Genomic DNA, 140,669 nt, shown 5'->3' with positions numbered 1-140,669 from the left:
TCCTGTTGAGTTGAGGCCATGGTCTTCCCAACAAGTTTCAGGAAATAAGGTGGAACTCGATCTATGCTGAAGTTATAGGACACTTCCTGTATCGTGGCGAATGGGTTGCCATGGTCACGCAGTTTTGAATCCGCAAAAACTTTGCTAACATTGCTAACAAGGTGGTCGTGGGCCACGTTTTCATTATAACATAATATTAAACGGGGGCCGCATGTAATCGATTGGGGGGCCTCATATGGCCCACGGAGTGGCAGTTTGACACCTGTGCCTTAGTGTGTCAGTCAAGGTCCCTAGAAGACTTCTGAAGTTGTACTAGGCAGCTTCAAAATGTGCTTTTTTGAAGTGCTCTACCTTGTCAAAGTTCCTTTGCTTCTTGTCCAGAGCAGCAGCAGCAGCATTAGACCTCTCCACATCCACCATGAGATCTTCAATCTCATTCTGCAGCCTGTGTTTGGTCTTCTCCAGAGAGGAACATTTAGCGTTCACTGCTTCGACAGCTTCCTCAGCATCCTGCAGACGCTGAGCCAGCTTCTTCCTTAAGAAATCCATCATTCACACGGTTTAATGTTCCTGCAGCTGTGGCTGAGCTGTTAGTCATTGCAATAACCAACTATGACTGGCTGCTGAGTCGTCTAACAGACAAACTTTTTGTTCGTCTTATATTTTATAAGACGGAACATAACACAAACAAAAAGCTGACCTGCTAGACGAAGTAAAATATCTTTGTTAAATCATGGATCTGGATCTCAAACTGTCTTACTTGGCCTCCTCCAGCTCCTCGGTCCTCTGGATGGCATCAGTTTCGTATTTAGTTCTCCACTGAGCCACCTCAGAGTTGGCCTTGGACATGCCGCGCTGCAGTTCACCCTTGGCCTCCTGCTCCTCCTCATACTGCTCTCTGAGAAGGTCACAGTCGTGGCGAGAAGACTGCACTGCATGGGCCAGAGCGCTCTTTGCCTGATGAAACACATTCATACGAGTGATGCCGTAACGTGCATCAGATAAAGATTACTGTCGGTGTGGTACTCATTTGTTTTTTTTTACCTTGGTCTCTTCTTCCAGTTGTCTTTTCAGGTCTTCAACTTGTTGAGTGTAGGACATCTTTCCTCGTGTGAGTTGAGACACAAGGGAATCTTTCTCCTCCAGTTGCCTTAAGAACTCACCTAATATTTGGGAAAAACAGAATGTTATTGCCCAGAAAACCAAGTTATAAATATTAATAGAAATTGTATCTAGAGACACATTTTTCCTCCTTTTTAAGATTTTGAAGCAGCTTTTAATCATAGAAAATTCCAACTATCAAGAGGATAAAAACCTACCGTTCTCTGTTTGAAGTTTTGCTTTTTGCATATTGAAATCATTGATGTAGCGCTGAGCTTCTTCAAACTTGGTCTTGTACTCATTCATCTGATCCTCCATGGTCCTGCACGTCTTCTCTAGAGTTGTCTAAAACGAAATGAATCACATCAACGCATATACTCTTTTGTACACTTTCACATCTCTGCGATGTCTGCAAATGGTCTGCAAATTCGGCTCACCTTTGTCTTCACGATATGTTCCATATTGGAGACGACATCGTCCAGCTCCAGTCTGAGCTCACTCTTTTCCTTCTCCAGTTTCTGTTTGACTCTCTGCAGGTTGTCTATCTGCTCTCCCAGGTCAGAGACGCTGTCAGCTTGTTTCTTCCTGAGTGTGGCAGCAGTGGATTCATGCTGCAGAGTGGCCTCTTCAAGGTCTCTGCGGAGCTTCTGGAACTCGGCCTCCCTCTTCTTGTTCATCTCAATCTGGGCAGATGTTGCTCCACCAGCCTCCTCCAGCCTCTCACTGATCTCCTCCAGCTCTCTGGCCAAATCTGCTCTTTGCTTCTCCACCTTGGCTCTTGCAGCTCGCTCTGCCTCAAGCTCTTCCTCGAGCTCCTCAATGCGAGCCTGTTGAGCCAAAATGATAGAGTCACTCTTACTATTGACTTTATCAACCTTGAAGCCTTAAATGTGAGTTCTTCATTACCTGAAGTTCTTTCAGTTTCTTTTGAAGCTGAATGGAAATGGCCTGCTCGTCCTCTATTCGGTTATTCAACTGATTGAGTTCAAAGTCTTTCCTGTGTTAAAAATGGGGAAATTGACAACTGTATATCAGTATGAGTGTCATTGCATATCTGCACCAGGGGAAATACAGGTGTAAATATGGACTGATCACTTTTTCAGATGCTCTTCAAGTTGTTGTTTGTCATTCTCCACATCCATGAGGCTCTCCTGGGTCAATTTCAGATCTCCCTCCAGCTTCCTCTTTGCTCTCTCAAGATCCATTCGCACCTTCTTCTCTTGTTCCAGAGAACCCTCAAGCTGGAGAATATCAACCGAGACGGTCATAATTAAAAAAAAAAAAAAAAAAATTAAATATGGAGACAGCATGCGTGTAAGTACGTACATCATCCACTTGCTGTTCCAGCTTGACTTTGGCCTTGGTCAGAGAGTTGACTTTGTCTTCTTCACTCTGCAGATCATCCAGTGTTTGCTGATGAGCCTCCTGTAAGGCTTTCTTTTCCTTGGTTAACTTGGCAATGATTTCATCCAGAGCCGCCATCTCCTCGACCAGGTTCTTCACCTGCAAATCAAGGAAAACAAAGCTCAGTCATGAACGTAATATTAAGACAAACAGAAATGGCCGATTACTAGTCGTACCTTGTTCTCAGTGGCATGCTTCTCCTTCTCCACTTTGGCCAAAGTAAGCTCCAAGTCATCAATGTCCTTCTTTAACTCAGAACACTCATCCTCCAACTTCCTCTTCTTTGCTGTGAGTTCTGAGTTCATCTCCTCCTCATCCTCCAGCCTCTCTGTGAGCTCCTTGGCTTTTGCCTCCATCTGAATTTTGTTTTTGATCAGCCCTTCACATCTTTCCTCTGCATCTGCCAGATTGTCTTGCTCCTGAATTGAAAAAATAAATACTGTTTATGATGTGATCAACTAAAGTGCATTACACACAACAAATATGTGCATTAAACTGTCAAATTACATTTTTCCTGTCTAAAGACTCACAGCCTGGACTTGAAGCTGTAGATCGTTCTTCTCTTGGAGAAGAGAAACCATTTTCTCCTCCAGTTCCTTCCTACGGGCTTCAGACTTTGCGTAAGCCTCTTTCAGCTTCAGGAATTCTTCCTTCATGTTGGCCATCTCCTTCTCTGCCTCTGCAGATCTCAGCAGAGGTTTAATCTTGAAGTACAGCTTCATCCAGGGCCAATTCTTGACCCCCATGAAGGCACGGATGTTCCACTGGATCACCAGCAAGGCATCTCTGTTCAAGAGCAACAGGTTATCATCATTACCACTTCACATGCAGAACTAAATCACCATGCCATATACACTTAATGTCTGATTTCTCGGACCTTCTTTCAACAATCTTCTGGAATTCTACTCTTGCCAGCAGACCTCTGGATCTAGCTTGGATTCCAGTGATAATGAGCGACAAACGGTCATCCCTCATCTCCTCCAGTTGCCCAAGAAGACCAGCCTTGAAGAACACCTTTAGAGGACGCACACCAGTTGGTGAATAATGGTTTTCAAAGCAAGACACATGCTTATTTGTCTGCTGCGTAACACTGAGCATAGTTTAGACAACACATGCTTCTTCTTTCTTTCATTACCTTGGTGTGTCCAAACTTGTATTGACTGTGATCTATATCCAGAGACCCGAGGAGTTTCTCTGCTCCTTTCTTGCTGTCGATGAACTGACCATCGGGGATGGCGGCAGGATTCAGGATGCGATATCTTGATCGATATGAAAGAAAAATTATCTTGCAGCAAAATCTTTTAGTTTGTTTGGAGTCACGTCGTGCAGTATGCGACCTCGTTGGGGTAATACCTCTGCTTGAAATCTCCGTAGAGGATCCTGTTGGGGAAACCTTTCCTGCAGATCCTGATGCCCTCCAGCACACCGTTACAGCGCAGCTGGTGCATCACCAGGGGATTCTCCATGGCCCCAGGAGTCTTGGTCTCGTTGGGGATGATGCAGCGCACAAAGTGAGGGTGAGTAGACCTCAAGTTGGTCATCAACTTGTTCAGATTCTCCTGTGAAGTCAGTTAAAAGTTTTGCAAATTGGTGCACAGTACATCGTCGACTTCTTCTAGCTATCCGTTCTGTTTAGTTACGTTTACTCACCCTGTGCAAAGCAGACACTGTTTGGAAGGACGAGCCCTTCTTCTTGCTACCCTTGCCTTTTCCTCCTTCTGCTGAAAGACCAGTGTGATTAGCAATCTCATTCGATTGTAGGCACAAGTTATGCAATCATGCCCTTTCTTGTAAAACACTGACCTGAGTCAGCGCCAGCGTAATTTACAAAGAGGAACGACAGCAGCTTAAGATTCGACTTCTGGTACAGGGTAACTACAGTCTCATTCAGAGGGTCCTTGTTCTTCACCAGCCAGTTATTGATGTTGTAATCAACAGTTCCAGCATAGTGCATCAGGGCAAAGTGGGCCTCTGGTCTCCCTTTGACAATTCTGGGCTTCTGGAAGTTGGCAGATTTGCCCAGATGGTTGTCATAGAGCTTAGCTTTAAAAGTAGCATCAGAGGCTTTGGGGAACATGCACTCCTCTTCAAGGATGGACATGATACCCATGGGCTGAAGAGACAAAGTATGAATTAGTTTGGAAAAGAAAGTATTTTATTCTTGTGGTTTTTCATGTTGTCGTCTCTCACCTTCTCAATGAGGTCAATACAGGCCTGCAAATCCATACCAAAATCAATGAAAGTCCATTCAATGCCCTCTTTCTTGTACTCTTCCTGCTCCAGCACAAACATGTGGTGGTTGAAAAACTGTTGCAGTTTTTCATTGGTGAAGTTGATGCACAGCTGCTCAAATGTGTTGAACTGTAATGAAATAGTCCCCAGTTTGAGGTTTGACCATTTAAACCAAACTAAACTTCACACAGATTATTATTGTGTTATTATTATTTTTTTGAGCTCACGTCAAAGATTTCAAACCCAGCGATGTCCAGTACACCGATGAAGTACTGGCGCGGCTGCCTGGTGTCCAGGGATTGGTTGATCCTCACCACCATCCACAAAAACATCTTCTCATACACTGACTTGGACAGTGCGCCGATAGCGTAGGACACCTTCAAACCAAGACACAAAATTAAACAAAATAAATGGTGTTTAAACTGTTTTTTTTGGTCATAGTTTAGCTCTGCGCTCTTACTTGCTGGACATTCTGCCCCTTGGTGACCCACTCGTTTCCTACTTTAACTCTTGGGTGACAGAGACCTTTGATGAGGTCGGCAGAGTTCAGGCCCATCAGATACGCTGCTTTGTCGACAGCTGAGGAAACAAAAACGTTGAGTCATTAAATCCACGACACGCCGTGCACACTGCTTCATCGTCTCACAGAGCTCCGCTGACCTTCTGTGCCGTCAGCCTCGGCTTGCTCCTCGCGCTGCTTGTTCTTGAACTTCATGTTTCCGTGATGCATGATGGCACCGATCAGCTTGTAAATGCCGTTCTTCTCTTCTTGAGTGAAGCCCAGCACGTCAAAGGCGTCCTAAATTGACACGGAGACGTATATGATCCATTATTTTACATGATAAATGGGTTGTATTTATATCAAGCTTTTTTTGACCATCCCTCAAAGTGCTTTACACTCTTTTTTATTTTGCCGTTCACACACATTCACACTGGTGTGGTCTTCTGCTTCAAGGTTCTACATCCAGAGATGGTCTTTTGTGGATATTTAAGTCACTCTTGACTTTCTATGACCATTTTTAATGGACAGTTGAGTTGTTGTCCCTAATAATGTGGGTGTTAAATGTACACACCGTGATTTTTCTCTCATACGTCACTCAAACACATTCACACACGTTCATTCATGGCCGCCAGGAGAATTTGGAGTGGTGTCTTTCCCAGGGGCTCAAACCCCCTACTGCTGATGTGAAGACGACTCCACTATGAGGTCACGTTAAGGTACTTGTCTTGAGAGTAGATGTTCTACACTCTTAGAAATAAAAGTGCTTAGTAGAACCATATATGGTTCTTCGGCTTGGGAAGAGGGAAAACCCTTTTTGGCTCCAGGTAAAACCTTTTTATAAAGGTTCCTCCTGGAACCCTTTATTTAGGAAAGGGGTTTTAAAGGGTTCTCTGGATCAAAATGGTTCTTACTGAAACCATTAGTGTGACCAGAAACCCTTGAAAAATGGTTCCAGGTAGAACCTCAGCTTTTGTAGAAGGACGCTTTTGGAACCCTTATTTCTAAGAGTGTATGTATCCCCTGTTCCCTACTCCTCACATCAGTGGCCATCAGCTCGTCCGCATCGTTAATGGAGGCCACAGTCGTTTCTCCTTGGGAGATGAAGCCGTAGTCGTAGGGATTGTTGGTGATGAGCAACATCTCTGAAAGGCAAAAATAGGACGTCAAGTTAACTGTTGCGTCCTAATTTGTAAAAAAATCAAAAATTGCGCTCCAGTTATTTTCACTTACCAAGCAGCTCAGGTTTCTTCTGAGACAGAATCTGATAGAAGATGTGGTAATCTCTCTCAGCCTTAAGCTGGAAGGTGACACGGGACTTTTCCAGCAGATCTGTTAAAAAAGACATACGCGTTACGTAGCTGAAAGGCCAGGTGATCAAATAAACAGCGACACAACTCACATGTCTCAATATCAGCCGAGGCCAACTTCCCACTGGCAGCAAAATGAATTCGGATGAATTTGCCCTAAAATTGAGGACAAAATAAAAGTGAAACGACATGTTGTATGTCGCAAAGACGTAAAGAGGAAGTAGAGACAGGAACTTACAAATCGAGAAGAGTTGTCATTCCTGATGGTCTTGGCATTACCAAAGGCCTCTAAAGCTGGATTAGCCTGGATGATTTGATCTTCCAGAGTTCCCTAATAAAATACAGGAGATTAACAGTTATTCATATTCACGATTCACAATGTGAAATAATGAGGGGTTATGGTTATGTGTATATGACGTATGAACTTTAGACATGAGCCTTGCTTTGCTTCTCCACGTTTCTACAACAGCTGAGAGAGGGTGGAGGACGCTGAGAATGAGGATTTACATCCTTTCTGGCATGAGTGGAGGAGTCCTTTTTTGTTGTAATCTGCAGTCTCGCCATTAGATGTCACTATTTCCTACACTCTGGGCCTTTAATCGAGATGTTACTCTTAATTTCCTGTCCAGACACGACATTATGTAAACTAGTATATAGCTTGTTTTGTCCAAAATAAAATAGGTAAATGCAGAACTTGCGAGGTTTCTACAGTTTTTTAAATAATGGTAGCAATTTAAAGAGATCTATGTAAAAATTACCTTTTTGTCGGAGCCTGTGTCTTTCTTCCCGCCTCCAGCTGCAATGCTAGCAAAGTACTGGATGACTCTTTTGGTGTTGACGGTTTTCCCGGCACCAGATTCTCCACTGAGGACACACAGTTAATTCAGTCAGTATGCATGTACTTAGCTTAACTATAATCCATTACAAGTGCTTCATATCAGCAAAAAACGTTTCAGAGCAAACAAATATTGACAATCTACGACACTGCGATCGTGAAAACACAACTTACGTGATGAGAATTGACTGATTTTCTCTGTCTGAAAAAGAGAAGACGGAATAACTTCAGAAATATAGTGATTCCTCAGCGTTTGATTCCACTTTATTTGGTTTATGCTGCAGCTGCAGGTGCATTACCAGTGAGCATGTACTGGTAGGCGTTGTCAGAGATGGAGAAGATGTGAGGAGGAGCTTCACTCCTCTTCTTTCCTCTGTAGGCAACGACCACCTCTTGGTTGTAGACTGGCAGCTGCTTGTATGGGTTGACGGTCACACAGAAGAGGCCAGAGTAGGTCTATGAGAGGAAGAGCGAGGGTCAGGGAAGGGTGAGTGACGGTTGTTAAAGGGTGAATTCCAATTCCTCGCTTAACCCCCAATCTCAAAAATGTGCGCTCCCTCTAGTCCAAGTGCTGTCCCGATTCTCAGAAAAATTAAGTTGAGGGCCGAGTTTAAGGGCGTTTTCACGTAACAAAGATGGCGCCGAAGGCAGCGATACGAGTACGCTACAAATGAATTATTTTCTTTGTTAATAGAGATAAAAAAAATGATGAAAACCATTGTATTATCTTAGTTTAGGCCCATATTATGGATTACTGACGTCATTGTTGCGTAACATTTATGGTATCTATGGTATGTGTGGTAACTGTCAGCTGAATATTTGTATGAGTATCATCTTATAACTAACTGACAACCTAATAACTTGACTGACAAACGGATCGTTATAAATAATCCTGACGTAAATGTGTTCTTCTTCTTCTTCTTTTTTGGAGTTGACAGACTGGACGCAGCTTTCGCGTTATTCTGCCCCCTACAGTCTGAAGACGCATCTGCATTTAAGGGGTGTCCCATTTCTAAGTGACAAAATAACCCTCAACACTTGGTTTTGAGGGCCAGTTAAGATTAAGGGTTAAGATTGAGGGTTAAGATAATAATTGGAATTGGCCCAAACAGTCCATTAATCTTTGAAACGTTCCCAACTCACGTAGATCATCCACGCTGCGTAACGCTCCTTGAGGTTAAACAGCACAGCGGGCTCGTGGAGGAACGTGAACATGGCCATGTCTTCAATTTTATCAAACTTTGGCGGGTTCTGAGGGTGGACGTCGCAGTCCTTCACTGTGACGGTCTGAAAATAGAGACAGACGGTGTTAATACTCCAAGGAATTTCAGGCTGGAGCGCCGCATCATTACATGTCTCCGCCATCTCGTCCATCCACGGCATCCGTGGCCCGGGCGACATCACTGACCTTCCCTTTCGCATTCTGAGCCGTGACTTTGTCGCCCTCTCGGCTGGTGATGGAAGCCTTCACGTACTCCTCGTCCGCGTCGGGAACAAAGCACTCCTTCTTCATGTCGAAGGGACGAGTCTGGGCCTCCAGACGCTCCCTGTCTGACTTGCGAAGGTATGAGGCTGCTGGCCCGAACTCTGCCATGGCGGCGTCACCCATTTTTCACAGAGTCTGCGTGAGAATAATCACAGTCGAGGATGGACACGCCGCCAAAGCATCATTTTCTATTTCTTCTCATATTTTACTCAAATAACTGAACTCAAATCAAACACACGTCAAGTCTTCCTGAGGCTCTTACCTTATAAACCCCGCGACTGACTGGTGCTCAAAGGTCCTGAGGAAAGAGAAAACAATGGATTCTGTTGAGAGCAATGGTTCAGCATCACAGTGCAGAGGTTGAATTGTAAGCCAGTGTCCTCCGGCCTTACCTTAAGATAGAATGGTGACCTATCAGGGGTTTCACCGTGAGTTGTCTTTTTAAACAAAGCCCACTCCCAAATATGGACGGAGTACAAGAATGTTTTTGTGTCTGACTTAGGTTAGGGAGAAGGGAGGAGGATGGGGGGGGGGGGGGGGGGGGGGGCTTAATGAGGTGGTGGACAGCAATATAGAAATCAGCGGGTAAGAGTCTTATCAGTGACGGGGTTGGTTCTTCTGGCGAGGCCATATTTGGAGTTCCACGCAGTGTGCGGTGATTAATCATAGGTATCCTCAAGCACACCCAGAGGACCGCGACGACAACTTTAAATAGAACAAGGGAGGACATCCTTCACCATCATCCCTTAAGTTTGCCTCTGATGCTGGGACAGAAGCAACAGAGGCATCGGGGACGGGCAGGACGGATACGGATCGAACGCTGACTAAATGTGTATCACTCGGGGAAATGATGGACCCTTAGTGACACAAAATTTTATAATTCACGGGCAAAAATGTGTGTAACACATATATGAATGTAATAATTCCAGTACCTTCAATATCATTCACACATTTTTGCAAAGATGCGAACAAACGAAAGGACAATTCAAATTCTCTGCGTGCTCCGCAATAATTCTTAGTATCACATGAATGTAAAAGGCCCTGCTGTTTAAACACAAAGGAAGGCAAGACAATGCCTGGAGAGATATTTTAGCGAGGTATGCAAGTCTATGAATCACCAGAGGGCTTAAGTGGCACTGCGGTGAGGTATGGCCAACAAACAGTTTTGTTATCATAGAACGGACTTAGCAGTAACACAATCTGCCATCAGATACCAAGTGGTTGCCCGGTCTAAATAAAGAACATTAGCCTGCGAGATTAACCAGGCGACAAGTGCGTCCAGGCAGCACAGACAGCGGTCTGCCACAGGTGACATGCCTGAGATTCGCTGGAGGGGAGTAATGGTGACACGCGCGGGGGAGCGCCGTGCCATCGCGCTACGCTCCAACGCGGTGCCCAAGGTCAACGCTGAAGCCGTTCTCCCGTTAGCGGACAGCGGCGAGCACACAATGGGGCCCCATTGTCGTGTTGACATAGCATTGTGTCTTTGAGGACAAAGATAACTGTGTGAAATTCCTGCTGAGATTGAGGAGGACAGACTCAGGAGGCAGGGCCTCCAGGGTGTGGGTACAGTCTGGTATTGTTTTACACAGAATGACAGGGTATATTTGACAGCCCATCGTGTTTAAATGTTCTGGTTAAGATTCCACACTTAGGTCTTTCAGAGAGTGCTGTGCAGGGGCGCCAAAAGGGGCGGGGGGGGGGGTTGTGGGAGTTTGCAGGGATTTAAGATGATTCCAAGATTATCAAAGGGGGGATTCATTGGGCAAAAGATGGAGTATACCCCTGGACCGGTCGCCCGTCCATCGCAGGGCCAACGTACAGAGATTGTCACTCTCATAACACACCACACATCTGGTCATTAAATTATTAGCCCTCAGGTATCAAAACTTTGAGAACCCCAGTTCTACACTCTTAGAAATAAGGGTTCCAAAAGGGTCCTTCTACAAAGGCTGAGGTTCTACCTGGAACCATTGCTTCTGAAAAAACGTTTCTCAAAGAAAGGGTTTTTTCAAGGGTTCTTGGTAACACTAATGGTTCCACTAAGAACCATTTTGATCCAGAGAACCCTTTAAAACCCATTTTACTGAATAAAGGGTTTTATTTAGGTGGAACCCTCCTAAAGGGTTCCAGGTAGAAGCCTTTATAAAAAGGTTCTACCCGGAGCCAAAAAGGGTTCTCCTGAGTGTATGAGTAGCTTAACTCAAAAAAATGAAGGGCTGATTTGATGAATTGTTTGGGTGGATGTACATTAGGTTATGTCCCGAGGATTAACATGTATTCATTTGACTATTATAACTAAAGTTACACTAAACAAACGACTGTTCACGTGATATAACATGACAGTGTATATAACACACGCTCTCGCCAGCCGCAGTAAACACAGCCTGCTTCAAAGGTTAAGAGATAAAAGGAGGGTCAACAGCTGCTGACAAGTGCTGAGATTATTTCCATTCCGATAACTGTTACTGACAGGTCCCCCCCCCCCCCCCCCCCCCCCCCCCACCCGTGTCGCCGTGCCAAATGGAAGTGACAGATTCCGAGCCCCTGCTAAAGAGTGACGATAACGTTGACCTTAAAGGTCAAACACCTACTCGTAAAAAGGTGGTGAAGGCGATTTAAAAGGCTTGTTGTTGTGTGTCACAACAAATGAACATCGTTTCCGTATATAAGAAAACTACAACTGCGGTTCTTTCGTGCAAATTTAACATATATGTATATTTGTTTCATTAACGGGGGGTGATTTCCACTTGAGAGATTTCAGATTTCAGAACCTACAGTCGCTCGACTACAATCGACCCAAATCACCTTTGTGCCTTACCGGTCAAACACAATTGCCCTTAACTCCAGAAACAAGACCACAGAAGTTTAAGGCGATCTAATGGTCAGTCGTTGTAATTGATGCAAGATCAGATGTAGTGTCTAATGAAGCCCATAATCCTCCCGATGCTACTTTAAGCACAGGTGTGAATGTCCCGTTATCATCATTAGCTCACAGATACCTGCTTGTCCACTTAGAGGGTTAACGACATGACATGTAATAAGAGAGGAGACGAGACGCCCTGAACTTTATGAACACAACAGGAGCGTCGAGGTTTGGGGGGGGGGGGGGCCTCCCTCTGCCCTCCTTAAATACTTATCCATACACAGTCCTTCAGCAGTGACAGAGTCAGTGACACTTTGGTAAGCTCAGTTAGCTTCATGCTTCTCAAACACTGCCTTCACTGAAAGGCATGAAACATGAACATAATCTTCATTTTTATATTAACCCTAAAATGTGCTTGATTTATACATAATATTCGATTCCTTAAAAGTTCACGAGGCCTTCGGAGGAGCAGGCAGTCTTGGACGGGGATTGACTGACCAGCTGGAAGCGATTATACGTGGGATTATGACGGGGTCTGAGTACGAGCAGCGGTTTTTGTTGTTGACCTTGAGGCCCAGGCTCTTGGGCTGTCTGTGACTCTATTTTAAGCACCAGAGATTTGTTTTATCTTGCTGCGTTCGAGTCACCGCGTCACCTCGACTTTACAGCTTTTCGAGACCTGTTACACCTCGCGTCATGGATCCTCTGTGCTCGTCTGCCTCGGCCTAACTCTGCTGATCCTGCTTTTAATCGGTACTTTGAATTCACGCAGCATAAGACACTGATTGTTACGGTCGCAGCAATTGTTCCTTTAAGGCTGGATTTATTGTAATACACTACCGTTCATTGCACAAGGGGTTTTCTAATCATCCAATAACCTTCTAACACCATTAGCAAACACAATGTACCATTAGAACACTGGAAATGGGCCTCTATACACCTATGTACATATTCCATTAAAAACCAGACGTTTGCAGCTAGAATAGTCGTTTACCACATTAACAATGTATAGAGTGTATTTGTGATTCATTTAATGTTTTATTCTTTGATAAAACAGGGCTTTTCCTTCAAAAATTAGGACATTTCTAAGTGACCCCAAACTTTTGAACGGTAGTGTACGTATAACTGAATATTCTAAATTCAATATTTTCCACACAAGGTTGAAGGAACTGACTCATTGTCCAAAATAAAAAGAGAAGGGAAGAACACTTGCAGCAGCAGTTTGTTGCAACTTTATTAAGCACTACAGGTGGTGAATATTGGTAGTTGAGGGGATCTACGGTTCACAGCAGGGCAAAGTATCTCTGAAGGCTCCAGAGCTTCACTCTTCATCAAAGCCTTTCTGTTGCAGCCATGACAGTTGAGGAGAGAAAGAAGAGGGACAGCTGTTAGGTCAGTTTATGATTAGTACTGCGTTAGCTTCAAATGCATATAAAAGGACAACACCGGAGCACTGCAATTGAGCCGCAGAGTCAAACGTAGCCAACAGAGGGCAGCGTGTGCCAGGGTCAAGTTGCTGTGCACCTGCTGCAGAACGCATGCATTTCAAACCTTTGATCCCACGTCGCGGCTCTTGGCGCGCATCTTGTTGACCTGAGACTCGGCGATGTCGGCTCGCTCCTCGGCCTCGTCCAGCTCGTGCTGAAGCTTGCGGAACTTGCCGACGTGAACGTTCGCCTGCTCCTCCTGTTGTTTTGGCCGTTAAATAAAATAAACGAGAGCACGTGATGAGTTTGACCGACTGCAACCGAGAGCGACGGGGCACAATGGGAAGAAGACGGAGCAGGAAAACACTCACCGCCTCCTCAGAAGATCTCTTGTATGATTTGACTTTCAGCTGCAGCTTGTCGACCAGATCTTGGAGACGGGCGATGTTCTTGCGGTCTTCCTCGTTCTATGGGAAAAGGAGCATTTTCTTTGTTTTATTTTAGGCACTTATTAAGGTTGATAAAGCCAGATACCTTCGAGGTATAGTGCACTCTTAGAAATAAGGGTTCCAAAGGGTCCTTCTACAAGGGCTGAGGTTCTACCTGGAAACATGTGCTTCTGAAAAAGCCTTTTCCCGAAGAAGGGTTTTTCAAGGGTTCTTGGTAACACTAATGGTTCCAATAAGAACCATTTTGAGCCAGAGAACCCTTTAAAACCCATTTCCCGAATAAAGGGTTTTAAAATGGTTCTTGGTGGAACCCTCCAAAAGGGTTCCAGGTGGGACCTTATTTTTTTTGATGACCACTGACCACCACAGACATGGAAAGATGACGAAATCTACACGACTGTTCAAACGTTAAGGGTCCCGATACAATTTTTCCACCATGGAGGTTGTTTTATGTTCCACACTCTTAGAAATAAGGGTTCCAAAAGGGTCCTTCTACAAGGAATGAGGTTCTACCTGGAACCATTTGCTTCTGAAAAAAAGGTTTTTTCAAGGGTTCCAGTAAGAACTATTTTGATCCAGAGAACCCTTTAAAACCCCTTTCCTGAATAAAGGCTTTTAAAAGGGTTCTTGGTGGAACCTTTATAAAAAGGTTCTATGTGGAGCCAAAAAGGGTTCTCCTATGAGGACAAGCCGAAGAACCTATATGGTTCTACCTAGAGTGTATGTGACACCTGTTGAAGTCGTTCTAACAGAGTTTTCTAGCCCGAAAAAGTGAAACAGACCCTTGTAACTTCTTTTAATAGTTATTAAAAATGTAAACAAGCTTCTACCACGAGCCTGGACTCATGAGAAGAGAGCTGCCGTTAATGTTGTGTTCAGAAACACTGGCGGATCTTACACTTCCCGAGTGAGCAAGACAGTACCTGATAGGTCACTTCCTTGATGCGGCGCTCATATTTACGAACACCCTTCACAGCCTCACTGCTTTTCCTCTGCTCCATTTCCAGCTCATTTTCCAGCTCCTTCACCTGATCGCAAACAAGAATGTTTAGTTGTTTTTTTGAGTTTTTTTTTTAATGCAACACTTGCATAATCACAGCAACTGAAACAGAAACACTCACCCTGGCCTCCAGCTTCTGCACCTGCTTCTTGCCTCCCTTTAGGGCGATCTGCTCCGCTTCGTCCAGACGGTGCTGCAGGTCTTTGATGGTTTGCTCCATGTTCTTCTTCATACGCTCCAGGTGAGCGCTGGTGTCCTGCTCTTTCTTCAGCTCCTCTGCCATCATGGCAGCATCAGTGATGGCCTTCTTGGCCTTCTCTTCAGCGTTTCTGCACTCCTGCACGGCGTCTTCTACTTCTGTCTGAAGCTGGGAAGTGTCAGCCTCCAGCTTCTTCTTCTGGTTTATCAGGCTGGTGTTCTGGTGTCGCATAAGAATGCAAGCATTTCATTCATTTCACATTCAAGCATTTGTAGGAAAGATGTAGTTGGTCACGGCATTTTACCTGTGAGTGCAGTAGCTGCACCCTCTCGCTAACATCCATCAGCTCTTGCTCAGCAAGTTTGCGGCTTCTCTCAGTTTGCTCCAGAGCAGCCCTCAGTTCTTCCAGTTCAGCCTGGAGCAGGGTGTTGCGCCTCTCAATAATGGCCATGTTTTCCTTCATGTCTTCATTGGCCCGCAAAGCGTCATCAAGCTGGAGCTGAGCATCCTGTAAGGTTTTTAACACCCAATTGGTTGTAAGAGAATGCCGTATGAAAGACGAAAGCGGAAATCAAACTTTAAATCTCATCATTTACTTTACCTTCAAATGTGCATGGACAGATTTCAGTTGTTTCTGGGCCTCAGCTGCCTGCCTGTTGGCTTGACTCAGCTGGATCTCCATCTCATTGAGGTCTCCCTCCATCTTCTTCTTGATACGCAGGGCCTCGTTCCTGCTGCGACACTCGGCCTCCAGAGAGCTCTGCAGGGTGTCGATGGTCCTCTGCAGGTTCCTCTTGCTCTGTTCCATCTCCTCGTCTTTCTCGGACAGTTTGCGCTCAATGTCGGCTTTAATTTGACTGAACTCCAGCTGGGCTCTGAGAATCTTGCCCTCCTCGTGCTCCAGAGAACACTAAAATAGAAATCGGGTCTAAATGCACTGAGCTACCATGTGAGTGGCTGATCAGATGGAGCGTGTGTACCTTATAAAGTGGTAAGTGAGTGTAAACATTTTAGGTGAAAGTCTTACCTCTGCTTCCTCAAGGGCACATTGAATCTCACTCTTTTCCTGGTCCAGCTGCTTACGAACCTTCTCCAACTCGTGAATAGTTTTTCCTCCCTCACCAAGTTGCTCAGTGAGGTCAGAAATTTCCTCTGTTGATGAGAATAGTTGCATTTCATTGGCTTTTTTCCCCCCCAACACCTACAAATAATCTGTACGATTGCTTGCAATGACACTTTACCTTGAAGGTTCTTGTTCTCTCTCTTCATGGTCTCCAGTTGTTCCAGAGCTTCTTCATAGGAGTTCTTCAGTTTGAAGAGCTCGGTGCTCAGAGCCCTGGCTTCCTTCTGAGAGCTCTCCAGCTCACACTGAGACTCCTCATACTTCTGCTTCCACTCAGACAGGATCTAGACATTGAAATATAGTACATTAAGATTTGATTTGTACCACTTTGGAAGATACTTTTGTGATGTCAGAACTTGAACTAAAATGGGATTTCAGAGGAGATATGAAAACACCTCAAAATACAGATTTCAACACATACCTTGTCAAAGTTCCTTTGTTTCTTGTCCAGAACAGCAGCAGCAGCATTAGACCTCTCCACATCCACCATGAGATCTTCAATCTCATTCTGCAGCCTGTGTTTGGTCTTCTCCAGAGAGGAACATTTAGCGTTCACTGCTTCAACAGCTTCCTCAGCATCCTGCAGACGCTGAGCCAGCTTTTTTCTGGAGTGCAGCACAATCCAATCAGCGTTATACACTCTTAGGGCCAATTTCAATTCCTATCTTAACCCTCAAGCTCAACCCTTAATCTTAACTAACCCTCAAAACCAAGTGTTGAGGGTTATTTTGTCACTTGTCACAGAAATGGGACACCCCTTAAATGCAGATACGTCTTCAGACTGTAGGGGGCAGAATAACGCGAAAGCTGCGTCCAGTCTGTCAACTCCAAAGAAGAAGAAGAACACATTTACGTCAGGATTATTTATTACGATCCGTTTGTCAGTCAAGTTATTAGGTTGTCAGTTAGTTATAAGATGATACTCATACAAATATTCAGCTGACAGTTACCACACATACCATAGATACCATAAATGTTACGCAACAATGACGTCAGTAATCCATAATATGGGCCTAAACTAAGATAATACAATGGTTTTCATCATTTTTTTTATCTCTATTAACAAAGAAAATAATTCATTTGTAGCGTACTCGTATCGCTGCCTTCGGCGCCATCTTTGTTACGTGAAAACGCCCTTAAACTCGGCCCTCAACTTAATTTTTCTGAGAATCGGGACAGCACTTGGACTAGAGGGAGCGCACATTTTTGAGATTGGGGGTTAAGCGAGGAATTGGAATTCACCCTTTAACAACCGTCACTCACCCTTCCCTGACCCTCGCTCTTCCTCTCATAGACCTACTCTGGCCTCTTCTGTGTGACCGTCAACCCCTACAAGCAGCTGCCAGTCTACAACCAAGAGGTGGTCGTTGCCTACAGAGGAAAGAAGAGGAGTGAAGCTCCTCCTCACATCTTCTCCATCTCTGACAACGCCTACCAGTACATGCTCACTGGTAATGCACCTGCAGCTGCAGCATAAACCAAATAAAGTGGAATCAAACGCTGAGGAATCACTAGATTTCTGAAGTTATTCCGTCTTCTCTTTTTCAGACAGAGAAAATCAGTCAATTCTCATCACGTAAGTTGTGTTTTCACGATCGCAGTGTCGTAGATTGTCAATATTTGTTTGCTCTGAAACGTTTTTTGCTGATATGAAGCACTTGTAATGGATTATAGTTAAGCTAAGTACATGCATACTGACTGAATTAACTGTGTGTCCTCAGTGGAGAATCTGGTGCCGGGAAAACCGTCAACACCAAAAGAGTCATCCAGTACTTTGCTAGCATTGCAGCTGGAGGCGGGAAGAAAGACACAGGCTCCGACAAAAAGGTAATTTTTACATAGATCTCTTTAAATTGCTACCATTATTTAAAAAACTGTAGAAACCTCGCAAGTTCTGCATTTACCTATTTTATTTTGGACAAAACAAGCTATATACTAGTTTACATTCAGCTGACAGTTACCACACACCACGACTTATTGAAAAGTAAACCATACCGGCCGACTATTAACAAAAGACCGTAAAATAAAAATAAATGTTACGCAACAATGACGTCAGTAATCCATAATATGGGCCTAAACTAAGGTAATACAATGGTTTCCATCATTTTTATATCTCTATTAACAAAGAAATACTTCATTTGCAGCGTACTCGTTTCGCTGCTTTCGGCGCCATCTTTGTTATGTCAAAACACGCAATGCATTCTGGGTAGCCCTTGCTCCCAAGGGTGGTCTCGGAAAATCTCAATATTGAGGGCGATACAGCCCTTAAACTTGGCCCTCAACATAATTTATCTGAGAATCGGGACAGCACTTGGACTAGAGGGAGAGCACATTTTTGAGATTGAGGGTTAAGGTTGAGGGTTAAGCGAGGAATTGGAATTCATCCCTTAAACTGAACCAATGTAGTACGATGTGTTTTACTCACTTGGCCTCCTCCAGCTCCTCGGTCCTCTGGATGGCATCAGTTTCGTACTTAGTTCTCCATTGAGCCACCTCAGAGTTGGCCTTGGACATGCCACGCTGCAGTTCACCCTTGGCCTCCTGCTCCTCCTCATACTGCTCTCTGAGAAGGTCACAGTCGTGGCGAGCAGACTGCACTGCATGAGCTAAAGCATTCTTGGCCTGGGTTAATATACAGTAGATATGGATAATGTTGTTTTTTTTCTCCAGGACAAACAACTATTTCAACACATTTTCCCTCACACACTCTGTACCTTAATTTCCTCGTCCAGTTGTCTCTTCAGATCTTCAGCTTGCTGATTGTAGGAATTCTTTCCTCTCGTGAGCTGAGAGACAAGAGATTCCTTCTCCTCCATGCGTCTCGAGAGCTCATCTAGACCAAGCGAACGTTTCACTCTTACATTAACTCTACTCACAAGACGTTTATTTTTGCACGATACTCACCGTTCTCAGCCTGAAGCTTGGCTTTTTGGGTGGTAAAGTCGTTGAGGGACCTCTGATATTCATCACACTTGTTTCTGTATTCGTTCATTTGATCCTCCAGAGTTCTGCAGGTCTTCTCCAGGATAGTCTTCAAACAAACATGGTCATGGTTAAAAAAAACAAATGTCAATGTGTAGATTAACGTGTCTATGGGTTGCACCAGTGTCGAAATTTGCTTTACCTTTGACTTCACGATATGTTCCATACTGGAGACGACATCATCCAGCTCCAGTCTGAGCTCACTCTTTTCCTTCTCCAGTTTCTGCTTGACTCTCTGCAGGTTGTCTATCTGCTCTCCCAGGTCAGAGACGCTGTCAGCTTGTTTCTTCCTGAGTGTGGCAGCAGTGGCTTCATGCTGCAGAGTGGCCTCTTCAAGGTCTCTGCGGAGCTTCTGGAACTCGGCCTCCCTCTTCTTGTTCATCTCAATCTGGGCAGATGTTGCTCCACCAGCCTCCTCCAGCCTCTCGCTGATCTCCTCCAGCTCTCTGGCCAAGTCTGCTCTCTGCTTCTCCACCTTGGCTCTTGCAGCTCGCTCTGCCTCCAGCTCTTCCTCCAGCTCTTCGACGCGAGCCTGATGTCACGACATGTTTAAGCGTCGCAGTGCTTGAAAACGTAGTTTGCACTTCATCGAAATCATTTCACTTTACCTGCAGCTCCTTCAGCTTTTTCTGGAGTTGAGCGATGATGGCCTGCTCATCTTCAAGTCTGCCGTTCAGCTGATTGATTTCAAAGTCTTTCCTGCGAAATGTTGTGTTGAGTGATACTAAATAACCATAAAAGCAACAAAAAAAAGTCCACAATAGAAAGAAGAATTAAATATTACTTTTTCATTCGCTCTTCCAACTGCTGCTTGTCATTTTCTAGATCCATTACAGTCTCCTGCGTCAGCTTCAAGTCTCCCTCCAGCTTTCTTCTGACCCTTTCAAGGTCCATTCGAATCTTCTTCTCTTGCTCCAGAGACCCCTCGAGCTTAAAGTGATATCGAAAAAAGAAATAATGAGTTATTGCCAACCGTGAATACTCAATCTACTTTAAGTGAGATACGTCACAGGTTCGTACATCATCCACTTGCTGTTCCAGCTTGACTTTGGCCTTGGTCAGAGTGTTGACTTTGTCTTCTTCACTCTGCAGATCATCCAGTGTTTGCTGATGAGCCTCCTGTAAGGCTTTCTTTTCCTTGGTTAACTTGGCAATGATTTCATCCAGAGCCGCCATCTCCTCGACCAGGTTCTTCACCTGTGAACCATTAAGAGAAGCATTAACAGATGCTCCGTTTGATTGGTGTTTTAGTTTGTTGTCGTACCTTGTTCTCAGTGGCATGCTTCTCTTTTTCCACTTTAGCCAGAGTTAACTCTAAGTCATCAATGTCTTTCTTTAACTCGGAGCACTCATCCTCCAGCTTCCTCTTCTTGGCCGTTAGTTCAGCGTTCATCTCCTCCTCATCATCCAGCCTTTCAGTCAACTCTTTGGCTTTGGCCTCCATCTGGATTTTGTTTTTGATCAGCCCCTCACACCTTTCCTCTGCATCGCAGAGATTATCTTGCTCCTGTCAAACATTTAGTCTCATTAGCAAGTCCTGGAAGAACACAGGAGAGGTTAGAAAAGGTTATGATCATTATTATTTTCTCACTGCTTGAACTTGTAATTGCAGGTCGTTCTTCTCTTGGAGAAGAGAAACCATTTTCTCCTCGAGCTCCTTCCGTCGAGCTTCAGACTTTGCGTAAGCCTCTTTCAGCTTCAGGAATTCTTCCTTCATGTTGGCCATCTCCTTCTCTGCCTCGGCAGATCTCAGCAGAGGTTTAATCTTGAAGTACAGCTTCATCCAGGGCCAATTCTTGACCCCCATGAAGGAGCGGACATTCCACTGGATCACCAGCAAGGCATCTCTGTTTTCAGTCAAATGGAAGGCTTGAGTAGAAAAAAATCAATGATCTATGAATATTTAATGACCAGAGTCAGTCTGTTACCTGCGTTCCACGATCTTCTGATACTCGATACGAGACAAAAGACCACGAGCCCTGGCTTGAATGCCGGTGATGATTTTAGAGAGACGTTCGTCTCTCATTTCCTCAAGCAGACCCAGCAATCCAGCCTTAAAGAACACCTGAAGACAGTAATGTGTTTTGTTTCATTTGTTCCCAAATTCGTCATAATCTACAGGAATTGTGTGTCACTTTTCTTTTCCACACCAGTACCTTGGTGTGCCCAAACTTGTACTGATTATGATCTATATCCAGAGACCCGAGGAGTTTCTCTGCTCCCTTCCTGCTGTCAATGAACTGACCCTCGGGGATGGCGGCAGGATTCAGGATGCGATATCTGGAGGAATGAAGAAGAAAAGAACATCCTGAAGCATCATCTCACAATCTTCCAGTATCTGTGGAGTCGTGCGGTATGTTGGGAGTAATACCTCTGCTTGAAATCTCCATAGAGGATCCTGTTGGGGAAACCTTTCCTGCAGATCCTGATGCCCTCCAGCACACCGTTACAGCGCAGCTGGTGCATCACCAGGGGATTCTCCATGGCCCCAGGAGTCTTGGTCTCGTTGGGGATGATGCAGCGCACAAAGTGAGGGTGAGTAGACCTCAAGTTGGTCATCAGCTTGTTCAGGTTTTCCTTTAATAACGTAATAACCCATGTATTTAAATGCACTTGTATATACAAAATACCGTATCATTGAGGAGTGAAACCAGCAATGCACAATACCCTGTGAAGAGCAGACACTGTCTGAAAGGATGATCCCTTCTTTTTCTTTTCTTTTTTACCTTCAATACCTTCTCCCAATGCTGTTCAGGGAAAAAATAATAATTTAATTAATAACCTAAACAAAAAAATTTTTTTCTCCAAATAAGTAAATCACACCATACCTGAATCAGCTCCAGCATAATTTGCAAAGAGTGTAGCCAACAGCTTTAAAGTAGACTTCTGGTACAGGGTAACTACAGTCTCATTCAGAGGGTCCTTGTTCTTCACCAGCCAGTTATTGATATTGTAATCAACAGTTCCAGCATAGTGCATCAGGGCAAAATGGGCCTCTGGTTTCCCTTTGACAATTCTGGGCTTTTGGAAGTTGGCAGATTTGCCCAGATGGTTGTCATAGAGCTTAGCTTTAAAAGTAGCATCAGAGGCTTTGGGGAACATGCACTCCTCTTCAAGGATGGACATGATACCCATGGGCTGAAGAGACAAAGTATGAATTAGTTTGGGAAATTTTTGTTTTGTTTTGTGGGGTTTTTCATGTTGTCGTCTCTCACCTTCTCAATGAGGTCAATACAGGCCTGCAAATCCATACCAAAATCAATGAAAGTCCATTCAATGCCCTCTTTCTTGTACTCTTCCTGCTCCAGCACAAACATGTGGTGGTTGAAAAACTGTTGCAGTTTTTCATTGGTGAAGTTGATGCACATCTGCTCAAAGGTGTTGAACTGTAATGAAATAGTCCCCAGTTTGAGGTTTGACCATTTAAACCAAACTAAACTTCACGACAGATTTATTTATTTATTTTTGTTTTTTTTGGAGCTCACTTCAAAGATTTCAAACCCAGCGATGTCCAGTACACCGATGAAGTACTGGCGAGGCTGTCTGGTCTCCAGTGACTGGTTGATTCTGAAGACCATCCACAGGAACATCTTCTCATAAACAGCTTTGGACAGAGCTCCGACAGCATAGTACACCTTTAGCACAGGGAATACAGAAAAACCAAAGTACACTAAACAATGCACTTTTTTATATATGGTATTTTGCAATTGAATTGATGTTGCTATTGGTAAGGTTTTTGGGAATTCATTCCATTGTTTCTCACCTGGGCAACGCTCTGTCCCTTGGTGACCCACTCATTTCCTACTTTGACTCTTGGGTGACAGAGACCTTTGATGAGGTCGGCAGAGTTCAGGCACATCAGATACGCCGATTTGTCAGCATCTTAAGAAAGAAAGAAACAGGGCAGTGAGACTCTAATAGTTGGTTCCCGAGTCGTCATGATGACCCAAGAAAAGCCCCCCCCCCCCTTACCCTCAGTGCCGTCAGCCTCGGCCTGCTCCTCTCTCGGCCTCTGCTTGAACTTCATGTTGCCGTAGTGCATGATGGCACCAGTCAGCTTGTACACAGAGTTCTTCTCCTCTTGAGTGAAGCCCAACACATCGAAGGCACTCTGCAGAGGAACAAAGTAACTCTCGCAACTCTTTCACGACCCTTTCTTGCACTCTCTGATCCATGTCCTCCTCATTTATCCATTAGCACGGGTGAATTCCAATTCCTTGCTTAACCCTGAATCTCAAAAATGTTCTCCCTCTAGTGCAAGTGCTGTCCCAATTCTCAGAAAAATTAAGTTGAGGGTCAAGTTTAAGGGCTGTATCGCCCTCAATATTGAGATTTTCCGAGACCACCCTTGGGAGCAAGGGCTACCCAGAATGCATTGCGTGTTTTCACATAAGAAAGATGGCGTCGAAAGCAGCAAAGCGAGTGTGATACAAATTAAGTATTTTCTTTGTCAATAGAGATATAAAAATGATGAAAACCATTGTATTATCTTAGTTTAGGCCCATATTATGGATTACTGACGTCATTGTTGCATAACATTTATTTTTATTTTACGATCTTTTGTCAATAGTCGGCCGGTGCGGACAAGCGATCGTTTGCTATGGTTTACTTTTCAATAAGTCGTGGTGTGTGGTAACTGTCAGCTGAATATTTGTATGAGTATCATCTTATAACTAACTGACAACCTAATAACTTGACTGACAAACGGATCAGAATAAATAATCGTGAAGTAAATGTGTTCTTCTTCTTGTTCTTCTTTTTTGGAGTTGACAGACTGGACGCAGCTTTCGCGTTATTCTGCCCCCTACAGTCTGAAGACGTATCTGCATTTAAGGGGTGTCCCATTTCTAAGTGACAAAATAACCCTCAACACTTGGTTTTGAGGCCAGTTAAGATTAAGGGTTGAGCTTGAGGGTTAAGATAGGAATTGGAATTGACCCTACGTCTCCTCTCCTCAAAGCAAAACGTACATAGATGTTAAAAAAAAACTATGTATAATTGTAAAACAATATTCCACACTTATACACAAACATACTTTTGTGCAATATGTACAATTTCTCCCACCGAATCTTCCTAAACTGTACATACTTGACCATAAATAGAGCAGACTTCAGCCATTGTGATTAGATCAGGGTTAAATGGACAATTTAACAAAAGAAACTGACGTCTGTTGCCATCAGTTCCTCTGCATCATCAATGGAGGCCACTTGCGTTTCCCCCTGAGAGATGAAGGCGTAGTCGTAGGGATTAAGTGTGATCAACAGCATCTCTGGGAGAGACAAAGAGAGAGTGGTGAGCAAAGGTCAGACAGACAGAGACACACAGCTTCAGTGCAACAGACCCTGAACTCACCCAGAATCTCCGGCTTCTTGTTGGACAGAATCTGGTAGAAAATGTGGTAATCTCGCTCAGCCTTGAGCTGGAAGGTCACGCGGGATTTCTCCAGAAGGTCTGACGGTTGACAAGGACGAGAGAGAAAACGCAAAAATATGAATAATTTTTGTTTAATTAGTCAAATTAATTGCGAGAATGTTGCGTTGTCGTCGTTCTTACAGGTCTCGATGTCAGCAGAGGCCAACTTTCCCCTGGCATCAAAGTGAATTCGGATGAATTTACCCTGAAAGGATAAAGTTTGTGTTCATAATGATCCTGACGGTACCTGCCGATGCTACTTTACTGTGTTTTCAACGACAACCGAATCACCGTATAATAAAAGGCACTCACAAATCTAGAGGAGTTGTCGTTCCTGATGGTCTTGGCATTACCAAAGGCCTCCAGAGCTGGGTTAGCCTGGATGATTTGATCCTCCAGGGTTCCCTGACAAAGAGGAACATTGTGTACAGTCAGTCTGTTATTTCTACACAAAGCTACACAGAGAGACTTTAACGACCTCTAGTGGCACTAAATGCTCAGCATTTACCTTGTCTTTGGCATTGGGATCCTTTTTAAAGCTCCCAGCTGCAATGCTCGCAAAATACTGGATGACTCGCTTTGTGTTGACGGTCTTTCCTGCACCGGATTCTCCACTGCAATTGCAGCAGGTTTTATGATCAGTTTGGTGGTTTAAAAAGTTGACGTTGTTATTTCTGGACACGCAATATTTGTTTTAAAAGTATATTTACATACGTGATCAGAATTGACTGGTTCTCGCGGTCTACGAAAGTGTACCAATTTTGTTAGTGTCAAGGTTGAGCATGATTGTATGTACTGTGATGTGAACGCGTCATATCAGTCTGTACCTGACAGCATGTACTGGTAGGCGTTGTCAGAGATGGAGAAGATGTGAGGAGGAGCTTCACTCCTCTTCTTTCCTCTGTAGGCAACAACCACTTCTTGGTTATAGACTGGTAGCGACTTGTAGGGGTTGACAGTCACACAGAAGAGGCCAGAGTAGGTCTATGAAAAACAATATGAAACAGTCATTTCAGTAATCTATCTGTCTGTCTGTCTGTCTATCTACCTGTCTGTCTGTCTGTCTGTCTGTCTGTCTGTCTGTCTATCTATCTATCTATCTATCTATCTATCTATCTATCTATCTATCTATCTATCTATCTATCTATCTATCTATCTATCTATCTATCTATCTATCTATCTATCTGCTAGCAAGCAATCTTGCAAACTAGCCAAGTATCTATCTATCTATCTATCTATCTATCTATCTATCTATCTATCTATCTATCTATCTGTCTATCTGTCTGTCTGTCTGTCTGTCTGTCTGTCTGTCTGTCTGTCTGTCTGCCTGCCTGCCTGCCTGCCTGCCTGCCTGCCTGCCTGCCTGCCTGCCTGCCTGCCTATCTATCTATCTATCTATCTATCTATCTATCTATCTATCTATCTATCTATCTATCTATCTATCTATCTATCTATCTATCTATCTATCTATCTATCTATCTATCTATCTATCTATCTATCTGCAAACAAGCAATCTTGCAAACTAGCCAAGTATCTATCTATCTATCTATCTATCTATCTATCTATCTATCTATCTATCTATCTATCTATCTATCTATCTATCTATCTATCTATCTATCTATCTATCTATCTATCTATCTATCTATCTATCTATCTATCTATCTGCTAGCAAGCAATCTTGCAAACTAGCCAAGTATCTATCTATCTATCTATCTATCTATCTATCTATCTATCTATCTATCTATCTGTCTATCTGTCTGTCTGTCTGTCTGCCTGCCTGCCTGCCTGCCTGCCTGCCTGCCTGCCTGCCTGCCTGCCTGCCTGCCTGCCTGCCTGCCTATCTATCTATCTATCTATCTATCTATCTATCTATCTATCTATCTATCTATCTATCTATCTATCTATCTATCTATCTATCTATCTATCTATCTATCTATCTATCTATCTATCTATCTGCAAACAAGCAATCTTGCAAACTAGCCAAGTATCTATCTATCTATCTATCTATCTATCTATCTATCTATCTATCTATCTATCTATCTATCTATCTATCTATCTATCTATCTATCTATCTATCTATCTATCTATCTATCTATCTATCTATCTATCTATCTATCTATCTGCTAGCAAGCAATCTTGCAAACTAGCCAAGTATCTATCTATCTATCTATCTATCTATCTATCTATCTATCTATCTATCTATCTATCTATCTATCTATCTATCTATCTATCTATCTATCTATCTATCTATCTATCTATCTATCTATCTGCTAGCAAGCAATCTTGCAAACTAGCCAAGTATCTATCTATCTATCTATCTATCTATCTATCTATCTATCTATCTATCTATCTATCTATCTATCTATCTATCTATCTATCTATCTATCTGTCTATCTGTCTGTCTGTCTGTCTGTCTGTCTGTCTGTCTGTCTGTCTGTCATTGGTTTGACCCACTCACATAGATCATCCACGCTGCATAACGTTCTTTGAGGTTAAACAGCACAGCCGGCTCGTGGAGGAAGGTCAACATGGCCATGTCCTCGATCTTGTCGAACTTTGGCGGATTCTGTTGCATAATCTGAGTGTCTTTGACCGTCACGGTCTGAGGAGCGTTTTAAAAAAAGAAGCACAGTTTAAACGAGCTTTAAACGCAGGCCACGACATTCTCACACACACAGAGAAAACAACAACAACAACAACACTCGCAGGGAGACTCTGTTATTGTCGCCGCTGCCAGTGCAGCTGCGTGTGCCTCATGCCACACATGGCCAATGCGAGATGGTCGCGATGCCTCACTTCATCATCACTCAGCTGCTCGGTGAAGTGTCGGGAGACACTTGCATTACAGCGGCACTCGCGTATTCACACTCACTTAGAGGAAGACAGTTTGGATCGCACACAGATTTACACTAAGATTCACACCTGCTCCCAGACAAGGACTAAGCTAAAGGCAGCGCTAATGAGGTCCTTGTGCTGACTGTTTATCACCAGCTACTGTGTTATTGTCTGGCACTGGTTACTGTTTACTGTACTTAAGTAGACAATTCACACATCTGTACTTTATTATTATATTTCTAGCAACTTTTACTCCACTGCATTTCCTATATCATTGACTAGCAGAGCCAGGAATTTAACCCACAACCTACCAGTTGAAAGACAACTCGCCCCTACCACTGAGCCTTATTTACAGTAAATATCATCTACTTTAAGACTTTTACTTGAGTAATACTTTTTTTTTTTATACAAGGGACTTCTATCAAAGAAGCCATTTTCTTGTGAGATACTACTACTTTAAGACTTTTACTTGAGTAATACTTTTTTTTTTTTTTTACATAAGTGACTTCTATCAAAGAAGCCATTTTCTTGAGAGATACTACTACTTTAAGACTTTTACTTGAGTAATACTTTTTTTTTAAATTATATTTCTAGCAAATTTTACTTCACTACATTTCCTATATCATTGAATAGCAGAGCCAGGAATTGAACCCACAACCTACCAGTTGAAAGACAACAAAGAAGCCATTTTCTTGTGAGATACTACTACTTTAAAACTTTTACTTGAGTAATACTTTTTTTTTTTTTTTACATAAGTGACTTCTATCAAAGAAGCCATTTTCTTGTGAAATACTTGTACTTGTGGCTGGAAGACTTGCGTTAATCACCTCCACAACCACGTTTGTCTGTTTGTGAGCTGCATAACTCTGAAAGTAAACGGCCCGATTGTGATGATATATTCTGGGAGTGAAGATCTTGGCTCGGGGGAATACATTAGATTAGACTTTGGTGGTGACCCAGAGACGGATTTGGATGCAGGATTCTTACCGTGTACTGATACTGTGGGGAAACAGAGTGGGTTTAGCCCAGGTTAATGATCTCAGAGTTGTTTTTCTAGTTAATTATTTCACACAGATGTTAATCTGGTAATCTGACATTATTTGTAGATACGGCTCTGCTGACAATGACGTTATGTTATAGCATGTTATTCAAGTGCTGCCAGTGATAAAAAAAAAACACGAAGCCACACAAGATGTAATCACTGACCTTCCCACGCTGTGTCTCCACAGTGACGTTGTCTCCGTCTCGGCTGGAGACGGTCGCCTTCACAAACTCTTCCACTTGATCCGGGACAAAACACTCCTTCTTGATGTCGAAGGGACGCGTGGAGGCCTCCATGCGCTCCCTGTCCGACTTCCTCAGGTAAGAGGCAGCCGGCCCAAACACAGACATCTCTGCGTCGCCCATGGCTGCAAGTGCATGGAAACACAGTCAGCAGAGACGGTGAGAGGTTCGACCCTGCATCTCATCTCACTCTGCAACTATATAAACTATCTTTTTTTTGGTTTATAAGTTTTTCTACTTCTTTTGGGATTTGAAAAGCTGAGAAAACACTGAAAATGAAGACTATTTACCTGTGGGTTCAACTCAGAGGTGAATAGGTGAACTCGGGCTATAGGGGATAAATCTGTGACCTATAGGAGCAGAGGGACAAAGAGACGTACATGTAAGACCTTCTGAGGGTGGAGAACATCTGTGTAACCTGGTAAAGACAAATGTCAGAATACATCATGGTTAAAGTGTGTTTAGCATCAATTAGCAAAAACATCTTCAGGTTAAATGTCAGCATCTGTGAAGACAAGAAAAAACAATTATGGACGCAGACTTACAGAGACCAGGTGAAGAGGAAGCTGCTACTGCAGTGGAGGCAGGGATCAAATATATAACCCCTGATAACCCTGCCTTACAAGGCCAAGGGCACCACCCTGACCTGATCACTGACACACACACACACACACAACACACACCAACAGGTACACAACTTCCACACATACCACAAACACACACACACACACGGTGGTAATCGCCATCACTTTCATCTCTTATGACAGGGCTCTTGGTGGCTCTCGTGATGCTTGGCCGCCCTCCCTGCTCCTTTCTGTCCCCTCACGTCGAAATAATGTGATTTTTCGGGAGCAGGGCCAGGAAATTTTCGGCCGCATATCTCGCCCGTGATTCACCCAACCATGAGCTCCTCTATCTCTAATTCTACTAATTTTTTTTTTTTGCTGCCAGCTCACGCGCTAAATTCCTTCACCAAGTGATGAGCGCTCATGGACAGAAACCAGATTCTGTTTATTGTGCCTGAGGAGGAACAAAGGGGGGGGGGGGGGTGTGGCACAGCAATAAAGCTAAAAAAAATAATAATTGTCAATAAAATAAAAATGCAAAGCCTGTTTTCTGGCCTTCATTTCTGCATTTCATGTTGTTCCAATAGACCTTATTGTCACAGTTACTGTAGACTATTTCACAAAATGGTTATTTTCTTAAACAATGTCAATTAGAAATTCTGACTCAATTACATTTCTACTCCTCAAATTCATAAATTCTGTGTTAAATTGTTTGTATTCTGACGGCTATCACTGACCTAGAGTAGAGGGCTCCTACCACAGAGGCCTGAGGCCTCCAAACCTCCACAGAAGGGTCGCAAAGACATTTTTATTTTTATATCAAGTGTGTTATAATCAAATAATCAAATTTTCCCAATTGACTCAGCATTTACTCAATTTAAGTGGGAGGTGGGAGTGCAGGTATATGCCATATTATATACCCGCTTGAAAATGCGCGTTGATACGTACACTCTTAGAAATAAGGGTTCCAAAAGTGTTCTTCTACAAGGGCTGGAACCATTTGTTTTTTCAAGGGTTCTTGGTAACACTAATGGTTCCAGTAAGAACTATTTTGATCCAGAGAACCCTTTAAAACCCCTTTCCCTGAATAAAGGGTTTTAAAAGGGTTCTTGGTGGAACACTAAGGGACCCAAAAAGGGTTCTCCTATGAGGACAAGCCAAAGAACCTTATATGGTTCTAATTAGCACTTTTATTTCTAAGAGTGTATTAAGGCTCAAGCTATTTGTTTTTGCAAATCAAATTTGAAGACATTGATTATTATCATTAGAAAACGAGTTAAATGTCATAAAATCCATCACTGTTTTTGTAGGTAATTGCATGAGTCGAGTAGTAATAATGTGCTACAACAACTGTATAATGCAAAGAGTGGGCATGTCAATGCTAACGGCAGCAACAGACAGGAAGTTAGCCAACGGTGCAGCTTTCAATCTCCTCCGATGTAAAAATATGTGTCGTTAGTGACTGAAATGAACGTCTCAAGAGACTTTTCAACCTGTGTGTTTGTTGGTCTTAGGGTTAAGGGCAAAATTTCATTTGTGAGAGTGAGCAGATAGGGAATGCATTGTTAGTCAAAAAGTGTCTTCCCCACTATGCCAAGACAAGAGTTTGTGTTTACATGCAGGATGCACATGTTCTGGACTAAGTGAAGAGCTCGCCAATTAAGGGTGGCCGTCGATTGGAGGGTCAAAGGTCGATCCCTGTCTCTGGTAGTCAACGACATGTGTTTGCTCGTGTTGTGCATATCATCCTCTCATAGTCTGAGCTGGTGGACGCAGAGGCGATTCTAGGGTCTGTAGGGGCCCTAAGCAAAAATTGCCAGGGGGCCCTTCCAACCAGTGTTCATCATTATGTTACAAATAATCTGACACCAACTGAAAATGTATGAGACCCTATAATTAAAAAGTATGTGAAAATATAAATGTAAAGAACAATAAAATACTGTGAATAACTGAAAGAACATATATAAACTGAGTAAAAAAGATATGCATTACACTGCAAACAATCCTCGTCATTTTCCAACTTGCAGAACCTTCAAGTTAAAGTGAGGTGGGGAGGCGGCTGCTCACTGCACATTTCAGTAAAAAACAGCCCTCAGGCTCCGAGTGTCGGGGGGTCCCCTATCGGCTCGGGGCCCCAAGCAGTTGCCTGACATGCCTGTTCACAAGCTGCGCCTCTGGGTGGACGCTCTGAGGACACGTGGATGCAGAAATTATGATCCTCTCTCTCTGCGATGAACAGCCGGTGTTGCATTCCAGTACTGGTTTGCGACCTCCAATTCCCCCCCCCCCCCCCCCCCCCGTCCTGGTCTCAAAGTCAAAGTGTCTGACATTATTTTACCGTGAAGTAATGATCAAATTATATAAAAGAAGTCATTAGTAATGAATAAAGCTTCTCTGCTTCTATGTTAGGTGGTAAAACAGCTGCATCCATCACATGACACTGGGCCGATTCACTGGTCTATTTAAAGGCCTTCACCTGCTATAGTCATGCTCTGTTTGTAAGCAATAGGAAGGTCTATATCTGTATTTTTTTTTATTTAAATTAATTACCGCAGAGGGATATTTGAAATGTCCTCTATTTGTTGATGTTCACCACTCCGACTCTGATGTGATCGCGTTGACAGAAAGGTGTCGCGTACACGTCGTCTCTTAAGTGCAACACTCCTCTCTTAATGACAGCAGGGTTAAGTTGGGGGCGATAAGTCATGTGTCCACCGGGGCTTTAAGTCCGCTGTACACACACACACACTAAAGGCCGGTCAAGCTACACATGTTCGGCATCTTGTCAGCAACCGCCGCTGATGCTCCGGCGACAGCTCTGTCGTGACCTCGTGCACTGAAATTAAATACCGACTGACGAAAACTTCAATTTGCTTCTCCGGCTGTTTTCGGGAGCAGCTGCTTCGAACGTAAACAATGGAGGAGAACGATAGTCCGCAGACATCAGACATTTATCTTAGACCACATTCAGACTGAACATAAAAAGTGGATGAAGAAGGTTTGCTGGCTGAGGACAACACAGAAGAAAAACTGTTGAAAAGCCAACAGTGGGTCGACTCCACTGGAAGCCAAAAGAAAAACAAACGGCCGCAAACCTTTGGAGCAGGTTTAACGATAACACTGGAGAACAATTCCCATCCTACATCCATATTTGACCCCCGTTCAGACCTGCTCCTGAGCATAAATGGATAATAAGAAGGGAATGTAGTGTAAAAAGCAAGTTGCAAAGACTCAGAGCAAATGGATGCAAACCTGTGGTATCTGGAGAGGATTGTAGACCTCAGTATACGAGGCATCTGCTCCACCAGGTTAGCTACCGCAGGAACCTCCAAACACAACATTTACCGCGTGGTAACTGGTCAACAAAATCCAGACAGTTGTCCACTATCTAAACCCGTAATCGGATCCACTAAAACGAATCAAATCCTAACAACCAAACAATCAATTAATCAATCAATCTTTATTTGTATAGCCCACAGTTTACAAAACATAGTTTGTCTCACGGGACTTCACAGGATTGGTAACATCGTCTGTCCTTAGACCTTCGACCAGGGTAAGGAAAAACTACCAGGGGAAAAACCCTAATAACAGGGAAAAAGGTAGAAACCTTAGGGAGAACCACAGGTGAGGGATCCACTCCCTGGACGGACAGACGTGCAGTAGATGTTACCCAACAGATTCTAGATGAACGCCACTATTCTGACAAAAGCCAATGAAAATACAGCTCTCTTTGCCTTTTACTACACCGCTGTCAGGGTCAAGGTGGCGCTAAATGTCTTCAATCTCGTCGGTATATTGTATTTTTGACACTAACCGAGATGTCACCGAGATGTTTCCATCCCCCGCTGACCAGAGCCAGAGCTGTGAAATGCCCAGAATAAAAGCCGGGTGTTAGCGGGCGATAAGACGCTTTTCATGTTAAGTGTAAAAAAAGGGCTTAAACGGGGCATAAAAGTTAAACAGTTCACTCTTGGACGCTCTGCGCTCCGTCCGCGCAAAGCCGCGCCCACCATTGTTCCCTCATCATTTTGGTATTAGGCGTGTATGCAGTATATTAATACTCTGAGCGCAGTGGATATTAATAAACCTTTTGTTTGATACCATGTCTGAACCCACTGTTTGAGTCTGTTTACTGGCTACACTATCACTGGCACTTTCAGCCCGATAGCATCCAACAGAGATAAGGACTCGCTTTCACTGGAAATGAGCAGAACCATGAACAGACAGGGGGGGCGGGGCGGGACCCAGACAGAGGTTTAAAAATTCACTCATGATACTTGGTAGGTTCTGGAATGAACCCTTTTAAATGTGTCACGCAGCATAAATGGACACAAGAAGTTCGAGAAAACCTTTGGATTATATGTAGATATAGTGAGTCAAGATGGAGAGACTGTTAAATAGATATATGGACCATGTAGCCAGAGAATTAGTCTACTAGATAGATAGATAGATAGATAGATAGATAGATAGATAGATAGATAGATAGATAGATAGATAGATAGATAGATAGATAGATAGATAGATAGATAGATAGATAGATAGAGTGACCGGTATGACCCCGTTATACTATTTATAATAATCTGACATTAGAACTGAACTCGTTTTATCCCTCTAGCTTAACACAACCCAACGCGTCCACCCATGTCCTTCCTCTTTGGATCTCTGCTTTGAAACGTTTTCAGCAGCAGGTCAGGACAGAGCAGTTTGGGCCGGCAGCTGTTTCTGTTTTCAGCCAGTGTTTTAAGGTGGATTAGAGGCAAAAATCCTGCAGCTGACAGATCCTCCAGCTGCCTGGTTGCCACCCAGACACTAGCTCCTGAAATGTAGTGGTTCCAGTGGTGGTCGCAGGAGAATCTTTAAAGGGGGGAGGTCAAACTGATTTAATGACCGTCGGATGTCTGTTGTTCACTTCTGAGCCACACGAGGGAGCTTGTTCTTCAGTTTCCACCACAGTCGCGGTCTCTGCCTCGTCCAACCCTCCCACACAGCAGGCACCTGTTGCAGAGGGAAAAGCTCGGATAAACCCACCACAAACTCCCCCCGCTCTGCATCAAAAGCTGCTTTCAAACCTGCTCTGAAGTCCAAACATTGTTGACCAGAGACAGAGGATGTTTGTGAGGACACAGCTCCCAATTCAAATGTCACGGATAATGTCCAAGTGAGCTTATGAGGAGAATGCAGCATGAAAAGTGCTTAAGTTAAAAGCTCACAGTGGAGAAAATAAACTATTAAGCACAAAAGTGTTTTTTGGACATAATTGGGTCTGGACATTCTCTGGCGTTTGCCCTTCACATATGATGACATTGTGCAGGTCAGACCAATAAACTGAATATACAAATGGACATAGGCCTCCAGTACAAAGACAAACTCCTGTTGTTTGGCTGGTCTTCACAGATTCTTTTTTTCCCCCAGGTTTAAGACCTGGTCTTAGGGTTGTGAGAGTGAGCAGATAGTGAATGCGTTAGGTCAAAAAGTGTCTTCCCAACTATGCCAAGACAAGAGTTACATGCAGGATGTACGTGTTCTGAGTACATTAAGCTTTTCGCGACAACCCTCGTGTAAAGAGAATTCCCGCTGTCTTCAGATTCTCCCCCGACAACTTCAAAGTTCATATAAAGAGAATGCGTCAGGCTCGCGACAGCGGGAGGTCAGGGTTTAGGCAATTAGCATATAGTAATTATATATATATATATATATATATATATATATATATATATATATATATATATATATATATATATATATATATATATGTATCATCTATATATATAATTAACATATACCGCAGGACTTTTGTTCCCCAAAAAAATGGCAGGGGTGAAGGAGGGGGCGATGGACGCTGTACGTGGAGCTCCTCCGAAAACAAGTGCCTGATCAGTATCTGGTCGGAGGACGAGATGCAGAAGAAGCTGGAGTCATGCGGGAACAAGATGGCCGACATCAAAAGTGCAACAGCGGATGCGTGAGGCCGACTGCGATCGTACAGTCGAGCAAGTAAAGAGGAAAGCTGTAAGCTAAGCGGGTGTCATGCCAGATTTCCGTGCGGTGTGTCTAAAGACGTAATGTAAAGTTGGCCTAAGTGAAGATCTCGCCAATTAAGGGTGGCCATCAATTGGAGGGTCAGAGGTCGATCCCTAACTCTGGTAGTCAACATGCTAATGTGTCCCTGGGAACAACACTGATGCCCAATTTGCCCTCGACAACCTGGGAGCGACAATTCCTCTCTAAGGCCAGCAGGTGTCAGCAACAGAGCACATGTGTAACTGTGGTGGGTGGACAGTGCCGTGGTGCATCAGTACAGACACAGAGGCGATTCTAGAGTCTGTAGGGGCCCTAAGAAAAAAATCCCCCGTCTCAGCCCTTCCTTCCAACCAGTGTTCATCACCATTATGTTACAAATAATCTGATACCAACGAAAAATGTATGAGTTCAAAATAAAAAAAATTCAAAATGAATGAAATAACATGGAAAAGCCTTCTATTTAAAAAGTATGTGAAAATATAAATGTAAAGAACAATAAAATACTGTAAATAGCTTTTAAAAAACTATATAAACTAAGTAAAAAAGATATGCATTACACTGTAAATAATCCTCTTCATTTTCCAACTTGCAGAACGATAACTTCACACAGGTTAAAGTGAGGTGGGGCCTCTTTAGGGAGGTTTACTACTGAGATGTCATTGCAAATCGCCCATTGTTGTTTGAGGGGGACGGGGAGGCGGCTGCTCACTGCACATTTCAGTGAAAAACAGCCCTCAGGCTCCGAGTGTCGGGGGCCCCACTATCAGCTCGGGGGCCCCAAGCAGTTGCCTGCCTTGCCTGTTCACAAGCTGCGCCCCTGTACAGACAGCAGTCTTCCTCTTGGAGATGCTGTTGCACTAAAGACTGATTAAAAGGTAGTTTGCCAATAAAGTTAGGCCTTTACATTGATCATGTGGGGCTATAATGAGGCTCTCACCAGTGTATACGTGTTTATGTTACCTCTTTAGGATCTTTTCTGTGATAAACACTGGCCTTGTCAGGACCAGTAACCACAAACAGGTCCTAATGGGGCAGAACCTCATTTCTGAGGCTCTGGTTAAGGTTAGGATTAACTTGTTAGGTCTTAAGTTAAGGGTTGTCCAAAAGAATTGAAGTCAACGCAGAGTCTTAACAAGAAAGAGTTGTGCAAAACTGTGTCTCTGTCTGTGTGATTGACAGAGACAGACTGCAGCAGCTGAGTCTCAGCTCAGAAACAGTACAAAGGTCACTGCTAATAATACTCATGAACATGGGTTCACACACACACACACACACACACACACACACACACACACACACACACACAGTGTGACACTGCATCTGATTACAAATCCTACATGAACGTTGACTCTTTCAATGCAAAATTGAATGTCTGTGATGTCAGGTTTTGTTGCGGCTGCCGCTCAGTCTCTGCCTCCACTGTCCGTTCACATGCAGTTAAACAGAAACCCTGATCAAGAACTCTGAGGGAATCCATGTCACTGTGGAGTAACGTGACAAGTCGGAGGTCCAGGAGGAAATATGACAGGGCGAGAACATAAATAGTTTGGTCATGTACTGTGTGTGTGTGTGTGTGAGGGAGGGAGAGAGAGAGAGAGAGAGAGGAAGCAAGGAAGGGTGAGAAAAGAAGTGATGGCAAGTAAGAAAGCTGCATCTGCTGTGCAGACTGTGCTCACCATTTTGGACTTTTTGAACGTTTATGTCTGAGAAAATGAGAGGAGAGACACTTCAGAGCCTGCTGGACAAGGTCAGAACAGACTGATGCTTAGTCTGTGGTCAGACTGACGCGGCCTCTAAAAGAAACCGGAAGGAACTTGGAAGGAAACTGACACAGAGAAAGAAATAACTTTAAGCCGGGACACAGAGCTAAGGTGTGCAAAGGGACCCATAAGGAGGCGGTAATGCAATATCACGGATGCCAGCTGTTGAAGAACACCGAAAAAGAAGTTAAGGAAGATACAGTAAAGCCGAGCGAGAGCTGAGTCAGCAGAAAGGCCTACAGGGCTTGAGCATTCGCAGTGTGCATGTCCACATGTCCGAGGAATGCCCACAGGCCACCTGTCGTTTCATTCATGCGGCGCGTGGACGCTGACGGCATCACAGCAGAAGATCTGGACTCCACGGCCAACGACTTTGAAATGCTAACCCAAATCAGCCGTCTTTGGAAAAGTGTTGTATAGAGTGTTGTATAGAGTATAGAGTGTATAGAGTGACTATTTGCAAAAAAAGTCTTCTGGATGACAAAGTTCTTCGACTACAGTCCAATCACATGAAACGGTGCATGCTGTTTAGTCTGAGGCGGATAATCCACTCCTGTGTTCAGAGGCCGAAGGCAGCTGCTTTTCATATTTATTTCGAGTTAACTCCTGGGACCAGATGTTCCTCAACACAGTGCTGGTGGTCCTGACGGACCTGGCAGCCCGTCTCCTGGGTAACACCGTGTTCCGGAAGCACTTCCACCTGCTGCTCTCTGCCGTGGTGATGTTTGGTCCTGCACTGAGCTTCTGGGTGTCCAGCCACAGTGTCTTTGCCAGGAGGAGCCACTTCCTGTACAGGTGAGACCATTTCCTGTCACTTGTTCCAATCTGGACCAATGGCCTGGCGCAATTGACAGTCCATCCTATAATTTTTAGATTGCACGTAAAGCACATGACATATTTGCAGGCTGATAAGAACCAATATCATTTTCAAAGGTCTCCGTCTCTATGGTTAAAAACCTTCTAATGAGGTCTGCAGGATACCGTTCTCACCTCTTCTCTTGTGTCTCCAGGCTGTTCCTGCGCTCCGGCTGGGGCTGGACCTCCATCTTTGTCGGTTCCTTCGTCTTCCTCCTCTCCTTCTCCATCCGTCGCTCCCTCGCCGTCTCCGTCCGTCACCTCTCCAGGCTTGGAGTGGCTGGCGGCCTGTGGCTAAGCTTCTGCAAACTCCTGGATTATCTGGAGAACACAACGGGAAGCTGCTATGAACCTATGCACAGTGGCCCGGAGGCTACCATCGGCCAGCCTCTGCTGGTGCTGCGAGAAGGGGAAAGTAAGTCTGAATGCCTGAAAGCCGGGATGTTGTGGAGAGGATATGAGGTTTCAGAGGACATCTTCCTCCTGTGTCTGTGCTGCCTGGTGTTGGCAGAGGAGACGGCCGTGTTTGGTCCATACCTGAGCTTGGGTGGGATCTCAGATGCTCCTCTGAGGATCCTCTTCCTCTTCTGCGTTCTCCTGCTGGGACTCTGGATCTTCCTGCTGCTCTGTCTCTTAGCTTACTTCCCAAAGTTCCCTGCCCAGCTGCTGGGGGGCGCTCTAGGCTGCCTGAGCTGGAGGGGATTGTATCAGGGTTGGTACCGCGTGGGGCTCAGCTGGTGCTGTCCGGGACGCCCCGGACTGGGGCTGCTCAACATCAAGACCGGGAGTGCTGATGCTGAAGGAGAACCGCTGAGCCACAGTAACTGCAATTAACCCAGAAGACTTCTTTGCAAAGATCAAGCCAGTTGTTGTTGAAGTTGGAATTAAGAAAGTAGAATCTCCTCAAGCCCTGAGACTTGGAGCAACTTCAAGAATCCAAACATAAGACCAGAGGATGGGAGCAGGCTAAGTCCATTTGTTGCTCAAGAACGTTGCGGAGGGAGTTCGCCTGAGAACGAATCTGCAGCTGGGCTTCGGCATCTGAATCTGGCGGTGAAGATGCAGATTCGAACCTGCCACGCTCACCTCAGGCTCTTTCCCTTCCCCATTCAGTCACCTTCAACAAATGTAACCTCATAATGACCTCATAATTCAAGATGGCTGCTCCAAACACCAATGATGATGAAGTTGTGAAAGCCTTTTAAGTCTTTTCTAGCAGTTAGTCACTTTTGTGTGCAATCTTAATAAATTGTACAAACATTACAGTCCTACTGGTGTCTGTGGACACCCGTCATGTCATTTTCATGTCTATTAAAGGTGAAGTAAGTAGTTTATAGTGCCATCTAGGGGAGAGGCTGAAATGTACAACAAAGAACTGCTCCTCTGCTCACCCCCTCCCTTCCCTGAGCGCTATGGTATCCTCAGCCGGTCAAATGTCGTCGTCGTCGTCGTCTTTCTCCATGTCAGCAGATGAGGTTCATGAGGTGAGGGAGAGGGCGGAGCTGCCGCGGCCGTAGCAGACGAAGCGGAGAGAGAGGAGGCGGGACTTCAGCTACAAGTAAAGAGACGCTTGATTTGTTCTCTCGCGTTTGTCCTTACAGGCTCCGGTAGAAACATGGCGTCTCTCTGCTAACAGTGGCTATGCAACCGCGGTCCGCGGTCATGTCATTTTACATGACTTTTTGAAACACTACGAAAGTGAAACAAAGAATATTATACAGTGACTAGACAATGCAGGAGCACATAATATGTATAAAAGAGTGGATTTTGGGTTATATAAACCCATAAATACTACACAGTGTCCCTTTAAGTACAATGTGATGAGAGCTAGCAAGTCTCCAACATTAGCTACACTGCTAACATTAACCTTAGAGAGATTTTAATACAGTATATCATAAAAACACGTTCTGTTTTGTTTTCACTGATACGGGAACAGGAAACTTCCAATTTTGATTAGACTTTCTCAGAAAGGATCGGCACAGATTTTTAAAAAAGGACTACACAGATTACACTTTTTTGTTTTTTTAGGTATTTCTTCAGAAAAACATAGAAAACATAAGACATCTGAAAACAGGAGATGATGCCCGACATCTGCTACAGCAATTCAGTCGACTACCTCTTAAACCATAACATACTTTCACAGTACTCCGAAGGATTGCGAGGTCGTACCATTCTCCAGTTACACAGAACAGAAAACAAATACATGGGTTGTTATTGCGTTAACTCAAAATGACCTTTCTGTCCATATTTCAACACTTCAAACCTAAACGATGCTCGGACGAAAAAGGAAAATTCCTTCATTAAAGGTGAACCGGACAAGGCCGACTGACATTCACATTAAAATGATCTACTGTGGTTCGTGGCAAGTGACATTAAAGGCATAGTTTTATTCCCGTCTTCATAAGACAACCTCTTCGTAAAAGTTAGCTCCTGCTGGTGCGACCGTTTCAAAACCATATGTGAGATTATCGGGGTGGTGAAATAACACAGGGCGTCAATTTGACTGATACACCTACTGCAATTCATCCCTTTACACATTAAACACAGCAACTATGGTGGTATATTATTGAACAACATTTTTTTTTGTATATTACCAACATGGTAAACATTAAAAATCCAGTGAATGATTGTGCGCTTTAAGTAGTTGAAGAAGAGGAATAAGAGTAAAACTCTAGGAACTGTCAGAACAGTGAACTGAACGGACCTTTACAAGGCGTCAGTGTCTCGCTTAAGAAAATCCCAGTTATGAGGAGTAGAAAAAACATTTTTAAAAAATTAAAAGTATTTGAGGGTTTGGGAAGGACGTGAGGGGAGGAGGAGGAGAAAAAGAAGTTATGAAGGAAGCGAGGGAGCGATAGAATCGAGAGAGTCCGGACTTTCCCAGTGACAGTTCATCATGGCGTCGTAGAGCTCCTCGCTGCGCTGCATGAAGTCTCTGTTCCACTGGTCTACGTCACAGCCAGCCATGGGATCTGAAAAATGTATTGTGTAGAATTATGTCTTTGAAATAGGTTCATATTTTAAAAGGTTTAAAATCAGGCAATTTCGGCAGATACTCAAGTCTGTGGTATCAGTATCAGTATCGTGTCTTCCCCATCTACATCATTTTGGCAGAAATGCAGATTCCAAAACTGTATGATCGATTTTGCTGATATTTGCTCCATTACAAACAGCCAATGCTGCAATTCATGATCATGATGTTTCTATCTATTTCAATAACTACCTAATTTGTGGTGCATCTATTACCTCAAGGTGGCAGCGGCAGCAAGCATTTAGTTTGTCGACTGCGAAAATTTACCGGGTTTCTTGGATGCAACTGCCATCCACTAATTTGTTAGCTTCAAAGAAACTTAAAGGTGCCATATGTAAGAATGTGGCCAAAAACAGTTACTACATTCAAATTCAAAACACCGAGGTCTTTTAGGTTTCGTTTTCTGACGTAACTGGCAACCCGTGGTTGCTCGGCAGCTGTGCCTCTACTGACTGCAATGATTGGTAGACGGCGGTAGGTGGCGCCACATGCCAAAACATGATTTCAAAACATAAACATGATTTGCAGTCTGCAAAATGTTTTTTTTAATGTGAATATTTTGGCTGTATTGTTGTTGTTGGTGAGTTCAGTTTGTTATGTGAACATTATTCCTGAGACTCTGTGACATATTAGGAGGATTTTACGGCCAATTGATTTAGATTTATTACATAATGCACCTTTAATAGTAACCCGCATTGTCGTTTGCTCATTGTTTTGCCGACAAACGTGCAAAATGCACACACAAAAATGAAAGACAAAGACGACTTTGATGAAAATGTAAATCTTACCTTCTGCATTGTCATCTTCCAAATCCTCGGTCCCCTCGTGGCTCTGCTGTGGAAACAGATGAAACACGATGATAAATCCAAAAAAAAAAAAAATACACCTGGAGACGAAAGTATGATTCGCAGCTCCGCTAAGTCTACGTCCTAGGACTGAACAATTAGTCAAAGTTTCTTCAGTGGGAGTTTTCCGCTCACCTCCACAGCTCCAGACGCGTCACCGGCCGCGGGCGGCACCCCCGCAGGAGGTGGAGGCGCCGCGTGACCCGGTGGAGGGCAACCATAGGACCCGTAGTTGTAGTTGTAGCCAGCGTTGTAGCCGCTGTTGTATCCACTGCTATTAAAGCCACTGTACTGGTCGTAGCCCCCCCACTGAGGGTAGTAGCCCCCGCTGCTATTGTTGCCGTAGTAACTGGGCTGAGACTGGTTGTAGTTGGTGTAGTAATTCTGTCCCTGGTTGCCCTGGTAGCTGCTCATCTTTTGGCTGCAAAAAAACCAACAACAACATTATTTCTAAGACATTGTTTCAGTCACAAAATCGAAATTTAAGCTATAAATCTTCCATTTGAAGCAAATCTTAAAAGAACGTGAATGGATACAAACATAAAAGATAAATAGCAAACACTGCATTTGAATTTTTCACTTACAAAACAGAGTCGGGACAGTTTTTGCATCACTCTACATGTGTCATATCGTCCATTTTCCTCTCAATGGCAACATGACTTATTAAATCGACATCATTTTCTATTGAAGAGGAGATAAAACTAGTGACAGAGACATTAACTACTTATTACTGATGTTATAAATCAAGTAAGAATTGGTCTCATTTTTACGGAAGCGTATTGCATTCACTTGAAAAAAAAAAAAAACTCCTGTTTTTCTCAGTAATTAATTTTCGGTTTGATTTTTTGAATAATTTTTTTTCAGTTTTTCTGACTTATATTTTTTTCTGTTTTTCAGAGTAATTTTTTTTCAGTTTTTCGTGCAAATATTTTTTTCCCCTGTTTTTCTGAGTATTTTTTTTTCAGTTTTTCGTGCAAATATTTATTCCCCTTTTTTTCCAGAGTAATTTTTTTCAGAATTATCGAGAACTCTTGCTATGGTACACACGCCGCCGAAGGCGATTCCGGCGCCTCAGCTGCACACCGTGTGCATCCAATATTTTCAGCAGTCTCCTGATCGTCTCTTGAGTCACCACGTACTCAGCCTGAATGCATTTCAAATGCATCATCTTGTATCCATGGAGCATGCCATATCTGTCCAACTGATCCTGAAGAAAGATCGATATGTCTCGCAGATCTGAATGGGCTTTTCCTTCTGAACAACCGCAAAGTCCTCAGGTGCCTGCGTTAAGTCGACAAACTAATGATAATACCATCTATCTGACTTAAAGACAGGACTATCTCCCAGTGTCTTAAACCCAGATCAAAGTAAAACTTGATTAAACTAAACAAGCCGTCCAGGTTGTTATAAAAAAAATTACTCCGAAAAACAGGGGGAAATTTTTTTGCATGAAAAACAGAAAAATAATTACTTAAAAGTTATTCAAAAAATCAATCCGAAAATTAATTACCGAGAAAAACAGGAGTTTTTTTTTTTTTCAAGTGAATGCAATACGCTTCCGTACATTTTCCCCGTCAACCTGATTGAAACTTTCTTTCTTTCGCCCCCTGGTGGCTACTGCTACTTATGTCATACTCCATAGGCTTCACTTTTCAAACTACAGGACTACGCCCAATATTACATGCTACGATTGTTTATTTTCTTCCTGGAAATCACAAACTCAGTGCAGGTTTCAAACCCCAACAGATTTGAAAAAACACGACCATGTTTATTTGTTATATTCACAAAGTGAGGATGTGGAGTTTCCGTCTTACCTCTTTGCTACAGCGACACTGAGCCTGAGCGGCTTCCCGCCGAGCATTGTCCCCTGACACTCCTCGATGGCCTTCTTCTGCTCGCTCTCGTCGCCGAACTTGACGAAACCGTAGCCTCTGCAAGTCAAACAACACTTACACCACCGCTCGTCGCTGACACACGCTACAAACTAGGCCATAAAATAGCCACGTATAATGAGAAACAGAATATAATGGGTATTATTATGGTAGAACTGAAACTTGTTGTTTTACTTTTAACATGAGGTACCATCACTTGAATTGTGAGTTGCTCTTGCTTAGCCTATATGGGGAAAACAATAGTTTTAGCATAAGACTGGAAGGAAAACATAGCGTCAGCCTTTTTTTTTTGAAAATAGATGAAGAAGTCGTCCATAGCACTGCCATCCAAATATGCACGATACTAGCAAAACCAGTAAACACTTGATATTATTGACAAAAACGTTCAAAATACATCTGTTACGCCACGTTACGATGCACTTCTCATACCTGGAGTATCCATACTGGTCAGTGACGACTTTAGCTCCTTTGCAGGAAGAATACTTCTTAAAAACTTGGTGCAGCTGGAAGTCGTCCACCTCAGACGCCAAGTCGCCTACAAACACTGAAAACTCCGGCCTATAATACAGAGGAGGAAAAGAAAAAGATCAAATATCCATTTTAAGAAACAAAGGATTAGTTGTTTGGACCAAATCTGAGAAGTGTGGTGTCTCGTTTTGTCCACAAACCAAAACAAATCACTTTTAATGATTTCTTTGTGAGGTGGAGCAGAAAAAAACAGGAAATATTCACATTTATGAGAAGCTGAACTCATTTTTTCCCTCAAAAACTGACCATTCTGACCAACCTTTTCCAATAATCCAACACTTCCCTTTTAATTTTTGACTTATACTGGAAAAAAAGGAGGGATGTGACTTTTTGTGACAATTAAAATAAAGTTCTTAAATGTGAATGAATTAAAACTGAATAATTTTTCGTTTGTGGACCAAACATTGATCAATATTTTGCAGACCAAACAACTACTCAATTAATACTTGGTTCTAAAAGTGTGGCCTGGGGGCCAATAGCGGCCCGAAGAAACATTTCTGGCGGCCCCCATTACAGTTGATAGTTTTAATCCAGGAGCGACTAAGCTTGTTAAATGTTTATTGAACATTACTGGATACAGACCAATAAGTGTAAACAAAAATACTGGGTATTTACCTGGTTTCTATATGGTGAATTTTAGTGTATTATTGTGTTATAAGCTGGTAATAAGCAGGTAGCTACAGCCCCCAATTACTAGCTATTTACCCAGTAAATATATGGTAACAGAAATGTGTTACTTGGTATTAACCTGTAATTAGAAGGTAAGAACAATGGCCAAAATACTGGGTAATTACCCAGTAAATCATAAAGCATTATTGTATTAACGCTTAAATTACATTATATTAACGATTATATTACTTAACGCTAAACTGTAGAACTGCAATCTGGTCATTAAAATGATTACAAATGGGATTTATTTCTGTTTTTCTCCTTTGGCGGCCATCAGTCCAATGTTGGGTTCCTAAGGTATTACAATTAATGGAGAAAATAATTGTGAAAATAACCATTAATTACAGCTTTAAACAATATATTGCATCAGTAGACAGTAGTTATAAGATTTTCTCTTACATTAAAGGTTTTTTTAACTTAGGATTTTAAAAAACATGTTAAAGTCAAGGAAGTGAATCATCTCACCCTGCTTCTGGCCGTTTCCCATAAGTGGCATAGTTTAGCTTAAACTTCCGTGGCTGCACATGTGGAGGGGGGGGGAGAGAAGACAAACACACTGAGCAAAGTTCAAACACCAAAGATGTGTACTATAGCACTGATATTGCTGAAAATAGAAAGTGGAGTTATTATGGTTGTTGTTATTTGGGTTTACATACCTCGACCACCCAGACCAGCCTTTAGCCCATTCCTCAGTTAGTTCCTTAATTGCTTCAAACAAAATACATTCATGTACAAGCAGCCTTTTAGCCGCCTTCAGCAGCAGGTACAGGCTGGTGGACAGGGGAGTCCAGTAGCTTGGCCAGCTCACCGGGCCAAGAACATTTCAGCAGCAAGCAAATAAAGCTCACATCTTTAGATGTCTCTTAAAAAGCAAACGTTCAAACTAGTATTGATTTGTATTTAGCTTAGCGTCTTTGTAGATATTTCTGTATGTTAAAATCACAGTAGCGGTATCAAAAAAGAAGAAGAATTCATCTGGCTCACTTATAACAGACGTATCAATCCTATCATCAAAACAAAAAGGTGGACCACGACCAGCTGAGCTCCACTATCCACAGTCAAATCAGCACATGCACACTGATAAATTAAGTCTAATACTGGGAAAAGAAGGAAGGCGGTATTAAATTTCAGTAATATTTATTGATATTTGTGGAAACACAATATTCAAGCAATGCAGTGAGGTTTGCATCAAAGATATGTGAACGTGTATTTTTGCAATTACATCACAAAACTTACCGGATTTGATCCGGGGACCAGTTTCCCGTTGAGTCTTTGGACACAGCGTTCGACACTTGCTTCATCTGCCAGCTCCACAAAGCAGTATCCTGCAGAACCCCTGCACAGGAGGACACACGGGTGAAGGACTCAAACTGAAATTCACACTGTAGCAGCGCTCGAGGGTTAAAACATTTTTTGGAGAGGATTTTATACAGACTTGTAGGGATTAGAATGTGCCTGAGGCGGTGTGTTGACTCATCAACACGTCTTTAAACGTTTAATAAAGTGAGGAATCTGATGCTGAACCAACTGTAGATCAAAGATTGGTTGCAACCTGCACACCCTCTGGCAAAACGTATAAATCCAACTTAGAGCCTCTTTCCCACTAAAATTAGCAGGTATACCCAGGATTAGCACCATTGCCATTACTAGTGTTTGTTTGGTCTGTCCTGTTTTTCCACACTTGCATCACCTGCATATGTCACAAACATGTCATTACAAGACATAGAAAACATGGCAAATCATTAAAGCTGCCGTCAGCCATGTCACCTCGTGATCGTTTTGGCCATTTACAGGTATTCAGTAATCCCACCCGCACACGAGCACATCTCATAAAGTAGCATCTAACCGTTTAGATTGTCTCCACAGACACTGGTACGTTGGGGCTGTGTATTAATCTTACCCCGTTATCCTGTGAGTGATGATCTTGACTCCACACGGAGACTCTCCCATAGCACTGAAGGCTTGTTTGATGAAGTTCTCATCCATGTATGGGTCCAACTACACACACAAGAGAACACATTGGAACAGGGGTCATGTGCAGTGTTTACATAGGTTATTTACACTTTAACTTAGATGTTAACATGTCACTCATGTGTCACAGAACAATCTTGTTGGAAGCTTAGTTAACTCAAAACAAGATATTGAGCCAATATCAGCCTCACACTGTACTAGGGCTTACACTTATTTTCATAATCGACTATTCTATTGATTGCTTTAAGTACAGGGTGTGAGTAATTGCGCCACCTGTGGTTTTATTTACTTTTTGAAGTCAGAAAATGTGTTTTCATGCCGGACATCGACCACAATTCCATAGTAAACAAACAAAGTTTCATCGTCCCGTGAGAAGCTAAGCTAACTCAGCTAACAGGTTGTTCCAAACCAAACGAGCTTTACGGTCGAACACATTACGACACATATTGCGTTACGTCAAACATTTTTCGCAGTGTGTTGTCGAAAACTACCGTGGTTTTAAACCCGGTTTAGGTTTAGCCTCGTTGTGACTGACGGTGTCGCATATCAAGGCTAACTTTTTTTTATATATATAGCAACCGAGCTAGCATCAAGTACGCGTCGCTAAACGTGTTCGCTCTTCTACCGTAAACAATGAGACTTTGGACATACGTCACCCATCCACAGGCTCGTTTGTCTGTTGAACATCTTCGCGCTCGGAGCCGCGGTTCTGCTGTTCGCTGGTGTTTATCGATAGATGTTTATTTACATCCAACACTTCTCTATTTTCTCCTCAAGGTAACGTGGTACAACATCCGGCTGGCGGAACCAACTTCTTCGGACAATAGTTTCCGGTCGGGATGCGTCATCACCGCCACCTACTGGACTGGAGTGTGGAGGTTTTCGTTGTCATGTTTGTTTACTTCATGTACCAATACAGCCATGTGCAAAAATAAATAAATAAATGAATACATAAATAAATAAATAAATAATCATCTGTTACCAGTTAAAGTCTGCATATTTACTATTTATTTCCCTGCTGTGACGCTGCTAATTAGCCTCTTGTAGGACTAATTGAATATATATTATCAAACCATCACATTGATAATTCCAGATCACTTTGATCGGATTAAATCCACTCGAGCAAACTGAACTTCATCCTGTTCAGGATCAGAGAAATTGACATAATGAACCTAATTACACATAATCCACGTAAACATGATTAAAAAACATTCAATCATCCATCTTTCAGAGCGCCTACGTGCAGCTCAGCGTCTTTGACCCATTCTCCGTCGTCATCATTACACAGATTGAGTTACCACAACAGTGACGGACGAGCACAGTACAATTTAATCTCAGATTATTAAAAATTAAAAATGTAGTTGAAGATGTACCAGCACATTAGACACACAATGATTAGGAAATCAATTTTTTTTTATTTAAAATATCCCCCGCTGTCTATCAAAGCTGTGATTCTCAAAGCATGGGGCGGGGCCCACATATGGGTCACGGGGGATTATTAGTCCCACTTCCTTCTCTTCTTCCGTAATTGATAAAAAAGTTTGCGTTTGACTTGATTTTAACCTCATAATCCCAAAAAGAGAACGTCAGAATTGAATTGTTTACATTTGTTAAGCGCTGGGATTGTGTTTATTATCAGTCGAGCTGAAGATTTGCTTTTTCACAGTCGGTGTCCAGGGTGCACTAGAAACCGTTGTGCCCATGCAGGCGGATCCGCTTCAGGCTCATATCTGAGCGATCGACGGCTGCTGTGGAAGACAGTGGAACATGATGGATGGTCTACAGGAGCCACACAGACTGATGACCTGACTTGGTGGCGGCAGGGAAGGTCAGATAGATGCTCAGTAACTCAGGATACCAGGATGATGAACATCAGACTATACATCCATACCAACACCGTTTCATTTGAAAAAGGTGTTTGTTTGTTTTTTTTTACTTCATGCAGATAAGTGTTACAGCGTCATATCAGAGGTAATCTGTGTCCATACTAACACATTTGTGATGTATATGGTAAATGGTCTCTATTTATATCATGTTTACATGCCGTGGCACCGGAGTCCAGGCACCGTTTACCAGTTAGCTCCGTTAGCTGTGTTAGCCCCTTAAGCGCCGCTACAGTCGAACTGGAGCGGTCTGTTTATTAAACGAAAAGAGCGTGACAAATACATGACGTCACGCGCGTCTTTTCCGGTCAGTCGTCATCCGTTAACCAAATACCAAGGCCTACAGGGCCAAACAGGTGCAGCTACTCCGAGGTACAGCGACATGTAGCCCGGAAACCAGGAAAAACAGGCTTTAGCCACTTTAGTTAAATCATCACGTAGTAAAAGTGCACACTATCTTAAGAACACGTTCGCTAATATATCTCACCCTTAGGCGACCTCTTCCTACTGGACACTGACAAATGAAAAACCCAAATGAAGGATTTGGAAAACAGAAGTCATAAAGTAGCTAGCGCTGAACACGTTAGCGGCATGTAACGTCATGTTTCCGTGCCGCGGCACCCGAGTCCAGGCACCGTTTTTTACCAGTTAGCTCCGTTAGCTGTGTTAGCTCCTTTAGCGCCGCTACAGTTGAACTGGAGCGGTCTGTTTATTAAACGAAAAGAGCAGCTTTTTTTAAAGGTTAGCGTTACTTCAGAGACTCATTTTAACAATCGGGAGTCACGTAAACATGACGTCACACACACCTTTTTCCGGTCGCCATGCGTTAAAGATGCATTATGTAATAAATCATAAAATCCTCCTAATATGTCACAGAGACTCAGGAATAATGTTCATATAACAAACTGAACTCACCAACAACAACAGTACAGACAAAATATTTACATTAAAAATAATCTTTTGCAGACTGCAAATCATGTTCATGTTTTGAAATTATGTTTTTGCATCATGTGGCGCCACCTACCGCCGTCAAACAATAATTGAAGTCAGTAGAGTGTCAGCTGCCAAACAAACCACGGGTTGCCATTTACGTCTGAGCTACAACGGCCGAGAAAACGAAACCTAAAAGACCTCTGGATTTTGAATTTGAGTGTAGTAACCGTTTTTGACCACATTCTTACATATGGAGCCTTTAACGTTGACCGCCGTTAACACCGTTAACCGCCGCGCTACTGTTTTCATTTAGTTTGCTCACAATTCCAAGGAAGTTCAGACTCTTTTTGTGTAATATGATGCTAAAGTTTTAACAGGGGGCAAGACAAGCTAGTAGGAAGACTTGTGAGAGGATGAGGCACGGGTGGTCGTGGGTGAGGCCATGAGACGGATAACTGAGGGATCACAGTTGACAGAGTAAGACTTATAGGAGGTCTGGCTGCATTTGGTCCTGGTTTTCATTGGACTGCTGGGGGTTGGCGGACGGAGACTTGTCTGTGGAGACGGGTGTAGAAACGACAGTGGGGGACAGGACGGGGGAAGGCGGCGCGTACGGCGGCGACGTCAGCGTGCTGTAGGACGGCGGGATGGCTGTCGCCTGCCTCTGCAGGAGCTGCATGACGGTCCTGAGGTCTTCTGAGAAACAGGACTCCAACCTGGGCGACACACACACAGATGACGACTATCACTTGCAGGAATCTCCAGATCCTAAATCCTAAATATAAACTGGACAGGAAGGAACTTACCTGGTTATCTGTTGCTGCAGAGCATCCATCTTCTTCTCCAGCTCCACCCGGTGCCTCCCAGAGATAATGGCGTTAGGAGGCGGAGGAGGAGGAGGAGGAGGAGGAAGGAGAGGAGGAGGAAGGCTGGCGGGACAGTGGGAAGAGGAGGGCAGGTAATGGAGCGACTGGTGGGAGGGCGAGCACGGCGCATCCAGGTGCACGGGCTCCTCTCGCTCGTCTGAGCCCCAGAGTGTGAAGATGCTGGAAACGCCGGGGAACACGGTCATCTCGGAGAACCGGGTCGCGTTGGCGGAGATGGCGGTCTGAGCAGGACTGGTCACCTCCACGTCCTCCACTTCATCCTCACTGGAGAACACAGGGCCGTATCTGCAAGAGCAGTCGCTTCACAGTTTGTTTTGTGCAGCGGAGGGTGATTTTCAGTATTTTTTGAAACACGTTTTTCATAATCTTACAGCGTGTGTTTATGATCATCTCTGCCACCACCGTGCTTCTCCCACTTATGGTGTCTTCTTTGACATCTGAGATGTTTCTTGTTTGTTGTGCTGAATCCCTCACCGTCCGAGTCTTCTCCACTCACAACACATACTTCATTTTCCTCCTGCAGACAGAGAGGAAACGTTTACTGATGAAAGATGGACATTTCATTCAGGATTTTACCTCATTAAGTCCCTGTAAAAGCTGCAGTAGACAATTGCCGGACAAGCAGTTGAATGTTCTTGTCCCTAAGTTGTTGGTAAGTCGTTGCTCATGCTGGTCCGTTGAATCGTGATGCATCAATCAATCTGCCTATGCCCCCCCCCCTCCCCCCATGCACGTACCCCTCTTCTTGCACTAACACCAGGGCTTATGCTAGCAAGCTAAATGCTAGCTAGTCTGTTAAAATTCAAACGCAACAGTTGCAGCAACCTTAGGGGCAGAAAAGGTGCCAACGACAACAGGTGTTGGTCGCAAACAAAATATGTTTTTTTGGGGGGGGGGAAAACTACACCTTTTTCTTGGCAAGAAAAAGGTGTAGCTTCGCAGGGAAGTCTAAATCTCTAACAGGATCGCTAACAACAATAAACCAGTTTATCTAGTTAACTGCTGATTGAGGTGTAGATCTTTGGACTTTAGTGTAAACTACACTATGACACTCCCTGGTGGTCTAGTGGCTAGGATTCGGCGCTCTCACCACCGCGGCCCGGGTTCGATTCCCGGTCAGGGAACACTTATATATTATGATTATGGCATCCTGCGGCCAAGTGGAAAGGGAACTTGGCTTGTATCTGGAGGGTTGCTGTTTGAGTCCCCAACAGGTAAAAAAAAAGGGCTGGGCTGTGCAAGATACCCAATCCCCATTTCTCCCCGGGTGCTGCTCGTAATTCTAGGAAAGTTATCAAGGACTAATCAAGGACATATAATTTATCTACTTCACCTGTTGTGACTTGAGTAACACATGTAGTAAAATTGGAATTTGGAACCAGGGAAGCAACACATTGGACATCGGTGCCATGGCTTAGTTGGTTAAAGTGCCTGTCTAGTAAACAGGAGATCCTGGGTTTGAATCCCAGTGGTGCCTTTTGAGGCAAGCACAAGGAAAGAGGGCATGAAACCAGGGAGTGGCTGAGGTAACCAACCTCCAATGCTTTTATTGGGGTTTTGCCCCCAACAAAATGCAGCCAAAAACAGGATCTCCTACAACCGTCCCTGGTGGTCTAGTGGCTAGGATTCGGCACTCTCACTTGTATCTGGAGGGTTGCTGTTTGAGTCCCCAACAGGTAAAAAAAAAGGGCTGGGCTGTGCAAGATACCCAATCCCCATTGCTTCCTGGGTGCTGCTCGTAATTCTAGGAAAGTTGCGAAGAAGGAATTTATATGCAATTTATCAAGGACATATAATTTATCTACTTCACCTTTTGTGACTTCAGTAACACATGTAATAAAACTGGAATTCGGGGAACCATGGAAGCAGTACCTCGTATATCGGCGCCATGGCTTAGTTGGTTAAAGTGCCTGTCTAGTAAACAGGAGATCCTGGGTTCGAATCCCAGTGGTGCCTTTTGAGGCAAGCATAAGGAAAGAGGGCATGAAACCAGGGAGTGGCTGAGGTAACCAAAAACAGGATCTCCCTGGTGGTCTAGTGGCTAGGATTCGGCACTCTCACCGCCGCGGCCTGGGTTTGATTGCCGATCAGGGAATGCTATGTTATGCTTATGGCAGCTAATGGCCAAGTTGAAAGGGAACTTGACTTGTATCTGGAGGGTTACTGTTTGAGTCCCCAACAGGTAAAAAAAAAGGGCTGGGCTGTGCAAGATACCCAATCCCCATTTCTCCCCGGGTGCTGCTCGTAATTCTAGGAAAGTTATCAAGGACTAATCAAGGACATATAATTTATCTACTTCACCTGTTGTGACTTGAGTAACACATGTAGTAAAATTGGAATTTGGAACCAGGGAAGCAACACATTGGACATCGGTGCCATGGCTTAGTTGGTTAAAGTGCCTGTCTATTAAACAGGAGATCCTGGGTTTGAATCCCAGTGGTGCCTTTTGAGGCAAGCACAAGGAAAGAGGGCATGAAACCAGGGAGTGGCTGAGGTAACCAACCTCCAATGCTTTTATTGGGGTTTTGCCCCCAACAAAATGCAGCCAAAAACAGGATCTCCTACAACCGTCCCTGGTGGTCTAGTGGCTAGGATTCGGCACTCTCACTTGTATCTGGAGGGTTGCTGTTTGAGTCCCCAACAGGTAAAAAAAAAAGGGCTGGGCTGTGCAAGATACCCAATCCCCATTGCTTCCTGGGTGCTGCTCGTAATTCTAGGAAAGTTGCGAAGAAGGAATTTATATGCAATTTATCAAGGACATATAATTTATCTACTTCACCTTTTGTGACTTCAGTAACACATGTAATAAAACTGGAATTCGGGGAACCATGGAAGCAGTACCTCGTATATCGGCGCCATGGCTTAGTTGGTTAAAGTGCCTGTCTAGTAAACAGGAGATCCTGGGTTCGAATCCCAGTGGTGCCTTTTGAGGCAAGCATAAGGAAAGAGGGCATGAAACCAGGGAGTGGCTGAGGTAACCAAAAACAGGATCTCCCTGGTGGTCCAGTGGCTAGGATTCGGCACTCTCACCGCCGCGGCCTGGGTTTGATTGCCGATCAGGGAATGCTATGTTATGCTTATGGCAGCTAATGGCCAAGTTGAAAGGGAACTTGACTTGTATCTGGAGGGTTACTGTTTGAGTCCCCAACAGGTAAAAAAAAAGGGTTGGGCTGTGCAAGATACCCAATCCCCATTTCTCCCCGGGTGCTGCTCGTAATTCTAGGAAAGTTATCAAGGACTAATCAAGGACATATAATTTATCTACTTCACCTGTTGTGACTTGAGTAACACATGTAGTAAAATTGGAATTTGGAACCAGGGAAGCAACACATTGGACATCGGTGCCATGGCTTAGTTGGTTAAAGTGCCTGTCTAGTAAACAGGATATCCTGGGTTTGAATCCCAGTGGTGCCTTTTGAGGCAAGCACAAGGATAGAGGGCATGAAACCAGGGAGTGGCTGAGGTACCCAAAAACAGGATCTCCCTGGTGGTCTAGTGGCTAGGATTCAGCACTCTCACCGCCGCGGCCTGGGTTTGATTGCCGATCAGGGAATGCTATGTTATGCTTATGGCAGCTAATGGCCAAGTTGAAAGGGAACTTGACTTGTATCTGGAGGGTTGCTGTTTGAGTCCCCAACAGGTCAAAAAAAAGGGCTGGGCTGTGCAAGATACCCAATCCCCCTTGCACCCCGGGTGCTGCTCGTAATTCTAGGAACTTATCAAGGACATATAATTTATCTACTTCACCTTTTGTGACTTCAGTAACACATGTAGTAAAACTGGAATTGCGGGAACCATGGAAGCAGTACCCTGAACATCGGTGCCATGGCTTAGTTGGTTAAAGTGCCTGTCTAGTAAAAAGGAGATCCTGGGTTCAAATCCCAGTGGTGCCTTTTGAGGCAAGCTCAAGGAAAGAGGGCATGAAACCAGGGAGTAACTGAAGTAACCAACCTCCATTGCTCCCCGAACTCCGATAAATACTGCCCAGTTTGTGTGTTAACTACTGGTGTGTAAAAAAAAAAAAGTATTCACAATCTGACTCCATAGGCTTTTTGCAGTTATTTAGATTAAATAATAATTCAGAAGTAATTATATAAAACTTCATGCCTTAAAGGCACAGTACGTAATTTTTTGCCTGTATTGTCACTGCTAGTAACACCAGAGCTTATGCTAGCTTGTTGCCAAGCTATGTGCCAACAACAACAGGTCTTGGTTGCAAACGAAAGATGTTTCTTTGGGGAAAAGAGGGAAGTCTGAATCTCTAACAGGATCTCTAACAACCTTACCTTGAAAGTATAACCAAACCCTTAAGTCGTATGCAAACCAGTGTATCCAGTTAATGTTATTTGCTGACTGAGGTGTATCTTTGCAGTTTAGTGTAAAATATTGAAACTCTTCGCTCCTCAAGTCCCTGGTGGTCTAGTGGCTAGGATTCGACGCTCTCACCGTCGCGGCCCGGGTTCGATTCCCGGTCAGGGAACACTTGTATATTATGATTATGGCATCCTGTGTCCAAGTGGAAAGGAAACTTTGCTTGTAACTGGAGGGTTGCTGTTTGAGTCCCCACCAGGTCAAAGACAATAAAAGAGCTGAGTGGAGCAACGTATCCAATCCCCCATTGCTCAATGGCAGCTCGTACTTCTAGGAAAGTTGCAGAGAGGGAATTTCAAAGCATAGAATGAATTTCTAACTTATAAAGGACTGATTTAATTTATCTACTTCACTTTTTCCACTATACTTTAAAGGCACAGCACGTAATTTCTGCCAGTAAAAGTTCAGGTGACATCGGGATTATGGGAGTTGCTGTCTTGCTGCCTAATTTGATTTTCCTGGAAGTAGGTTTTCACCTCACAGGGAGAGCTTTGTACTTCCTCACTCTGAAGTTTTATTGTTTTTTTTGTTGTTTTTTTTACCCTGAATAGAAATACAGATTTACATGGATTTGAGAGTTCGAAATTTTTCTCCACTCTTTGAAACATGGTATATGGCTGCGATGGCCGAGTGGTTAAGGCGATGGATTTGAAATCCATTGGGGTTTCCCTGCGTAGGTTCGAACCCTACTCGCAGCGTATTTTATTAAATACTGCCTTACAATAACCAGTTGATCCAGTTTAGTGCAAGTTACCCGACCACCATTGATGCCTGGGGGCCCAGTTTGTGTATGTTCACTACAGGTGTGGTAAAAGGATTGATTATAAATGCAGATGTTAACCCAGATTCAGTGATTAGTGTGTGTGTGAAAATGAAAACTAGCACAACAGAGGATGTGTAAAATTAGTAAACTTACATCTCTGAGGTTGAACGTGAGCTCCAAATTGGACCAGAAATATTCACAAAATTCGGGATACATTTCCAGCACCTGAAAACAAAGAAATCAGAAATAAAACTTAAAAAAAAATTACATTTGTAGTTTGCATTACAAGTCCACTTTGTAAGAATTAGTGACATCTAGTGGTGAAACTCAAGATCACCCCTCCTTTCTACAGGGAACTGCAGTGGTCTTTGTATACCAGAAAGAGCACAACACTTACCTAAAGTATATAAAGGGCCTGTTCTAAGGTTATTAAAATTATACACTTATTCAAACATACTTATGTTATATATGCAATTTTTATCGTCCATGTTAAATACTGGACATTTAAGGTGCTTTTAAAAGGACCGCTCCATTCTCCTGGTAGAATAAAGTTGTTTGCCAACAAAACCCATGAAGGTCCTAATAAAGCATTCAGATGTTGCGTGTTCACATATACATACATATGCACGTTACCTCCAGAATATCATCTCTGTGTATCTTGTGCAGATCACAGTAGGTCAAGGCCCTGACGTCAGCGCTGGACTTTCCCGGCAGAACATCCAGATTGACGGGTTCCCCAAAGATGTCATCCTTACCTGAAGGAGAAAAAATAAAAAGCCCACTTTTACTTAAAAAACAGTCTGACTTACGACAAGCCAAGCTCGCAGTGGCACCTACCCAGTATGGCGACCACCACGTTCCCTTTGAGGATCTCGATGCAGCCTCTGGAGATGAAGTAGAGGTCTAATATCAGGTCTCCAGCGTGGACCAGGGTGTCACCAGGAGGGGCGTGCGTGGTCTTGAACCTCATGGCGAGGGCCCTCAAACAGCCCTTAGTGGATCCTCAACACCGTCACACATAAGGTTATTCAAAGAGCCAGGGAATCTGTGCTACACTACTTTTAAAAAGTGACAGTTCGGAATTTTGGACATAAGACCTCATTCAGTTCTTCTAGTTGCCGAGTTCCCTGGTGCTATGGCTAGCGCAAGTCAATGGTACACGTTAGCATGGCATTAAAAACACTCATACCGACTCCACAGTGCACCCGAGGCAAATCAATTGTAACGGCAGACTAACGATGTACATATCTGTGTTGATAGAATAATATTTGAAACAAAACTAACCTCGCATCGCATGGATTTTTGAGGGACTACTTTCTCAGCAGCAGCGGAATCAGTCCGCGGCTGCCGGAAGTATGACGCGCTGCTGCTGCTGCTGCTACTGAGACATAAATCTTTCAAATTGCAAGGTTAGTTTTATTTCAAACATTCTATCAACACAGATATGTACGTCGATAGTCTGCCGTTACAATTGATTTGCCTCAGGTGCACTGTGGAGTCGGTATGAGTGTTTCTAATGCCATGCTAGCCGGTACCATTGACTTGTGCTAGCCATAGCACCAACTGGAACTGGAAGAACTTAATGAAATTTCTTGAAAACGTCTCCATCACACCGGCCGAGTTGGAAAATAGGTCTTATGTCCAAAATTCCAAACTATCCCTTTAAGTCAGCAAGTTTTAAGTCAAATTTTATAATGCCCGTAAACCTGACAGTTTCAAATAAAATTAGATTGAGTGATTGATTGAATTACCTTTAAAAGCTTTACAGTTCTGCAGCAGTGACCTGTTCAGGTGGAGACAAATTTCTCCCTGGAGACACTCGGGAAAACTTTTCAAAACCTGGAGGAGATGGGGACAAAATGACAGTTACATGAGCTTTATTAGCAATTAGCAATGTCCATGTTGTTTTGGCAGAAAGACCTTTATTTATTTACTATGGACGGCAATGATTCTGAAAACAATAGCCACTATATTACATCTAAGGCACACGTGTCAAACTCAAGGCAAGGGGGCCAGATGTGGCCCGCCACATCATTTTATGTGGCCCGCGAGTGATTAATTGGTCTAAAAAATCTGTGTTAAAGTAGGCCTATGCTGCTTTAAGGCGTGCATTGACCATAAACTACATTTCCCACAATGCATGGCGATTGCGTTACCCGCAAACTGACGGCATCACCATCGCGGGTTACATCTATAATGCATCATATTTGTAACTTGAATAAGTGATAAATACAGAAAGTTATTTAGCAATATGTTACGTAGTAGTTACCTTTATTTTACATTATATTTGGTGACATTTAGTTACATTTATTCTGTATGACAGTTACATCTGGCGCTTTGAGGGTAACAATTATGCTGATGTGGCTCTGATGTGAAAATGAGTTTGACACCCCTGGTCTAAGGTGATAATAATTATCACTTCTTGACGAGAAATGTCCTAAATGTCCTACTCACAGCGTTCATATCTATGCCGTTGGTGTACGACCAGGCGTGTTGGAAGTATTCCTCCAGCCGCTGCCTCAGAGGGTTGGGAATCTGGTGGAAGCGGATGAACTCGCGGACTCTCATCATCTGCGTGTGGTAGCGCGCCGTACCAGAGTAAAGCCGCAGGATAATGGCGGACACGTTACCAAAGATGCTAGCGTACATCAACGCTGCAGAGGAGACAGAAACAGGCTATATACGAACTTGCTTCTCGGCTCAACAACCCCGTAGTTATGTAAGTGTAATAACTCACCACCAATGAGCATGACACAGATGGAGAAGATCTTCTCAGAGTTGGTGTTGGGCGAGACGTTCCCGAAGCCCACGCTGGTCAGACTGCTGAAGGTGAAGTACAGCGCCGTGACATATTTATCTCTGATGGAAGGACCCGACGCCGCGACGGAGGCATTGTACGGCCTCCCCAGCTGTTCACCCAGAGTGTCCAACCACCCGACACCAGCTGAGGTCGCCCGCTCCGCGTTACCGATGGCGTACCTGTGGTGAAAAGACAAACAAACTCTGGCTCACACTGGTTTTCAAATGAATCACTCATTTTGTGTTATTTACGATGTAGAGAAAAGTACCAGATGCAGGCCAGCCAGTGGGCGATGAGGGCGAAGGTGCACATGAGGAGGAAGAGAACGGCGGCACCGTACTCGGAGTAACGGTCCAACTTCCTCGCCACGCGAACCAACCGCAGTAACCGAGCCGTCTTCAGCAAACCAATCAGAGTGGTGGTCTGTTATCGGGAGGAGGATAAAGAACGGATGTCTTTTCAAAGTGAAATGTCGGTAAAAACAACAACAAAGAAATAAGTTAAAAAAAATCTTCGTATTCTTTCCTTCCTCTCCTCTACCTCGCCCTCTCCGCCTCCCCTCACCACCTCCCCCCCTGAGCGGTAGATGAGGAGGTCAAAGGGAATGGCCGCCACCATGTCGATGAGGAACCAGCCTTTAAAGTAGTGGACAGCAATCCGAGAAGACTGACTCACAACCTGCAGAGACACGACACAAGAAGCTACAGCCGCGAGTATCATCGCACCGGGTTCAAAACCTTTACTTTACTAAGTGACAGTTCAATCGGTCAACCCGGGGTCGGTTCACCTCATCATTGGAGTTAACATATGTGGTCCGGAAGTTGATGACGATGTCAACGATGAACATGATGTCCACGAGAAGATCCACCACGTTGAGCGGGGAACAGGAGTAACCACAGGTCTGCAAGGCTGCCTCCTCCTGGGAACTGAAGGAAAACACAGTCATGTTTCATTAATGCATCGGAGGGGCCACCGCGGAAACCACAACAAAACCCACTTGGGACCCATATTGCAGCCCGACGATGACCCTTATCGGGCCCACATGGACATGCTGGCTGGGTGCAATTTGAACCACAGGAAGGGTTAGCCAGAGAAGGATCCAACTACTGGATTCTGCATTGCTTGGAGGTGGAAGGAAACCTTCTAGATCACATATGAAGGAGCCTTAAAAATGGGACACCCAATAAATGCAGCGTCCAAAGGAGGTAGCCCCCTTTTTAAATAAGGGCCCAACTGCAACCAAGACAATCAATTCTGAAACCTTACATCTCCATAATTAACTCCTGGGGGTCAGGGGAACATCAGCGTTTGGTGAATTTCTTACCAACCTCAGCAGAAATGTTGCAGAGTACGGGGTGAAAATTGCCGTATAAATCACCAGGAGCAGAATCACCCAGTCCCACACAGCTTTGAATGGACTGTAGTGAAGGATGGTCCACTTGTGGATCCTGGGAGTCTGTAGCTTGTACTCTGGCAACACATCAGCCCCCAGGGACAGAACCTGGAGGACACACAGAGAGAGTGATCTGTTAGCCTGTTCATTCAAGCTTATTATTATTTAAAGTGGGCACACAAGGCATTAAAGTATACAAAAGCAGTGGATTAGTATTGTGTATTCCCTTCTTCTTCATCATCTTCTTCTTCTTCTTGGAAGCATCAAGTTTTAATAGGAGAAAACCAAGCCAGGTTTTTCTCCATGTCAAAGCAACTTCAAGGTATGATGACTCCTTGCAATATGTCGGTGAAGGTTCTCAGTCATCCAGGTTCTAGTCGTCTTCAGGTGTTAGCCATGAGCAACTGGACCTGCCTGAGTTACTTTGAAGACATTTCACCTCTCGCCCAAGAGGCTTCTTTAGGCTAGAAGGTTGTTAGACCTCTCTGGCCCAGTTTCAGGTTGTTATTAGTTTCACCAGATTCTTGGTGTGAAAGAGGGTAATTAGGGTCACCTGAGTCTTCTATTGTTGACTTGACCTTTTATGTTCTGTGTGTGTGTGTGGAGCTCAGGACGGCATTGTCTTCAGAGGTTGATTTCAAGTGGCCTACCAATTACTTTCAAGCTGTTACTGGCCTGTGACCTCCTCCTCCTCCTCCTCCTCCTCCTCCTCCTCCTCCTCCAAATAAACCCAGTGTTTTGTTTTGTTGATGAACAATAGATTTCTATTATAACATCACATTAGGTTATATTTACCACGTTGCTAAATGATTTTCCATTCAACTTAAACTATACAGTACATCGTTACATATCAAAACATTTCTATTGCTATATTATGATGGTATATTGAGATATAATTTGATCAGTCTTCTCCTGACCAGACTAGAAGTTCATCAGCCCTCAGGTCATTTCAGTATGAGGTCCCTGGTTTATAATCTCCTCTAGGCCAGAATATGAACATTCTCATCGTCTAAAGAGTGTCCTTTCAGATGTAGGTGGACAGCTGAGTCCTGTCCAGATGAGCTGAGTGAAATATTAAAATTTATTTATAATAGAATGCTGATAAATCATAATTTAAGAAAATGACCACACAAAAAATGTTACATAATAATTACAGTATGTACACAGATTACTGTGTCTCCATATATTGGTGTGACCTGCTGACAACAACACCACGCCGCTGACAAGAAAGTGGGTCATGATATCCAGTAGTAACCTAAACACACACACATTGAGACCCTCGGAAGGAGTGGTGTAATTAATCAGCAGCAGATTTAAACTCCTCTGGGATCCACAGCTCCACAGCAGCCGTAACCAGGGCAAAGCAGTGAAGGACGGTCAAGGATGTGACTGAGAACCTTGATGGATGCATGAAATTTCAAATTTGGGTCAGCATATGTCATTTTTGTAAAATTTTGGACCAAATTTTTTTTTGAAAAAAATTGTCAAATTTGGGACGACGTTGTACAACCTTTTTGTCAAATTTTGGACCAAAAAATTTTTCCCAAAAGAGTTGTAAAATTTTGAAAGACAGTATAGTATGACGTTTTGGTCAAATTTTTGACCCAATTTTTTTTGAAAAAAATTGTCAAATTTGGGACGACATAGTATTGTACAATGTTTTTGTCAAATTTTAGACCAAATTTGGGACGGCATATGTAATTTCTGTCAAATTTTTTTTTTAATTTCTTTTTGAATTTTTTATCTAATTTGGGACGACAGTATTGTACAACGTTTTTGTCAAATTTTGGACCAAAAACTTTTTGCCCCAAAAATGTTAAAATTTTTAGCGACATAGTATAGTATGCCGGTTTTGTCAAATTTTGGACGCCATAGTTATTACAAATGGGATTTCTTTCATTTTTTTCCCTTTGGCTGCCCTCAGTCCAATGTTGGGTTCCTAAATTGGCCCTCAGGTATCACAACTTTGAGAACCCCTGCATTAAACCATCGCAATGACTTTAAAGCTTTTAAATAACGAGTAAAGAGTATTTTCTGTGGCGGCTCTGAAGCAGTGGAACAGTCTACCTCTGAGCTTCCCACACCACCGGCCAATCACCTCCACCAAGAGGGTTCCGTTTTCATCGGTTTGTCAAATATTGGCCCTAAACTTAACCAGAAGTACAGACACAAGGTCCCACTCACCTCATGTGCTACTATAGATGAGATGCGTACGGCTCTCTTGGGTCTTGGGTTTCCATGTTCACCTCTCACACTGGACAAGATGTTCTGAGAGACACTTCTGTCACTCACTGAGGACATGGTCTCTCCTTCTTCTTCGCCTTCACTCTCAGGTCTCTTCTCAGATGTCCGGACGATGTGACGTTTGTTTGAACGTTGTCTTTGTCCTTTGAGGTTTGCTTTTTGCCCTCTTGCTCTTCGTCTTTCCTCTGCGACTAACACTTGCTCTTTCCACTTTGTCTGCATCACAATTCCGTTGATCCCGAAAGAGCTTGACACTTCTTTTCCAAAGGATTGTGATATCTTCAGGAATTTATGGCTGACTTTTAAGATGTTGCATCCAAGCGGCTTCTTCGCTTCGGTGGAAAAAACTCCACCAGTCAAAAATCCTCACTTGTTTGTGATAGCTGAACATAATCTAAACAGATGTCAAGTCTGCTGATGATATGTCAGAGTCTGTCTCACTTCCTGGTTCAGAGTTCAAGAGTAAACATACGTTGAAGATGACGGACTGATCGGAGAAGAAGTTTCAGGGTTTCAGACACATGCCTCGTGTCCAAGTTGCACTTTTTGTTCTCCTTGGTATCTCCCATCCTCCCTCTGTTCTTCTCCAGGAACACTGAGTCAGTTCTACGACCTGTAGATAGAAAACATCTCCTCTTTTTCCCACCGTCTCTCCATCCTTGATCTCCATCAGTGTGGGTGAGCTTTACCGCTGCACTTTCACCACAAACCATTCTGCTCCTCAGCTCCTCCTCCCTACTGTCGCTCTCTCTCTCTCTCTCTCTGCTGGTTATTTTCTCCTCTAACTCTCACTCTCTCTCCCCCTCCTTCTCTCCTCTCCATCATGTACAGTGATGTATTTGCACTCTGAGACAAAGGGCAGGTACAACGCTGCTGTAAACACAACTGCAGGTCTTTCTTCAACAACAAGAGGATAAATCAGATATGTTTTTGCTTTCGGTGCAATGATGGCATTATTGGTAATAGCTCCCCAGTAAGGTTATTCCAGAGGCCGTTAGTCTATAGAACAGTAACAGTTCAAGAAATGGTCAGTCCACTTGTATGATGGATTCACTTGTACTTCAAAGCCTGGGGGATGGAGGGTTGAACCAAGGAGTCCTCCATTAGAGGTCACAAATTCATACACACTGGATCTTAAACCCAAAAAAGGTTCGCAGGAATAACACACACCTCCTTATATGGACATCCTGTGGGTGTGTTTTTAAAGGTCACATCTTCTTATATGTAAAAGTTTTAACATGGTAATGGAAAAAAAAGCAGCCTAAATGCTCTGCGTTCTAAAGGAAGTCCCGGTTAAGACACTAGCAATGGTTTAGCGAACTTAGGGGTGACTTCACTCCCAGTTCCGAGTGCCGATGTAAATGGAATGCAGCAAACGTAATAAAGAAAACCTTTGTCTGCAGTGGTGCAATACAAAATATATCTATAGTGTTCCAATATACAGTATGTGCTTGTGTAACGTCTTCTAAATTCCCTTTTTTTGTTTTCCTCGCTATCGTCTACGTGCAACTACAGCAGATGCTGAACTTTTGTTTGCCCAAAAAACATCCACTAAAGTGAAGTGATTCCCTCGTCTCCCCCAACTCCCACTGAAGCACAAGACATTATCCGAAGGCTGTTTTTGCCGATGGATGTGAAAAATGCTGCCTCAAGGTCTCAAGGTGCCATTAACTGACAGATACAGACGGCAGCCTTTACAGCGGATGCAGCTTCATACATCTTTCTCCTCTTACTCATCTGATAGATTCTTGATAGGCTGCGGCACTGATAAATCATTTCGTACACATCGTATCTCGCCTTAAGAGGGTTATTTGGTGAACACAACCCATACACTACCATATAACATATACTATATATATATATATATACTACATATACACAGTCTCTCCTGCAGTCTACATACTTCCATTCATGGCTCAAACTTTGGTGAACCCAACGCTCATCCTAACCCTAACCCTAACACTAACCCTAACCCTAGGAAACGTCTCCACCAACATAAACGTGTAGCATAACAGCCAACATTAAAACATCTGGATGTTTTGGAGCCTCGTCGCCTGACAAACAACTCGCTGTGCCCTGTTGACGTCAACATCCTTGCTGGTATGCTAACACCCTTGAATGTTTACATTCTTGTCACGGTTGTAATGATCACAAATAAGAGGCGTAAACAAGGCCGCGGCTCCGCTCGTAGAACCTCGGTCATATTGAGCATTTTTACGTGTGACTGACAGCGATGGTAAGCTGAAGTGACGCCCCCTGGTGTAAGTGAACAGGTATTTTTGGATAAGGTCCACTGCGGTGCCTCAAGCTTCCATATGAGCCCACCCTCTAATTATAGCTAACAATAGCATCTGGGCAGTCAACTAACACACACACACACACACACACACACACTCCTGCACTGTTTCCAGTGAAATCATTATCGCTGACCTTGTCCCTTCAATCTTTGATAGACCTCTTCATTCGGGTGGATCAGATTGAGCTGTCAGAACAGAAATATGTCGCATCAACACATTCGTCCAAGTCGAATGCGGACTCTCGTGTGACTAATAAGAGAAACAACAAATACGGAAGGATTGGCCAAGCAGAAACTAAATGTCCTTTAAGTATTTATGTATAGAAGATTTGGGTTTTCGTAGCATTGGAGTAGGCCTTGAATACTTTGGAGTAAGACAAGCCAGCCAGAGCAAGCAAAAGTTCACTATGCTAAAGACAAAAATAATCTTTTAAGAGTCATGCTTTATGGCGGTGTCATGTCTCTACAGGATGGGCTCCTGTAGAGACATGGACATACTAGCCTGCATTTATATACTTTCTGGTATGCGGAGGCCACTGTAATTCCTGCAGTGTCATCGCTAGAGGTCACTAATTCTTTATCAATGGACCTTTAAAATTTTAAATGTAATGTTTTAAAGCAGGGGTTCTCAAAGTGTTGATACCTTAGGGCCACTTTAGGAACCCAACATTGGACTGAGGGCCGCCAAAGGAAAAAAACCAGAAAGAAATACCATTTGTAATCATTTTAATGACCAGATTGCAGTTCTACAGTTTAGCTTTAGCTAATATAAGCGTTAATATAATGTAATTTAAGCATTAATACAATAAAGCTTTATAATTTACTGGGTAATTACCCAGTATTTTGGCCATTGTTCTTACCTTTTAATTACAGGTTAATACCAAGTAACACATTTCTGTTATATTTACTCGCTACCGGCTTATTATCAGCTTATAACCCAATAATACACTAAAATTCACCATATAGAAACCAGGTAAATACCCAGTATTTTTGTTTACACTTATTGGTCTGTATCCAGTAATGTCCAATAAACATTTAACAAGCTTAGTAGCTCCTGGATTAAAACTATCAACTGTAATTCATTGCGGGGGCCGCCAGAAATGTTTCTGCGGGCCGCCATTGGCCCCCGGGCCGCACTTTGAGAACCAATGTTTTAAAGGTAAAGCGGTGGGAACACACACACAAACTAACACCACTGTTCAGGCGTCCTAACACAGCATCACAGGACATCAGTGACGTCATCCCGGTTAATCACCTTTGACAAGAACCTAAAGCTCGGTGCCTTCAGGACGGAAATAGCTGCGACACAGAGAGGCAGACGCTGCCCCTTTAAACCAGTTGCACACATCCATCATCAAACTCTTTCAAACAACCTCTGCTCTGCTCTCTGTTTTTTTTTTAATGCCCATCTCTGCAAAACAACCCTAACACTCATGATATATCGGGTGTATGTACAGTTTCGTGTTTATATTCCGACTCAGCTGCAGCCTGAGTAGAAACACCATGTAAACAGGAAGATTTAAATGCTCAAGCTGATGTCTATGTGTGTGTATGTACTGTATATATGTATAAGAGTATGTGTGTATGTGTATATGTATTTCCTCTTTTATGTAACTATGGTATTTCTGAGCTCTCGTGTGCCTAAGTTTTTGTTTCCTTGAATGTATTTGAATTTTTTTATCCCTTAAAACAGGGGTATTTATTACTTTATTACAATTTCACTCTTCGCATGATGCATATACAATGATACACTGGTGCCGTCACGCAATCGCCATGCATTGTGGGAAATGTAGTTTAATTGTCAACACACAATGCCTTAAAGCAGCATAGACTCATTTTAACACAGATTTTTTAAAGACCAATTAATCACTCGCGGGCCACATAAAATGACGTGGCGGGCCACATCTGGCCCCCGGGCCTTGAGTTTGACACGTGTGCCTTAAAACATCAACCTGCCAAAATTAGCCTGAGGCTACAACCTTGTACATTTACATTTTAATGTGTATTAATATGCATCGTCCCTTTCCTTAAATTAATATATAGTATTGGCACTTTTATATGCGTACAGTCACTTGAGATGATATGCCGGTCCTCTGTTTAGGTTGTTGTTGTTGTTGTTGTTATTATGACCAAGAATAATCTTTTGTACAACATGACGTCGTTGATGTAGGGGAAAGCATAATAACACGGCCCCAAATGAAAAGGACCGTGTGCTCGAAGTGACATGTTATCTTAAAATGAGCCGAATATTCAAGTCGATGTTTTGAACATCACTAACATCCTCTGGTACATTTTATTGACTGAAGATTTTCATAATTTAGCGTTCGGTGCTCCACAGTTTACTGAGATAATGAAAGAATGAATGTATGACAGAATGCAGAACTATAAACTATACTAACCTGAGTGACTCTCTCGGTGACGTGGTGAGTTCTGTCCATCAGTTTGCACGGAGGTCGCATTTCACCGGGAGGAGAGTGGGACACGGGGCTCTGCTAATGATAATTCAACATGTTCAGAAACAGTTTCTTTAATTGAATTATTCCACCATGTAGCAGCCGTACAACACCATACAATAAACACACAACTGCACCTAAAAACCAAAGAAATAAAGATCAGATATGGTTTATGGTTTTATGTACATTGGTTTTCCACTTGAGTGCCTGTTGATCTCACGGCGCCATGGCTTAGTTGGTTAAAGTGCCTGTCTAGTAAACAGGAGATCCTGGGTTCGAATCCCAGTGGTGCCTTTAACTTCTCCCCACCCTTTACACTATCTCCTCCTGCACTCTCACCCTCGATCAGGCCACTGTTCTTATCTCGAGGAGTTCTTTCCGAGGCTGTTTCTACGAACCTTATTCCGCGTTTTGTAAGTCACTTTGGATAAAAGCGTCTGCTAAATGCTTACATGTTACCTTTTCCCAGTTTATTAAGATTATGGTCAAAGATGTGAATCTGCTATATTTTCTTTGTGTGTGTGTGTGTGTGTGTGTGTGTGTGTGTGTTACCTGGCTGTTGGCTCGGCAGCGTAAATCAGCGTCCGACGTCGCTGCAGCTCCACTGTTTTTTCTGATGGTCACCATACGACCTACAGAAGAGAAGAGAGAGAGGAAATCATTCTCCAGTATGTAAAATTTGACAGAAATTGAAGGAACTAATAATAATTAATTTATATAAATTTTTCTACAATCAACTCATGGTATAAATAGGTTTTTTTCTTTGACCCTGACAGATCATTTTATATTTAAATCATACAGTTCATGAAAATACTATATTTATACCTGTGACTAAATTAATTTGAAATTGCACTTATTTTTCCTCAAGAAATTTCAGGTTATTCACAAATTATGTTTTGTAAAAAAAAAAGATACTTGATTAAATGTAAAACAAAGGGCAAATGTTCTTGTTGTTTACAGTTTATAGGTTATAGGTTATTTTGAGATTACGTTGCATTATATGTGGTCTCTGCAACAGAGTATCTGTCTGAGCTATAGTGCCCTCTGCTGGTTGGATTCAATTATGTCTGCCATTAATACAAAACAATGAATCTCTTAATTTTTCTCACAATATAGCGATGATATTGATCTGGGTTGAACGGTGTCCTTTGAAAACTGTGTTGTATTGTAAGATTCTATTTACATAAATTAACTTTTACGGGCAGATTTTTCATTAATTCCTCTCTTTTTGAAGGTTATGAGGACCATGTGCTGTAAACAGGACTGGACTGGACTGGACTGGACTGGATTAATTCCCACCGGTGCAGCTGTGTCTCAACTGCAGCCTCTTTTCCCAGTAGCCCTGTCCACTCTTGATGTCGTCCACTGACGAGGAATGCTTCAAAACCGTCCCGCGGCTGCCGTCGAGACTGCTGGATGGAGGAGGGCAGTCGTCACCTCGGCCTCTCCGTCTCTGCTCTCGCCTGCAGACGCACAGTTCACAGACGCCGTTAAACGAGCGCAGAGTCTCCGAGGACACGTCAAACGCTCAAGCTAACAGTGTGTGTTTTAATGTGTTACAGAGATGCTCAGAGATGTTGTGTTTTTGCAATCCTGGAAATTATGAGACTTATGTGGCCAAAAACAGTTACTACATTCACACAGAGGTCTTTTAGGTTTCGTTTTCTGACGTAACTGGCAACCCGTGGTCACTCGGCAGCTGAGACTCTACTGACTGCAATGATTAGTAGACGGCGGTAGGTGGCGCCACATGACGCCAAAACATGATTTCAAAACATAAACATGATTTGCAGTCTGCAAAAGATTTTTTTTAATGCAAATATTTTGTCTGTACTGTTGTTGTTGGTGAGTTCAGTTTGTTATATGAACATTATTCCTGAGTCTCTGTGACATATTAGGAGGATTTTAGGATTTATTACATAATGCACCTTTAATTATTTAAAAAAAAATAACACTTATACCAATCAATTATCAGTAAGTCATTGTTTCAGCAGTTGAACATGTGTACCTAATAAAGTGGCCACTAAGTATAAGCATTTTACCTGGTCCTTAATGTAAATATAAAGTGTTTATTCACATATTTGTAACTTCCTGTTTCATTACCGTGGTGCAGCATGTGATAAGGAAAGGGGCGGGGCCAGTGCTGGAGACGCCGAGTTTGGAGCTGTGGGCAAACCCGTGCCCTCACTTCTCCATCCTCCTCCTCTTCTCGTATCCACCAGAGGTGCATCAGCATCTCCTCCTCTCTGCTCCTCCTCCTCCTCCTCCTCCTCCCACTCGTCTTCGTCCACAGCTCCGGCCTCGTCCAGCCGCCGTCTCCCTGCGAGCGGCAGCAGTTTGTCCAGCGCCACAGACTCGTGTCCGAGGGGAGGGAGGTCGCCGTGCGGAGAACCCAGCTCCGTGTCCTCTGACCGGACGCCGGGCGAGGAGCCGAGGGAGCGGAGGAGGAGGCGCAGGCGCTGCCGCCAATCTGAGAGGAAGACGACAAGTGACACCACAAAAAACGTGACCTTTTGACCCTCCGGTGTGGCACAAGCGTCGGATTCAGGCCTCAGTCATGTAGGAGGAAATACATGCAACTTGAATCATCTCTTCAGACCTCATGTATGTGTGTGTTATGATGTGGACATACCCACACACAGCCAGGGAACGTGCAGCACTCTGTCGAGCTCTCTGACCGGAGAGCTGCTGACCGGTCTGGGGTCAGAGGGCAGCTCGAAGTTGAGGATGAACATGATGACTCGGCCCGCTTCGCTCTTCACCGGGACCACGTCGATCTCACAGTCGAAACGCTCTCCTGCAGGAACAGAGAGAGAGCGAGAGGAAGTAGTGAGAGCGTGATCAGCCTGTTCTGAATATGGCCACTAGGTGGCGACGCCAGGATGACAAACTAAAACAAACAAAAACACTGAGCTAAAGTGTAGATTGCAACTCATTTCAGCCACAGACTGTAAGTCTTCACCTTTTCACCTCATAACTGTGTGTGTGTGTGTGTGTGTGAATGTGTGTGTATATGTTTTTCTATCCTCGTGGGGACCAGCGTATAGGCCTATCTTTGTAGGGACATTATGTCTAGTGGCTTGGTTAAGGTTAAGGTTAAGGTTAAGGTTAAGTTAAGGGGCAAAGAAAGGCATTATGTCTATGAGGTTTCCTCACAGAGACAGAAAAACTACTTTGTGTGTGTATGTTTCTATCCTCGTGGGGACCAGCGCAAAAGCCTATCTTAGTGGGGACATTTTGTCTAGTCGCTTGGTTATGGTCAAGCTAAGAGGCTAAAGAAAGGCATCATGTCCATGAGGTATCCTCACAGAGATAGAAAAACTATTTTGTGTTTGTGTGCAGGTATGTGTTTTTCTATCCTCGTGGGGACCAGCGTACAAGCCTATCTTTGTGGGGACATGTTTTCTGGTCGCATGGTTAAGGTTAAGCTAAGGGCCAAAGAAAGGCATCATGTCCATGAGGTTTCCTCACTGAGATAGAAAAACTACTGTGTGTGTGTGTGTGTGTGTGTGTGTGTGTGTGTGTGTGTGTGTGTGTGTGTGTGTGTGGGGGGGGGGGGGGGGGGGGGGGGGGGGGTGTGTGTGCTGCAGCACAGCAGAACAGATGGTCTTTCACTTTGATATTATTATTAAGCTATAATAATTTAATATAACTACGATAATCCATCCTGGCTCCAACCCTAACACTGACGCCCACCATGTCACTCACACACACACACACACACACACACACACACACACACACACACACACACATAGAAGAAACTCATTATAACATGATAATAAGTGGTGGGTCACATGGAATTTATTAAAGGGCTGCACATGGCTGCAGTCTCTGCAGGAAAGAGGCGATATAGTAAAGATGTTGAAGTTAAATTACTGTTTTTGTGTGCGTGTGTGTGTGTGTGTGTGTGTGTGTGTGTGTGTGTGTGTGTGTGTGTGTGTGTGTGTGTGTGTGTGTGTGTGTGTGAGTGTGTGTGTGTGTGTGTGTGTGTGTGTGTGTGGGTGTGTGTGTGTGTTCATAGGAGCGCTGGTGGGGGGTGAATAATCTTTTGGTGCGTCCCATTAATCTCTAATCCGCTAGTTAATCATTTCTTTTGGCTGATACGGTGTTTAGTCTCGAATGAAAAGTATGATCCCGTTTCTCTCATTGTCCCTAAAGTAGAGCACTGACCTTCACTTCGACCTCGACACACACACACACACACACACACACACACACACACACACACACACACACACACACACACACACACACACACACACACACAGATAGCTCCTCCACTCTCCTCCAGTTTCCTTCTTCACTCTGCGTATCGTCACATTGTCACAGAGTGCAGTTACTTCTATTCCTCACATTTCTTTCACCTGAGACAGTAACTTCCTGTGTTTCCTGTGTCAAAAAAATAAAAAACTGTATATAAGTAAACAAACTGAGCAAGTTTGCTACCATTAAACTAAGCTCTTGAGCGGGGAATGAAAACAGCACGAAAAATGTACTTAACGGAGCAGAAAATTCTATTTAAATACTTCACGTATATGTTTGTCCACATTGTTTGTAATAATCTGGATTATTTTTAATTAAAAACAGAAAAACAGCCCATATTCATTCTTAAATGAATGCTACGTGAGAGTAAATAAAGGACGCAACAGTCGTTGGCAGCGTATTGACATTTTTTGACAGGCCGCTGCTATAAAGTCTTTCATATCAGATATTAAGTTGCTGAGACTGATGCCGCAGCCATTAGGCGAAACCAAAGAAGACAGAAAGAAAGAAAGAAAAATCAATAAACTCCCAACACTTAATATCTGACGCCTCATAACTCCTCCAGGACGTTGACCTCTGCAGAGTAATTAATGCAGGGAAAGACGCTGTGACGGTCCCTGTTAATCCCTTTACAATCACCATGTTTTCACTCCGTCTTGTGATCTGTGTGTGTGTGTGTGTGTGTGTGTGTGTGTGTGTGTGTGTGTGTGTGTGTGTGTGTGTGTGTGTGTGTTCTTGTACTTGCGGCATACTGAGGACCAGTGAGGGTTTTTAACCAACAAAGTGAGGTCATTTTTACGGAGTGAGGACATTTTGGTCGGTCCTCACTTTGTTTTCATTGAAATCACTTCCTTAGGTTGCTATAACATGCTATATACAATTTGTCAAAAAAAATATTCAAATTTTGGTCAAATTTTTTTTTCACATTTTTGGACGACATAGTATAGTGTGAAATTTTTTTCACATTTTGGACCAAAAATTTTAGGCCAAATTTTTTTCTAATTTTGGACGACATATTATAGTGTGACGTGTTTGTCAAATTTTGGACCAAAACATCATAAAAAAAAATCTAAAAAGTTTTCCAGCCCTTTTTGCTCTGGGGCTCCACCTGCAGACATGTTATGGTACTGCGACCAGTAGTTCTTTATAGATGTAAACATGTGTTGATTTATAAAGTGGAAATTCTGGTCCTCACTTTGTCAGCAACCCAGTCCTCAGTATGCAATGTGTGTGTGTGTGTGTGTGTGTGTGTCTGTGTGTGTGTGTGTGCGTGTGCGTGTGCGTGTGCTGTCCCATAACATAATACACTGAAAATAAAGCCCGTCACAATCACATTTACAAGCTGAAGGTTTTTAGCTGCGTCGTTAGCTAATTTCGGTAACTTTTAGCTTCATAATGAATTAATCCGTAGATTAATTTATTTTCTGTGAATCCAGCAGTTGTTTTAATTATATTATATATAATATATAACAATGAATTTAGTGGTCAATTAGTAATCGATCAATTTAAGGGACTCAAACTCCAATCAGGGGCCGATTAGCGTCTAGTCAGTCAAACAAAAGTCCAATATATCAACTTATTCATATTCAATCACGTTATTTGACAGAATTTCAGAATTCTCTTTAAAAAGTGATTTTTTAAAATTATTATTATTATTGAGTTCACAATAAAAAAAAAGACATTTAAGATGCAAAATGAATCAATAAATAACAAAAACAGACAGAAACATCTCATTATAACATTTTTACAATGTTACTAATTACATTTTGTAATAAAAATATTCCCTAAATTCTGCCTGGACGTTAAGTTTGTTGCTTAAACTTAAACATAAAGAAGTTTAAAACTATAAGGAATCGATATCGGTCAGTATCACTGTTATCGGTCAAAAAAGGCTGGATCGTGTTGTGAATAAAAATCAGTCATTTATTTTCTTCTTTTTAAGATGAACAATACTTGTTTACACAGTTGCATAAGCGAACTAAGCCGCTGCTTAGGGCCCCGTGACCACCAGAGGGCCCCCAAGAGCAATAAACTAAAAACTTTTTTTTTTTAAAGTTTGGATTGCTGTAATTTATTTAGAATTATTCTCCCCATTTTTACCAAAGCTTTTTCACAGTTTTTACATCATTGTCATGTGTTATGTGATAACTTTACATTTTATTTATAAACCATTTTTATGACCTTGTTCAGGGTGCCTCTGTTGATTTACATTATTATTTAAGTATTTGTTTATGTTATTTAATGCTGTGTTTTTTATACATATAAAAGTCAAATCTTTGTATTACAGGAGTGTATTTTGTATCTCCCGCAAAGATGGTGCACATTTTAAAGATTTTTAATATCTTAATATTTTATTTATAAACCGTTTTATGTTTACTGTATTGATTCTCTGTGTCGCCAGTTGGGGGAGTTGCTGATTTTGCCAAATATTCATTGAAAGATTTTTCTGATTTTTTTTGTAAGTTTTAAGTAGAATAGCTTTAGTATAGTAGGTGTGTGAATGCTCAATAATATTATTATTGGCAGTAACAGGGGCCCCAAAATCAAATTTAGCTTAGGGCCCCATGGAGGCTTGGGCCGGCCCTGTCCAGACCCTCTCTCTCTCTCTCTCTCTCTCTGATTTCAGACATATTTTTAGACGGCGTCGTTGGCTCTGAAGGAAACTAATATGGGCGACAGACTCGCTTCAGCTCCGTCTCCGCTCAATATCACAGACGTTTTACTCTCTGACCTCCTCGTCCTCAGGCAAAAAACAATAAATGTGAGAGTATATAAAACAACAATAATAGCACAGCACAGCTAAAATTACAGATTAAATATTGATAGTGAGGTGAGCAACGAGGGACCCGCTCGTACGTGTAGCTCCAACCTTTTTCGGTGCTGGATTATTGCGATATAGGTAGAAATTATGACAATTATTTTCAGAACGACCGAGTCATTGTTTGGTCCAGAAAATATTGACCAGTGTTTGTCAGACACTGGAAACGATGATGTTCTCAAACGTCTGAAAAACTGAAAATCATCCAATTTTAATGATGTCTGTGCTGTGTGGAGCAAAGAAAGCGGAAAATAAACACATTTAGAAAACTTTGTGTTTTAGCCTGGTTTTTCTCGTTGCTATTGCACCAGTGACAGGATTATTTTATAGTTTATACATTCTACAGTATTTCATTGTGTTGTTGTTTGTTCTTATAGGTTTATTAGGTTTGTTTTATTCACCTCTGACGTTCAGCACTTCTTCTGTTTCAGCTTGTTGTTTTTAAAGAGCTTTAGAAGTAAAGTTTGGGCTTTTATCTGAGCTTCTAAATGTCAGGTTTTATTCATTAATTACGGAAAATAGAGCAGATAAATCGATTATGAAAGGTAAATTGGAAGATGCTACTTTTGGATGTTTCTTGGATTGAGATTTGGGGAGAATTCCAATTCCTTGCTTTACCCTCAATCTCAAAAATGTGCGCTCCCTCTAGTGCAAGAGGGTCAAGTTTAAGGGCTGTATCGCCCTCAATATTGGGACTTTCCGAGACCACCCTTGGGAGCAAGGGCTACCCAGAATGCATTGCGTGTTTTGACAAAACAAAGATGGCGTCGAAAGCAGCGAAACGAGTACGCTACAAATTCAAAGTATTTTCTTTGTTAATAGAGATATAAAAATGATGAAAACCATTGTATTATCTTAGTTTAGGCCCATATTATGGATTACTGACGTCATTGTTGCGTAACATTTATTTGTATTTTATAACTAACTGACAACCTAATAACTTGACTGACAAACAGATCGTAATAAATAATCCTGACATAAATGTGTTCTTCTTCTTCTTCTTTTTTGGAGTTGACAGACTGGACGCAGCTTTCGCGTTATTCTGCCCCCTACAGTCTGAAGACGTATCTGCATTTAAGGGCATTGGAATTGGCCCGTAATCTTTTTAAGAGATGATAAAAGTTCTCAAAGTGCCTCTTTGTTGAGGGCCTAGTGTTTGTGAATCACCTTCTTTGGTGTAGAGGCAAATCTCCACCTTCCTCTCCTCTGCGCCCAGCAGAGCTTTGGCCATCTGGGCCACGGCCGGTCTGCAGGTGTCAGGTCCGTACAGGAAGCTGCAGGTGCACGACTTCTGCATCACCTCGGCGCGAGTGTAACCGCACATCGCGCAGAAGGCGTCGTTGCAGAATATGACGGCACAGTTCTCCACCTGAGCGTTGGCAATGATGAACTTCCGACCTGTGGAGGAAGGAGGGGAGAAAACTCTGGATGTGTACACTGTAAATACACTCAGAGACTGGTCTCCATGATGATATTGACTTACACACGACGTGGTATAAAGTACCTTAAGGGGATATTTGAGTAAAAGTACATCACCAGAAAATGACTTTGGTAGAAATTGAAGTCTTAAAGTACATTTACATTTAATGATATAAAGCATTGGTTCTCAAAGTGCGGCCCGGAGGCCAATGGCGGCCCGTAGAAACATTTCTGGCGGCCCCGCAATGAATTACAGTTGATAGTTTTAATCCAGGAGCTACTAAGCTTGTTAAATGTTTATTGGACATTACTGGATACAGACCAATAAGTGTTAACTGTACAACTGTATTTACTATGTCATCCAAAATTTGATGACATAGTAAATACAGTTTACTAGTGACACAGTATAGTATGACGTTTTTGTCCAATTTTGGTGTTGAAATTTTTTCACATAAAAAATTGTCACATTTTGGACGACATAGTATAGTTTGTCATTTTTGTCAAATTTTGGACCAAGCTTTTTTTTGAAAAAAATTAGTCAAATTTGGGACCAAAATTTTTTTTCCCAAAAAATTGTAACATTTTGAATGACATAGTATAGTATGACGTTTTTGGCAAATTTTGGACCAAATAATTTTTTTTTTTTTTTTTAATTGTCAAATTTTGGACAACATAGTTATTACGGGGCCCACGGTTGGTGTAGTGGTTAGCACTCTTGCCTTTGCAGCAAGAAGACCCGGGTTCCTGGGTTCGAGCCCCGTTTGGAACAACTTCGGAACAAGGGCCTTTCTGCAAGGAGTTTGCATGTTCTCCCCGTGTGTGCGTGGGTTTACTCCGGGTTCTCCGGCTTCCTCCCACAGTCCAAAAACATGCGATATGGGGATTAGGTGAATTGGTCACTCTAAATTGACCGTAGGTGTGAGTGTGTGAGTGAATGGTTGTTTGTCTCTATATGTGGCCCTGCGATGGACTGGCGAACTGTCCAGGGTGTATCCCGCCTATCGCCCAATGTCTGCTGAGATAGGCACAGCACCCCCCCTGACCCTCTGGTGGAGGAAAAGCGGTAGATAATGGATGGATGGATGGATAGTTATTACGGTTTTTTTTTCGTTTGGCGGCCCTCAGTCCAATGTTGGGTTCCTAAATTGGCCCTCGGGTATCAAAACTTTGAGAACCCCTAATATAAAGTATTGGTTTTTGAATTAAAAGTATTGAGGAGTTAGGATTAAGCCATAGTGGTACAGTGGTAGGGCGGGTTGTCATTCAACTGCAAGGTTGTGTGTTCAATTCCTGGCTCTGCTTGTCTATATGTGTCCTTGAGCAAAGACACTTAGCCCCGTGTAGTAGAAGAGAGTGGATTAAAAGTCCTTTATTCGAGCCTAAACTAAAGGTCCAATCCAAACTAAACTCACTTCTTAACCTAATGCTACAAAATCATATCCTTTTAACCCTTTAAGGTACGACTCAACCATTTGGTCGACCACACTTTAAAGGTGCATTATGTAATAAATGATAAAATCCTCCTAATCTGTCACAGAGACTCAGGAATAATGTTCATATAACAAACTGAACTCACCAACAACAACAGTACAGACAAAATATTTGCATTAAAAAAAACATTTTGCAGACTGCAAATCATATTTATGTTTTGAAATCATGTTTTGGCGTCATGTGGCGCCGCCTACCGCCGTCTACCAATCGTTGCAGTCAGTAGAGTCTCAGCTGCCGAGCAACCACGGGTTGCCAGTTACGGTAGAAACGGTATTTTGAATTTGAATGTAGTAACGGTTTTTGGCCACATTCTCACATACGGCGCCTTTAACCCCATGTAGTAGAAGATAGTTAGAGCAAATATAGAGGATTAAAAGTAAAAGTCCTTCAATCGAGCCTAAACTAAAGGTCTAATCCAAACTAAACCCTAACATAAACTCAATCCTAAACCTAATCCTACAAAATCTAACCCTTTAAAGGTTGTGAGGTTGAGTCCAAATGTCCTCACAAAGACACCAAAGCTCTTCTTCTCCTGACTCATCCCTAACCTTAACTATCACCACAATCCAAATCTTAATCCCTTAAAATTTAAACCAGTGCCTCAGAAATGAGGTCCTGCCTCCTTAGGACCAGGTTTTTGGTCACTACTACTGGTCCTGTCAAGATTAGTGTTTATGTCAGAAAAAAAAGGTCCTAAAGAGGCAACAAATACAAGAACACAAAGACTTTTTTTTTTTAATGAAGAGTGAAAATTCAAGTAAAACCCATTGAGTCTTATCTTGTGTTTATTCATCTTATCTTAAACTGTCCAACCAGACCTGGCCGTGACTTGAATGATTATTAGTATTATTTAGTATTTTTATGACTATGCAGAAATAAACTGAACAAATAATGTTAGTATTTTTTTTTTTTAAATATCTTTTATGTCTTTATTTACAAAAATATGAAGAATAAAGCTTTGAAATTCATACTCACTTTGTCCCTCGAACTTGCGGATGATGGTGTCGACAAAAGTGTTCTGCGGCGCCACATGGCCCCGTCTCACCGGCATGGTTCTGGTTCTGGTTCTGGTTCTGGTTCTGGACCCGGTGACAAAGCTCTCTCTCCTGCACGGTTTTATCCTCTCAAACATATGAAATGATGGAGTTTGGGTTTGCCTCATCTCCTCCTCCTCTTCTCTCTCCTCCTCCTCTTCCTCCTTCCATCCTGTCAGCACAGACACGCCCCCCCCCCCCCCCCCCCACACACACACACACACTCTGCACTATGCATAGTGGTGTGTGTGTGTGTGTGTGTGTGTGTGTGTGTGTGTGTGTGTGTGTGTGTGTGTGTGTGTGTGTGTGTGTGTGTGTGTGTGTGTGTGTGTGTGCAGTAAATATCACGTTAACATAAACGAGGCGTGAAATCACCAAAAGATATTGCTTCTAAGCGAGTAGCGTTTAAGAAGGTCACCGTGTAAACAGAGCATTTACTGCACTGAGAGGAAAACAGTGACGTGAAGGACAGTCGAGGAAAAGGTGTTTTTGTAAATAACAAAAATATTAAATAATTGTTATAATTATTATTAGTCATTTAAAGCCGATTTAAAAATACATAAAACTTAATCTATAATCCTTTTTATATATATATAATATCCAACACATTTGACAGAATAGTGATATGTGTATAATTATGTATGACAATAACACACTAAATTGTAACTTTTGATATTTAACTCCTCGTTTTAAACATCCACTCACCTCTGTGTACACTCTGTGTACATTTTTGTATATTGTGTTTTCTTATCTTATTTTTATTCTTATCTCTACTTTATCTACATTAGCGTGTAATTTAATGAAATTTTTTAACCCTATTGTATTTTTATTTTAGTCTATTTTTACGCTTTATTTCTTTTTTACTTATATTTAGAGTGTAATTTTTTACCATAATGTATTTTATTTTATTCTAGTTTTACTTATATTTAGAGTGTATTTTTTTTTACTATATTGTATTTTATTTTATTCTAGTTTTACTTATATTTAGAATGTCATTTTTTTTACTATATTGTATTTTATTTTATTATAGTTTTACTTATATTTAGAATGTCATTTTTTTTTTACTATATTGTAGTTTATTTTATTCTAGTTTTACTCATATTTAGAGTGTATTTTTTTTACTATATTGTATTTTATTTTATTTATCCTATTTTTACTCCGTTTTTTTTATTTCTTTTTACTTATTATAGCCTTGCACATTTCTGCACCTCTTGAAATGTTGTAAATGTGTGTTTCCCCCCGGGAGAAGGAATAAAGTCATTCAATTCAATTCAACTATAATAGTTTCCGTATTCAGTCACACAGTGACACCTACTGGATCAATGTTGTAATGACAAGCATTTGACATTTTTGGTTTAGTTTAGTGGGGGAAAAAATATGTATGGAAACCAAAGTCTACATCTGCTATAAGAACATATTCACGACTATTATCTCTAGAGCTGCTACTAACTATTTATTATTTTGGTAATCGATTAATCCGTCGATTATTTTCTCGATTAATTGATGAATCGTTTAGTTCAGTGTTTCCCGACCCTGGTCCTCAGGGAACACTGTCCTGCCGTGTTTTAGATGTTGCCAGGCTCCAAAATCAAATAAATGGCCAGCTCTGCAGAAGCCTAATGACAAACTTTTGTCAGTTATTTTTTTCCAAATAATTTAATGTTTCAAATCATGTCAAAAAAAATTTTTTTAAATAATTTCATTTTTTCAAATTTTAAATTTTTTCAAAAAATTAAATATTTTGATTTTTGTAAAAAAATTGTCAAAAAAAGTCATATTTCAACTTTTGTTAAAAATTGTTAAAACATTTTTTATTTTTTTTATTTTTTTTTATGTAATGTCAACTTTTGTCTTATTTTCCCCAAAAATGTAATGCTTCAACTTTCATCTTCTTTTTTTTTTCAAAAATTAAATCATCTGAATCAGGTGTTTCTGGAGCAGGGTAACATCTAAAACATGGCAGGGCAGAGTTACCTGAGGACCAGGGTTGGGAAACACTGGTTTAGTCCATAAAATGTCAGAAAATGTTAAATGTTGATCAGTGTTTGTCAGACCTGGAAATGATGATGTTCTCGAATGTCTTGTTTTTGTCCACAAACCAGAATGATTACATTTTAATGATTCCTTTGTTATGTGGAGCAAAGAAACTAAGAAAATATTCACATTTACGAAGCTAAAACAATCAGAAATCTTGTTTTAATCATGAAAAAAGCATTTTAAATGCAAATGTACGTAGTTTTTTATCTGCACCAAATTCCATAGAGAAAATGAGCGTCTTTTGTCTGTGAGGACGCATGAGTTTCTGCTGCTCTGTTGCCTTGTTTGGTGAGTTCGTGCTGCCTGAATAAATCCTAACGGAATATTTTAAATTTGAAAACTCACAAAGTGACTTGAACTCACAGATGAAGGCGGTCGTGGATCAACGGCTCCTTAGAGCCGCGAATGGAAAAATCGTTGATTTTTTCTATGGGATTTGGTGCAGGGAGTGAGCAGAAGATGATTTCCTGTCCAAACCCAATATGAGATGTTCCACAAAACACTGCAAATAATATAGATATTTTAGATATTTTATACTTTCATCTTCAATATTTTCTTCATGTCATTTCTTTTTTTATTTTATCGACATTTGCATTTTGAAATTCCTCTCCTTGTCTTTTCTTGTATCTCGCTCCACATCACTGAGCCCCTCTGTGTCAACGCTAATCGTGTTATATAGACGCCATATTATCATTACAGTGATGATGAGGATGACAGTGAAGATAATAAGGCTTATAATCCCTCATCTCTCTCTGTGTGTGTGTGTGTCCACCCTTTTCTAATCTGGTGTGTGTGTGTTTATGTCGGCACTGATGGAGGATTAGGAATAACTGCAACAGAGAAAAAGGTCGAGCGAAAGAAACAAGGTGCAAGAAACCGATCAAACTGATAAGAAATAACAATTCTCTCTCAGCACACGGGGAACAGTTGTGCTGTATTTTGGTAAGTACCAAGTATCTCTAGGTTTGTTTTTGTATTTTGATTTTTTTGCATTCACGTATCTGTGGTGTATTTAAATATTGTATATGTACATTTATATATGTATAAATATACATATAAATAATATATTGTAGCTGTCTACATCTCATATTTATACAAAATATGTATTTCTTGTGCAGTGTCTGTTTGCAAATGCTGAACGTGTCTCGATGTTATCGATAATCCCTGCTTCGTTTTCTGAAGCTCTTCTTTGAATTTGTCTTAAAAAATTAATTAAGTTCATCATTTACTGGAAAAGAAATTCACATAAAATTGACATTTTCCATCTAAATTATTATAATAAGTGTTGTTGGACTCAATCATAAATAAGTATATACTGAGATGTGCCCAGGCGTTTGCATACGTCAGACTGCTGATGATGATAATCTCTGCGTAATCTGATAAGTAAACTTTAGACTGGCTCAGATTAAGTGGACGTGACAAGTGTGAGACAAAGTGCGAGGACATGGTGAACGATTCAGTATCATGTTCAGTATCAACACTTTGACCATAAACGGTTGTTTAGGGTTTTATCTCTGGCATGTGGATTTAAAGCTGCAGTAGGCAACTGTTGATTATTGAGTTTCATCCATGAGCCTTTTCAAAAAGTGAGAAGCTTTTTCAGAAATTAAGAAGTTCTGAGGAGGTTCTTTTAGTTCTGAACAAACGGAAGAAGATTCTTGAATTTAAGAAGTTTCTTAATCTGAAGAAGTTTCTTGAACTGAAGAAACTTTTTGAATTGAAGAAGTTTCTAAATCAGAAGAAGCTTCTTGAATTGAAGAAGTTTCTCGAATTTAAGAAGTTTCTTGAATTGAGGATGTTTTTAATCTGAAGAAGTTTCTTGAAATGAAGAAGTTTCTTGAATTGAAGAAGTTTCTTAATCTGAAGAAGCTTCTTGAATTGAAGAAGTTTCTTGAATTGAAGAAGTTTCCTAATCTGAAGAAGTTTCTTAATCTGAAGAAGTTTCTTGATCTAAAGAAGTTTCTTGAATTGAAGAAGTTTCTCGAATTGAAGAAGTTTCTTAATCTGAAGAAGTTTCTTGATCTAAAGAAGTTTTCTCAGACATTAAGTTTGGAGGAAACTTCTCCAGTTCTGCAGAAACTGACGAAGCTTCTGCAGAAACTGAGAAAACCTCTTCAGCTCTGAGGAAACTGAAAATGCTTCTGAAGAAACCTCTTCAGATCCGACTGAAGAAAGTGTCTCGGATGAGAAGTTAAATGTTGCTACTGATTCGGTGAGTTTTGGGACAAAGCCTGGAGTTTTCTCTCTGGCATCCATGACATCCGTACTAGTACATTTTCATATCAATGCAATCCACTGACAGGCGTTGGTGGTATAGTGGTTAGCATAGCTGCCTTCCAAGCAGTTGCCCCGGGTTCGATTCCCGGCCAACGCAGCGATTTAGGACGACAGTAGCCGTGTGCAGCTTTGAGTGGTCGTCACGACGTCATCTGGCTTTTATCATGAGCCTCGTCTGTGTTTTCTATGAACTGCAGGTTACTGCTAAGATGTCCAGCTCTCTACAGGAAGAAGAAGAATTACCTGCCAATTACACAGGTCAAACACACATATGTGCTTTTTTTTTAGTAAGTCTGTATAACGGAGAATTATGTTTTAATAAAGTTTTCCTCGGCGTTGCTCACAGGTCCCAAAGGTGTAATCAATGACTGGCGGAGGTTTAAGTTGGACACCGTGGATCAGGCGCTGCCTCAAAACAAGAGAGAGCTGCTGAGACAAATGTCCATTCCACGAGACGAGGACAAGGAAAGACACAACAGAAAGGTACTTCAGCGTGTCAACCCATCCCTAAACAAGGTTATTTCTGTTTGTGAGCAGTATAAATATGATTTTATAGCCTTAGAATATGCCTCTCTATATGTAATTTAGGTCATTGGCTCACAAACACTGGGTCTGGACCCACAGATGGGTCGTAGGGGATCTTTTGAGGGGTCCCCCAAACAAATTTGCAGAATTTTACCAAACTTTTTAATGGAAATCCACATGTATATGTTTCAAATAACATGCAAAAAAATGAAGGTTGGAAGAGTTATCCAAATATCACTATATAACAACTCTTTCAGAACAAGAAACTGAAGAATTTAAATGACATTTTTCATACAGCGCCATGGTCGCAGACAGTCGTAAGCAGAGGCACAGTTTGTGTGCTTGGGGCCCCAAGCCGATAGGGGCCCCCCCCCCCCTCCAACACTCGGAGCCTGAGGGCTGTTTTTACTGAAATGTGCAGTGAGCAGCCGCCTCCCCGTCCCCCTTAAACAACAATGACATCTCAGTAGTAAACCTCCCTAAAGAGGCCCCACCTCACTTTAACCTGTGTGAAGTTATCGTTCTGCAAGTTGGAAAATGAAGAGGATTATTTACAGTGTAATTCATATCTTTTTTACTCAGTTTATATATGTTTTTTTCACTTATTTACAGTATTTTATTGTTCTATATATTTATATTGTTTTATAATGTGGGTTCTTTACAGTGTAATGTATGTTTTTTACTAAGTTCATATAGGTTTTTAACAGCTATTTACAGTATTATTTTATTCTTCTTTACATTTATATTTTCACAAACTTTTTAATTATAAGTTTTTCCATGTTATTTCATTCATTTCGAAAAAAAAAAAAAATTTAACTCATAAATTTTTCCTTGGTGTCAGATTATTTATAACATTATGGTGATGAACACTGGTTGGAAGGAAGGGCCCCCTGGTAAATTTTGCTTAGGGCCCCTACAGACTCTAGAATCGCCTCTGGTAGTAACACGCAGAAAAACACACGGTAAAACAATGCCAGATCTGTTGTACGTGGCAGTGACCCAGGGCCGTTTCTTGCTATATGCGGACTGTGCAGCTGCATAGGGCCCCACAGCCACCAGGGGGACCCCAAACTGCAAGTTCAGACTCATATTTTATTAAATTTTTTTAGAATGAAAAGTACCTGTCTTTATTTGCATGTATTGGATGCATTCATTATGCATATATTTGCAAAGCATGTGTTTCTGAGGTAATCAAAAAAAGTTAGGAATCTCCACCTCGAGTTTGAAAAAAAATAGGGGCCCCCAAATAGCATCTCGCGTAGGACCCCCAAACAGCTAGAAACGGCCCTGCGGTGACCCTTCGCCTCACCTGCAGATGAGCGCTCAGGAGTACGAGCTGATCCGAGAGGAGGACGAGCGCAGCCTGAAGCGCTACAGGAAGCAGTGCATGCAGGAGATGCACGAGCGCCTCAGCTTCGGCCCCACGTTTGACGTCGTCCACGAGCTGGAGAGCGGGGAGGCCTTCCTGGAAGTGATCGAGAAGGAGCATCAGCTCACCCTGGTGGTTGTCCACGTGTACCAGCACCAGGTCAAAGGTTTGTTTACTTTATTTAACGAATACATAGCAGAAAAATACGCTATGTCGATATCACGACTTACGCGACTAACGCGCGTGTGTGCTAACGCGATCTCTCCTTCTCCAGGCTGTGAACAGTTGAACTCGTGTCTGGACTGCCTGGCGTTGGAGTACTCCAGTGTTAAGTTCTGTCGGATTGATGCCGTGGCGACGGGCGCTTCCGAGCGCTTCTCCTCCGAGGTGAGGTTTCCCAAACGCTGGCTCAGGACTAGGGATGGAGTCGGTATCGGTCAATATCGGTATTGGAACCGATACTGGTCATAATCACTGGATCGGATATCGGACAGATCAAAATGTAAAATCTAGAAAAATCCTATAAATATATGTATATATACAGTATATACACAAATATATACATATATGTACACACATACACAAAATGTAAATAACAATCAACATTTTAGCTGAGTCGTGTTGTGGCTTTTTACAATATATCAACAATTTATGGAATTTCCGGGCATTTATTGGCACGTATTGAATATACGGCCCATAAATAAGTGTATAAATTTGCTTTGAAATAAAAAAACCTGTTTTTTTGGGGGTTTTATAGCCTTAGAATATGCCTCTCTCTGGGTACTTGATTCCCAAACACTGGGTCGGAACCCACAGGTGGGTCACAGGTGATTTTTTTAGGGTCCCCAAACAAATTTGTAGAATTTTACTTTTTAACTTTTTAGTAAATAATTATGTGTATATGTTTCAAATAACATGCAGGTGATTTAACGAGTGTCTCAATTCCAAAATGACATTATTGTGTTACAGATATGGTCATAATATTAGACATAAAGCACTGAAATTCGATATTCGACCGACACAACAAATTGATAAACCCGTACGTATTTAATCCGTGTTCCTGTTCTTAATCTCTCAGGTCCTCCCTGCGCTGCTGGTGTACAAGGCAGGCGAGCTCCTGGGGAACTTCCTCGCTGTCACCAAGAACTTCCAGGAAGAGTTCTTCGCCACCGACGTGGAGGCGTTTCTTAACGAATACGGCCTCTTGCCCGAGAAGGACTGCACCGCCTGTGGCGACGAGGAGGACGATGAGGGAGGCGACGTGGAATAGATTAATATAACGGAATAATATAATTCACATGAGTAAAAGAAAGCTGGCCACATTATTAGGTACACCTCTAAAACTGGAAGTTCCAAAGAATGAATGAAAGAAAACGCCGTCAGGTGAAAGATGCCCCTTTTTAAGGCATCATTTGTACCTAATAAAGTGGCCAATGAACATATATATATATACACTTGTATATTTCAATACAGACACGCACAACAGTGAGCATCCACTGACAAGTAGGTCAATAAATAAAGCTTCATTTGTGTTGCACTTTTTTTAAAAACCACACATACAAAACCATTCCTCCCATTTCCCACGACCAAATATGCAAATAAATAAGGTTAAAGGTGCATTATGCACTAAAATTTGCACCAAAATCCTCCTAATATGTCACAGAGACTCAGGAATAATATTCATATAACAAACTGAACTCACCAACAACAACAGTACAGACAAAATATTTGCATTAAAAAAAATATTTTGCAGACTGCAAATCATGTTTATGTTTCGAAAATCATGTTTGGGCATGTGGCGCCACCTACCGCCGTCTACCAATCATTGCAGTCAGTAGAGTCTCAGCGTTTGACGCAGCAAAACATGAGTATTTTAATAGTATACGGAGGTCAAAGTTCAGGATTTAATAAAAAAAATTATGTGCATTTTATCCAGAAGATTTTATCAGTATTTACAGGTCAATAGAATAAAAAACAAGAAATAGAGACATAACAAAATATGGTCTAATAAACATATATATACACTACATAAACAAAACGTTAACATAAATATAATTCTACAGTATGTTATAGTGTTATAAGCTGTTAGATGTGCAGTTATATCATTGCTCTCCAAATAAAGATTACGTTATCAAAGTGTGTCTGTGTCACATTCCTCATTTTATTACCAATGTATCTATAAATTGATGAATAGAATAAATGTGGTAAATGTTTAATATCATGAAAGTTCAATTAATAAATTAAATTAACAAGGAAATAAATCAAATATCATCCAATCATGTTTTTGGAGAAAGTATACACAGGTTGATGGGTAGTACGCCCTCATGTGTTGTAGTTCCACTCCGGAGTTGTAGGGGGCGGTAATGCGCCAAAAGCAGTAGGAAGAAGCGCTCCATGTTTGTAGTCTAGTGTTGTTTAGGTGGAAACAGCGGAGCCGGGGATTCACACACGGTTTTTTTATTGTCGAGATTTAAGATATTTGATCGATGTGATCGATATCAATAGGTTTATTTTGGAAAAAAGAAAAAAAAAATTTACACCTGAGGAAGATGCAGGATGACGCGCGTTACCTCAAACGGTGAGTTTAAAGCTAGCGCGGTTAGCCTGTATCTCTGTGATGATGGGTGTGTTTATGTACACTTTACTACATCGTAGCCGTCGCTGTGGTTCTAAATCGTTCGCGACATGAAAGGAAAACACAAGTTTTTAATCTTTTATCTGGATTCTGTCGCTTCGAATGACTGAGATCACGAGGCCTAAGCAGCTAATAAAACCCTTTTTAAAAATCACCTTAATAAACAAAAACCTGTGCGTAACAGCGTTATTAACACCATGCCGAATTAACCACAAGACTGTGAACAAATGCACAAATACCCGCCTCAAGCCTTTGCTAAACGGTAAACACGACGATATTAAAATACGCAGATTTTTAAAGGGGCTTTGGCGAGACATTTCCTCAGTTGGGTTGTCTGGGTTACCGCTAATCTCGCTATACGTTACATCCTGTTAAGTAGTATCACTAGTTAGTGTACATTATAACTAGCAGGTAATTTGAGCTGTAAAATCGAGATTATTATCGATATTTCATAATCTGAGCCCAAGTGGAAACACGTTAGCCGTTTAGCTAGCATGTTTCTGTCTCTGGGCGTGTCTGTTTATGTATAATATTATTGATTTTTGTGGCTGAAAATAGGTTTAACGACAATTCTGCGGCATTAATATAATGTAACGTTTAGTTTGGATGATACGTTATAAACAACAAAGCGTAACAGTTTGTGTAAATACGCAAATGACAGAAAGTAAATCGAAAAACAATCACATTTACATGTTTACACAGATGATAACTAATAAAGGTATTTAGGCTAAAGCCCAATGATTATTACTGCTTCTTCTATAACATCCATGAGATAATCCAGAATATCAGAGAAAACAAAACAAAACACATTTTTCTCTCAATTGTCAACAATTTTGATAATTGATTAATCGACTGGGTGTTAGTCTTATATGAGTTCTCAGATTTGTCAGCTTCTTAATTATGAATATGTTCTGGTTCATTTGCCCCTATATAAAAATATATAATATATATAAATATATGCTAAAATTAATTTGGTTTGTGGACAAAACAAGACATTTAATGCTAAATCTGTAGAAATCAGTGCATCTGATTGCCAATATATAATGCCCATTTTATTTATTTTTTAACTTTGCAGTATTTATAAAGTTTCTGAGAAACAGAAATGTTTTCTATGGCTGCAGCGAACGATTAGTTTTCATTATTTCTGGTCAGTAAAGTGTCTGCATTCAGTGTTAATGACGTCTTTGTTATATGGAGCAAAGAAACCCAGAAAATATCCTTATATTTAAGAAGCTCAAGAATCAGAAAACTTGTTCTAAATCTTCAAAAACACTCAAATCGATTAAGCGATTATCAAAGTAGTTGACGATTTATCTTCTAGTCAGAACATATTGTCTTATAAAGTTGAACATCTGCAGATTTCAGTCAGGAACTGTCATTTCCAGCCAAAACAAATGATCTCGTCTTATCAATACTGTTCAATAATGGAAATAATATTATTTAAAAAAAAATATGTATCTGAGAAGGAGTTTTAACTCACCCGTCTGTTCGTCTCTCGCCTCCCAAAGCAAAGTGACGGTGGGCGGCCTCGATGTCCACCCCACGGAGGCGGCCCTGGTGGTCCACTACGAGGTGGAGGCGTCCATACTGGCAGAGAGCGGAGGTCACATGCTGGGCGACCGAAAGGAAGGACAAAAAATGTGAGTGTTCTCAAGATCTTCTGAGATTAAATTAGATTAGATTAGATAGGGTTTTATTAATCCCTCAGGAGGTTCCCTCAGGGAAACCTGGAAATCACATTCAGAGATTAGAAAATGTTCACATTCAGAGATTAGAAAATGTTCCCATTCTGAGATTAGAACATTTTCACATTCAGAGATTAGTAAATGTTCATATTCTGAGATTAGAAAATGTTCACATTCAGATATTAGAAAAATATTCACATTCCCAGATTAGAAAACATTCACATTCTGAGATTAGAAAATATTCACATTCTGAGATTTGAAAACATTCACATTCATAGATTAGATAACGTTCACATTTCAAGATTAGAAAATGTTGGCATTCCAAGATTAGAAAATATTCACATTCCGAGATTAGAAAATATTCCGATTCATACATCAGTGTTTACCAAACCTGATTTAATACGTGTTTATGTGTAATAAAAAACTGAAGTCCCTCACGTTCCCTCTTTTGTGTCTCGGCTCCTCCTCCAGAATCCGTGTGAAAAGTCTCTCCCCCACCACAGATGTGGGCGCTCTGGCCAAGAAGGTGGTGGAGGAGTGTAAGCTCATCCCTCACTCCCGTCTGCCAGAGGTGGAGCAGCTTCTCTACTACCTGCAGAACAGGAAGTCATCGCCAGTGGAGGGCAGACGTGAGTCAGCATTAACACACCCGCATAGCTTGCAAGCTTAAAATCTTAAACTTGTGTTTTATTTCCGTTCCTGGTCTCACTCACTTGTTGTTGTTGTTGTCCTCAGTGGAGAAGAAGGAGAAGAGAAGCGTGAAACCCAGAGAGTTGACCCCGTTTGAAGGGATGGAGGTAAGAGTCGACAATTCCACTTTCGTCTGGGAATCAGACTTTTCACAAATATTTAGTTATTCTTCACGAACTTTGTCCGCGCAGTTGAACGAGGAGGCCAACATCACCAGGGTGGACGAGTACGTGGAGCTGCTCTACGAGGGAATCCCGGAGAAGATCCGAGGCTCTGCGCTCATCCTGCAGCTCGCTCGTAACCCGGCCAACCTGGAGGAGCTGCTGCACAACGGTGAGTGTTCACTCTCTAAAATCAGCCTCATGTTCACAGATGTGTGCTCACCCGCTTCAATTCAAAATAATGTATTGACCTTTCGTCAAAGAACCAGCGAAACTGTTTTCAGCTGTGCGAACATCATTGCACAAGGGTTTCATCATCCAATAAGCCTTCTAACATTGGAAATGGGCCTCAATACATCTTTTCCTTAAAAAATAAGGACATTTTAAAACATTTATTTTTTTCCCTCAAAAAAAATTTTCCTCAAAAAAAAATTTCTCACATTTTTTTCCTCAAAAAAATTTTTTCCCTCAAAATTTTTTTTTTTCCCTCAAAATTAATTTTTATCTCAAATGTTTTCTTCCTCAAAATTTTTATTTCTCAAATTAATTATTCATTGCTATTCATTGCTCTTCCTTCAAAATAATGACTTTTTAAAACATTTACTTCACGAAAATTCTTTCTCAAAAAAAAATTTCTCAACATCAGACTTCAGAGCTTATCAAGGGGACGATTTGATCCGAAGTTTGGCATCAAAGCCAGTCGTAGGTTGTTTTTATGGTCTCTTTTGGGAATCGGTCCTGGAAAGTCTTTGAATGGTCCTTGAAAGGTCTGTGTGTGTGTGTGTGTTTAGAGGCAGCTCTCGGCGCTCTGGCCAGAGTTCTGAGGGAGGACTGGAAACAGAGTGTGGAGCTCGCCACCATCATCATTTACATCTTCTTCTGCTTCTCTAGGTAACACACACACACACACCCACCCACACACACACACACACTTATGTCCTTGCATCTGTTTGTTGTGCACCGTCTATATTAACCTATTTATACGCTGTTTGTGTTTTCATTAAGCATTGTCTTCTTCTTCTTCCAGTTTCTCCCAGTTTCACGCAGTGGTGAGTCATTATAAAATCGGAGCGTTGTGTATGAGCGTGCTGGAGCACGAGCTGAAGAGACACGACATGTGGTGCGAGGAGCTGCGCAAGAAAAACAAAGCTTATATCCTTTTGCTCTGCCCTAAATTGTGTTTTCATGAATCGCCTACAAGAAACTTTCGCGTTGACCATCGTTTTCCTTAACCCTGTTCCGCGCACGTGAGTCGGCACCAGAGAACGGCACACTGAGACGAGACCAGGACAAAGCTATGAGGAAATATCAAGGTCTGCGCGCCAAACAGGAGCAGCTACTCCGAGGTACAGCCACATGGAGCCGGGAACCAGGAAAAACAGGCCACTAGCCACTTAGTCACGTAGTAAAATCTCTACAGAGCTCAAGTGCATACCGTCTTAAGAACACGTTAGCTAAAGCTAAAATATCTCACCTACTGGACACTGAAGTTCATATATGGCTCACTCTCTTACACCAAAGTCCATAGAGAAAATCAGTGATTTTTAATGAAGGATTTCCGAAAACAGAAGTCATAAAGTAACACGTAGTTAGCATGAATAGCGCATGACGCGTTTCCATGACGACTGACTGGAAAAAGACGCGTGTGACGTCATGTTTACGTGCCGCGACAGCGGAGTCCAGGCAATGTTTAGCAGTTAGCTCCGTTAGCCCCTTTAGCGCCGTTAGCGCGCCTACAGCGGAACTGAAGCGGTGTGTTTTATTAAACGAAAAGAGCAGCGCTACAAATAACCTGCCTCAGTTTAGGGTTACATATAAGACTAATTTTAACAATCAGGACTTCACGCTTCACGAGTTTTTATTCTCAAAATGTTTAAAAAAAATCTCAAAATTTTACCTTTTTTCTTTAAAAAAAATCTAAAATTTTGCGATTTTTTTTTATTTTGCGATTTTTTTTTTAATTTTGAGAAAAAAAATTGAGAAAACAATCAAAAATTTTGAGAATTCTTTTTTTTTATTTTGACACATTTGAATAGTGATGGGGTAGCAACTCCTGTGTGCTGGTATTTAAAATCGCCATTTTCTCTATGGACTTTGGTGCGGTGAAATAAGCAGTTTTTAAAGCAATGGAATTTGATTTAAAACAAACACAGATTTTTAAGATTTTGTCTTATACAACCACACGTACTTAACGTGCTTCTTGCTCTGTGTCAGTGTCTATTTACCTGCTGCTGAACCTCGCCGAGGACACGAGGACGGAGCTGAAGATGAGGAACAAGAACATCGTCACTCTGTTGGTCAAAGTCCTGGACCGGGACGACGAGGAGCTGCTGGTCCTGGTGGTTTCTTTCCTGAAGAAACTGTCCATCTTCTTGGAGAACAAGAACGACATGGTGAGCGAGTGGGTGCGGTCAAGCTAGCCGTCTCTCGATTTCACGCTCCAACATTTCAAGTGCGCCCTTACCGCCAACACTATGGCAAATACTTTGAGACTTCCTGTTTTCAAAATAAAACATGGGTATTGAATGTATGAAAAGTTTAGTTAGAGTCTTTAGGTCACATGACCTGGAAGCTATTGAGCTAAAATGCTAATATTTACATGCGTGTCATTGATTTTGACCTTTCCAGGCTGAGGTGGACACGGTGGAGCGACTGGCTCGCCTGGTTCCCTGCGACCACGAGGATCTGCTAAACGTGACGCTGCGTCTGCTCTTCAACCTCTCCTTCGACTCTGGCCTCCGAGCCAAGATGGTGGAAGTCGGACTGTTACCGAAACTGGCCGGCCTGCTGGGTAAATAAACACACACATATTAGCGCATTCAGACGACATTCACAGAGCGTACAACGCGCGTCACACGCAAACCTTTGTCGCGCAGGTGACGAGAACCACCGTCAGATCATCATGCGCGTCCTGTATCACATCAGCATGGACGACCGCTTCAAGGGCATGTTTGTTTACACCGACTGCATACCTCAGGTAAAACAACAACAACAACAACAGCCAATGAAATCAGTTTTACTTGAACTTGTTTGATTGTGTCGTCTTCGTGCAGCTCATGCAAATGCTGTTCGAGTGCGGCGAGGAGGAGACTGAGACCGAGCTCATCACCATCTGCATCAACCTGGCGGCGAACAAGAAGAACGCACAACTTATATGTGAAGGTCTGGGCTGCAGCGAACGCTCTCATTCATCAGTTAATGTCTTTCACGCTTTCCTAAATACAGTTCTGATAGTGTGTGTCTCTCTCCGTCTGTAGGAAATGGACTGAGGATGCTCATGAAGAGGGCTCTGAAGACCAAGCACTGCCTGCTGATGAAGATGATCAGAAACATCTCGCAGCACGACGGAGCGACCAAACCTATGTTCATAGTGAGACACCAAAAAATAACCCACCAACAAAATGAGGAATAGTTACACAGACATTTGTGAACCGCTCTGTTCTCCCACACTAAAGTCCATAGAGAAAACTGGAGTTTCTATTCTCAAAATGTAAAAAAAGAAATTCTCAAAATTTTACTTTTTTTTCTCAAAAATTAAAAAAAAAATTCTCAAAGTTTTAAAAACATTTTCTCAAAATTTTAAAAACATTTTCTCAAAATTTTAAAAACATTTTCTCAAAATTTTAAAAACATTTTCTCAAAATTTTAAAAACATTTTCTCAAAATTAAAAAAAAAAATCTAAATCTAAAAAACTTTTTTTTCAAAATTTAAAAACCATAACATTTTAAAAACTTTTTTTTCAAAATTAAAAAAAAAAAAATCTCAAAATTAAAAAAAAAATTCTTAAAAAAAAAAAATCTCACAATTTTTGATTTTTTTCTCAAAATTAAAAAAAAATTCTCGTAATGTACATCCGTTTCCCTCTCTCGTCAGGATTATGTTGGTGACCTGGCAGCAGAGATCTGTGCAGAGGAGGAGGAGGAGTGGGTTCTGGAGTGTCTGGGAACGCTGGCCAACCTCACCATCCCCGACCTGGACTGGGAGCTGGTGTTGAAGGAGTACAACCTCGTTCCTTTCCTGAAAGACAGACTCAAACCAGGTGATTAGGTTGTGGAGAGTTTTAAAGAAAGTACAGTATAAGATGATAGTTGATACACTGGTACGCTGCAAGGTTGTGCCTAAAGAGGGCGCTGCTGCTCAGCAAAACTTACACGTCCCTCATCACTGATTCAGGCTCAGCAGAGGACGACCTCATCTTAGAGGTGGTGATTATGATTGGAACGGTTTCCATGGACGACGCCTGTGCCGCCATGCTGGCCAAATCTGGAATCATACCTGCCCTTATCGAACTACTGAATGGTAACGCACGTGCACACACACACACACACACACACACATACATACTTAATCTGGGAGCTTTATAATACACTCATTTTCTGGACACTAAACCTAAATGCAGCTCAACAGGAAGACGACGAGTTTGTGTGTCAGATCGTTTACGTCTTCTATCAGATGGTTTTCCACCAGGCCACGCGTGACGTCATCATCAAAGACACACGTATCCTTCCCAGAATGCACTCTGTCATCGGTTGCAGAAGATATTGTATAATAAGTGACACACACACACAGACACGCGATGTGTTTTCTTTAACCGTGTCTCTGCAGAGGCTCCGGCCTACCTCACGGACCTGATGCACGACAAGAACGCCGAGATCAGAAAAGTGTGCGACAACACGCTCGACATCATCGCCGTAAGTGAAGCGCAGCGCGCCGGCCGATGCGAGGCGCGAGAACCGGTTCTTAAATCTCGCAAAAATCATCTTTATCTTGCAGGAGTACGACGAGGAGTGGGGGAGGAAGATCCAGTCGGAGAAGTTCCGTTTCCATAACAACCAGTGGCTGGAGATGGTGGAGAGCCGCCAGGCCGACGAGTCCGAGACGTATCTGTACGACAACGACAACGACCGGACCGACCTGTTCTACAGCGCAGGTACTGCCCCCTGCAGGCTGCAAGCTCTCAGCAGCCCTCAGACTGCACCAAAGTCCATAGAGAAAAACAGCTTTTTTTTAGCCTACAGACACACGAGCTCCTGGTCGACTGCTGCCTCGTGTGGTACGTTTGCGTCACTTATGTAAATGTGAAAGACGGGTTTCAAACACCAGTGACACAAAATGACTCATTTGTACTCACTGATGGACACAAGAGTGGATCAGGAACTCCCGTGTGCTGTGATGTAAAATCAGTGATTTTCTCTATGGACTTTGGTTAAGGAGAGTGAGTGGTTTGATTTTTAAAGGCTTTTAAGACAAATTTGAATTCCCGGGTGTAGTATTTCCTTGTGTGTGATTTTCAGATGGAATAACTCCAGGAGACGGCTCCATCAGCCCGGACTTTTTCAGCGACCTGCACGGTCAGAACGGAGACTCGTACCACACAGAGTGAGTTAGCGCTGCTAGCTCTAACGCTTCACTGTAACCGTTTGTCTCCAGTCTCAGTCTGTGTTAATCGGCCCCGCTCTGTTTTTTTTGTTTTTTTCAGAGACGATAAAGACGTTTTCGACATGAGCAGCTCGTCACCAGGACGACCGGCCACTGCCTACGGCTTCAGGCCTGACGAACAGCCCCTCTATCAGTACACATAGACAACCAGTGTGCATCGTTCCAACCTCATCTTAGACTCCTTCCCTCGATCCACAATCTGCATGTCTGACATTTCACTTGGAGAATCCCAGTGTCCTCATGACTGAATGTGACATCACTGGATAAATCCACACAAAAAAACTACTGTAAGTTTTAGTTCTAAATAATTTCTGCTGCATTCGTTTGCCAGAAAAGTTTTTTTTTTTTTTGCTGCAACAAAACAACCAACACTAATGCGATGGGCAAGTCAGGATTATCCTGAATGTGTTTTTTGATATTTTGAATTATATTGTAAAAATAATTCTATATATATATGCTTTAACTCTCAAAATCTCTCTAGAAACACACTGATATCACTTTATGTTACACGTCGTTTTGTTTTTGTGTCATAGATAGGACACATGTTTTTGTTGTGGTTATTTTAACGGTGAAAAACAAGAATCATGTCATAAATCACGAGGTCCAGGAAAGTTGCAAGCGCCCCCTTGTGGCACAAGGCTGGATGTTGGGCCTTTCTGATACTGGGCCTTTTTATCTGTGCAGTTTGTTACGTCGATGTCATACTTTCAGTTGGAAGTAGAACACATTAAATCATGTTTTGTTTTTTTAAAAAGCTTATTGTGTTAAATTAATATTTATGTTTTTATACATTTATTTGTAATTTCACATCTTCCATTATCAATAAACTTGTGGACAACGCTAAAGTCTCCTGAGTCATAATTTGGTAAAGATGCTAGCAGTTATTGCCCAGTTTTAAGAAGGAAATACATTCACCAGCCTAGCTAAAGGGTAGCCGCCACGTTAGCTTCCCCACTCAGGTTCTTTACGGTCGGGTTAAGTATGTTATGTAACCATGCATGAAGTATATGGTTATGTTGTCGCTCTAGCTAACACAGTACCAGTCTATTTTGTGTTTTAAATGAGAATTAAATGATTGTTACGTGGAAAAAATAGGCAATAATGTGGCACTAAAGATGCTAGCTGTTGTTTCTCAGTATTAAGAGGGAAATACATTCACCAACCCAGCTAAAGGGTAGCCGCCATGTTAGCGTTAGCTTCCCCACTCCTTAGGTTCTTTACAGTCGGGTTAAATAAGTTATGTAACCATACATGAAATATATGATTATGTTGTTGCTAGCTAACACAGTACCAGTCTATTTTGTGTTTAAAATGAGAATTAAATGATTATTACGTGAAAAATAATCATTAATGTGGCACTAAAGATGCTAGCTGCCGCTATAACGCCACCAACCAAACACAATGAAGTTGTCCGAGTTCAGGACGATATAGCCTCACAAGTTAGACACTGTGACTCTTTCTTAAACTCTTCTTCATCACTAGAATACATTAATTGTTTAGTTTGAGGAATAATTGCGCTAAATTACATATTTGCGCCGTTTTCTCCTGCAGTGGTGTAAAGCACCTGACTAGAGAATAGTACAATCTCATTTCTAACTTCCAATATTTACCAATGTAGCCGTAAAAAGATGGAAATATGAATAAATTAACGTTAACTTAGGCTGAGAACGGGGTCCTCGTTTGTGTCCGCTAAAAGTGGAGGACATCATTAAAAAGTGACGGAAATGAAATGAAATAGAAATAGTGATTTCTATCAGTTCAAAGCGTGTTGTATATGAATTTAAGTGCACAAATAAACATGCTGTTTGTAATATTTTAATGTAGAAACGTTACACGCTACAGTGCATCGTTCGGTGTGAGCTGAGAAGAGAAACAAAGCAAATGTAAACAGTTGAAGGAAAAGGTTTGGTACAGATTTTAAAAACCTTCAGTGTAGTAAAGAAAACGTGATAATATGAACAGATTACTGTCTCCTCACTGTCCCCTCAGTAAGAGTATATATATATCTATATATATATAGATATATATACATGACATCATGCTGGTCATGTGACTGTCAGTGTGTGTTGCTGCTGTCAGGACAAGGCCTCACTATCGTCTCCACCTCAATGATCTCCGTCACCAGATCTCTGATGATGGCCACGCTGTCCAGTTGCTCAGCAGAACTTTCTGACTCTGGTTTTTGTACAAGCTGCTCTTCCACTTCCTCTTCCTGTGCTTTTCCTGTGGGCTCTTCTTTCTGCTCCTCTGCTCCTCCCTCGTCATCTGTTGTTTTCTCAGCCTCACGACCTTTCTCTTCATCATCTACTCTCCCGCCAGCCGCCTCTTCTGCTTCCGCCTCTTCTGCTTTCGTCTCCTCTTTCAGCCTCTCCGCCTCCCAGCTGTCTCTAATCTGTCCCGTCAGGTAAACGGCTCTGTCAGTCGTCTGCTGTGCCGTCGTCTGCGTTGCCGCGGCGTCGCAACTGATCTTCTCATTGAGCGACTCCAGGCTGATTTTGGTCAAACTGTCTGTGTCGGACGGTGGTGAGGGACACGAGGGCTGGACAGAAGCAGCGTCCGAATTAGCATGTTGATCGTTGGATTGCGATGAGGGCAGAGAGCACACCGAAGAGGAGGGAGAATCTGGGATGTAACTGGTGGATTCCGGGACAGCAGAGAGCTCGGGTGTTTCAGAGTCAGCCGTGCTCGAGTCAGTCATCGATGGCGTGTCACTTTGAGGCTGAACATCGTTATTAGGTTCCTCTGACGGAGAAGCCTCCTCATTTGCAAGTTCATCAAATTCTTGTGTCACAAGAATCGCGGGACACGAAGGCGCCGTGTTCTGGACAACTCCTTGAGGGGTACTGTGGTCAATTTTGTCTTCAGAGTGAAGTTCTGGGCCAGTTTGAGCAGGTTCCTCAAACTCTTGCGCCACGACAATAGTGGGAGACAAAGGCGCCGTGTTCTGGACAACATCTTGAGGGGTACTGTGGTCAATTTTGTCTTCAGAGTGAAGTTCTGAGTTCTTCTGAGCAGGTTCATCAAACTCTTGTGTCGGGATAATCGTGGAAGATGAAGGTGCCATGTTCTGGGCAGCATCTTGAGGGGTGCTAGGTTCAGATTTGTCTTCAGAGTGAAGTTCTGGGTCAATCTGAGCAGGTTCATCAAACCCTTGAGTCACAACAACCACGGGACACAAAGGCACCATGTTCTGGACAACATCTTGAGGGGTGCTAGGGCCAGATTTGTCTTCAGAGAGAAGTTCTGAGTTCTTCTGAGCAGGTTCCTCAAACTCTTGTGTCACGATAATCGTGGAAGATGAAGGTGCCATGTCCTGGGCAGCATCTTGAAGGGTGCTAGGATCAGATATGTCTTCAGAGTGAAGTTCTGGGTCAGTTTGGGCAGGTTCCTCAAACTCTTGCGTCACAACAATTGCGGGAGACGAAGGCACCGTGTTCTGGACAACTCCTTGAGGGGTGCTAGGATCAGATTTGTCTTCAGAGTGAAGTTCTGTGTCAATCTGAGAAGGTGCATCAAACTCTCGTGTCACGACAATCGCGGGAGACAAAGGTGCCGCGTTCTGTTCAGAACCTTGAGTGGTGCTGGGGTCAGGTTTGTCTTCAGAGTGAAGTTCTGGGTCAGTCCGAGAGTGGGCAATGACCGTCTGAGGCCACTCCTCTTTTTCTCTGGCCGTGGCTGGGGACGCATCTCGACCGTGATTGGTTGGACTGTCTGGTGCAGAGCATGGAGGCGACTGTCCCAACAGACTGTACTCACTAATGGCCAAATCGGAAATGTCCAACAGGCGATTGTTGCTCTTCGTATTCGCACCGTCGTGGATGACTGAAGGGGGAGGAAGGTGAAATGTATGTCAAACTTGAGTTACTCATGACAAGGTAGATAACTAGCTAGCTAGCTAGATGGGTGGATTTGTGTTATCTGGGACGGATCTTCGTTCCTACCCTTACGTATCTTGTTCTTCATCACTCATGACCAAAAGAACAAGATCGGTAAGAACAAGATCGCAGGTACGAAGTGGCCGAAATGGGTTTTCTCAGAAGGACGGCTAAGGTCTGCCTTAGAGATAAGGTGAGAAGCTAACTTATCTGTTTCTAGGTACCTGAGCTAGCTTACCTGTTTCTATCTGTGCACTCAGGATGTCTCTCAGGACGTCATCGTAGACGTTATGAATAAGGACGAAGCTGCTGTAGTCGGAGAAAATGTACTGATCAAACTGCTGCAGCTCCTGCACACAGAACACACACATGTTAACACTCAATATAAAAACAAAAAAAATGCCGGAATAAGAATGAAATAGAATGAAGGTGTGCGTGTTACACCCACATTTTTCCACCTTCCACCGTCCATCCTCCTGGCAAGAACAGGCAGAGTGATTTCCAGCAGAGCCTCCTGGTAGAGCCTCCTCTGGACCAGTCTGCTATCATAGTCCAGCTGCTGCTCACACACACACACACACACACACACACACACACACACACACACACACCACACACCACACACCACACACCACACAACACACAACACACAACACACACACACACACAGAGAGCGCAACAATGCTTTTTTTGAACCTTACCAAGATATTTGGGTGGGTCCATGTGGGTGTAAAAAGGCATTTCGAACGTTAAAACTTTACCTATCCTTTTGTTAAGAGGCCAATACATGTTTTGTTTATATGTTTATTTACAATGATATTCAGAGGCCAACGTTTGATATTCGGGGACGTCCTTGTTTACCTTGAGTACTCGGTCTTTAGCTCTCTTCATCTTGACAAGAACTTGAGAAGACTGCAGTTTGGCTGACGATTTGAGGAACAACTCTAGGGTGTACACAGCACTGTTCGCCAGCTGCAAGACACACACACACACACACACACACACAGAAAATAAAACTACATCAGCTTTTTCTGACTGGAAACTCAGTACTTGATGGGGTGAATTCCAATTCCTTGCTTAATCCTCAATCTCAAAAATGTTCTCCCTCTAGTGCAAGTTCTGTCCTGATTCTCAGAAAAATTAAGTTGAGGGGCAAGTTTAAGGGCTGTATCACCCTCAATATTGAGATTTTCCGAGACCACCCTTGGGAGCAAGGGCTACCCAGAATGCATTGCATGTTTTCACATAACAAAGATGGCGCCGAAAGCAGCGAAACGAGTGCGATACAAATGAAGTATTTTCTTTGTTAATAGAGATATAAAAATGATCTTAGTTTAGGCCCATATTATGGATTACTGACGTCATTGTTGCGTAACATTTATTTTTATTTTACCATCTTTTGTCAATAGTCGGCCGGTGTGGTTTACTTTTCAATAAGTCGTGGTGTGTGGTAACTGTCAGCTGAATATTTGTATGAGTATCATCTTATAACTAACTGAGAACCTAATAACTTGACTGACAAACGGATCAGAATAAATAATCCTGACGTAAATGTGTTCTTCTTCTTCTTCTTTTTTGGAGTTGACAGACTGGACGCAGCTTTGGCGTTATTCTGCCCCCTACAGTCTGAAGACGTATCTGCATTTGAGGGGTGTCCCATTTCTAAGTGACAAAATAACCCTCAACACTTGGTTTTGAGGCCAGTTAAGATTATGGGTTGAGCTTGAGGGTTAAGATAGTCTTAGTCTTGGTGACATGCAGATAGAAATGACTGAAGCTCCAGCAGCAGCTCTTCGTACCTGCTCCATCTCCAGATGTGCAGAGTGAACCAGTCTCTGGGTGCTGCTCAGTCCAAACCTCTGCTGCAAATCCCCGAGTATCTCCGTCAGGTTCTTCACCTGCCTGTAGCACTGCTCCAGGCTGATGGAGCGCAGCGAGAGCAAGACCTGAATAACACATGCGTGAATTAAAAACACAACCAAGACTAAGGCTTTAGATCTTCAGATTCAGATTTAACTTAAAGGAAACACGTGTGTCTCTTCTCACCTCCTTTGTCTCCTCTGTTCCTTTTGCATGTGTGAAGACCGAGTCCATCTGTGTGTGCAGGGTCCGTTGCATCCCCTGAATGCCTGCACTGATGTTCTCCGCCAGGACTTCAAAGATGGAGGACAAGTACGGCGCCACAGACTCGCCGTACACTCTGTCCGCTTCATCACAAATACACACTGGAACACAGACGAGAGAACGTCGGACTCTTATCACAAAGTCTCGTTCGTCCTCTTTGAAGCTCAGAGCTCAAGAGTGAGCTGTACCTCGGACTTTCTCCTCCAGGAAGCACAGAGAGGACACGATCTGGTCCAGGTTGGACCTGATGAGGGTCTGATCGGCTAGTGCCGTCTGGCGACACTTCTCCTTCAGAGCGTCCAAACTCGCCGTGAGCTGTGCGAGCACCATTGTGTAGGTGGCGTGCACCGTCTGAAAACACGTACAAAGAAAGCAGCAAAGCGTTAACTTTACGAACGAAATGCTAATTTTGGACGACAACCTGCGTCTGTCGCCGTCTTTTGAGCATAAATGGGCCTTTAGCGCTTTGTGTTTTCTTTGTTGATGAAAAGATTTACAAATTTGCTCAGCGAATAACTTACCGCCAACCACTGCCGCATCCTCTCGGCCTTCTTGCCCTTCACTCTGGACTGAAGCTGACTCTGTAACCACGGCAACACTTCCTCCATCACCTGGGAGGCCAGAACCTACGCGTGCAAGGACAGGACATCGACTCGATTAGATAGAGAGAGTAGAACAGATCGATCCGCGAGTGGAGTGGAGAGCATTTATGCGAGGGCTCGTGGTCGTGACTGACTTGTTCCTCGGTGCCCAGCAGCATTTCCCAGGATTCATAGCAGCCGTTGGCCTGTCGGTAGAGCCGCAGTGCTCTGATGTAAGCCTGGCTCTCATAGGTCGACTCGCACCACGGATCTACAGGAAGAGGAGGAGGACGACATTTTTGTAGTACTGTATAATTGTCCCATGTGGTCCAGTTGCCCCGTTAAACAGATTTGTTCCTCAATGATGTCACGGTCATGTGATGTGATGAGACGATGAGACGAGCAACAACAACAGAGAAACTAGAAACACCTCCACACACATCCACACACTACTCCAACCTTTATTGACCTTTATTTCCCACGGGAAGTTCAAGTTTGTAACCTGCTCGCTCTCCTGCACCAAATCCCATTGAGAAAACGCTGTACTTTTTTTAGCTCATGGACACAGAAGCTTCAAGTCTTCTACCGCCTTGTTTGGTGACTCGATGTCACGTTGGTGAACATAAATAAAAGAGTTTCGACAGTAAAACCACAGAATGACTCATGTGAGCTGAACTGGTAGAGAGGAAGTGCATCAACAGCTCCTGTGTGCAGTGGTGTAAAATTGACAGTTTTCTCTATGGGATTTGGTGCAGGGGAGTGAGCAGTTTACAAAAACTTACGTTTCAAGTCAGAAAAGGCTGTCGAGTGGTGATTATAACACAGCAGAGATCATTTTGAGATATTTTAAGTGGGTTAGCATTTTGCTAAGTGGCTAAAAGGTCAGTTTTCTGTAAGAAAGGTACTTTTTCTGGACACCAGGGGGAGCCCGCATTAGTAATTTTGAGCAAAATTTAAGTTAAATAACAATGAAACAAACGTTTGTTTGTTTTTTAAGTTTGACATTAATTGTTAATCAATGTTTTTTGGTAGTAATATTCAAAAACTGGTCTTGTGTGTTGCTTCAGGTTGATGTGGTGGCTGTGCAGCCACGTTTCCGCAGCCCTGTGACTCAAAGCACAGCAGATAGATTTATGGTTTGCATCCTAGCTAACCACACAGGAAGTCAACAGTGTTAATATTTGTATCTGTCACTGGGGCAACCACCTTCCCTCACATCACAACCACCTTCCACCTTGATCTCATGCAGACGACCACTCTGCCAGAGGTGGTTTGAACGTTTTAGACATTTTACATTTAAATGTCAAAATGTAATATAATGCAATATGGTGTGCCTCAAGGATCCACTTTGGGACCGTTGTTATTCTTTCTCTATACTTCCCCCGCAAGTGGTTTCACCTGCACGCATGCAATTCGGCACACATGCTGATCAGAATAAGATCTACAAAAAAGTAATTCGGACCCATGACCTTAACCCAACAGAAAGGCGGCCATTTTGGATCAAACAGCCATTTTAACCCAACAAAAATCATGTGTGAAAGCATTCATTCATTCATTTCTGGAGTCAGTTGCTCAATAGATTTCACAACACAACACAATTTCCTCCAGTGTGTTTTACTTCTTGTTCTTTTTTTCCCGTTGTGATGAAACCATCAAAAAATAATTTGGCAAACACATTTTATTGCTTATGCACTCAACTTTTTATACGTAAGAGGAAGTTTTATTCTTTTTTTGATAGTTCGTCTCATCTCACTCTTCAAAACAAACTTCCTGTATGATGAAAAAGCGTGTTTTTGTTTTTTTTGTTAAACCGTCCACTAAACTAAAAAAACAAAACTGGACCACAGAGTGAAAATATTATGGTGAGTTTTACCGAGGTTGCGGTGTCTGATGCAGGACTTGATCGCAGACAGGAAATGATCTCGTTCCTCTTCCTGTTGGAAGATGAAGCAGGTGTAGCCAGCGTAAGGCAAGTGCAGATACACAGCCGGCACATCTGGAGACGACACCACCGAAGAAGAAGACGAGTCGTCCTTCGCTCCTAAACACGTGATACACACACCTCATGTCGGTCAGTATAATACTGACTGTAAACATGTAAATAACATCGTAAAAAGCATTTTAGCTGAGTCATGTTTGAGAACAATATTTGTTTGTGACTCTGCAACAAATGTGTCGTTAACAGCTTCATACGTTCATAAATGGTCCTTTAAAGGACGTGTACCGATGACATCACTTTTATTTACAAAAGTAAGAAACAAAAATAGTGACATCACAACAAATAATGTTATAAAAGTAGTAACATTATAACTTTTAATGTAGCAACATGTAATTAATAACTTAACTTGATGTGTAAATAGAAATAACTTAAGTCAGCACTACCGTTAAGTACGCCCGCACAAATCTGCTCGAGGTGAGCTCTGGACTCCTCTGCTGTTATCAGCACGCTGCCCCCTGCTGGCTGGAGGACCAACTTAGCAGCACTTTTGTGGTTGAAAGACTAACAAACAGAGAACAGAGAGAAGGGGTGTTGGATGTGTCAGAGTCCAAATTGACAATTTGACATTTAAGACTTTGTGGGGCAAGAGTCGATGGCCCAAAGCCTGCTGCCAACTAGTGGTCGGAGGCTAAACTGCAACAAAAAACTGCTGTCGAAATATATTTCCTGTGCTATAACATGACAGTTTATTGTTCTCAGAATATGCATTCATTGTTTTAACAATATAAATATGAAATATGACGAAATTTTGGGTAATTTTTGATATTTTACATATAACGTCATAACGTATGTTTTGCGTGTTTACCTCCACGTTTTCATGGATCTCCACGTTGTAGTCTCGCCTCAGGACGACGTACCTCTCTCTGCATTTCTTGCCCTGCTCGTACCAGCAGGAGAATCTGGCGTTACCTTGATACAGCACCTCGTCTGCGGCGTACTGAGGCTGACACACACACACACACACACACACACACACACACACACACACACACAGATATAAATTAATATATACTCAGAATAAACCTGTGGAAACTGAAACAGGTGCAGCTCCTATACCCGTTGTGTCAGCAATAGGCCACACCCCTCTTTCTTAGGCTCCACCTCCTGGTGTAAGTGTCCGAAGTAGGCCGGGGCGTACTGCTGACGGTAAAAGTCACTGAAGCTCTGGAACTTACCGTCGACAAGTCCTGGAAACACACAAACAGAACATACGTCATCATGTATCTGTATCTACACTGAAACTGGACCACATTTGTCCTTTCACCCCAACCTAGGCAAGTCTAGGCAGATGCAGCACATTTAGTCTGAGATTTCTTCTCTCCAAAGAGGCCTAGTGCTTGGGTTTCTCTTATCCCTTTATTTATTAGGGCCAGAGCTACGAATGGCAGGGGCCCAAACGGCTCCTGGCACGAATTTGTGCGAGGAACGACAATCCTTCAGATTATTATTATATCCGTAATTTTGCGCTGATTTTTGAGCGGGTTAACGTGCATAAAAACACTTGAAATTTGGCATAGAGGTAAGGTCTGGAGAAAAATGCGATAGTGGCATAGTTCCCGGACCCATGCGTTGCTCAAGGGCTTTATAGCGCCCCCTACTGTGAAAATTGAGTTCCACCGAATTTCCCAAAACTTGGTAGGAAGTTGTTTTAGACCATGGCGAACAAAATAGTCGACCGTAACCATGGCCTCAACTCAACAGTCAGTGTGGTGCTACTTATTATCTATTTTTTTCTATTATATATGTACAGATCAGATACGTATAATTCATTGTATATAACAGAAGTGACACAGTAGAGGACATTAAGACTCCCTGAGGACAAACTGTATGTCTGTCAAGATCCTTATCCATTTTGTTTTTATTTTATCTAATCTGAAATCCAGGGTCAGGGGTTACTACTCTACAACCAAATTATTTTCATTTACTATTTTCCTCCTCGCGGTATTTAAAACCCGATGGGGGTTTGTGTGCAGGTCGGTCGTAATCTGCTTTGTTTTGTTTACAGCGCAGAGACAGACAGCGCACGATAACAATGTAATAGTTGGAAATGGCCGTAATTAACTTTTGAGTTCACAAGAGGAGATTAGGGTTTACAGGATGTGTCTGCGTGCTGATAACATGTGTGGGAATGCACACGCACAACGTCAGCCACGCCGCTGCACATCATCGTGAGCTTGTGTCATTCATACAACATACGTGTATATATATATACACACACACATACATGTATATATATATATACATATATATATACACATATGCGTACATATACATACATATATGTATATATACATATGCATATATATATATATATATATATATATATATATATACATATGCATACATATGTATATATATATATAAATACATATACATACGTATATATATACACATAGATATATATACATAAACATACATATGTATATATACATATACATACACATATATACACATACATATACAATATATATACATACATATATATATATATATAAACACATGTGTATGTATACCAGAACTTGAGAATCTTTAAGTAATTTACAAGTGCTTTGATGACAAAGCTTTGATGACAACTGAGCTTTGATGCTTTGATGACCCATTGCACGTGCTCCATAACTGCTGGAAAGTTCTACTATACATGTATATATATATATATATATATATATATATATATATATATAGTATACATATATAAATAAATAAAGGGCTACAAATATCACTTCTAGTGCTTGTCTTACTCTCACTAACACACCCATATTCCACTTTTATGTACAGATTATACTCACATTATCGTAAGAAAAAACGAAGTAGTGGTGTGTGAGTTTTACCTTTAATGTGGCTGATTTTGGCCTCATCCAACAAACCCGAGGAAGATGCTCCCATGATGTCGCTTCTTCTTCTTCTTCTTCTTCTTCACGTTCAAAATGAGTTCCGTCACTCGTTGGCACAGGAAGCGTCAGTGTGTCAGTGATGTTCGGCAGCTGTGCATCAAGTGTCGGCTCATTTCCTTTGTGTCAGTGAGTCACAGATGGAGGCGGGGCGGCTGAAACATAGGTGAAGTCGTTACCACAGCACTCACACATTCACAGCCTCGCTCATACAGCCCCCTGCTGGCAGATACTGGAACTAAGATGCATTTTTAAGTTCAAATACTTGAATGTTGATTTGATCATTTTCGGCAAACACACACATTAAAGGTCTAGTGCAGCGATTCCATAAAATTGTGGGCCGTGGCACCCTAGTGGGCCGCGATGGTACTGCAGGTGGGCCGTGAAAGGGTTGTGTTAGTTTAAGCTTAAGCTCTTATTTCTTACTTTTAAAAGTATCCTGTGAATATTTGGCAGTTACTTACAATTTACTGCATGCTAAAAAAAATAATGTATTAATAATATATATATATATACAATATATATATAATGAATATAGTGTAAACGCAGGGCCGGTCCAAGGCATAAGCGAACTAAGCCGCTGCTTAGGGCCCCGTGACCACTAGAGGGCCCCCAAGAGCAATTAACTGAGAAAATAAATAATAAAAGTTTGGATTGCTGTAGTTTATTTAAAGCTTTTTCACAGTTTCTACATCGTTGTCAGATGTGATTATTTAACTTTATATTTTATTTATAAACAATTTTAATGACCTTTTTTCCCGGTGCCTCTGTTGATTTACATTATTATTCAAGTATTTGTTTTATATGCATTTGTTTATTTTATTTAATGCTGTGTTTTTTTTTACATATAAAAGTCAAATCTTTGTATTACAGGAGTGTATTTTGATTTTCAGACCTTAATATCTTAATATTTTATTAATAAACCATTTGGTTTTATGTAATGATACTCTGTGTCGCCAGTAGGGGGAGTTGCTGATTTTGCCAAATATTAATTGGAAGATTTTTCTGTAAGTTTGCAAATCTGGTGTCAGCTTCCATGCAACAAAAAAATTATTTCTCACATTTAAGTTTTACAAGTGTATTTGTGACAGAGTAGAATAAGTAGAATAGCTTTAGTATAGTAGGTGTGTGAATGATCAATAATCATTATTATTGGCAGTAACAGAGGGGCCCCAAGATCAAATTTTGCTTAAGGCCCCATGAAGGCTTGGGCCGGCCCTGCGTAAAATCACACTGAAACTGCACTAATTAACCTATTTCAATATCTGCAACATAAACAGCCTGTTGTTATGGAAGGTTTAAAAATAAAAGTCAAAAGTGAAAATTGTGTAAACATGTCGCCCCGAGCCGGGCTGAGGCGTCAGGGTCAGGGGTCAATCACCCTAAAGGGTTCTTTGACCTCTGACCCTTAAACTGTTCCAAATACACATCTATAATAAACACCTTTTAACGACCTGCACGTGCAGCTGCAACAGATCTTTTCTGAGCCACATGTGGTCCCACAGCGCACGAGACCAACCCACTGCGACTCCGCCCACTCCAGCAGTTAAAACTCCACGCCCCCACGTTGTTTTGTTTTGTTACGTGTCTACACAGAGTATTACGGTAACAGGAGGAAAAGCCCATTTTCCACAATAAAAGCAACGTTCTGCTGACTTTTTCACTCATTTCCTCAAGAGTCTAAAAGAGTTCAATTCATTCTTTATTAATATTATGTTTTACCTGATCGTATGATAAAGTTTATTGTTATTATTATGATAATTATGATTATTAATAATCATAATTATCATAATAATAAATCGCATGGACAGAGAAGTGGCTGCTTGGCGCCCCCTGGTGGGCGAGTGTGGACAAACATTATTATTTTTTTATTTTTTTTAATAATAATTAATTAAGAAATGTATTCAGAATGCTCTTAAAAACTATGTTTGTAAACATAAATAAACAAACAAGGAAATAGAGTGTGATAATAATCTGAAAATGAAGTAGTTTTCGTCCAATTGTCCCCTGAGAAAAAACAATAATAATCGTGTGCGTTGCTCTTATTGTGAAATCCGCTCTTGCGCGCTGTTACCGTAATACCGAGTGTATATATGTGCGTAACCCTGTACAGGACAGCTTCGGCTGCGCCTGTCGGTGTGTGTGTGTGTGTGTGTGTCTTCAGTCTTGCAGGACAAGGTCCGGGTCCGGGTTCTTCTCTGATCTGGATCCATTCCGTGATTTTTTACTGTGGATGTTTGAAGATCCGCTGACCTCACACTTTGAGTTTGGCGAGTGCGCGCTGCGTAACTGGAGCCGCTGATCCATCCACTGCTCTGTGTGATCATTCTCCCCAGAGACTGAGCTGTTTCTCTGGGTGCAGGTGCAGAGATGTGGCGTGGACTGTCCCCGTCTCTGTCCCTGCTGCTGCTGCTCGGCTTCACTCTGCGTGGACTTGACGCTCTGGAGGAGACGAGCACAAGCGCATGGCGAGCGAAGACGCAGCCGATGACTGAGGCAACAGTGGCGGCCAAAGCGCACAGGGAAGCTGCCTCCACCTCCTCCTCTTCCACTTCCACCTCTTCCTCTTCTTCCACTTTCACCTCCTCCTCTTCCTCTTCCTCCTCTTCCACCTCTTCTTCTTCTTCTCCCGCCAAAGCGCCGGACAGTCTGCGGGAGGCAGAGCCGCTGTCCCCCGGGAGAGACGCCCCTGCTGTGGGCGCGGGAGGCAGAGTTGAGCCGCCCACCGCGGAGCCTCTGGAGGAGGACGAGCTGGACAACCAGGAGAACGTCATCAGCCAGGTCAGTGACGTCATCACCACTCGGTCTGTCTGCCTGTCGTCAATACGTCATTTTCTTAAATGAAATCAAAATCTCTGATTTGACGCTCTTGATTGTGCCGAACACGCGCAGCCGCGTCTGCAGCGCGCTCCTTTGGATCAATGGGCGACAATGATCATGGTGATGGTTACCTGGTTGTTAACTAAGTTAATGATTAGTTAATGATTAACTCATCATTTAAGCCTCTTGTAACTTTTATCAGTGACATAAGTGCAGCTGCAGAGCAAATTCATCCATATTTGGAAAATGATTGGTTAGCAGTAACCAGGATGCTGGTCAGTGATTAACTAATGGTTAACTACTCATTAAGTAGGGGTTAATCAACCATAAACTAACAATCACAAAGTTAATATTAACTAATGAGCGATTAACCAATGGTAGTCAATAATAAGCCAGTTATTAGTTAGCATCAGTTCACTTTAACTAATCATTAATATAAATTAACTATTAGTTAATGTATTAGTTAACCTGTTCTCTGCGGCTTTATCATGAGTTAAAATGATGACTAAGGATTTAGGCTGAAAAGAGATTCCAATGTCATTTAGAGAATAAACATGATGATCAGTATCAGTGTGAGGATTATTGACAGATTATCATCAGACAGAAGAGACAAACCCATCAACTAAATAAAAGCCGGGCTTTCCTGAGAACGATGGAGGATTATTAAAGTGCCAGAGCCTCAGTCTAATTTCCACTCTTAAACACAGGATAAATATAGGAGAGCGTTGGATCTCCGGTCTGGTGTGTCGTCAGGTTCACGTCTCAGTGGTTTCCCACAAAAAATAAAAATAAAAAAATAAATAAAACCAACTTTTGAAGCAAAACCCACAAGCAATTGTTCTTCTTTTGATATCTGATTCCCTGAGTATGAGACGTGATTGTGTTCTGTAGATGCAGCACTTTTTCTTAACCTTCTCTGTCATTGAAACACAGCACAAAGACCTCAGTTTGTCAGTTCAGCTTAAATGCTCCAGTGTGTGTGTGTGTGTGTGTGTGTGTGTGTGTGTGTGTGTGTGTGTGTGTGTGTGTGTGTGTCATGGTAACAGTTTGCATCCCTTTGGCGGTCACTTATGCAACATCCTCCTGAACTGTAATCTCACCAAACCAAAAACCAGAAAGTGGCCGTTAGTTAAAGCCTGTATCTTGTTCTTTTTCTCAGGCTGCAGCTGCAGCTCGTCACTCACTCACTTTGCTGCTTCTTCTTCTTTTTGCTCAGTCACGTGTTCATTGTTAATCTGCAGGAGACAATAAATGAGATTATTATTTAAAAAAGAAAAAACATGTGATAAGTTGTTTTTTGGTAATAGTGACAGGAGGAAAATCAATAAAAGTTTATGTGACTGACTTGAAAATGTTGTTTTGCTCGCTCACATAGAGTCCTAGTGATTTATTTTGAAGTGCCACAAGGGGGCGCCTGTATCTTTACACTGATTCCAGAAACTAATCAAGATCTTATCAAATTTATTTGGCAACTTAAGTAATGTTTTTGTAAAATTACAATAGTTTGACAACATTTAGCAATACTTTCGTCATGAAACTTTTTTTTTGAACCATTAAAATAATTTTTTTGGGGAAAAGTGCTCACAGAATTTTTTTGTTTTTGTGGTTTTGTAACTTAAGTCATGTTTTTGTAACATTACAACAATCGTAACTTTCTTGGTATGAAAGGAGAATGTATTTTTTGCTAGCATGACAGCATTTAGCAACATTTAGCAGACATACGACATTTTGTGACAGGATTTTGTAACATTAAGACTCAAATAATGTTAGGATATGGTAAATGGTTTTTTTTGTGTAACTTTATTAACATTAGAAGCACTCTCAGAGCGCAGACCTCTGCCAGGGCAGCTCAGCCCCCCACAAAATATCGAGAAAAATATCGATAGCGTCTACAGATCACGCCCAAAATTGAATCACTTGTTCCTGGTCCCATTGTGGACATTTCCTGAAAACTTAACCCAAATCCGTCTACGATTTTTCGAGTTACGTTGCTAAAAGACAGACAGAAAAACAAACATTGGCGAAATTAAATCAATTAAGTCATCAGTAGATTATGGATGGATGGATTATGTTTGTATTTTCTTGCTGCTTCTGTAAAGTTGAGCACAAACACATTCATTTCTGGTCATAATGTTGTATTATTGCTTCGTTTTTTGTTGTTGTTGTTGTTGTTGTTGTTGTTTTCCTCTCTAGGGGTCACCACAGTGGATGAGCCATACATTTTATTTGGTTTTACAGTGGATGTCTTTCCTGATGCAACCCTCCCATGTATTGGGCCTTGAGACCGTACCTCTGGTACCTTTGCTCAGCCCTTGACCATGAGCTGGGAAGGGGATTTTCTTATATTGTCCATGTCTCGTATATAGATAAAGACATTAAGACGTCCTGCAGAGACAGAAAGACAAACCGTGTCCCCTGTCCTCTTCCAGTTGCTGGGCGATTACGACAAAGTGAAGACCGTGTCGTCGGGGTCCGACTGCGTGTGCCGCTGCATCGTTCGACCGATCAAGCGATCCGACTGCGGCGACGGGACATCGCCGCCCCAAAGCGCGTACACCGTGGAGACGGTTACCAAGGGCACGGACTGCAAGAAGTGCACGTGCATGGCGCCGTCCTCCGCCGTCAACCCGTGCGAGGGAGAGTACAGGTTTAAGAAACTGCAGGAGGCGAGCAAGGACGATATCAAGGTAGATAAGTTCGACCGTTTTTTCTTCCCCCCCCGTTTCTTGTCGTGAAGTAGTTTGAAGTGACGTAATGTTCTCTTTGTGGCGTGTCCAGCTGGCGACGATCATCGACTTGTTGGAGGGCTCCCTGTACGGACTGGACTTGTTGAAGCTCCAGTCGGTCACCACCAAACTGCTGAGCAGGATGGACAACATGGAAAAAGTGAGGATACCTTCTCTCTCTCTCTCTCTCTTTTCAGGGCGCGATCCAAGTGACAAATCTAGAGGCTTCATCACAGGAGTTTGTTTTACTGTTTTTAAAGATTATATACCATCTGTAAGATTCCGTCAGCTGAATAAATAGATGAATCAGCATTGATAGTTTGTTTTGTTTCTGGTTCAAGATCCCCAGACTTTATTGAATCCCCACGCTTGTCTTTTGGCGCCAAGCGAAGTGTGGGCATTTTGTTCGAGACGACTGTCTTGAATGGAAGGAGTGTCGCCTCCTTGGAGTTTGAGGCTTTCGCCATTCAATGCAACCTTCAATCAGTGGCCTGGATCTGAACAAGAACCTTTGTTCTCTCCATTCCCGCCCTTCATTTCCTGTCGTCACCTTATTGTTGGTTTTGGAATGAAAATTATAAAGTATATCTATCCACACAGCTGTTATTGGGTGAGAAGCAGAGTAGGCTACATCGAGGACAGGTCATAAGGTCAATGCTAGGTCCATTGACATGTTTTCTAAAATGTAAATCCGCCTACAGACAACCTGCCAAGTTTAAGGAATCGGCAGCGTTGGGTGTGAAATGTTAGACTCTTGATGTCTTTGCCCTCTAGGCCTTTACTCGTAACCTCACCGAGAGAGCGCGAGAGAAAGAGCGAGCGAAGGACCGAGCAAAAGAAAAGGAGAGGGAGAAGAAGGCTCAGCAGAAGAAAAAGAAAGCAAACGACATGGCGAACGGAGGACAGAAGGTTCGAGCACCCGTCCACGCCAACAAGCAGGTAGAGACAAAACCATCGTCGTCGTTGTCGTTGTCGTCCACCCTTCATTCCCAGACAAAATGAAAATTATTTTTTTTTTGTCTCCTGTTCCAGAAGAATCACGAAAGTCAGCCGAAGAAAAACCAAGAGCAACAGGGTCTCGAACAACAACAGCAGCAGCAGCAGCAGCAGTCGGCCAACAACAGGACAGGAAGTCCAAAGCCAGTCAAAGAGAAGAACAGCATGGTCGTCAAAGGCGTGACCTTCTACAAGGCAGAAGAGATCTACAAGGAGAACGACCGAGGGAGAGCAAAGAACAGTAAGTGTGTCAGCACCACTTTTATTTTACACTCTTAGAATTAAAAGTGCTAAGTAGAACCATATAAGGTTCTTCAGCTTGTCCTCATAGAAGAACCCTTTTTGGAGGGTTCCACCAAGAACCCTTGAAAAACCCTTTATTCAGGAAAGGGGTTTTAAAGGGTTCGCTGGATCAAATTTGTTCTTACTGGAACATTAGTGTTACCAAGAACCCTTGAAAAAGTGTTTTTTCAAAAGCAAATGGTTCCAGGTAGAACCTCAGCCCTTGTAGAAGGACCCTTTTGGAACCCTTGTATTCCTGTTTTATCAAAAGGTAAACAGAAACATCGCTGGAACATCTCAACATGACCTCTTCTTTTCTCCTCTTGCAGCTTCTTCGTGGGACTTGCTGATTTCTGACCAGCTTCCACCTCTCAGGACTCTGCCCGTCCAGCGTCCAGCGCCGGCGCCGTCTGTCCGCACAGAACTGGACGCCAAGGACTCGTCGAGGCGAGAGAGCGACCCGGCACCGACCCAGCAGCCAACCACCAGTCGCCCGGCGACCGCCAAACCAACGGCAACCACAACCGCACCGGCCCTGACGACCACAATACCACCAACAACAACAACAGCAGCAGCTCCAGAACCGACGACGACAACGACCGTGTCGACAACTACATCCCAACAAACTACGACCCAGAGAACCACGCCTCCTGTCACCCATCACAGCGTCGCAGCTTCACGTACGCGTCCAGCCGTTGACGCGTCGCCTACAGCGGCGCCTCAGGCTGGACCTAAGAGTCGACTCAGCTGGACGGAGAGTCCTGCTGACCGGCCGAAGACCACCAAAAAGCCTGGTAGAGATACACGGCTGCCATTTTAGCCACATAACAACAATCGACACCAGCTTAATTTGTGACATCATTGTGATGACATCATCACCAGGGTGTTGACTAGCAAACATTTTAGCTAATGTGCACTGCTGTTCGAAAGTTTGGGGGTCACTCAAACTGGTTTAGAAAGTCAGACTTTTATTCATCAAAAGAGTTGCAAAATGAATAGAAAATATAATCAAGACATTGACGAGATTAGAAATAATGATTTTTAGCCAAAATAATAATTTTGCTTTCGTCAAATAAACAAGAAAACCTGTTTTCAGCTGTGCACCTATACGTATTCCATTAAAAACCAGACGTTTACAGCTAGAATAGTCGTTTACCACAATAATAATGTACAGGGTGTATTTTATGATTCATTTAATGTTATATTCATTGAAAAAGGCGCTTTTCCTTCAAAAATAAGGACATTTCTAAGTGACCCCAAACTTTTGAAGGGTAGTGTTTGTTGTTGTTATTAAGATATTTTAACATAGAAATGTTGAATGTCCTCTTTCTTCACTGTTTCCCCCGGTACTGAAGGCAGACAAACACGTCATTAAGCCATGTTTAACTTTCATAAACAAAGACATGCTGCAATATCCACAAACTCGGCTAAAACGCTGATAAATAACATTCATATGTTCAACAAACACAGTTAAAACACCAATGGATCAAACGAGCAGGAGCAGAAAACACCGCAACTGTGTAAACGTTGTGTAAAATCAGCGTGATTATGTAAACAAACAAACAAACAAACAAACAAACAAACAAACTTAGACAGCAGAGTCCACAGACTCCATTTTTTTCATCACTTTACGACCAACATTCACGGATCGGTCCGCAAAATACGAGCAAAACAACAACTCACGTTCAAGAAATACAACCACAAATGTTGTCTTACCTTTGCTGTTTATCAAAACAACTTATTTCCACCGCAACGCAACCGGCATTGAATGAAGAACAACACTTCCCAGCATGCTTTGGGGACTATGCCCAGCGACATTAACTCGTTGTGATTGGAGAAGCGCGAATGTCGGTCAAATTACGTCATAGGCTATTTGCGTCCTTCTGAAATGCTAATGAGGCGATTCACGCGCATATGGAGACTGATTCTGATTGGTTTAGAGGTTTAAAACGACCTGTCAATCACAGAAATTGACCAACGATAGCCAGAGCTATGGCGCTGCGTTAAGCTAGGTTTAGCTTAGGTTAAGCTAAATTAAACATGCTGCAGTCACGCTTGGGTATTGGGATTTGGGTATCAAATATTTGGATATTTGTTATTATTATTATTATTATTCAAAATAAATTATTTTTAGACCAATAGTTATATGTAAATACAATTAAATAATTAAATCATAATTTAAAAAAAATAATTTTAATAATTCGGTATCAAAGTAATCTCAAATGTTACAGCTTTACATGTTGTCACGTGACCTCCAAGAGTTTTTAAGCTCCTACTTCTTATTTTTTAAAAGTGATATTTACTTTAAAATGCTATTTATTTATTTTTAAGGCGATGGAAAACAAATCCTTAATTTATGCTGGGTTCCATCTGGTTTAATCTGACACAGTGGCATCTGCAGTGATGCAGTGTTATCTTTATTTTGATAACAAGATCATTCACATAGAGCCTGTGATAAACTCTAATTAGTTTGGACCACATAATTTTTCGAGCAGGGACCCCCAAAAATAGGATAATAATTGGAAAATAGGTTTTAAATCTCAAAGGAAAATGAATTAGATGTACAAATCAAAAAATGCTTGAGTCACAGTGCCACCTACCTCGTGAATATGTTCCTGCAGGGCTGTGTAAGGACACGGTGGCCAGCATCTCTGATCCGGTCCAGCACAACTCGTACGGCCTGAGCGACGGCGCCTGGATGAGAGACGCCCGCGGCCATGGCAACGTCATCTACCTGACCAGCGGTCACTATGGCAACAGCCTCCTGGAGTTCCGCGAAGTTGAGGCCTTCAAATCAGGTGCGTTTTCCACTCGTCTTGCGTGAGCATTGTGACTTTGACCAGCCGACTTACTTCAAGCCGTGGTGTTCTTTCCCCCCCCCCCCACGCTCAGGTCAGCCAAGTAACTCGTACAAGCTGCCCTACAGCTTCACCGGAACGGGCCACGTGGTGTTTAACGGCGCCTTCTACTACAACCGAGCGTTCAGCCGGGACGTCATCAGATACGACCTGCGGCACAGATACGTCGCTGCCTGGACCACGCTGCACGACGCCTTGCTGGAGGAGCAAGGTCACAGGACGCAGACCGAAGTAAGGCTAACTGTGACGCTGCGAGCCCGCAGGAAGCTCTGCGCGGTGATTTAGTAGCAGAGCATGCACTCGGGACTCCTTCACAGGCCACGGGAAGGTCAGGGAGTGGAACTGCAAGTGCTGCAAATCACTGAGTATGACGACTTAATGGTGTGAAGGAACTCCTGAAAGAATATTGTGCAAAATCAACTTTTAATACTTATATTTGGGACTCTTAAGGCCCTAGTAAGTACAGGAGATAAAACACGAGATGACTCATTGCTACGTCACAATGACACATTCCTAGAATTCTCGTCTCGCGATTCCCCGATTTGTCCCTAAAAAACGCGAGCGTGCAGGCGAGGGTAATAATATCCGGAAGAGCGGAAGTTGGCGAAGTGTTCCATTCAAACTTCCAGCCTTCTAGCACCCGGCTAGAGTCAGCAAATTATGGCTTTTCCAAATGCTAAATGCTGTTAGCTGCTGGAGCCTCAGTGACACTAACATAGCTCAAAAGCGAGCGTTCTGAACAGGGTTGTTTTGGCAGGGTGATTGAACTGCTATGGTGTTTCATCCTTAAAGGGATAGTTCGGAATTTTGGCCTATTTTCCAACTCAGCCGGTGTGATGGAGACGTCTGGAGACGTTTTCAAGAAATTTAATTCAGCTCTTCTAGTTGCCGAGTTCGCTGGTGCTATGGCTAGCGTTAGTCAATGGTACCTGCTAGCATGGCATTAAAAACACTCATAGCGACTCCACAGTGCACCTGAGGCAAATCAATTGTAACGGCAGACTATCGATGTACATATCTGTGTTGATAGAATGTTTGAAATAAAACCAACCTTGCAATTTGAAGGATTTATGTCTCATCATCAGCAGCGTGTCATACTTCCTGTTAGACTATGGCAGCGGTGGACTGATATCACCTAGCACTTATAAGTTACCGGTTCTATAATAGTTTGTTTACATGCTGTCATTGCTACAGACGCAGAATAGCCTGCAGTGGTATCTTCTTCAATCTCACAAAAATGGCCACTTTTGGAAGTGCCATGCTAACTTGTACCATTGACTTGCGCTAGCCATAGCACCTCGGCAACTCGAAGAACTGAATGAAATTTCTTGAAAACATCTCCAGACGTCTCCATCACACCGGCTGAGTTGGAAAATGGGTCTTATGTCCAAAATTCCGAACTATCCATTTAAGGTATTTTGACCAAAGCATGTGACGGACATGTTCATTAGCACACCAGGGAACTAGCTTAACTTGTAGCTACAGGGTATAATACGTTTTTTTCTGTTTCCAGGTGGAACTGGCTGTGGACGAGTCAGGTCTGTGGGTTCTCTACCCCGCTCTGGACACAGAGGGTTTCCACCAGGAGGTGATCCTGCTCGTCCACCTCCATCCCCGCGAGCTTCAGCCGATACGGACCTTCCGCACGGGCCTTCGGCGCGGCCGCTACGGCAACAGCTTCCTGGTGTGCGGCGTGCTCTACGCCGTGGACAGCATGGAGCGCCGCTACGCCAACGTGACATACGCCTTCGACACGCACACGCTCACGCACACCGTGCCGAGCCTTGCGTTCATGAACGTGCACGGGCACACCTCGCAGCTGGCTTACTGCCCGCTGGACAAGAAACTGTATGCGTGGGACAACGGACGCCAGATGACGTATGACGTCGTCTTCGCCTATTGAGACGTAAGCGACGTATCGCGTTCCGCAAAGAGGTCGAAAACGAAGCTGAAGACGGAAGAAATGAGGCAACAAGGGAACTGATATTTGATCGTTGGATCAGTCTGTACTGCTCAACCATCACACACACAATAACAAAGTCAACAGTTATCAAAACTAGCCAGTAGGGGGAGCACCCCCTGAGAACGACTCATGCAGGAGGAGGGCGTCATCTAATCTGTGCGAGTGACACAGTTTTGTGGTGATGTGTTCAAGTTTAACCACTATATTTTACTTCAAACTTAAGCATAAAGGAAAAAAAAAGACAAAAACATATATATATTTTTTAAAAAAGATGTAGGTTGTTTTTTTCCTCCTGCAGGTTCTGGAGCCTTTTTAGTCGATGCTCTTGTGTCGGGATCAGACTGCACGATGGTCACCATGTTGTTCGGGGGAACTAGCAACGCGACAAATTTGACCCCCGAACAATCCTGTGCGAGTTCAGGGCCATGGGTCGTCCATTATTATCCGCGGGTCGCTGAAGTTCCACCAAATTGCTTGAAAATCGGGCGTGAATTTTGTGTCGTCAGATCCCGACATAATCTCCTAAGATATAAAGGAGGCATTTTTAAGTACATATACGGATTCTCACAATATTTTGTATATACCGAATAGTAATGACTGACGGATAGAGACGCCATCTTAGTTTTTTAGTTTTCAGAACGTATGCCTGCCTATTTACCGTCACTTCAGTGTCATCATCGCTCGAGCGGCAACTAACGATTATTTTCGCAATCGATTAATCTGTCGATTCATTTCTCGATTGATCGTTTGGTCCATAAAATGTCCGAAAATGTAAAAAAAACGAAACGTTGACATGACGATGTTCTCTAATGTCTTGTTTTTGTCCGCAAACCGAAACGATTCGGTTTGAATGATTTCTTTGTTTATGTGGAGCAAAGAGACGAAGAACATATTCACATTTAAGAAGCTAAAACTAGCGCTGTGCAATCGGTTGACGCGCGTTAACGCATGACACGTTTCCATAACGACCGACTGGAAAATGGCGCGTATGACGGAGTGCCAGAGTCCTGGCACCGTTTACCAGTTAGCTCCACTAGGTGCATTAGCTCCTTTTTAGTGCCGTTAGCGCGCCTACAATCGAAATGGAGCGGTCTGTTTATTAAACGAAAAGAGCAGCACTACAATTAACTAACATATCTGTGTACTACAGACTCAACAACCGGAGTCACGTAAAAATTACGCCACGTGCGTCTTTTTCCGGAAACGCATCGCGCGTTAACGCAGACGTTAGCTAGCTAGCTAAAACAATCAGAAATGTTGTTTCAATCACGAAAAAAAGCTTCAAACCGATCAAATCGATTATCAAAATAGTTGACGGTTAATTTAGCAATTGGTTAATCGTCGTACGCTGAGCTGAGAAGCCGCATTTTTCCGTTAGCGCTTCACTGACCGATTGCAGTTCAGTCATTTCAAACAAAATTTCGCGCATCAACACATCAAGACAAGGTTAATTTCAACTGCGGCCTCTTTTTTTTTTCGGTTTGTTAATTTATAATAAAAAAAAATGTTCCTAAAGACGAGGAGGTGAACCGTCTTTTATCCAGAGTCTTTTTCAGGTTCTCCTCTGGTCCATCTTGTGCAGCCGCCTGCTGTGGACATTATTCCTGGGGTTGATTTAGTTTTCCTGGAAGCAGCGGAGGCACTGGAAGAATCCCAAGGGTGGAAAATAAGACCCAGCTTGATGCTGGGTCAACCTTCAGGACACACACACACACACACACAGCAGATTTGTCTGTAAGTTTAATGGCCTTGCAGGGATTCAGACGGGGCCGTGAACTGCTGTGTGATAAAAGTGCATCTGCGAGTCGCCTTTGGATTCCATTCCAGTCTGTTAGGGCTCGACAGGGCTGGGCGATCTCTGTAGACGGCGTAATAATTAAAGTATTAAAGTCAAATGATTAACAATAATGATAATAACAGTGTTTCAGCAAACGGAGGGACTCCAAATGTCTGCTTTGTGGACTCGTTTATGAGCCCGTGCTCCAGTCTTTCAGCTGCTGACACATGGTTACCGTGGGGCGGGCGGGGGTGAAGGGTGGGAGTGGGTGGTTTGACCGCCAAGCAGAGCAGAAAGATGCCCATTCACATCAACTGCCTACTCAAATCTGTAGTATGAATGCATGTGTGTGTGTGTGTGTATGTTCTCTGTTGGTTTTCAAACCACCTCATCTGAATGTCTGAATGCGGGAGGACCACACACACACACACACACACACACACATTCTTGTACTTGCTGCATACTGAGGACCGGGTAAAAGTGTTGACAAAGTGAGGACCAGCATTTCCACTTTATAAATCAACACAATTACAAATATCTGCTTCATGAATGACCTCGATAAAGAACTACTGGGTGCAGTACCATAGCATGTCTGCAGGTGGAGCCCCAGAGCAAAAGGTGTGTGAAAAGGGTTTTGTACCAAATTGAGGACCTAGCATGCACGGTTTACGACCTAAGGAAGTGATTTCAATGAAAACAAAGCGAGGACCGGCCAAAATGTCCTCACTTTGTAAAAAATGACCTCACTTTGTTGGTTAAAAACTCTCACTGGTCCTCAGTATGACGCAAGTACAAGAATACACACACACACACACAGAGAGAGAGAGAGAGAGAGAGAGAGAGAGAGAGAGAGAGAGAGAGAGAGACCCCTAACAAACACATTATTGTCTTTATTTACTTCTGGGTAGGACACATTGACATAATGCATTCTTTAGCTTCCGTAGCCTAAAGCTAACATCACAAAAACAAGTCTAAACCCAACTAAAAACCAAAAGTTAACCAAGCATTTTGAAGTTGTGAGAACGGACTACAACGTCCCTGCAACTCCAGAAAGTCTTCTCAAAAAACATCAACACACACACACACACACACACACTGTGTCTGTTTTTAAGATAGCGGTGGTATCTGCATTCCGAACTTCCACTTGAGATAAAAGTCTGCACGGAGAAAGAAAAAATGGGAGGAGCACAAGAAGAAAACGACATCGTGGACGTCGTTTTCTTCGGTTCATTAGTGCTCACTCACACAAAAGGTCTTTTAAGTCTAACGACAGCTGAATAAGTGGAGGGAGGTGGAAAGGAAATGTCCGGATATATTTGGTCAAAGTCGTTCTCTTGATACGACCCTGAAAAGGTCGACTGCTCACTCCGCCCTTTCCCAAGTGCATTAGTGAACTACAATGGTCTTCACATACCAGAAGTGATGTTTTCTCTTCAGTGAATCATCTCCTCGCCTCCGTCTCACCCACATCCCTCGTGTCCTCGTCTGTTAAATCCTCCTCCACAGCATCCATGAACCTTCTTCCTGCACGTGACCAGACCAGGTCGACCATGACTCTCTTAGTTTATGTCCAAACTGTTCAACATGAGCTGTCTCAGCATCCTCAGCACTCCCACCTACACTCTTAGAAATAAGGGTTTCAAAAGGGTCCTTCAACAAGGGCTGAAGTTCTACCTGGAACCATTTGCTTCTGAAAAACCCTTTCCTGAAGAAAAGGTTTTAAAAGGGTTCTTGGTGGAACCCTCCAAAAGCGTTTGAGGTGCAACCTTTATAAAAAGGTTCTACCTGGAGCCAAAAAAAGGGTTCTCCTATGAGGACAACCCGAAGAACCTTGTATGGTTCTACTTAGCTTAGTTTATCCTTTTGGTCTTAAAACTCACCTTCTATTGTCCATGCCATGCACGTTTGTTTTCAACGGAGCCGGCGAACACAAGCCGATGAAAGAACAGCCAACCACCCACTGAAAGAACAAACCAGCAACAGACAACGTTCCAAATACATAAATACAGTAGATGTACTTTAGTACTTACAGCTTCTGTGTATTTCTGTTTTCGGTCTTCCTCACTTCCTCCGACAACAATTTCCTCTGCATCTTTTTCACCAACCAGACCTCTGATTTCAGGTCGGCAGCCATACTAGCTGACAGCTTTGGCTAACCCTAACTCTAACTCGTCACAATGACTCCAAAGCCGTTACATGAGAGTAAAAATCCTGCATCTTTCCGCTTTAAGCTTAAAAATGCAAAACTAGCTTGTTTGTACATTTGTGCTAGTGTAGAAACATAGCGTCACAAGATGGCGACCAAACATAAAGCAAGACATACAACAGGGTTAAGGTAAAGGAACCAATCTCAACTTAAAACACTTGTACAAACACACGTATGGGTAGTTAATTCAATATTTGCCGATAGGTTTCACTAAATTACACACACTGGACCTTTATGAAGGCCAGTAAATGATTATAATCCCAATCTTCATGGTTACACAAACAACGTCAAATGATTACAGCGTGGAATCAAACACCGTATTTGATTGGGGTGGTTGTCATGGTTGCATGAAAACATGGCGGGGGAATGATTGTAGTGTTTGTGCTGGTAATCACAAGTGAATGAAAACTGGACCCGTGTGTCCAGACATAACCAAACGATCTGCACGGGGGTCGCCTCGGTAACGACAAAGGCATGCGCCCACATTTGTGGCACAGCTTTCAAACAATGGGCTCGTCGAGTCGCGGTGCAGAACTCCTGAGGAGACGAGGCGATAACATCTGTGTTCTGTGAGTCAGTTCACTGTGTTGTGTTTTCCTCTATTGTTCTACATCGTTTCTACGCTGCTGTTGTTGATGATGATGCAAAAATACAACTGGAAATCCGATCTGAGCAACCAAGTAAAAAAAAAAACAATCTGGATAGGGCCTAACCGACATCCTCCTTTTGTGCTGTAATACTCATTAATGCCACTAGGGGTCACCTCACAATGGAACGCACAGTTTGCTCATGTTAGATTGTTGCCTGCTGCAATGTGGGCTAGAGATATATGAACTAAATGGATGGAGTCTTCTGGGTTAGGGTTGGAGGAGGTTGCAGTACTAGCCACCAGGGGGCGACTCCACTGGTTTGAATGGAAGTCTATGGGGAAATTCGCTTTTTCTTAAGGAGATCTACACATTTCACATTCCTTTATTCTTTCCAGGACACTGTGTTTTTGTTATTTACCCCACATCGGCCAAACACATATTGCATATTAAAAGATAAAACACTTTCTGTGAGCATCTCGAAAATGTTCTCGCTTATTTCTGTCCGTTTATAATCTCACAGAGATCCTGCACGTTCACTATCCAACTTAATTCCAAATTCTTGCTTCTATATTTATAACTTTAAATCTGCTTCAGTCGGCTGCAGCTCTTGGTCAATAACCATCAAGGAGAAACCACGTTTAATCTGTCGTACATCATTACCAGTGAAATAAGCTCACTCTTGGCTCGTCTGCTACCTGGAATATAAAGTAGACAGAGATGGAATGTGCTGGTGTGCAAGAATGTCAGCAGGAATTCTCGAGGAGGATTGAAAGAAGGCTTTGTGCGTCCAGTGGGTATTTGGTCCTAATATCTGCGAGCTACACGACTCCAATGGCGCGACAGATCCATTACCACCCTGTCATCAGTGGGCATCAGTGATTGGTAGAGACTGATACTCAACGTGAGACCGTCCACACCACTTTAAAAACACCAAATTCTGCTCTGGACGACACCTGCCCCAGCATTTTAGAATCAATTTTTGTTTAAAAATGCATAAAATCTGTTTGGGATATGGCTGCCGTCCACACTGCCTCAGTTTTTCTGGAGTCCAAACTACTCATTTATGCTCCCAATAAACGGCATTCATACTACCTTGGCATTTTCAGAGTGCACACTACACTGTTTTCATATATAAAATTGATAAATTATACCCCTGCTCCAGCATTTTAGAGTCCACACCGAGTTTTCATTAGAGCTGAAACAATTAATCGATTATTATTCGATTACTAAATTAATCGTTAACCATTTTGATAATCGATTAATTGCGTTGAAGCTTTTTTTCATGATTAAGAGAAGATTTCTGATTGTTTTAGCTTCTTAAATGTGAATATTTTAAAGAATGAATTCATAAAAACCGAATCATTTTGGTTTATGGACCAAACGATTCAACGATTACGAAAATAATTTAGTTGCAGTTGCGTTAGTTGCAGCTCTAGTTTTCATTTAAAAATGCATATATCCAGCTTCAGATATGCCGGCTGTCCACACTTACCGTGGCATTGTAAACTGAGAAGTTTGAAAACTGGGCCTGTGGTTTAGTCCGGATGGGCAGAAACTTTAAAAGAACTTTAAAAATTGATGGATCAAACCAAACCAAAACAAACTACAGCTCAGGACAGAACCAAACCAAATGTATCTGGACTCATTTCCACACAATAATAAATGTATGCAACATCTTCTTTATTGGTGAAAGGTGAAAATTAGGAGGTCAAGAGATAATTGTGGTTTAACCCGCCCCCCCGGGTGCGGTTGACGGAGAGAGAAAGAGGTGAAAAGAGGTAAACGTAAGTGGAGAGAGAGAGGAAATGAAGGAGTAGAAACGAGAGGAGACGGAGTCAGACGTAATGTGTCGCCCAGACAGCAGAACATCTGGTTTGTTACTGAGCATCGCAGACAAAGAAGAAGAAAAAAACCCAGAAAAGAACTGCAGCTGATGCAAAACGACGGAGACGACAGGGAAAATGACAAGCGGCTTGATTAGCATCCATAAATCAAAGATTACAAGATGTTAAATCAAAGCCTAATTACACATAATGGAAAGTAACTGCAGTCGCCAAGTCACAGAAAGTGAACTGGGGAGGTTCTTGATGCATGAATCTGCAAATAGAAAGTTTGACTTTCCTGAACATTCCTCAAGAGTAACAACCACGACCGTAATGAGTGAAAATCACCTTTCCAGCAAATTTCCCACTCTCTCCTGTGAGCTTTCTGAGCACAAAACGAAAAAAAAAAGCCCTTTCTAGTTATTCCACAAGCCAAGATATGAGAAACCACAGAGTCACAGGGCCGAGGGGTTTGTGTGACTCACATCCTCCATGATGTCACTGCCTTCAACTCCACTCTCCTGCTGCTGCTGCTGCTGCTGCTGTAACTCAGCACACCAACGTTCTCACATATTCACCTCAAATCTCTACATCTGCTCAGTCAGAGTAGGACAGGACACAAGGGGACAACAAGGTCCCGGAGATCTGAATATCACATAACAGACGACGAGTCGTGAGCTATTGAGCCTGAAAGAGATTCACTATATGGACAAAAGTGTTTGGCCAAACCTGTCGAGTATTAAACTCAGGGGTTTCAGTCAGGATTTGGGCTTGAGGCCCCTTACCCTCCAATAAGAACGTTCACTATCGAGCACCTTTGGGAGGAACTGGAACAAGGAGAGCCAGAACCTTCTCGTCCAACATCAGTGCCTGACCTCATACATGCTCTACAGAACGAATGGATGAATGAATGACACAAATTCACCACAGGAAGAAGCTGCGAAAAAGGGGGAACCAAGCTTCCTCTGGTGGCAATCAGAAATGTCGTCCTACTGTGATTGGAGACTAGAAAAGCACTCGGAGAGCGCAGACCTCCACCAAGGCAGCTCAGACCAGCAAAGGGACTGCGGCGGGGAGTCGTGAAGAAGCTATTTTTAAACACTGTTAAAACAATGTTTTGATAATGAGGAGCAGTGCATCCACCGTTCCAGAGGGGGGCGCTGTGCTTCTGAGAACGGATGCGCTGGATAGTACTGGCCAATCACAAGACTCTGTCTTCTGGGGGTGAAAGTTCACTCTGAAATCTAGCAGCAGAAAAACAGCGTCAGAAAAGAGGATTTCTATCGGCTCGTTTACAGCAACTAGGAGGTTTTTGAGCATAAAAACAAGTTAATGTATGTAAGTAGACCTCCATAACTAACATTTATGTGCAACAGGACCACTCTATGTGAGCTTTAACGTTGGTGATAACGGTGTTTACTTGAAGAGGTCGATATTCTCTCACGTGGTACCGTCAGTATGAAACGTTTCAGAACCGCGACTTTAGAAGAACGCTTTAATGCAGCCGTCGAAGGGGGAGAAAAAAAAATCACTGAGCGTTTTTCTATTTCCATCTGAAATCTGCATCACCGTGTTCACTTTTATTACTGCAGTAATTCAAAGTCAACTTTATTAGCAGACACACCGCGACAGACATTCAGGAGCATTAAACTCAGAGCAGTGGCTGACCACTCACACACACACACACACACACACAAACACACACATCTGCTACAAACAGAACCATTCATTCAAATCAACGACACACGGCCACGACATATTTATAGTTTATTGTTAAAAGCACTTAACCGAGGAATGTTTCAAGTCCTTCTTCTGCAGACAGTAAAGTTAAATCAAATGTGACGCTGACGCTTTAACGGACAGTTGAAGAAAGTGCAGATAAACTAACAATTACCGTCTTAGTTTGTCGGATGATGTTTTATTTTAGGCTACTATAAACGAGGTCTTTTATTTATTTGAGGGATTCCCACCAAAAGTCTGAGTCGGGACACACAGGGAGACGTTGACCTGACCTCTTAGTCCAGATTCATGTCTATATATATAAAGTTTGAAATCATTTACCAAATCAAAATGGCGTCAAATGCCTTACTACTCCGCCTCCTTCTCGTTTGGTGCAGGAAAATACGCAATTTAGAACGAGCAAAACCAGTTTAAAAACACCAGTGAGGTGTTAAAACTCAAACTAAACACTAAAAAAAACACTCTGAAAAAAGCACTTTAAAGTTGACAAAATGTCCCCACAAAGATAGGTTTTTTTGGACCTCACAAAGATATAATTACACACACACACACAGAGGATAATTGACTGATTACTAATTCCACTGCCTGGGAGCAAAATGGAAACCCTTCACCCCAGTCCTGTAGTCTCCGCTCTCGTCTTCACACGTTTTCACGTCGCCTTATTTAATCCCGTTTTCCACCTCATTTACATAATTCCCTCTATTTCTGTTGCTGGTCACTGCCCACTCCCCCCCCCCCCCCCCCCTCCACCTACATTTCCACTGTGAGCTCCAGTTTTCCAGACGTCATGTTGGACCCAAAGCGGCCGAGTTACAGTCCTGCACTGATGGATCAGCCGCGCTTAGATGGATCTAAAGTTCACCGCCGTCTCGCTTTACTCGCGCAGCTCCCATGTTACACATCGGTCTGTGTCTCCACAGACACGAAAACAAAACACAGCGAGGTGTGGAGGTTAAAAACATCACTCCTTTAAATAGCTTTACCTCGTGTGCTGTATTCTTCTTTTTTCTTGGTTTTGTGATTTTTGTCTCGTTTCTGTGTCCCAGTATCCTGTTTTATATAAATAAAAGTATTATTATTATTATTATCATCCGCTGGTTCAGCAGCAGAACCAGTCTCTGTATTGTTATCCTGGTGCAAGAGGAGCACCTGGACATGTGCTGCCACCTCGTGGCACATATACTTTACTACAAATTACACTCACGTCACACTTTTTACCCAATAAATCATCTTTTAATATTTACAGGTATGTTTGTATCACAAAATAATCACATCTTACTTACACATTAGAAATGGCAACGTCAAAGTGGACGCACTTAGCTGAAATATAAGTGGATGGAGTGGATAAATGAATTAAAAATATGTATTTTTTAAAAAAATTTCCCTTACAGAAAGTCAAAAAAAAGGAAAAAAATAATTAGAATTAAATGAACACTGAATCACGGATGTTGTGCTCCTGCCGTGTTGTTTCTACTTGAGCAGTTTGTCTTTAATACCTTCGACGGGCTGTTATTTCTGTACGCTCAGCTTTCTGATTTCGTCCACTCTGTTGCGATGCAGCTGGAAGGCGGGAATGACCCAGCGTCCGCACGAACACTGGTCCCCGCACCAGCGGAAAGAGCCTAGCTTAGAGCTACACTTAGGACACAGCAGCTGCACACACACACACACAGAGGGGGAGTTAGCATACTGTGAGAGCTCGTCGTGATTTGTATGTATTGTATTTCCTACACTACCGTTCAAAAGTTTGGGCTCACCTATACTATATTTTGTGTGTTTTCCATTAAAAGTCACACTTTTATTCATCAAAAGAGTTGCGAAATTAATATAAAATATAGTCAAGACATTGACAAGATTAGAAATAATGATTTTTATTCAAAATAAAACTGTTTTCAGCTGTGCTAACATCATTGCACAAGGGTTTTCTAATCATCCAATAGTCTTCTCACGCCATTAGCAAACACAATGTTCCATTAGAACAGTGGAAATGGGCCTCTATACACCTATGTACATATTCCATTAAAAACCAGACGTTTGCAGCTAGAATAGTCGTTTACCACATTAACAATGTATAGAGTGTATTTATGATTCATTTAATTTGATATTCATTGAAAAAAAAAATGCTTTTCCTTCAAAAATAAGGACATTTCTCAAAATTAAAAAATAATTTCTCAAAACTTTAATTTCTTTCCTCAATTTTTTTTCTTCTAAAATTTTTTTTTTACGTTTTTCTAAAAATTTCATTTTTTTCAATTCATTTTTTTCTAAGATTTTTTTTTTCTTTCTCAAAAAGTGTTATGTTAATTGAAAAAAACCCAGATTTTCCTTAAAAAATAGGGACATTTTCCCATTTTTTCAAAATGTCAATTTCTTTCTCAAAGTGTGTTTGCTGATTAATTGAATGTTATATTAATTGAAGAAAAGTGCTTTTCCTTAAAAAACAAGGACATTTCTAAGTGACTAAATTTTGAACGGTAGTGTACGTGCCAGGGTTCCTGTGTGTGTGTGTGTGTGTGTGTGTGTGTGTGTGTGTGTGTGTGTGTGTGTGTGTACCTGTCCATCCATCACCCCGAGTAAAGCTGATTCCATCCACTGCACTGGCTCAATAAAGTAAGACGTACACCGGACATCTCCTGAGTCATAAACAACGACAAATTCACTTCAAATAGACTCCTAATAGTTGTGTTTGAAAATCAAGAAGAAATTAACATTAACATTATTCAAGGTTGACCAAATGAACACCAGTCACAAAAAGCTTGAAATATGTGATGAGAGCATGTTTTTGTTTTCATCCTGCATGTGTGCACTTGTGCTTCATCTCACCAGCGACGTTACTGAACTTCTTGTGACCAAACGCCGACGCTCCTTCTCCCGCGCGGTGGCTGAGGAGACTGGAGTCGCGGAACAGAGTTCGTCTGCAGAGGAGATTAACATGAATTAACGCACATCTCTTCAAAACACAGTGAATTTTTTTAAGTTTCCATGTAGCTGCGGTGGAAATCCAGGAGGGAAATGGCAAAGACAGACGTCACCTGCATTTCCTGCAGCGATAGGACACTTCAGAGGAGCTGGAGTGGACGGGGTCAACAGCAAACACCTCTCTGGGAACGTGCTGCAGCTCTGTTATGACAGAAAATCATGGAAATCTTAGAAATGTCCTTATTTTTGAAGGAATGAAGGAATTTTTTCAATGAATATAACATTAAATTAATCAGAAACACACTCTATACATTGTTAATGTGGTAAAGAACTATTCTAGCTGCAAACATCTGCTTTTTAATGTAATGTGTACATAGGTGTATAGAGCTAAGTTAAGACGAAGCTAAGTGTGTGTGTGTACCAGGGTATTTCTCTGCAATCTTGCTCAGTCTGTACTGTTTGTACAGAGGACTAGAGAAGTCCACCTCGCGGTCCATGGCCTCGTAGAGACACAACTGCTCCTCAAAGCCACTGTTGACCCTGAAACACATCACCAGCATCAGCGATCGGCTCCTGCCTCACTTTGTTTTCAATACGGAAAACCACTGTTTAACCACTCCTAGACCATTTGTGATATCTGTAGGAAATTCGACTGGAAAACAGAGAAATAGAGCGCTGTCATTACGGTAGAACCTCAGGACTTCCATGGAACGACTTTCCAATCACAGACACATTTGCGACGTCAGGCTTCTCGCGACCGTAAACTCCTAAACGTTTGAATAACTGCCCGATATTGACAGTTGGAAGTTATCTTGGAAAAATGAAACGGAAAGAAGCATTCGCGGAACTTTTTTTTGACAATTCTACAGCCATTAAATCGAAATAAATCCAGACGGCCTGAACATAATGACGGTCATAAGGGGGTTATGGGGTCATGTTTACGTGCCGCGGCACTGGAGTCCAGGCACCGTTTACCAGTTAGCTACGTTTGCTCCTTTAGCGCGCCTACAGTCGAACTGGAGCAGCCTGTTAATTAAAAACGAAAACAGCAGCGCTACAGATAACCAGCGTATCTGTGTACTGCGTACATTTTAACAATCGGGAGTCACGTAAACATGACGTCACGTGCGTCTTTTTCCGGTCAGTCGTCATGGAGACGTGTCACGCGTTAGCGCAGACGGCGTTAACGTGCCCAGCACTATTTTTTAACTGATCTACAGTTCGACATTGTTCGGTTTGATTCTTGTGTCGGACTGTTGCCGTCACATTTAGTATCGGAAACTTGTGCGAGTAGAGTCGAGCCATGCCGAGTGGAAAAGCATCATGACTCCACGTCTCACTGGTACTGAACTAGGTCTCACACACAAACACACACACTTACTGCACATCCGGTTTGACAGTCTTCAGTCTATGATACGCCTCATTGAAGCCCAGTCGGTGTCTTCTCATCAAATAAGCCGTCACAATGGTGGCACTGCGACTTCGACCAGCCTGACTGAGACAGACAAACACATCAGAATCACCACAAAGGTCAAACACTGGCCCGAGACGTGCAGATCTTACAAAAGTAAACGCTCATGACTGCAGATACCTGGCAGTGACAGTGACACGTTAACTTTGGCGCCTGAACGATGATACAACAGCCTGAGGATCATCAGAAATAATATTATTCTGCCCACATCCTTGACTTCTATTTGTTGTTCTCTTTTAAACTTCATCATCGTACAAAAATGAGGACAATTGACGACGTAACACCAACGACCCTCGTCTAAAGTAGACAGGTCTAATAAACACGGCAGACCCATCTGTGCTAAAAGAGAGGGGGGAAAAGATCGGAAATGAAATTGAATCCAGGATTTGGAGAATTGTGACACTTGTAATATTTACACTAAACCTGTGTCACTCTTGTAGAGGGCAGGGAAATCACCAAAGTGTGTGAAGTACATGTGAGGAAGAGGAGGACGACAGGATACACCAGAGGTGGGTCAAGATATATGTGCGATATTGTCGTCCTTTCTTGTGCAATGTGATAATCGATATGCCAGAGCAAACATTGATATTTTAATCAATAAATGAAGGCGCTAAATAGAGAAATTATGCACTTTTAACTCTTTAACGTACAGATATTGCGATGTATCGCTATATCACCGTCTTGCAATGTATTGATCTCGCTGTATCTTGATATTACTGGTGTCATGTAACGTGTAATTCCCTCCCCTCGGATTACGACGACCGTCGGTGCATCTCGTCGATGTCTGTCACTTACCAGTGAACAATGGCAGCCCCGCCTCCATCCACAGCCTCCTGGACGAACAGGTTGCAGTCATTGACGTGACTCAGCAGATCAGAGGTGGCCTCGTCCGAAACACACACCCACTTCCTGTGGAACACGTCGTCAGCAGCAGGAGTCGGAGGGGCGGGGTCAACTGAGTCCACAGACAGGATGTGAGTGACGTTGGCCTCGGCTAGTGCCTGACTGTCGTTGAGGTCGGCCGCAGTGCCAATGTACACGCCGGGATCCACGAGGAGCATGACTGCAGAGGACGGTACAGAGCCGACACCAAACTCTCCTGATAACAACAAAAAAATAACAATAGATTCAGGAATTTTATTTACGTACTTTTAGTTACATCTGGAGCCGCAAACGAACACCTATTATTTCCATAATGGTTTAATCTGTCGATTATCTTGATTAATTGAGTAAGTGTTTGGTTTTGGTCCATATAATGTCAGCAAATGTTGACAAATGTTGATCATTGTGTTTCCCAAACCTGGAAATGTTGCCCCAAAATCTGTGTTTTTGTACCACGTATGTATTTAAGGAAGTGAGCACAATACTATAAATGTAGGATATGTAAAGAACCGGGCCAGTTTCTGTAGATGCTGCCACCTGTGAACAGGGTTATGTATGTTAAAGGATTCAATGGTTAAGACAGACTGTCCAATTACAGGGAAATTACAACACATATGGATATTTGGCAGCCTCTGGTGGATTACTTGCCTCAGGACAGTCTTGTATAAAGTACCTCAAAGGGATACTTGAGTAAAAGTACAGATATAGGACTTGTGTACACTGCATAAGGACCTAAAATGGATCATCCTCAGGGGAAAAGCCACACTGGATTAGATGGTTTCAAAGATTAGATTGTATTTACTATTATTACTGTTTTCATTTGTACACATTTGTTTCCCCTCTTGGCTCAGACTCAGGTACTCATGTATGTTTACATGATCACATGTTTACTGCAAGTTAAGAAAATCAATACAATCTTATTATTTAAATGCAATTATATTATTTGTTGGCTAAAATGGGATTCAACGCGTGTGGTCATTCACCTGTTTGTTCGAATGCTAACTGATAAATTGTTAAGTTAAGCACAGACTTTAATACACTTTAGACTCGCGCTGTTCAGACTAAGAGTGAATTATAAATGTCTTAAACTAAACTTCTTTCATAACAAGTTACGGTCAGTTAGTGACTGTTGTTCAGCCACGAGGATACTGTGGTTAACTCACCTCGTTAGCTTATTTTTAGCTTAGCTTCGCCTCTCAGTGATGTTCGCACTTCCTGTGAAACGCGTTCCTTCAGTTTAGGTCTGGAGTTGTACGAAATAAAGACAAACCAAACACTACGATGTATTTTTTTGGTATTATCTTTTTGTAAAATGTAAAGTTAAACTTTTCAAAAGAAAGAACAACTATCCCCATCTTTCCCAGTGGTGCTGTGTTCGTCGTTTAAACTGTCCGATGGGAAACACACTCTAAGACATTTAATGTAATGTTCCGCCTGTCAGGAAACACTCACGTACGTACGTTTCACAGCTGTAAAATACACTGTGTGTGATCCTAATAGTACGCTTTTAACTCACATTACACAATGTACGTGTTTACATCATATTTATTCACACAACATTGAGTTTTCCGTGGGTCTGGTGATTTGAACGTGGCTGGACGGCGGATGATGTGGTGGTACAAACTGCACCATCTGCTGGACGACTGCGAGAACTACACGTACTTGTACAGTATTTGTTGGACATTTAAGCTCGTTCCCATGTTTAATATTGGGCTTTGTATCTGACCGTATTCACGTTAATTTAACTTTTAATCAAATCAAACTTTGTTTTACCCAAAGTGAAAGGTGCTACAATCAGACACAGTCGAGAAAACATAGTAAATAAAACAAAAGCCCCACAAAAATTAAAAAAGATAACCTAGACATGTTCAGGGTCAGTTTTTTGTGTCACATATGAAGTTACAAGGTGATCGGTCAGTGTATGGCAGAGTTATAGGGCACTTCCTGTTTCGTGGAATGGTCGAAATTTGCCCATATTACGATGGTTGGCTGTTTTGAATTTGCCAAACATCCCCAACACAAGTCAGATATGAATTCTGATGTGAATATTAACTTATTTTGTATCATAAATGTGTTATTGTGAAGTACACGTCGTTCCATATCAAAACAAGGACTTTTACTTTGAAATTCTGGGAAATATCATCATGAATATATATTAATATGAATATTCGTGATGATGAGACACAAGAGTTGCTCTAATTTAACTGCTCAACTGTGAGGAAGGGCGGAGATTAAACAGGTGAGAGGAGGAACTTTGTTTCTAATCTGAATGATGAATTCATCTGGACACGTTTAACTACAACACGTTACACACAAAGTGACATTTCTATATTGTACGTTGTGCTGCTCGTTCTCTGTCAGCTGATTCACATCAAAACACCTCTGCTGTCTCTTTGACTTTTAAAGCTTTTAAAGATAAATATTTTCACACCAAGTGTCACATCGAGCAATAAGATCATTTGTTCTCTCGTCGTCCTACGCAAAAACGTAAACACAGATGCTTTGTTTTTCCCTTTTTTGTTATGCAATTTGTGCAAACTGAAGTTAAAAACTGTGCAAACTGCACCCTCCCTCCCTCCCTCCCTCCCTCCCTCCTGCCGGCAACCCGGATTCAACTCCAGAATTCCAGAAAATAACATCATTGGATTATTAATTTACCTTAATTTCACAGTGAGCCCCCTCTTTCCTGCCCAGGGTTCTGCCTGGGGATCGTACCCTGGTCCTGGACCTGGACTGGATCACCATTACCACAAAACCGGATCAGTAGGCCTGTGCTACAGAAGTTTTACTTTCTAAACTCCTAACCCTAACGCCAACGCCAACCCCAACGCCAACGCCAACGCCAACGCCAACCCCAACCCTAACCCCAACATCTGGATGTTTTGGAGCCTCATCGTCAGACAAACAACTCCCTGTGCCCGTTGACGTCAACATCCTATCTGGTATGCTAACACCGCCGCAGTTCACTGACACACTTAAGGGCTCATATTATACCATATTTACTCTATAAGGGAAAACTTTTTTACACCAAGTATCACATGGAGCAATAAGATCATTTGTTCTCTCGTCGTCCTCCTCTTCCTCACATGTACTTCACACACTTCTGTGATTTTCCAGTCGTCTAAAGTTAAAAACAACAACATTTATAATGGATGCAGTTACATTTGTATCCATAATACAAATGATGCAACATTGCGTGTGTGTTTTCTCCACAGTCCAAAGACGAGCAGACTTCATTGAATAATAACTCGTTCAGCTTCCAGTGCAGATACCTGACAGTGACAGTGACACGTTGACTTTGGCGCCTGAACGATGATACAACAGCCTGAGGATCATCAGAAATAATATTATTCTGCCCACATCCTTGACTTCTATTTGTTCTTCTCTTTTAAACTTCATCGTCGTACAAGAACGAAGACACTTGACGACGTAACACCAACGACCCTCGTCTAAAGTAGACGGGTCTAAACACGGCAGACCCATCTGTGCTAAAAGAGAGGAGGGAAAAGATCGAAAATGACACTGAATCCAGGATTTGGATTCTATCACTGGGTTAAAATCATTACAAGTAGTTATTCCTTTTTCACATTTGTTTTGTGTAGGACAATAATACGGTCTTGCAAGTATAGGAATCATAACTTTGATGACTAAGACAAAGCTCACCTGCGCTCCATTACTCTACAGTCCAGCACCATATTTACAGAAACTATTTCACCGCACCAGGAGTTCCACCATTGAACCTCTAGGCGGCGGTATAGGGTCTTCATCCATTAACTTTGCTTTACTACTTGATTGTTCTACTTCGATGGATACTGTAATACTTTTAAATGTTTGTTGTGAATGTACAAAATATTAAAAATATGTATGTGTGACAGTATGTATAAGAGTATGAAAAAATGTACAGAGTTAATTAAATACAAAAGTATTACAGTATACATCATATTACAACGCTGCCACCTGTCTTTTAACCGACACTTAATAGACAGGGCCGGCCCAAGGCATAAGCGAACGTAGCCTCTGCTTAGGGCCCTGTGACCACTAGAGGGCCCCCAAGAGCAATTAACTAAAAAAATAAATAAAAAAAAGTTTGGATTGCTGTTTTTAGAATTTTTCGCCCCATTTTTACCAAAGCTTTTTCACAGTTTTTACATAGTTGTCAGATGTGATTATTCCGGGTGCCTCTGTTGATTTACATTATTATTTATTTGATATTTATTTTATTTAATGCTGTGTTTTTTTTACATATAAAAGTCAAATCTTTGTATTACAGGAGTGTGTTTTGATTTTCAGACCTTCATATCTTAATATTTTATTTATAAACCCGTTTGATTTCATGTATTGATTCTCTGTGTCGCCAGTAGGGGGAGTTGCTGAGTTTGCCAAATATGAATTGAAATATTTTTCTATAAGTTTGCAAATCTGGTGTCAGAACAAAAAGTTCTCACATTTAGTTGTACAAGTGTATTCGTGACAGAGTAGAATAAGTAGAATACCTTTAGTATAGTAAGTGTGTGAATGATCAATAATCAATATTATTGGCAGTAACAGAGGGCCCCAAAATCACATTTTGCTTAGGGCCCTACGGAGGCTTGGGCCGGCCCTGCTAATAGAAGACAGCCGTCACCTCTGTTCTTCACCGTCTTCATCGGCTTCTTGTTTCTCTTTAAGAATCTATTTGAAACTTTTAATGTTTGCTTTTAAAGCTCTTCACGATCTTACCCCAGATCATATTTATCTGAGCTTTTAACTGTTCGTGATCCGGGTCGAGCTCTGAGGTCAAACCACCAACTGCTGCTGCTGTTGTGCCCAGGTCAAAGTCTAAACACTGGGGTGACGATGCTCCCACGCTCTGGAATGAACTCCCTGTCGAAATACGTCTTATCTCGGATAAAAACCCTATTTATTTATTTATGTTTGGTGACACTTTTGTCTTATTCTATCTTATTTTATTGCTTTACTGTTTTCTCCACAGTCCACAGACGTGCAGAGACTCATGACTTCATTGAATAATAACTTATTCAGCTTCCAGTGCAGATACCTGGCAGTGACAGTGACACGTTGACTTTGGTGCCTGAACAGATGATACAACAGCCTGAGGATCATCAGAAATAACGTTATTCTGAACCACACCCTTCACTTCTGTTTGTTGTTCTCTTTTAAACTTCATCGTCGCACAAAAGAACGAGGACACTTGACGACGTAACACCAACGACCCTCGTCTAAAGAAGAAAGGGCTAAACAGCAGAGGTGTTTTGATGTGAATCAGCTGACAGAGAACGAACAGCACAACGTACAATATAGAAATGTCACTTTATGTGTAACTTGTTGTAGTTAAAGGTGACGTTAAACGTGTCCAGATGAATTCATCATTCAGATTAGAAACAAAGTTCCTCCTCTCACCTGTTTAAACTCCGCCCTTCCTCGAAGTTGAGCAGTTAAATTAGAGCAACTCTTGTGTCTCATCATCATCATCATCACTGTAGAGCAACAGTTCCAGAAGTGAGGATGTCTCTTCATCGTGTGGCCGTCTTGGTTCTTGTGGTTCTCCTGCTGCTTTATGGTAAGTTTAACACACACACACACACACGCACATACACACACACATACACACACACACACAGCTCATAAATTGCACAACAAAAAAAGGTAAACAAAGCTTCTGTTTTATGTTTTGCTTTTGTGATCACAGTTGCAGAGAACGAGGCTACGGCTTGTGGCCCGATGAAATCAGAATGCAAAGATGGATGTGGCCCAAATGACCTGTTCCTTAGTATGTTCTCATGCACTCTGGGTCGAAAGTAAGTAGAGTTGTCCAGTTGCAGCATAACAATATCCTATATATGTATTTGCTTGTGTAACGTGATGATAAATATATATATATATATATTTATTTTATTTTTTTTACTAGATGTTGCGTACCTCCATGATGCGACGACAAGACTCACCTGGAATCAGACGTCGTGGAGGATTTGTCTCTGAACTCTACTGACCTGAGAATGTGCAAATAAAGTCTTGTGGCTCTTTGCTGACATGGAATAAAAAATATATATTCCCTTAACTTCCTTGCTTATTTGTATTTATTATTATTATTGTTATTATTATTAATAATAATAAACATTATTCTGGATTATTTGTCAGAATAGATTCCATGTCTGTCACTGTTCAGACTGCAGTCCATGGCCATATATTCATATTCATGATGATATTTCCCAGAATTTCAAAGTAAAAGTGCTTGTTTTGATATGGAACGACGTGTACTTCACAATAACACGTTTATGATACAAAATGCCGGTGTGTTCATTGGCACTGACACATGGATGTATAATATGAACTGGATAGAGCTCCGCCCCCTCTGCCTTGAAGACAATTTTTGCATGGTGGCCACTGTGGGTACTGCAACAAAAAATCCCATGGAGCCCAATAAGCAATTTTCCCATTGACCACAATAGTAAAAGAGACGCCTGTAAAAGTGTCCACAAGACACTTCGAGACATGGACACGGGCTTTTATAAATCTTTATATTATGTATTTTTAATTCATGGAGTTTCATGTTTGAAAAACATTCCTAAAGGTCATAAAAAGCCCAGACAAATCTTATTTCTCAGAGTGACGTCACAGCTGTGTACGAGCACAGCAAAGCGCGGTCATGTGGCGTCTCGGGAACAGCGCTGCTGTCAGTGAACCGTACGACATGAAAACTTTATGAGAAATGTGAATAAATGAAGACAATGAGGGGGTTTCGTTTACATTTTTAAAATATTATGACAAAGCAGGTTTTAGTTGTTTATTCGGCGCTCATTAACATTTATTTTAAAACTTATTATCAATGTATTAACGAGCTGCTTTGTGGATTCATTGAGGAGAGGAGACTGACATGCTGCACTTTATCACTGTGTTCAGTCGCGGACATCGTGACACTGATGACGGTGTGGACTGTGGAGCTGTGACCGTGTGATGCACTGAGACCTGCGGTCACTTCACCACTGATTCCCGGGGAGGATGTTTGTCTTATCGTCACAATCGGTTCATAAAGTTACTGTTAAATGTGATGAACACGCAAATTATAGTTGAATATAAACGTGTTGAGTGAAATAATCGGGAGTTAAAAGCCTACTTTAACACGTTGTTATTGTTCCTAATAATAATTATACAATTATATAAGGGAAATCAGACAAAAACAACACGATTCCTGTAACACATATAAAGTAATAGTCACGGTCCTAACCCAAATAAACCATTTTTATTGATCGTTTTAATCTTTAACTCCGTCATTGTACTTTTCAGCTTCACTATATTCACTTCGATATCGTTGGTTTTGCATTTATTTACAAATCCATGGTTAAAAGCCGAAGTTAACGTGACGGCGGTATTGATGAAATCCGCTAGCACACGTCATTAGCATACTCCCATCATGCCTTTCGCTGTTCATGTACGCGCCGAGCAAGTCGATAACGCGGACGGCTCGTTCACATAGCCGAGAGGAATTATGATAGGGACACTACTGCGCATGCTCTATGGGCCCCATAACCCGGAAATAAACTCGGAAGTCAAAAACTTTTTTGGCATATGCGCTGGGTGAGCAGCTTCATAGGAATGAACGGAAGCGAAGGGGCGGTGCTCTATCCAGTTCATATTATACATCCATGCACTGACCTCAACGACAGTCAGGCCCTGTCTGTGGACTCTGTTGACCCAGCCCCCTCTGACCCTGCCCCCTCTGACTCCGGCTCCTGATGACGTGTTACACAGGAAGTGGGTGCGTGTTCAGGACGAGTTACCTCGCGACACGTGTCCGTTTACGTTTTGATGTTTTGATCGTTTGTTTTTTCATTGAAACCAATGGACAAGGAACGGAAATACCACGTTTTTTTGGTTAAAAACGAAAAAAACGAAAAACGAGAAAACCAAATTCAAATAAAAGGCCTGATTTAGTTTTTTTGCGAATTCCTTTTTTTGTTTTTCGTTTCCTTATTATCAGTCTCACGGCGGTGATACTGGAAGCGGAAGTGAGGCGTAAAAATGTCAAAAATATAACGCTCTCGTTATACACCGGTATGTAGTACATTTATTTTTTAGTATGTGAATGCATATTGTAGAAAACTTTTAACCTGCCTTAATAAATAGCACCAGCAGGGGTCACCATCATGATACAGTGATGAAGTTCAAAAACGAGCACTGGTGGTGCAGTGACTGTGTGGTAAGTGAAGCCAAGTATTTGTTGCTACACATCAACACATCCTCTTCCCTTCATGGAGGTGTGGGTGGTTCTGAAATGATAAAAACATACAGATAAAACCCATGGTTTAAACAGGCACAAAAGGTTGCAAATAAACCATCCAATACCAGATGAAATGAACATCATTCAATACATCTGTATCAATAACCTGGCTAGGCCTATGAGCAAACCAGGCACACAGTTAAATACTCTCAAACTGCCACCTACTGGTAGAGAGGGTAAACATCACTAATACATCCATCTATCTGTCTGTCTGTCTATCTATTAAGCCGTGTCATTCTTGACTGTGGGTGATGGTGACCCCTGCTGGTGCTATTTATTAAGGCAGGTTAAAAGTTTTCAATAATATGCATTCACATCAGTGGCGTGCACAGACATTTTGGGGGGCAGGTGCTCAGTGAAAAATAAGGGCACTTTATGCGGCATGTAGAACTGACGGCTGCCTTATTATAGCAGTGTGAGATTTAAAAAATAAAGAAACATTACAGGCACATGTTGAACGTAATTACATATTTATTTATTGTGAGTGTGACCACTCTCTAGGGCAGGGGTCACCAACCTTTTTGAGACAGAGAGCTACCTGAAGGGTAAAAAATAATATGGAGGGCTACCATATAATATTTTTTTGTTTGTTTACCATTTAAATGATTCATATTATGCATTCAACTGCATACACATTCATTCCAGTGCTTACTCCTAACGATTACCAGTTTTTATAAACAATATCAAAGATATTTTACTGAGCGATCATACGGATACATGCAAGTGAGGTGAAGTGAAGTGAGCCCGCGGGCACCGTATTGGCTGACTGCGGGCTACCAGGTGCCCGCGGGCACCACGTTGGTGACCCCTGCTCTAGGGTATATAATTATAACCTACTTCTTCTTCTTCCAAACAACCAGCTGTTATAGCTTCACTAACCAAAAATAAATGTACTACATACCGGTGTATAACGAGAACGGTAGAAAATGTATGAAAATAAGTTAGCACGCTTTAATTTTGAAGTTTTTACGCCCCACTTCCGGTATCACCGCCGTGATATTGATAATTAGGAAACGAAAAACAAAAAAAGGAATTTGCAAAAAAACAAAGTCGGGCCCTTTATTTGAATTTGGTTTTCTTGTTTTTCGTTTTTTTCGTTTTGAACCAAACAAGTGTGGTATCATCAGGAGCTGGAGTCAGAGGGGCGGGGTCAGAGGGGCGGGGTCAACAGAGTCCACAGACAGGATATGAGTGACGTTGGCCTCATCCAGTGCCTGACTGTCGTTGAAGCCATTTTGGATCATAAATATGTTGTTGTGAAGTACACGTCGTTCCATATCAAAACAAGCACTTTTACTTTGAAATTCTGGGAAAAATCATCATGAATATATATGAATATGAACATGAATATATGGCGTATAACGAGAACGGTAGAAAATGTATGAAAATAAGTTAGCGCGCTTTTATTTTGAAGTTTTT

General features: G+C 42.3%; 10 protein-coding genes and 2 long non-coding RNA genes across 12 annotated transcripts in view; 6 read left to right on the top strand and 6 right to left on the bottom strand.

Annotated features, from left to right (window-relative positions):
- Window positions 1-9,176, bottom strand: part of LOC310927750 (myosin-7-like) — a 13,598-nt gene extending 4,422 nt beyond the window's left edge. The window contains exons 1-29 of the mRNA XM_083890136.1: window positions 9,130-9,176; window positions 8,790-9,002; window positions 8,525-8,668; window positions 7,681-7,837; window positions 7,556-7,583; window positions 7,305-7,410; window positions 6,785-6,877; window positions 6,639-6,702; window positions 6,470-6,568; window positions 6,278-6,381; window positions 5,398-5,536; window positions 5,198-5,316; window positions 4,965-5,114; window positions 4,696-4,866; window positions 4,309-4,618; window positions 4,156-4,223; window positions 3,859-4,064; window positions 3,641-3,764; window positions 3,383-3,519; window positions 3,036-3,291; window positions 2,682-2,924; window positions 2,428-2,604; window positions 2,197-2,342; window positions 2,008-2,098; window positions 1,539-1,928; window positions 1,320-1,446; window positions 1,045-1,163; window positions 761-957; window positions 352-535 (exon numbers count right to left, since the gene is read on the bottom strand). Coding sequence (XP_083746262.1) covers window positions 352-535; window positions 761-957; window positions 1,045-1,163; window positions 1,320-1,446; window positions 1,539-1,928; window positions 2,008-2,098; window positions 2,197-2,342; window positions 2,428-2,604; window positions 2,682-2,924; window positions 3,036-3,291; window positions 3,383-3,519; window positions 3,641-3,764; window positions 3,859-4,064; window positions 4,156-4,223; window positions 4,309-4,618; window positions 4,696-4,866; window positions 4,965-5,114; window positions 5,198-5,316; window positions 5,398-5,536; window positions 6,278-6,381; window positions 6,470-6,568; window positions 6,639-6,702; window positions 6,785-6,877; window positions 7,305-7,410; window positions 7,556-7,583; window positions 7,681-7,837; window positions 8,525-8,668; window positions 8,790-8,990 — 4,350 coding nt within the window. The 5' untranslated portion in view covers window positions 8,991-9,002; window positions 9,130-9,176. The remainder of the gene's footprint in view (window positions 1-351; window positions 536-760; window positions 958-1,044; window positions 1,164-1,319; window positions 1,447-1,538; window positions 1,929-2,007; window positions 2,099-2,196; window positions 2,343-2,427; window positions 2,605-2,681; window positions 2,925-3,035; window positions 3,292-3,382; window positions 3,520-3,640; window positions 3,765-3,858; window positions 4,065-4,155; window positions 4,224-4,308; window positions 4,619-4,695; window positions 4,867-4,964; window positions 5,115-5,197; window positions 5,317-5,397; window positions 5,537-6,277; window positions 6,382-6,469; window positions 6,569-6,638; window positions 6,703-6,784; window positions 6,878-7,304; window positions 7,411-7,555; window positions 7,584-7,680; window positions 7,838-8,524; window positions 8,669-8,789; window positions 9,003-9,129) is intronic.
- Window positions 9,177-12,945: 3,769 nt separating this feature from the next.
- Window positions 12,946-29,018, bottom strand: LOC310927749 (myosin-7-like). The gene is made up of 39 exons (XM_083890135.1): window positions 28,990-29,018; window positions 28,735-28,794; window positions 28,367-28,569; window positions 26,784-26,927; window positions 25,153-25,309; window positions 25,040-25,067; window positions 24,834-24,939; window positions 24,638-24,730; window positions 24,467-24,530; window positions 24,266-24,364; window positions 24,079-24,182; window positions 22,886-23,024; window positions 22,677-22,795; window positions 22,399-22,548; window positions 22,129-22,299; window positions 21,742-22,051; window positions 21,581-21,660; window positions 21,285-21,490; window positions 21,070-21,193; window positions 20,842-20,978; window positions 20,505-20,760; window positions 20,178-20,420; window positions 19,934-20,110; window positions 19,698-19,843; window positions 19,522-19,612; window positions 19,056-19,445; window positions 18,836-18,962; window positions 18,646-18,764; window positions 18,357-18,553; window positions 16,353-16,536; window positions 16,050-16,215; window positions 15,836-15,960; window positions 15,410-15,718; window positions 15,113-15,316; window positions 14,731-15,027; window positions 14,533-14,637; window positions 13,532-13,627; window positions 13,285-13,419; window positions 12,946-13,075 (listed from the first exon to the last, which is right to left on the bottom strand). The coding sequence occupies exons 3-39, from the start codon at window positions 28,565-28,567 to the stop codon at window positions 13,055-13,057; spliced, it is 5,820 nt and encodes a 1,939-aa protein (XP_083746261.1). The 5' UTR covers window positions 28,568-28,569; window positions 28,735-28,794; window positions 28,990-29,018; the 3' UTR covers window positions 12,946-13,054.
- Window positions 17,261-17,752, top strand: LOC310927752. Its single transcript, XR_014592834.1, has 3 exons — window positions 17,261-17,382; window positions 17,480-17,507; window positions 17,653-17,752. It is a non-coding gene; the product is annotated as an uncharacterized lncRNA (long non-coding RNA).
- Window positions 29,019-36,523: 7,505 nt separating the features above from the next.
- fitm1l (fat storage inducing transmembrane protein 1, like) lies at window positions 36,524-38,909 on the top strand. Its single transcript, XM_083890055.1, has 2 exons — window positions 36,524-37,586; window positions 37,802-38,909. Exons 1-2 carry the CDS (start codon window positions 37,408-37,410, stop codon window positions 38,478-38,480), a joined length of 858 nt encoding a protein of 285 aa, XP_083746181.1. The 5' UTR covers window positions 36,524-37,407; the 3' UTR covers window positions 38,481-38,909.
- Window positions 38,910-39,675: 766 nt separating this feature from the next.
- On the bottom strand, window positions 39,676-47,381 carry trnau1apb (tRNA selenocysteine 1 associated protein 1b). The gene is made up of 9 exons (XM_083889959.1): window positions 47,234-47,381; window positions 46,512-46,609; window positions 45,848-45,947; window positions 45,077-45,129; window positions 43,844-43,972; window positions 43,337-43,453; window positions 41,658-41,943; window positions 41,466-41,511; window positions 39,676-40,618 (listed from the first exon to the last, which is right to left on the bottom strand). The coding sequence occupies exons 1-9, from the start codon at window positions 47,267-47,269 to the stop codon at window positions 40,479-40,481; spliced, it is 1,005 nt and encodes a 334-aa protein (XP_083746085.1). The 5' UTR covers window positions 47,270-47,381; the 3' UTR covers window positions 39,676-40,478.
- Window positions 47,382-54,704: 7,323 nt separating this feature from the next.
- LOC310926700 (voltage-gated inwardly rectifying potassium channel KCNH2-like) lies at window positions 54,705-77,650 on the bottom strand (the record flags this gene model as incomplete). Its single annotated transcript, XM_083888884.1, has 18 exons — window positions 54,705-54,791; window positions 55,573-55,644; window positions 56,053-56,174; window positions 56,257-56,421; window positions 57,171-57,258; window positions 57,874-58,073; window positions 58,157-58,398; window positions 58,488-58,642; window positions 58,760-58,897; window positions 59,007-59,145; window positions 59,548-59,720; window positions 66,552-66,641; window positions 67,158-67,237; window positions 67,905-68,068; window positions 68,709-69,075; window positions 69,238-69,402; window positions 74,857-75,087; window positions 77,575-77,650. 18 exons carry the CDS (start codon window positions 77,648-77,650, stop codon window positions 54,705-54,707), a joined length of 2,754 nt encoding a protein of 917 aa, XP_083745010.1.
- Window positions 77,651-82,156: 4,506 nt separating this feature from the next.
- pdca (phosducin a) lies at window positions 82,157-85,111 on the top strand (the record flags this gene model as incomplete). Its single annotated transcript, XM_083888902.1, has 5 exons — window positions 82,157-82,205; window positions 82,294-82,430; window positions 83,788-84,007; window positions 84,116-84,228; window positions 84,920-85,111. The coding sequence occupies 5 exons, from the start codon at window positions 82,157-82,159 to the stop codon at window positions 85,109-85,111; spliced, it is 711 nt and encodes a 236-aa protein (XP_083745028.1).
- A 1,171-nt stretch (window positions 85,112-86,282) lies between these two features.
- LOC310927530 (kinesin-associated protein 3-like) lies at window positions 86,283-95,140 on the top strand. The gene is made up of 20 exons (XM_083889836.1): window positions 86,283-86,419; window positions 87,985-88,116; window positions 88,633-88,790; window positions 88,897-88,958; window positions 89,043-89,184; window positions 89,804-89,903; window positions 90,040-90,164; window positions 90,260-90,358; window positions 91,227-91,405; window positions 91,641-91,803; window positions 91,889-91,989; window positions 92,066-92,174; window positions 92,270-92,382; window positions 92,887-93,052; window positions 93,187-93,312; window positions 93,413-93,511; window positions 93,619-93,704; window positions 93,787-93,943; window positions 94,308-94,392; window positions 94,493-95,140. Exons 1-20 carry the CDS (start codon window positions 86,391-86,393, stop codon window positions 94,593-94,595), a joined length of 2,334 nt encoding a protein of 777 aa, XP_083745962.1. The 5' UTR covers window positions 86,283-86,390; the 3' UTR covers window positions 94,596-95,140.
- A 1,229-nt stretch (window positions 95,141-96,369) lies between these two features.
- Window positions 96,370-105,928, bottom strand: LOC310926699 (protein Niban 1-like). Its single transcript, XM_083888883.1, has 14 exons — window positions 105,860-105,928; window positions 104,088-104,218; window positions 103,837-103,974; window positions 103,415-103,532; window positions 102,906-103,073; window positions 101,188-101,303; window positions 100,973-101,077; window positions 100,640-100,802; window positions 100,374-100,552; window positions 100,127-100,273; window positions 99,189-99,299; window positions 98,776-98,886; window positions 98,566-98,677; window positions 96,370-98,274 (listed from the first exon to the last, which is right to left on the bottom strand). The coding sequence occupies exons 1-14, from the start codon at window positions 105,912-105,914 to the stop codon at window positions 96,509-96,511; spliced, it is 3,420 nt and encodes a 1,139-aa protein (XP_083745009.1). The 5' UTR covers window positions 105,915-105,928; the 3' UTR covers window positions 96,370-96,508.
- A 1,325-nt stretch (window positions 105,929-107,253) lies between these two features.
- Window positions 107,254-119,016, top strand: olfml2bb (olfactomedin-like 2Bb; the record flags this gene model as incomplete). Its single annotated transcript, XM_083888882.1, has 10 exons — window positions 107,254-107,284; window positions 108,558-108,700; window positions 111,169-111,426; window positions 111,518-111,625; window positions 112,240-112,404; window positions 112,498-112,702; window positions 113,073-113,537; window positions 115,365-115,541; window positions 115,636-115,832; window positions 117,115-119,016. 10 exons carry the CDS (start codon window positions 107,254-107,256, stop codon window positions 117,502-117,504), a joined length of 2,139 nt encoding a protein of 712 aa, XP_083745008.1. The 3' UTR covers window positions 117,505-119,016.
- Window positions 119,017-127,017: 8,001 nt separating this feature from the next.
- On the bottom strand, window positions 127,018-132,265 carry dusp12 (dual specificity phosphatase 12). The gene is made up of 8 exons (XM_083889119.1): window positions 132,136-132,265; window positions 130,886-131,189; window positions 130,001-130,114; window positions 129,041-129,159; window positions 128,733-128,820; window positions 128,524-128,615; window positions 128,254-128,333; window positions 127,018-127,353 (listed from the first exon to the last, which is right to left on the bottom strand). Exons 2-8 carry the CDS (start codon window positions 131,149-131,151, stop codon window positions 127,210-127,212), a joined length of 903 nt encoding a protein of 300 aa, XP_083745245.1. The 5' UTR covers window positions 131,152-131,189; window positions 132,136-132,265; the 3' UTR covers window positions 127,018-127,209.
- Window positions 132,266-136,446: 4,181 nt separating this feature from the next.
- On the top strand, window positions 136,447-137,019 carry LOC310927969. The gene is made up of 3 exons (XR_014592845.1): window positions 136,447-136,532; window positions 136,662-136,770; window positions 136,881-137,019. It is a non-coding gene; the product is annotated as an uncharacterized lncRNA (long non-coding RNA).
- The last annotated feature ends 3,650 nt before the right edge of the window (window positions 137,020-140,669 follow it).

This window comes from Microchirus variegatus, assembly GCF_963457635.1.
Source record: "Microchirus variegatus genome assembly, chromosome: 5".
NCBI lineage: Eukaryota > Metazoa > Chordata > Actinopteri > Pleuronectiformes > Soleidae > Microchirus > Microchirus variegatus.
The sequence above is the reverse complement of the archived record's forward strand: the minus strand, read 5'-3'. Positions and strand labels throughout refer to the sequence as shown.

What these genes read in the sequence shown, in the direction of transcription:
- LOC310927749 (XM_083890135.1), bottom strand. Translation starts at nt 28,567, where the DNA reads ATGGGCGACGCAGAGATGTCTGTGTTTGGGCCGGCTGCCTCTTACCTG. An exon ending in AGGAACTGATGGCAACAGAC is followed by an intron (nt 23,025 to 24,078) that starts GTCAGTTTCTTT and finishes GTTCCTCTGCAG; the next exon opens with AGTGCCTTCGATGTGTTGGG. An exon ending in TTGGAAGAGCGAATGAAAAA is followed by an intron (nt 19,613 to 19,697) that starts GTAATATTTAAT and finishes AACATTTCGCAG; the next exon opens with GAAAGACTTTGAAATCAATC.
- fitm1l (XM_083890055.1), top strand. Translation starts at nt 37,408, where the DNA reads ATGTTCCTCAACACAGTGCTGGTGGTCCTGACGGACCTGGCAGCCCGT. An exon ending in AGGAGCCACTTCCTGTACAG is followed by an intron (nt 37,587 to 37,801) that starts GTGAGACCATTT and finishes TTGTGTCTCCAG; the next exon opens with GCTGTTCCTGCGCTCCGGCT.
- trnau1apb (XM_083889959.1), bottom strand. Translation starts at nt 47,269, where the DNA reads ATGTTCAACAGACAAACGAGCCTGTGGATGGGTGAC. An exon ending in CGAGCCTGTGGATGGGTGAC is followed by an intron (nt 46,610 to 47,233) that starts GTATGTCCAAAG and finishes TTGTGTGTGTAG; the next exon opens with TTGGACCCATACATGGATGA. An exon ending in GGAAGATGACAATGCAGAAG is followed by an intron (nt 40,619 to 41,465) that starts GTAAGATTTACA and finishes TACATTTTTCAG; the next exon opens with ATCCCATGGCTGGCTGTGAC.
- LOC310927530 (XM_083889836.1), top strand. Translation starts at nt 86,391, where the DNA reads ATGCAGGATGACGCGCGTTACCTCAAACG. An exon ending in ATCGCCAGTGGAGGGCAGAC is followed by an intron (nt 88,791 to 88,896) that starts GTGAGTCAGCAT and finishes TGTTGTCCTCAG; the next exon opens with TGGAGAAGAAGGAGAAGAGA. An exon ending in TGGAGAACAAGAACGACATG is followed by an intron (nt 91,406 to 91,640) that starts GTGAGCGAGTGG and finishes TGACCTTTCCAG; the next exon opens with GCTGAGGTGGACACGGTGGA.
- LOC310926699 (XM_083888883.1), bottom strand. Translation starts at nt 105,914, where the DNA reads ATGGGAGCATCTTCCTCGGGTTTGTTGGATGAGGCCAAAATCAGCCAC. An exon ending in CATCAGACACCGCAACCTCG is followed by an intron (nt 101,304 to 102,905) that starts GTAAAACTCACC and finishes CTCTTCCTGTAG; the next exon opens with ATCCGTGGTGCGAGTCGACC. An exon ending in TGCTGGGCACCGAGGAACAA is followed by an intron (nt 101,078 to 101,187) that starts GTCAGTCACGAC and finishes TTGCACGCGTAG; the next exon opens with GTTCTGGCCTCCCAGGTGAT.
- dusp12 (XM_083889119.1), bottom strand. Translation starts at nt 131,151, where the DNA reads ATGCTCCTCGTGGATCCCGGCGTGTACATTGGCACTGCGGCCGACCTC. An exon ending in GGGGCTGCCATTGTTCACTG is followed by an intron (nt 130,115 to 130,885) that starts GTAAGTGACAGA and finishes TGTCTGTCTCAG; the next exon opens with TCAGGCTGGTCGAAGTCGCA. An exon ending in TCGGGGTGATGGATGGACAG is followed by an intron (nt 127,354 to 128,253) that starts GTACACACACAC and finishes GTGTGTGTGCAG; the next exon opens with CTGCTGTGTCCTAAGTGTAG.